General features: G+C 45.3%; 7 protein-coding genes and 3 pseudogenes across 8 annotated transcripts; 8 read left to right on the top strand and 2 right to left on the bottom strand.

The window, feature by feature from the left end:
• The first annotated feature begins 277 nt into the window (after positions 1–277).
• Positions 278–5,802, top strand: LOC136496401 (uncharacterized; annotated as a pseudogene).
• Positions 5,803–7,731: 1,929 nt separating this feature from the next.
• LOC136496402 (inositol transporter 1-like) lies at positions 7,732–11,665 on the top strand. The gene is made up of 6 exons (XM_066492066.1): positions 7,732–8,008; positions 8,450–8,520; positions 8,608–8,943; positions 9,873–9,980; positions 10,060–10,245; positions 10,415–11,665. The coding sequence occupies exons 1-6, from the start codon at positions 7,864–7,866 to the stop codon at positions 11,087–11,089; spliced, it is 1,521 nt and encodes a 506-aa protein (XP_066348163.1). The 5' UTR covers positions 7,732–7,863; the 3' UTR covers positions 11,090–11,665.
• A 24,852-nt stretch (positions 11,666–36,517) lies between these two features.
• Positions 36,518–44,247, top strand: LOC136496894 (protein NRT1/ PTR FAMILY 4.6-like). Its single transcript, XM_066492670.1, has 5 exons — positions 36,518–36,608; positions 40,166–40,380; positions 40,732–41,172; positions 43,148–43,242; positions 43,461–44,247. Exons 1-5 carry the CDS (start codon positions 36,518–36,520, stop codon positions 44,245–44,247), a joined length of 1,629 nt encoding a protein of 542 aa, XP_066348767.1.
• A 5,058-nt stretch (positions 44,248–49,305) lies between these two features.
• LOC136495907 (protein FAR1-RELATED SEQUENCE 9-like) lies at positions 49,306–50,392 on the top strand (annotated as a pseudogene).
• Positions 50,393–50,581: 189 nt separating this feature from the next.
• Positions 50,582–53,699, bottom strand: LOC136496896 (uncharacterized). The gene is made up of 12 exons (XM_066492671.1): positions 53,592–53,699; positions 53,338–53,457; positions 53,148–53,266; positions 52,785–53,047; positions 52,662–52,706; positions 52,424–52,579; positions 51,944–52,329; positions 51,611–51,788; positions 51,426–51,524; positions 51,208–51,339; positions 51,034–51,125; positions 50,582–50,929 (listed from the first exon to the last, which is right to left on the bottom strand). Exons 3-12 carry the CDS (start codon positions 53,170–53,172, stop codon positions 50,656–50,658), a joined length of 1,650 nt encoding a protein of 549 aa, XP_066348768.1. The 5' UTR covers positions 53,173–53,266; positions 53,338–53,457; positions 53,592–53,699; the 3' UTR covers positions 50,582–50,655.
• LOC136496895 (uncharacterized) lies at positions 53,700–57,813 on the bottom strand (annotated as a pseudogene).
• Positions 57,711–67,373, top strand: LOC136496893 (protein NRT1/ PTR FAMILY 4.6-like). Of its 2 annotated transcripts, XM_066492668.1 has the most exons (8): positions 57,711–57,845; positions 57,986–58,252; positions 63,163–63,217; positions 63,825–63,963; positions 64,100–64,317; positions 65,629–66,069; positions 66,142–66,254; positions 66,371–67,373. In XM_066492668.1, the coding sequence occupies exons 4-8, from the start codon at positions 63,876–63,878 to the stop codon at positions 67,179–67,181; spliced, it is 1,671 nt and encodes a 556-aa protein (XP_066348765.1). In that variant the 5' UTR covers positions 57,711–57,845; positions 57,986–58,252; positions 63,163–63,217; positions 63,825–63,875; the 3' UTR covers positions 67,182–67,373. The 2 variants fall into 2 exon arrangements, with proteins under 2 accessions (XP_066348765.1, XP_066348766.1); XM_066492669.1 differs by lacking the exon at positions 64,100–64,317.
• A 17,337-nt stretch (positions 67,374–84,710) lies between these two features.
• On the top strand, positions 84,711–89,588 carry LOC136495906 (probable pectin methyltransferase QUA3). Its single transcript, XM_066491696.1, has 8 exons — positions 84,711–84,833; positions 85,800–85,934; positions 86,711–86,985; positions 87,067–87,457; positions 88,088–88,291; positions 88,374–88,584; positions 88,725–88,844; positions 89,157–89,588. The coding sequence occupies exons 1-7, from the start codon at positions 84,711–84,713 to the stop codon at positions 88,760–88,762; spliced, it is 1,377 nt and encodes a 458-aa protein (XP_066347793.1). The 3' UTR covers positions 88,763–88,844; positions 89,157–89,588.
• Positions 89,589–91,116: 1,528 nt separating this feature from the next.
• Positions 91,117–95,052, top strand: LOC136496398 (inositol transporter 1-like). The gene is made up of 6 exons (XM_066492063.1): positions 91,117–91,408; positions 91,856–91,926; positions 92,014–92,349; positions 93,279–93,386; positions 93,466–93,651; positions 93,821–95,052. Exons 1-6 carry the CDS (start codon positions 91,264–91,266, stop codon positions 94,493–94,495), a joined length of 1,521 nt encoding a protein of 506 aa, XP_066348160.1. The 5' UTR covers positions 91,117–91,263; the 3' UTR covers positions 94,496–95,052.
• A 6,383-nt stretch (positions 95,053–101,435) lies between these two features.
• LOC136495404 (protein NRT1/ PTR FAMILY 4.6-like) lies at positions 101,436–122,667 on the top strand. The gene is made up of 5 exons (XM_066491341.1): positions 101,436–101,526; positions 105,085–105,299; positions 119,133–119,573; positions 121,570–121,664; positions 121,881–122,667. The coding sequence occupies exons 1-5, from the start codon at positions 101,436–101,438 to the stop codon at positions 122,665–122,667; spliced, it is 1,629 nt and encodes a 542-aa protein (XP_066347438.1).
• Positions 122,668–142,655: the final 19,988 nt, after the last annotated feature.

Below are 142,655 nucleotides of genomic sequence, written 5' to 3'. Positions count from 1 at the left end.
GAGCTCCCGAGGGTGACCTTCGCTTGCTGGACCAAATTCGTTTCAAACCGAATTTAGAATACGGAACACTCCGAATAAAATGTAGCAAACTAGAAATCGGTCAAATAAAGCCTAAACCGAATTCGATCCGATTTCAAATTTAGTATTCCGTATTTTGAATTCAAATTTAGTATTTCGTATTTCGTATTTCGTATTTTGTCTAAAAATACGAATTTGTTCAGGTAAAAAAAAAAGAAAAAAAGAAAACGATGCGGGTCGGGATATTTCCTTTCCGTTTTCATCCTACTCCGAGCTGCCGTTGGTTCCCTTCGTCGTTCCTGGCCATGCCAAGAAGCTCCGTCCCCGGCCAGGCGTCCAAGCTGTAGGTCTTCTTCCCCGTCCCCGGCCATGGCGCCCGCGGCCTACTGCTCCTCCTCGTCGTCTCCTTCCTCATCCTTGGCGCCGGCAGTTGGATCTCGCGCCAAAAATCTGCTGGTATTGGGGGGAGGGAGGTTTCCCTCATCTTTGAGGGGTTGGAGGATGGATTTTGAGGGACCGAGAAATTTTCCCGAAAATACAGTTTTTTCTCATTGGGGATGGGAATTGGGGGACTGCTGGAGATGCTCAAGCCCAGCAGGTAGGCAAGGCCCGAAAAGGGTCCATAAAATTCCCCACCCTCTCCAACCCAAGCAGAAGCGAGGAGGCGTCGCACAAGTCCTCGTCGGGTCGCACGTGCAGCGGCGGCGCCGCGGCACAAGCACCAGCCCTAAACAAACCATCTCGGCGTCTCACGGGCGGAGGCGCCACGGTTGACGGCGACTCCGGCTTGTAAAAACCGGCGGTGTCGACGCATCACGCGGAGGGGGTCTTCCGGGACGCATCTCACGGCAAGCAATTATCCTCAACCCTAGATCTCATCCCCGATTCCCCTGCTTCATCGGGGACAAGTTGCGCGATGTAAGTATCATTTCATAACTTTGGCTCCTGTTTCATTAGGACTTCTGTTCTTTGTAGCATGTATGCGTGCCTGTGTCCAGTCAAATAGTTTTGTTTCCGCTTGCATACTTTTTGGCAGTCTTGACCAGCTGCTAGGAACTGGCTGCTGATATTTTCATCATATGCTGATTAGCCATACAAAACTAGGGTTTGAATAAATTGGAGCCTTTTTACATTTTATTATGCAAAAAAAAAAATCAGTTCTTTGATGCTAGTTTGAGCACTTCTTATGTTTTTTTGGCCTAATTGCTCTCATAGCACTCAAATGGAAGTTTTGCGTCCACAGCATTATTTTTTATTATTCACAGCATCATATTTGACTCAAATCTTCTGCGTGTAGCACCGTGCTTACATACCATTATTCTTTATTACTCACAGCATCATATTTGACTCAGATCTTCTTCATGTAGCACCGTGCTTCAGATTGTACACCAACGGCCCAGATTAGCCATGGATCCTACCCCACCATTAACTCTGTTAACTCCATCTCGTCAAAACCCAGATTGTTTGTACACTAACAGGCCCATATTAGTCATCGATCCTTTCCCACCTTTTACTCTGTTTACTCTTATAATCCTTTCCCCTGCATGGCTGCATCCCCAATCATGTGTCGCTTCCCCTTCCATGCTCTCTCAAGGTGCCCACACCAATTCACTGTTGCTGCCACTCCTCCACAGGCAATGCGGCCTGTAAGGGAAGGGGACAGTCGCCGTGCGGGGAATACAAGTAGGGAATCTGATGCTGTGGTGGCGATGTCCATCTGGCTGTAGAGGAGGAAGAAGCTTGGTGGTTGTCAGCTCTGAGTGGTCAGTAGGAAGAAGGAGCTAACGGCTTGACAGAGCACTAGGTTGGGAGAGAGTGGGTTGGATTTTAGTGGTATTTTTGCACGGGGCAGAAAATAATTATATGTGAGCACACTTCTCCAGTCTAGTGCTGTGAGATTCCCTATACTCTCCCTGTCAAATTACACAACAACAACAACAACAACATAGCCTTTCAGTGCCAAGCAAGTTGGGGTAGGCTATGTCAAATTACACAGTGTTTACTTTTTTATAAGTGAACCTGAGAATAAAAGTTTGCAAGGTTTCAAATAGATGTTAGGGCATTATGATCAATCTCACAACAAGGCATAAGTAGATTTACTAAGCTTTTGCATTTACTCTCTGCTTCAGGACTGCAAAGGACCTTAAAAACAAGGGAGGGGTTGCGAGAGGTGTGACTAGGGAACAGAGAGCCATAAAAAGAAGGAAGAAACTCGAGGCATCATTGCTTTCAAGTGGTAGTGATGGCCCAAAACGCATGACTCACAGCATGAAAAGATTTTGGAAATGTGAGTAATTGCTTTAGAATTTGCTGCTTCTTCATTTTCGCTGCACATATTGCTCTAATAGAACACTAACAGTTTTAGCGTATCATATCTGTTAACCAGTACAAGCGAGTCTGGCAGCTTTGGCTGATTTTGACAAGAAGCTATGTGCTATTGAGGAGGAACGATTTGGCAGTGGCGGATTACCCGATCGGGAAGTTCCAATCATTCCCTTTAAAGAGAAACCATTTGGTGATGAAGTTAAAGGTGGCCAAGAGCTCTGTCGATCCAGTGTTGTCTCGCTTTGTTTGATGTTGATTGTGCTGGTATGCTTATGAATTTTCCTAATTTGTATTTTATTATTTTTGTTGTCACTTGTTAATGATTTAAATCATGACATTGTGCAGAAGAAAACATGTTGTTTGCATGCTCTGGCATAACTCTACCACATGGGACAGCTATACAAGAGCTAACAAGATTTGTCACTTTAGCATGTTTGGTTAGAGAATTCAATCGAAAAAGAAATAATGATAACTTGAGGGTTGGTGCTGCTGATATGGCATTGTGTCCTCCATTTTTTGTTTGTTTATTCGAGCTAATTGTGGCCATTCTGTGCTGATCTACTGCTTTTATCATTAGATTCAAGTGCGCCTTCCTGATAATACAACTGAAGATGGGCTCTTGGGACTATATGATGAAGATATTGCTATTGTTACATCCATCGACTGCCTAGATGTTGATCCTGTAGATCTCGATCTTCAGGCATCACCTGACCACCCTGATGGTCATGTATTAGCTGCTGGGCGTGCCTTCAATTCTGGGAGTTTAATGGCCATGCGTGGGTCCCTGTCTAATGAATCCCCCAACATCTTCCTTTCTGATAGTCAAGGTTTCACAGAGGTAAGTTGTTGATTTATTTTTACTTTTTTGGCATGATGGAAAGTTTGAAAATAATATTTGCGTTATGATGTCTTTGGTCTAATGTATCACTACATGCACCAAAGTAAAATGCACTTTTCCTTCATAAACTGTGCCACTTTGCTTTTGTTCTAGGCTGCACTTGGAGGGCCACTTGTAGGAAATGACGAGAGGTTTCATGGGATGATCGTTGATCTTTGTCATGATGGTGGTGAGAATAGGAAATGCGCCAAGTTCCTATCACGGAAATCACTTTGTGAACGCTTTTGTTTCAGATACTCAAGTATGTTTTTGGCAGAGATGTCTTCCCCGGTTAGCTAGCTTATTTATATCTGTTATGTTTTTTTCTGGTGTATTGGAGCCTTGTGGGTTTTCACTCACTAATTTGTGAAACAAATTGGTTTCTGTTACCTCTACCTGATGGAGACCTGCATCAGTGCTGTCACCTACATCAGTGCTGTCTCCTATTGCTAAATTAGTGCTCGTGCTTAATTTTAAAGCAACTCTGTCTAGATGAGAAAGAGATGAAACACCTCATTCGGATGATATGGGCAAATATATCCCTTAGAGTTGTATGAGTCTAATTGCCTAATTTTTTTCCATACTTTGATTCCTTCCATATTGTTTCATGTGTTAGTATACTCTTCTATTTTTGCTGTTTTGTTAGTTCCACTGTTTTATTTATGAGAACGATGTTTTCTATTGCAGTCCTAAAAAACTTCACTTCTACGGTTATTCGTTGCCCTCAGGTGTATCAAGCGTAGTCCCTTCAGGTGTGAATAATCTTGCAAGCCATCATTGTAAATGTTACCTATTGACCATTGTCCACAGAATATTATGTGTTGTCATTCAGAGTACTAATATTAATGACCTTGTTGCATCAGGATTCATGAAAACTATTTACCGGCTAAGATCCTTTGGCTATCCAATGCCACCACCACTTGTGCTTGAATGTAAGTTCTTTGGTTTTGATGTCCCTTGTTCTCTTCTTTATAATTAACTTCTGATCTTGGTTTTTTAACCAGTCAATGGGAAGTTGCTTGATCACTTTGAAGACCGCTTTGGTGAACTGCGTGCTTGGAATGGGTATCCTTTTGGTGCTCTGCCCAATGATCGTTTGGAGCGTGTCTGGGTGGAACTTGAAAAGAAAGTTGTAACAAAACTATCCCGTAGAGTTGTCTCGCTTGCTTCTTTCAACCATGATTACTCGAGGTCTTTTGCTTGCACAGGGTTGCTTATAAAGTGGCCTGGAAGCGGAGCCAAACGCACTGTTGTCCTGACTTCTGCCAGTTTAGTTAGAAGTCGTGATAATGAAGGCAACATTGATGGAAACTTGAGGGTTGGTGCTCCTATCACACTGGGTCTTTTAAGTTATATATATGTTTGGCTGAGCTCAGTTAATCAATGCAGATTGAGGTGTTTCTTCCACCGAATCAACGTCATGATGGGACATTGGAATTGTGTAACTTACACAAAAATATTGCTATTGTCAGTTTCAAGAAAGGTTTCAATGCTATTCACCCAGAAGACATTTTTAATGAAGGAATGGAAGAGTCATCATCTGAAAAGGTTGTTGCTCTAGGGCGTGATACTATACATGGGCTATTGATGGGCACAATTGGTGAACGTAATTACAAGGATCACAAACTTGAGTGCCAAGAGCTTCGATGTTCCACTTGTAAAATCAAGAAGGTAGTGTGTTGAATCTCTTACTGTTTATTTTTCTTTGCATGGTGGCCTGTATTAGATAATTGCATTAGAATCCAGGCTCTCTTTAATCACATACATATCAGGAATTAGAAGTTTTCCAGTAACATTTGCCTTTTTTTTGGTACTAGGCTGGGATTGGTGGCCCTCTTATTGATTTTCATGGGACTTTTGTTGGCATGAACTTTTATGACGGAAGAGATCTAACTCCTTTCCTACCAAGGGACAAGGTTGTCGATGCCTTAAAAGGATCAAATAATTTCATATTACCATCAGAAAGGTATTTTTTTTTTCTGTTGTGTCAGTTATAACTGGGTCGGGTTAACAGTCTATGAACTTAAGTTGAAAAAAATTGGATTACAGCGGACTTAATCCTGTGTCCATACTTGATCCCCTTGATAAGGAGAAGGAAAACAGGTAATATCTGTTCTGTTTTCTCATTGCCACTTGTTTGTGACTGAAAACTATTTTATTCAACAACTATAACCTACATTGGAGAGAAATATTTTGGATGACAGGTGGCCAGTGCCTGAACCATATTGGTATCATGGTGCACTTGATGAGGATATGGATGATGTCCCTGAGCTTATGGGAAGGACTCTCAAATAGATGGTGTCGGGCTATTAACACATCGAGCTATGTTAGTATTATGGTGCACTTGATGTGGATATGTATGCTGTACCTTTTAGCTTATTGGGAGGGCTATCACTCGGATGTCAGGCCATTAACGGACTTTGTTCTGCTCATCTTGCTAGTTTCCAAGGAACCAGTAGTGGTATCGTTGCCCTTCTGTCTAAACAATATAAATATATTTAGACTTGTAATGGTTACTGCAGGATGGTCTGACTGGCAGTTGTAGCTAAAATATTTGACTTGAACAAAATGCGCTTAGTCTATCGCAATTTTGCCAGGTTTATTTTATTTGAAATGGGGGTTTATTTATGGGCTCAACTAACACATGGGGTAAATTAAAACTTGATAGGATCTTTCTTGTTCTTTTTCCGTTTTTGTAAAAAGAGATCTGCTCCATCTCACAAATGATCGCCCGAACTTGAGATTGCTGGTAAACATCTTCTCATTCGTTATCACTTTGATTCGATATACGCTATGAAATAAGATAAAAAGAACTATAATTTAAAACAAAGAGCTTATAAATTTATCTTTAAACCAATCACAACTTTCACTTTCGAGGTCGTCCAAATAGACTCGACAATACTTGAAACGGATAATGATACGGGGCCAATGATTGCTGACGCTTCTATTTCTATACCAGTGCCTCGCTTCCAATTTAGAGCCAGCTGGCCAACTGGCGAACACACATCAAACTGTCGATGAGGAGATGACCGATGGCGCACGAACCAACACACATCAAACTGTCGATGAGGCGATGACCGATGGCGCACGACCCTACAGGAGGTTGGATGACGGTGACGCGAGACGAAAGGAAGAAGGACTACGGCAAGAGCGGCGCTGGTCGGACGCGGCTCAATCGAAGCGTTCGTGCCGGTTGGCTGCTGCCTTGCTGGCACTTGCCCGTCGCTGGCTCGGCCATCTGACGAGGGCAAATGGGGCGCATCCGTCCATCAAGATGGTTCTAGACTTCCAGCAGGTAGTATTTTCTTTCGCACAGAAACTTCTGGGTCCTGACACGACAAAAGCACGTACAAACGGGTACCAGGTGAGCTGCCGTGAGGACCAACGAACTGTCATCCCAATAAGGGCGCTCTCCGATCACGGTAATTTTTGACATTAATTGTACTGTCATTTAAATGTTTTCATGATGCGGCAAAGTAGTTATCGAAAAGAGAAAATAAAAAATCATAAAAATCGGGTTTAAGTTAGAAACCACGTCTACACGAGGTCCAAAACATGCGTCCAATTTGTTTGGGCTTGTTTGACTGATAAGCCATGGCTAAAAGTACTTTTGGCTGATTTGATGTGAGAGAAAAATATTGTTCGTTGACTGAAAAGTATGGTTTATAAGCCAAACAAACCCAAACGAACAAGGTGATGAAGGGATGTGATTGGTAGAGAATATAGAAAGAATATATGTGATTGAATAAAAAAATATTCTATAGAAACTATTTATTAGGACTATGATTTTTATATACAGTGTTTAAAGAAATTAATAGGTATAGAAACTACATGTTTTTAGCTAATTCACTACGTAGTAAATTATTACCACCACCGAATGAAAGGTTCAGGCAAGGGCAAGTGAGGAAGAGGATTTAGCATGCTCGTGTGCCCGCAAGTTTTACACGGTTTAATGCACTACCCCTATTTTTACCGGCATATATACGCACGAGCAAACCATGCTCGAAGTTGATTGAGCAATCTGCCCTCATCCGATTTCCACGGAGGGAAATCACCGCAATTTCTCAAGTCCAGGTTGATTGAGCGATGACATAGGACACTTGAAATCATTGCAGACTTGCAAGCTTGCCTCTCCCCCGATCGGCCGATCGTTGCCCCGTTCGCTCGGACGATAAAGCATGGCTTAAATACCGTTAACTAATTTATTAAAAAAAAATATTATTTATTAATTAAAAAAACACGGTTTATAAGTCAAACATGCACATGTCCACCCACCTACTACTGCCCTGTACCCAGCCGTATGAACAAAATCTTCCTATTTAAGACGGGCGTCGTTGCTTCACATACGGGTCTCTCCTCGGTCCAAAAGTCTCTAATCTCCACCCTGGTTCCGCGCCGGTTCCAGAATTTTCTCCCATAATCCAGCGTGTCCTCGTTTCGGGCCGGCGGTTCCGCCGTTCCACTGCTTTTGATTTCGGAGTTGGGGAGCTTACATCTTGCTGGATAAAGATTGGATTTTGAGCGATTTGGGGCCGCTTGCCTGATTCGCCCCCCTGCGAAGTAGGGGCGGGCCGGGGCGGGGGGATTGGATTTCGGGGGAAGTTTTGGTGGTTTGATTGAGATTCGGCTTGGCCGGAGCCGGAATGACGATCGACATGTCCATGCCCGGGAGCTCCGGGCTCCTGAACGCTGCGAGGAAGAGGGACATGAAGTTCTTCAGCAACCCCTACGTGCTTGCGCTCACGGGCGCTGCAGGAATTGGTGGATTCCTCTTTGGCTACGATACAGGTATATACAACTTATGCTTGAGCAATCGATGGCATTAGCGGCTCTCAGGGGCCCCTCTTGCTAGAAATCCTAAAGTCCTAATTGTAGGATATGGCAGCTTTCTGGCTGGTTAGGAGTAGGGCTTGATTTTGGGTCATCTGATATGAAAAAAATGGAAGGGAGTCTTTTCTAGGATTATTCGATTGAATTTGATGCTTTAGTCTTTTCTTTAGTTATTATGATAGATTGAGTCTGATGCATTGAATTCAACACATTATGAAAAGCAGACATCGTGCAGAATAATTTGCACTCCTTTTGGCTGTTGTGCAATGGTACTTTTGCACTGAAGTTAATATTTGCATGAGTTTTTTTCCCCAACGCCCCTTTTTCTTAGGGCTTATGAAATTCGACTGAAATACCAATATAATTTTGCACCTGTAGCTGAGAAATTTCACTTGTCAGGTGTCATATCTGGAGCCCTTCTGTATATCCGCGATGATTTTCCAGCGGTCAGGGACAATTACTTCTTACAGGTTCAGTCTAGTCTGCTGATAACTAGTTGTCTCAATATGGCACACTCTGTGCATGTACTGAGTGTCTGGGTTTGGTTTCTTCCTCAGGAAACGATTGTTAGCATGGCCTTAGTCGGAGCTATGCTTGGAGCTGCTGGGGGTGGTTGGATCAATGATGCATACGGTCGCAAGAAGTCTACTCTTCTTGCTGATATGATGTTTGCTCTTGGCTCACTTGTCATGTGCGCTGCTTCTGGTCCTTACATTCTAATTATCGGAAGGCTCCTTGTTGGTTTGGGTGTGGGTGTTGCATCAGTCACGGCACCGGTGTACATTGCTGAAGCTGCTCCTTCAGAAATCAGGGGAGGTTTGGTGTCAACTAATGCACTCATGATTACCGGAGGCCAATTCTTCTCCTATCTTATCAATCTCGGCTTTACTGAGGTAATACTCAATCTCCACTTAGGACCCTTGAAATTGTTCTCAGCCTAAGCCCCTCTCACTTAGACAACTAGAAATTAGGGGATCTTGCATCTTATATGTAAAGCTCAAAGCAACTATGTTTTGTTTCAGTTGAATTGAAAGATCTATCTATCTTGATTAGTAAATGTGACTGCATCGCATACAATCTCATGAGACCTATGAAGAAAAGCTGCATCTCATAAGAAATGTTTTCAACATCAGTGACATTGAAAAGTTTGTGTTCTTTTTTTTCATATATATATTTTTACATGGCTCTAACATCCTTGTTGGTTCTAGTTAATTGCGTAACACTCTTTACTGTCAATGAACCAAGAGTCGGCCTTCCCCTGCCAGCAGCAATGGATGTATTACTGAAGAGGCATTGCTTGGTGCGTACCAACTTTGATGTTGGTGGAATGCTTGATCTTTCTGCTCTTGAGTGTTCACTGAACTAGCTGCTTCTTTGGTTTGCATTCCTGTCAAATGCACATTTTAGCACTGCTTGGCTCTCATCCTCTACTGTTCTTGACCAATAGCAAAAGCCTGGCACAATAGTGATTTTCTATTCCACTCTCTGTTCATGAATTCCTACATGTTTATGATTAAAATTGATGACAAATTTGATTTGCATGGTTTTTATTGTACTGGAAATTTGATGTGAAACATTAAGATTTCAGAACAATGGCCAAGAGGAATAGAACTCTTATATTGGACACTATTATGCTTTGCCACTTTAAGTGGCATATATAATGTGATCTGGTCACTATAATTAAGTAAAATAAAATGTTTCTGTTAAAGGGAAAAGAAAAGGGGAATGCCAACCTCTTTTATCAAGAGACTTCCGCCGGAGTGACTCCTAAGCTGTACTACTTTGTTGTGGTAATTACTAATATGCATGCTACATGGAACAGGTTCCTGGAACATGGCGCTGGATGCTTGGTGTTGCTGCTGTCCCTGCCATTGTACAGTTTGTGCTGATGCTTTTTCTGCCAGAATCTCCCCGTTGGCTTTACTGGAAGGTTATTGCCTTTTGGTCCAGTTATGCATTGTCTCCTTCGATATGATATATCCTATTCTTAACTTAGTTTTTTATCCCAGGATGAGAAGGCAAAATCTATTGCTGTCCTCGAGAAGATCTACGACTCTGATCGTTTGGAGGAAGAGGTGGAGCTGCTTGCTTCATCCTCCATGCATGAATTCCAGTCCAACAGTACTGGAAGCTATTTGGATGTCTTCAAGTCGAAAGAATTGAGGCTAGCTTTCTTTGCTGGGGCTGGTCTTCAGGTATGTTCAGCCTCTCTGACTTACTGTTTTAGTCATGCTCTATTTTCTCTCAGTTGTCAGTGAAGCAGATATTCCACTTCGCTACAAGTTCTGTATCTAGATTCAGTTGATGCACCGAGCAGGCAACTGGGTGCCACCTTTTCTAATTTAGGCTCATCAAACCATGCAGGCCTTCCAGCAATTTACTGGGATCAACACCGTCATGTATTACAGTCCCACAATAGTTCAGATGGCCGGTTTCTCTTCCAACAGGCTGGCCTTGCTTCTTTCCCTCATCGTCGCTGCTATGAATGCTGCTGGAACCATTGTTGGAATCTACCTAATCGACCGTTGCGGTCGCCGCCGCCTGGCCCTTACAAGCTTGTCTGGGGTCGTGATCTCCCTTGTCATCCTTGCCTTGGCCTTCATACTGCAGTCATCATCCAGCCTCTGCACGAGTGTCGCTAATGGTACATGCCAAGGCGCGCTAGGCTGGTTCGCGGTGGCAGGCCTTGCTCTGTACATCGCCTTCTTCTCTCCAGGCATGGGGCCTGTCCCTTGGGCTGTGAACTCGGAAATCTACCCTGAGGCATACCGTGGAATGTGCGGTGGCATGTCGGCCACTGTCAACTGGATCTCTAACCTCATCGTGGCACAGACGTTCCTGTCGATCATGGGGCTGGTCGGGACTGGCCCGACCTTCCTGATCATTGCCGGGATCGCGGTGCTGGCCTTCATCTTCGTGGCCATGTATGTGCCGGAGACGAAGGGCTTGAGCTTTGATCAAGTGGAGCAGATGTGGAAGGAGAGAGCGTGGGGGGACAGTGGCAACTGCCAGAGCCTTTTGGGTGCTGCTGCGCCATAGGCTACCTGTCAGCACTCAGCACTGATCAAGCCAGGACACTTCTAAGATGGCCTGTCCGGCAGCAATGGCGGCGACACTTTTAAGATGGCCGCGTTGCGCTTGATCGCCTCGGTCCTAGTATAGTAGGAAGATGGCCGCGTTGCGCTTGATCGCCTCGGTCCTAGTATAGTAGGAAGAAAGTACATACGAAATTGGAGATGCAGATCCAAACTGTTCTATGTGGTGGTGCTTATATTGGTTGCCTGATTGTACGTGTTGTCGTCGTGGAGAATGTTCAGTGCGAGTAAAAGTATCAGGTCGTACCGTGATGTCAAAACTGTTATGCCAAAAGGCCTGTTGTATGACCCAGATGGGTGATTTATAATTATTTGTACAGTTTCCGGAATAATGTCCTGGAGTGACACTAGGGCAGGCGCTGTTTTTTTTGTGTTGTCTTGGCCAAGTGCCCAAGTGAGTAGTGGTGGTGAGTTGGCGTTTGGGTCGGTCTTTGTATTGGATTGGAGTTGTCTGGGCTGATATATGTCACACTCCGATTGGGAAAAAAAACTAGACAAACACTTGATTTTTTCTGTATTCTATCATATATTTTGCGGTAAAACTTTTGCCTCACTTTCAATGTCCTGGAGAGACAAAATGGAATTGTTTTTTTTAGATAAATGGAGAAAAAGAGCTGCATTGTCTCTGCCGGTATCTTGTCGAGTCAGCTCATCGGCTCACCGGCACCGGTCGTCGGTATTGGTATACAGATACAGTTACACACTGGATGGCACTGGACCTATACTTGGCCATACAGCCCGAGGCACGACGGCACGGCACGAAGCCCGCTTTTTTAGCCCGAAACAAGCACGGCACGGCCCGGTGACATGCGGGCCCGGGCTGGCCCGGCCTGAGGCAGCAAGCCGTGTCTGGACCGCTGCTTAGGCCCGTGGGCTGGCACGGCATGGCCTGGCCTGAGTCAGCCGGCCCGGCAGCGGCCTGGCCACCCCCTCCCCCTCCTCACTCCACTCCTACCCGGCCTCCCCGCGGCCTCGGCCCAGCGCGCTGCGCGGCCCAGTGCGTGGCGTCCCCGACTCCCCCCCTCGGCCCCTCCTCATATAAAAACTCACGCCGTGGCAGCGGCGTCTCACATCCGAAACCCTAGCTCATTTCACTCGCTCGCCTGTCGCCTCGCCTCGCTGCTCTCGCCTCGCATTCTCGCTCTCTGCTTCGTCCTCCCCGACTCCGGTGAGGTGACCTCGACGATCAGCCTGCCGCCGGCGAGCAGCTCTCTACTCCTCCTACCTGATCCCCTCCCTGCTCCCTCTCCGTCTCTCCCTTCTCCCTATCCTTATCTCCCCTCTAGATCTCGGTGACTATGTGAGTTCGTGTCCCGACTGTCCCTCCTCCGTCGCTCGCCGTCCTTCTAACCGGTGTGTCATCTTCTCTGGGTGGCCCTCGTCTTCTCTGGCACCGGGCTCTGGTTGCGCAGGTACATCCTTAACCCTAACCCTAACCCTAACCCCGCCTGCCGTCGACGAGCAACTCCCTACTACTAAGTCCTACCTGATCCCCTCCCCTCTAGATCTCGTTGATTATGTGAGTTGGTTGTCTCTGTTTGTCCCTCCTCCGCCGTCCACCGTCATTGCTGATTGAGTGTCGTCTTCTCTAGACTCTGGGTGCTCGTTGTCTTCTCCAGCACCGGGCTCCGGATGCGCAGGTGAAACCCTAACCCTAACCCCTAACCATGTTCTAATTTCTTCTTTTTTTCAATGTATGCTTCTGATTTTTTTCTTCTTCCATTGTTTCGTAGGTCGGTAGCCGATGCATCGTCTTCTAGCTGTGGCTTAGAGCGAGCAAGGCGGCCACCCGCACCGTCGAGGAACGAGGCTGGAGAGGCGGCCATGGCCGACGAGGATGGCCTCCTGCCGGTTGGCCTGGCCCCAGAGGGCGAGAACGACGACGACACTCGAGCCGACGCTGCTACTTTGTTCGGTATCGATCTTGGGGATGGCTCTGCTGCTCTGATCGATGTGGACGCGGACGGTGGCGAAGGGGCGACGGCGACTGCGAACTCCAACGGCTCTGCTTCTTCGGTTGCTGGTACAGGTAACACTAGTAAGCGCAAATCGCCTATGTGGGCTGATTTTGAGAAGATCTATGAGGTTATTAATGGTTCTAGAATTTACACCAAGGCTGTTTATAAGATATGCAAATCTACCTTGTCTGCTAGATCTGCTGTTGGCACTGGTCACTTAAAAGGCACCAAAAATCATGTAGAATTAAAACTGATCAACGTGCTAGGGTTCAATCTAGGCTTTCATACAATTCTGATGGCTCTGTTTATAACTGGGATTATAAACCTGAAGTTGCTAGATCTGAATTATGTCGTTTGATTGCTAAGCTTGATCTGCCTTTAGAAATTGGTGAGACTGATGCTTGGGAAGAATACATTGTTAGAGCTCATAATCCTAGGTTTGTTAAGGTCTCTAGACAGACCACCACTAGAGATCTTAGCAAACTTTTTAATGAACGACGTAATATAATTAAGAACTGTGTGTTGTCTGGTGCTTCTTCTGTTGGTCTGACACCAGACATTTGGTCTGGTAATGCAAATGAAGACTATATAAGTGTTGTTGCTCATTATGTGACTGCTGATTAGGAGTTGCAAAAAAGGTAATTGGTCTCCACTTGATTGAGGTAAAACATACTGGTGAAAATATTGCAGAAAAAGTTGCTTGTGTGATTGAAGAATTTGGTTTGCTTGACAAGGTGTTCTCTGTTACTCTTGACAATGCTTCTTCCAATGCTAAGGCTATGGAAATATTGACACCTATGTTTGCTGGTTATCTGAGTTCTGAACCTGCACCTACACCTTCAAATCCTAATAAGGTTAAGTATCATCTTGTGCATCAACGTTGTGCTTGCCATATTATTAATCTGATAGTAAAATCTGGCTTAAAAAGGTTCAAACCTTACACTGAGGATATCAGAACTGCTATTAACCTTTTGAATTCATCTAATCAAAGAATTGCTTTGTTCAAGAACTTTTGCATTGCTAAGGGTGTTAGACCTAGAAAGTTTGGTTTGGATATGGATGTTAGATGGAATGCTACATATCTTATGCTTAAACACCTGCTTTCATATAAGGATATTTTTTTCTGTGTTCATTAATTTCAACTATGGCTCAACGTTGTTAACTGCAAGTCACTGGTATATTGCTGATAAAATACTTGAATTCCTAAAAGTTTTTTATGACTCCACAGTCACTCTTTCTGGTGTTTACTATCCAACTATTCCACTTATTCTGCACCATCTGCTAGATATTATAACTCATTTGCATGAAAGTTCAAAGGATCCGAATCTGTTTTCTATTGTCTATCCTATGAAGCTTAAATACCTGAAATACTGAAAGGACATACCTCAACTGTATTCATTTGTATTCATTCTTGATCCTAGAGGTAAAATGAGAGGTTTATTTAATGTTCTTATCATAATACAACAAAAAATTGGTTTTGACTACAGTTCTTATTATGGTATTGTGAAAACTGAAATTTTCAAGTTGTTTAACAAGTATGAAGAAAAGTTTGGTGCAGCTAGGTCTCAAAGGAGGGCTGCACATCCTGCAAGCATCACAGGTAAGAGGAAGCAGGCATGGGGAAGAATTTTTGGAGGCCCTGGAGCATCTAGTGTTGTTGGACCTTCCCCCGCCTCTGCTCCTAGTCCTTTATCTACTTCTGCTGCTGCTTTGTGAGCTATCTGCTTATCTGGACAGTGACAATGTCACTGCATATGAGGATGACTTTGATCTACTTCTTTGGTGGCGTGACCATAAGCTAACATATCCAATGCTTTCTATCATGGCTAGAGACATTATGTCAGCTCATGTTTCAACAGTATCTTCAGAATCTTGTTTTAGCTTGACAGGAAAAATACTTGAGGAGCGGTGCCGTCGACTATTGCCTGAACATGCGGAGATGCTTGCTTGCATAAAAGATTGAGAGCAGGGTGAAAGAAGACTGCAACATGATGTTGACAACCCAGAACTGGTAGACTTCTTCAAGCATCTCTATCTTGATGAAGATGCATCTACTTCCGGGGCTCCTTCTGCTAGCACATATGCATCTGTGGCTTCTGCATCTGGTGGTTCTTGAGTTGAGAATTGAGATTGAGACAGTGAGTGTGAGACTTGAGAGGTGAGCTGAGCCTGAGACTTGATTATGATCTGTATCTGTGATGTATCATGTAAACCTTTGAACATGTTTAAGACTTATAAGAGCTGTGCTGCACTCTTTTTTCCTTTTTGTGGTTTCTCACAAGGATGAATTTTACTCAGAAAGGTTTTTAATGAGGTAGCATTGCACACAGCTCAGTTATTCTTTTAATTTTCTCTTGTTCTCTGTGTGTATGGTTTTGGTTTTGGTTTGAAGTTTTTCTGGAAAAAAAATACTTCAAATTTGAATACTTCTTGTTGAGATGATTTTTTTGATGTGTTTTGAACCCTACGGGCCTTGGGCTGGCACGACCTGGTGATTTGACCGTGCCTAGCAGACCGGCACAACACGGATTTAGGCCCACAGACCTGTGCTTGGGCTAATGGCAAGGCACGAGGCCCACAGTGGCACAACAAGGGAGGCACGGCGTGCCGTGCCGGCACGACATCCTCCAGGCTGTGCCTGGCTCATGCCCGGGCCGTGCCGTCCCGATGGCCAAGTATAACTGGACCGCTGGAGATTGGAGAATGCGCAGGCAAAGGCCGGGGGTCGGCAGGCCGGGCAGTGGTGGACAGGTGGTGGGCCGGTGGCCACCCTCCGGGCTCCGGCCCGCCGAGGCGTCGTCTTCAGGTGCGATTAAGTGTCAACAAACCCCGGTGGCCCGGTGCGCTTTTAAAAAAAAGTTCCAGCGCGCGCAACAGGATTGCACGGGTCTTTTTGAAGGAAGTCGTTAATCGTCCTAGAGCCACGATTTGAGGGCTATTTAAAGCTTAGGTAAAAAATCTAACCATCCAAATCCAAAAATAGGGAAAGGAAGCTCTCGTATCATTCAAAAGTAGGCTTTCCTGAAGGCTTCTTCATAAAAATATGAACCCCCTTTGGCAATTTGGGTTTCCAGGGGCAGAAATTTTGTTCGGAAACAAGTTCATCAGCGTTCTCCTTTGATTTTATGCAACTCTGCTGTCGTGTGACAACAGAAGATGGTGCGATGATGTGCATATAATGTGCAGCTTGAAAGGACTTTCTGCCGGCGATCTCCGTTCCCTGCAGCCCTACAACCTGGACCAGTTATACGCGATTGGCCATTTTTCTTGTCTTTTGTATACATTGCAGTGCAGGCCGGCAGGCCCTCGCTGCCGAGGGCGATGCAAGCTACACGAAAAGCTTGTCTGCCTCGATGCCTCCGACTGCGTTTGCCACCGATGCCAATTCTTTGTCAGCTTTCGCCATCTCGTCCTCGCAGACTCCATTTCTGCAACTATTTAGCCCCTTATAAACCCCTACTTATAGCGACATGAATACTCCACCAGCAGATGAATACATACAATTGAATGTGTCGCTAGATTGCAGGCGCTTTTGATTCCCATTATCGAAGGCCGAAGCCATGGCTGAGAATCTACTGAGCTCTGCCGCTTCTGCCGTACCGGCGAGCTCACAAGAGTACTGTTCTCTGGACTCATGGGGAAGCTCGATAGGAAGGACGCGGCCGCGGCCGTGGCCGCCGACAAGAAGCTGCGGCGGCTGGACATGCTGCTCATCAAGATCAACAGCGCAGTCGAGGCGTCGGAGAAGCACGCCATCGAGAACGCCTCGCTGGTCAAGTGGCGCGACAGGCTGAAGGAGGCCGCCGCGGAGGGCGGCGAGGTGCTCGCCAGCTTCAGGCAGCGAGAAACGGAAGCTGCTGCTCCAGCTCAAGCCACCGGCGACGGCGACGATGCCCAGGCCCAGCAGCACCAGCACCAGCACCAGCAAGATTCATCTTCTTCTTCCTCCTCGTCTACCGCTTCGGCTACGGCCACAAAGACGCTCCTCTTCTCAAGCGAAGAGGACATGGAGAGGCTGAACTACGCGGTGGAGAGACTGGAGGATCTCTCCTGCGACATCAGTATCTTCATAAAGCTGCTTAAACTCGAGATCTTGGCACCGGCACCGGCGCTGACATTCGCAGAAGATATTGGGTTTAAGCGGTGGCGGAGCCAGGATTCTAAACTTGGGTATTCCTACTTCCACGTCAATAAAAAAAATCAGTTATTTTTAACTGCATTGAGTAAAAATACTACAAAATATGAGCCAATTTGAGAGGCTGTTTTTTTACTGTTTTGAGCTTCAATGAGTAAAAATACTACAAAATATGGTATTATACATATACATATACAAGTATATACACATATATACATAGAAGTGTGCTAAAATAGTTGGGTATTCCTGGGAACACGGGGAATACCCTCTGTATCCGCCCATGGGTTTAAGAGGTTGCGATCGAGTCCCGCGGGCAGCAATACCGGGGACTATGCGGCACCATCGTTTAAAACATCAGACTCCAAAATGTGTGCGCTGCCTGAGCCCGCAGGGGCAGGGCAGATACAGATGGGTCCGACGGCGGCAGCAGCGGCTCAGGCGGCGGGAGAAGGGAGCACGCTCTTGGGCAGGCTCGAGGAAGCGGTCTCTAAGATCTGCAGGATCGTCGAGCTGGCCGACGGCCGCGACCTGAGCGGTTACGAATGGCTGGCGTATTGGGCTTACATCCTCAGGGAGGCCAAGTGTCAAGGCTGCGCCGTCCTTGGCGCCATCAGCACCGTCGCTTTTGCCGTCGACGAGGTCGAGGTGGCACGGTGTGACGATCAGGAGGACTTTGAACTTGGCAGGTTCGTTCGTAACATGGAGAAGCTAGGGAAGCGGATTCTTTCAGCGACTTGGCATGCCTGTGCCCGACTGCCCGTTATACTAGCTGTTAGCTGTTAGAATAAACTATTGTTTGTCGTGTGAACACACAACAAGAGAAATACGACGTTGAAAAAGCTCCCTGCTATAATACTGTAGCCGCTACAGGTGCAGACACTGAACTGTTCACCTGCAGCACTATAGGCACATGCAGAGGCCGGCGCAGAGTCAGCCCTGCTGTGTTATCTAGTTACTTACTGTTACAGCATGTGCGTTGTATTAGGACTAGATAGATAGAGTTGTATAAATAGACATACACGGCAACTCAGTAAAGAGAGTTCAGATTTGCCATCTCCCATACATGATTTCGGACAACGCTGGTGTCTTGAACTGTGTGTGCATGCTCTGTTCTCCCTCTTCTTCAAACTCTAGCCATAGTGTGTGGGGACGGACAACGCTTGTTCATGGTCGGCTTAGCTAATGGGTGTTCGGTAACACTAGCGGATGCTCGACAAGACTGGTGAGTAGTTCACTTACTTGAGCCGGTGATCCTGTGGACCAGCAGGCCCCACGAGAATGGAACGCCAAGCTTGACGCCACGCTGGGCGAACTTGGGTTTCAGCGGTGCGCAACCAAGCACGCGCTCTACACGCGGCGACGGGGGAGGAAGAGCTCGTCGTCGGCGTGTATGTGGACTGCTTGATCATCACCGGCTCGTGCACGGAGGACATCAACAGCTTCAAGCACGAAATGGTAGCTCGTTTTCGAATAAGCGATCTCGGCGCACTCTCCTACTACCTCGGCATTGAGGTGAGACAGGGGAAGGAGGAACTCACGCTCGGTCAGAGCGCGTATGCCTCCAAGCTGTTGGAGCGGAGCGGCATGGCTGAGTGTAAGCCATGCGTAACTCCGATGGAGGAGCGCTGAAGCTGTCGAAGGCCAACACCGCAGCGAAGGTGGATGCAACACTCTACCGGAGCATCGTCGACGGTCTGTGCTACCTAGTACACACGAGGTCGGACATTGCGTTCGCCGTGGACTACTTCAGTCGCTTCATGGAGGATCCCAGCGATGAAGCGGCTACTGCGCTACGTCAAGGGGACGATAGATCAAGGGATTATCTTTCCCAAGACCAATGGGAGTAGGCTGTAGCTCACTGTGTTTAGCGATACAGATATGGCAGGGGACATCGACGGACGACGGAGCACCTCTGGCGTGCTGGTCTTCCTCGGGTCGGCCCTAATTTCAAGGCTGTCGCTAAAACAGAAGGTGGTGGCACTATCTACGTGCGAGGTAGAATATGTAGCACGGCCACAACGGCGTGCCAAGTTGTGTGGCTACGTTGGCTGCTGGGCGAGCTGACCGGCGTGGAAGCTCATCCACCAGCACTGATGGTGGACAACCAGCCCGTCATCGCCTCCACGAAGAATCCGGTTCTACACGACTAGAGCAAACACATCGACGTGAAGTTCCACTTCCTCAGAGACTGTGTCGATGTAGGGCAGATCGTCATCGAGTTCGTTGAAACTGGTCGGCAACTCACAGACGTCCTCACCAAGCCGCTCGAACATTTTTGACTCACGGAGCTAAAGGAGATGATCGGCATGAAGAGGGTATAAGGGATAACAGTAGGTTTAGGGGAAAAATTGTTAGAATAAACTATTGCTTTCTTGTGTAAACACACAACAAGGAGAAGGCGACGCCGAAAAGGCTCCCTGCTGTGATACTATGGGCGCTGCAGGTGCAGACGCCGAACTGCTCACCTACGGCACTGTAGCCACATACAGTGGCCGACGTAGAGTCAGCCCTGTTGTGTTATCTAGTTACTGTTACAGCATGTGCGCTGTACTAGGACTAGATAGATAGAATTGTATAAATAGATATACACGATAACTCAGTAAAGAGATTTTAGATTTACCATCTCCTATACAAGGTTTTGGCCAACGCTGGTGTCTTGTACTGTGTGTGCATGCTCTATTCTCCCTCTTCTTCAACCTCTAGCCATAGTGTGTAGGGAAGGACAACGCTGGTTCGTGGTTGGCTTAGATAATGGGTGCTCAGCAATACTAGCATGTGCTCGGTAAGACTGGTGAGTGGTTCACTCACCTAAGCCGGTGATCCTGTGGGCCAACACTAGCTAGCTAGCACGGTTGGCATGCTGGTGTCCTCGTCATAATATCGTCGTTGCAGATCGGGTGTCTGGCACCGGCAGAATTAGGATTGGGAGTATGTACCAATGTTTGTTTGCTGCAGTATGATCGAGGTATACCCGATGCTAGTTAGGCCCTGTTCGGCTTACTCTATATTCGGCTTGTTCGGCTTCTTTTTTTAGCCGGAACAATATTTTTCTCTTACAACAATTCAGCTGGAACAGTGTTTTCAGCCAGTTTCAGCCAAGTTTTAGACCAGCGAACGAGGCCTTGGAAGTTAGAACAGAGCTTGTTCATGGTGACCCCTGCTAGTAACAAAATCTAAACTTTAGACGATGAATGTAGAATCTGGATGTCTGTTTCGACATAAAAGGATCAAGATGCCCAAGAGGGGGGGGGGGTGAATTGGGCTAATTCTAAATTCTCTTGCAATAATCAAATCCTACGGATAGCCCAATTAACCCCTTGTGCCTAGAAAAGTGTTTATATCAAACTAATGCACAACAACCTCTCAACCTATGTTCCAAACTTACTCTAGCAAGCAATTCTATGGATGTAAAACAAGTATTGAATTGCTCAAAGTAAATACTCAAAGTAAGTGCTCAAAGTAAGTAGAGAGAGAAAGGAACGCGGCGATGTTTTGCCGAGGTATCGGAGAGTCGCCACTCCCCACTAGTCCTCGTTGGAGCACCCGCGCAAGGGTGTAGCTCCCCCTTGATCCGTGCAAGGATCAAGTGCTCTCTACGGGTTGATTCTTCGACACTCCGTTGCGGCGAATCACCCAAAACCGCTCACAACTTGAGTTGGGTCACCCACAAGCTCCGCCGGGTGAACACCAAACTCCCAATCACCACCAAGCCGTCTAGGTGATGGCGATCACCAAGAGTAACAAGCACGAACTCTCACTTGACCACGCGAAGCCTAATGAGAAGATGGATGCACACTTTGCTACTCTTGATTTGCTAGTGAGGCTACTCTCTTGGATTCTCAAATCACAAACACCTCACTAGGATCTTGCTCTTCTTGGCACTCACAAACGTGTTTCTCAGCTGTTGGAATGAGCAAAGGATACTCCACTCACGAGTGGAGCTTCTATTTATAAGCCAGCCTAAAAAACTAACCGTTATGAGCTTCTGCGGGATGACCGGACGCTCCGGTCGTGATGACCGGACGCTCCGGTTAGTTCAACCCGCGAACCAGCATTCAAGTGATGACCGGACGCTGTCAGGGTCCGGTCAGTACCGACCGGACGCGTTCGGTCGCTCTTGGATGCTTACTGTAAACGACCGGACGCTGGATACTCAGGGTCCGGTCACACTGACCGGACGCGTCCGGTCACACTTTTCCAAATCTGGACCCTTACTGGAGTTGACCGGACGCTGGCCCTCAGCGTCCGGTCACATGACCTCCCAGCGTCCGGTCACACCAGACTTGATCTTCTCGGTCAAATGAACTGACCGGACCCTGCGGCCAGCGTCCGGTCGCACCGGAGCCAGCGTCCGGTCAGTATTTGACCCTCCATTCACTTCCAACTTCCGAACATATGTGAATGAAGTTTGCTCCAAAGGATCTTAGGCATTCATAGGAGCTACCTAGAGCTAGTTTTAACAAGTGTGCACCACACCTAACTCACTAGACTCAACTAGGTCAAGCTACCCGTTCATACCCCCCTTCATAGTACGGCCAAAGGAAAAACAAAGTCCTAAACTACTCTAAGTGTCTCTCCAACTCCAATCGACACTTAGAACTAGTCATCCTTAACCTTGTCATCCATCCTTTGAAAACCGAAACGATTTCCATCGTAGGGGCATGACAACCTCGATTGCCCAATCGATCTCCATTACCATGACCTAACTTAATTGCCTCTGCAAAACACACGTTAGTCATAGTAATCTTGTATTGACATTAATCATCGAAATCCAACTAGGGGCCTAGATGCTTTCAATCTCCCCCTTTTTGGTGATTGATGACAATACCACCTCGAGTATGTTATGGAGTGAGGTTTTTGACGGGCTTGGTTCATATAAGCTTTTGTCAATAAGAACAAAAGAGTTAGTCAAGCTTATATGACCCAAGCCAACACAATGTACTCAAAGGATATGAATTAAGCATGAGTACAAATAACAAAGCTCATTTGCTTCGAAGTAAAAACGCGGAAGCAAAAGCAAATGAGCATTCCACAAGTGATATGACATGTAGATAAAGCAAAGTAGAAATCACACATGTCAAATATCACAATCATGTAGATAGCACTATCACATGTATATATATAATAGTATGCATGAAAGAAAACACACAAATGCATAAGAAATAGTGTATCACACAAATAAAACTCCAAATGTATATAATAAGCTAATACTAGATAACTAGCTCCCCCTAAAACTCGCTCCCCCTAAGTCTACATACTCAAACCCTCTCCCCCTTTGGCGTCAAACACCAAAACCTAAGGGTCAGTCGGCGGGGCTGCAGCGGACGAGTCGGGCGCTGAAGTACGTGGAGCAAGATGGAACTGGGTGCCATCATCATCTGACCCTGAGCTCTGAACTGACTGACCCTCTGAAGCAGGAAGAGTCGCTGAAGTGGTCTGGGTCTGAGCTGGTGCTGCCTGTGAAGCTGCAAGAATGTCTGTCGTAGGATCTGACGAGGTGACAGACGAGGGGAGCCTCTGAGTAGTCATGATAGCTGGAGCTGCTGTAGACAGACCGGCAGTATGCATGTGAGGTGGAGTAGGCATGCCGGTCAACTCGCTGAATGATGCTCCAAGACTCCTGGAGACTGACGACTCAGGCACGAATAGCGAGGAAGTCTGCTCTGGTGAGAAACCCGTGTGATAAGGAGTGAACTGCGGGGCTACACCAGGTGAAGCTAACCACTGGGACACCTGTATAGGAGGTGAAGTAAACTGAGCTGGAGGCTGTCCCTGACTCTGAAGCCCGATGGGCTGTACTACTGGAGTCGTCGAAGTGGTAGGAGGCTGTGCAAGCTGGGGCGAAGTCTGTGGCAGTGGAATCCCAATGGCTGTCACTACATGCTGCATGAATCCCATGAGCTGCTGCTGCATAAGTAACTGCTGGTGCTGAAGGAGCTGCTGCTGCCGCTGAAACTCGTCCTGACGAGCCTGAAACTGTGCGAAGTTTGTAGTTGTCTCCTGTGCCTGTCGTGTCTGATCCTGCTGCATCCGCTCAAGAATAGCAATGAGAGCGGGGTCTGTCTGTGGAGCAGGTGGAGCAGAACTGGAGCTACCGGCCTCTGCATCGTGTCTGCGTGGAGGCATCTGAGGTATAGGCTGGTAGTCGTCGTCGGAGCTGTCACTGTACTCACTCACCTCCTGCTGTGCCTCTAGCTCCGCCTCCTCAGTGGCTGCAATCCCTCTGATGATCTCGTCCTGCTGAGCTGCGGACTCTGGCACGTCGGGACGACGGCTAGGCTGTCTGGGTGCCGGAGGAGTGGCGTGTCTGATCCTCTGTGACAGGTTGTAAGCTGGGAACTCCGTAGTGGCACCTGTATACTCATCCATCATGCTAGGGGGCTTATCAATCACAACTCTGCGGATGAGAAATATGATCCAGTGAGCATAGGGAAGCTGCCTGCGACCCTTGAATCCCTTAGCTATAGTATCCTCCATCTCTGAAAGAAGGAGGTCCCAGATGTCAAACACTGTCATCTGCATGATGGCATTGAGAAGCCAGAGCTGTAAGCGAGTCAGGCCCTCCCTGTATCCCAACCTGGGAAGCAGTGTCCTCCTGATGATGGCCTCTAGTATCCTCGCTGTAGGAGTCAAGTCACTGGGGTTCCTGCTCGACCCCTCACCAAACGGCTCCTTGAAGCAATGGCGCACTAAGTCTGTAGGGGGCACCAACCCTCCATGAGGACGCCTGGGAGGCTCCTGATGTCCATAGCAAACCTCATGTATCCTTACAGGCTGCTCCTGTAGTCTTAGTATCTCTCTGGCCCTGCTACTCGTCACTCTATAGTCTTTGCCGTTGAAGGCAAAGTGAATGAATCTATGATGAGGATCGATGTAGAGCGAGGCATAAAACTGACGAACCCAAGAAGGTACATATATCCCTGTCCGTCCAATCAGATCTGACAGTCCTGGCAAATATGACAAATATTGCCGTATCCCCTCTCCGGCTGCTGCCACAATGGACTCTATCGGACAGACCCTCTGTGATCTGAACACTGCCCCACTGTTTAGATATGCATTATAGAAATCCTCCTGCAGTGGCGTGTAGAACCCCTCAGCTGCTCTCTCATCCCTCCTCGGAGGGAACCAAACCTCAAACTCAACAAACCGCAGCTGCTGAACCTGCCTGGCTGTAGCGGCCCTCAAGTCGAGGTGAACCACTGGAGGCGGACCCTGTGGTCTGGGCGGAGGGCGTGAACCCCTGCGCTGTGTAGCTGGCCTCGGTGGAACTGCAGCACTGGTACGACTCGAGCGGCGTAGCTGAGGTACCGGCTCGGTCTCCTGACTCTCCTAAGTCTCCTGGGCTAGCTGAGGCTCTGCTGGTGGAGGCTGCTGCTGTGCTGACGGACCCTCCTCAATGGCAACCCGTCGTCCTGCAAACGTGGCAGTCCCAGCTGGACTACCATGACGACGCTCAACCTCCTCAATCGCAGCTCTGACTGCGGGTGAAACTGGCTGATCTGCAATGACAATTCCCCTGTGGGTGCCACCTCTCTCGGCACGCTCTGCGGCCTCTGCAACAGCTGCTGCTCTGGCTGTCTCTGCGTCGGGGTACTTCCGCTTCTTGGATGTTACTTGCTTGGTTGATTTGCCCTTGGATCCGGCTAGCTGACGAGGCGGGGGCCTCCGATCATCATCACCTGGACCACCACCAACATTCTTGGTGCGAGCCATCTGAACTGACAAGATGGTGAACTGTCGCTGATGAAGATCAACTGTCAAACTGCTACTTTCGAGGCTTGGCCTCGATCCTTACTCGCGAGCTTGGCTCCGAGTTTACTGCCAACTGCCAGACGAAACACAACGGAACCGACTCGCTGCATGATAGAATAGATGGATATACAAATAAATACCATATATCTAATAGATGCGAAAACCTAGCAGAGAAAGCAATGTAGATGCGAAATTGAATCGAGTGGCTTTCTACCTGACGATCAGCGATCCGAGAATAGATAAGACGTCACGTGGGGGATCTCGGAACCGGTTAGGGTTAGGTCAAACGCCCTAAATGCAATGGGGAATCAATGTATTTAGAATTTGATCTAGGTCACAATTGGAGATCAAGATTGAACCACAAGATTTGCCTTACCAAACAATGGGAGGATAGGGCAAGATCACTTGGCGAGGATTTTCAGCCTTGGCACCGATGGAACAACGAGCTTGGGTGCGAGAAGGCCGGCGAGGAGCTGAGCAGGCGGTGGCTTGCGAGACGGCGATGTGTGGCTGCGACTGGCCGGCGGTGGCGTGGGGCAGGGGCACGGAGACGCGCGGCTGGGCAGGCGCGGGACTGCGGTGCGAGGCTGGCGCGGGGGCCGGGCGAGGTGGCGCGACGGTCGGCGCGAGGGACGGCGGCGACCCGACGCTTGGGCTGGCGGCTACAGCGGCGCGGCTAGGCAAGAGGTGGCGGCTTGGCTATGGGCTCACGGTGGCTCGGGTTAGGTCGAGGAAGAAGAACCGAAGGTTCGGATAAATAACCCCCAAAACGCGACAGAAAAGGAAAAGGGAAAAGAGTCCTTGACGCGCGAGATCCACTGACCGGACGCTCCGGTGGTAGCGACCGGACGCTACCACCCAGCGTCCGGTCGATTCCAGAGAGGTCCGAATCCTCTGAAATCGCGACCGGACGCGTCCGGTGGTCCATGACCGGACGCAGGCAGGGTCCGGTCAGTTTAACTTTGTCATCCTCCGATCGACCGGACGCTGAGCCCTTTCTGACCGGACGCACAGACGCAGCGTCCGGTCACTCCTTCAACAGCAGTTCACCTCCTGTGAACTGACCGGACGCTGGACAGCAGCGTCCGGTGCAGCGTCCGGTGCACCTTTTACAGCAATCCTTCAACATTCCTTCGCGCTACCTGTTCCCAATCAAGTCCCAACTTGAATAAGATCCAAATAAACACCAATTGGGACTGATGTGAGTGACCTCTCTCAAACCCTCATATTTTTCAAAATATTTTGCCTTAGGCTATAATTCTTTTTAAGAAAATAGGCAACAAGAGGGCAAATGGAACAAAACGACAAAACAACATTCATGCATATATAATACTTGTAAGTAAATCTAGTTGCTTGTCAAGTTTGATCCAACGTTAAGCTTCTTCACACGCTTTTCGGCGGTTATCTTAACCATGTTAGACAAGCCCTATATGCATTGCCACAAATTAAACATGTTGTATATTACAATGAATGCAAGGGACAACATAAGCTCAATTTTTAGTGAAGTTACTAAAATCAAGTACATTGAGCTCGTTCCGCAATCTACAAAATGTAGCCTCATCTAGCGGTTTAGTGAAGATATCCGCTAATTGATCTTCGGATCTTACACCTTCTAGTGATATATCATTTTTAGCTACATGATCTCTTAGAAAGTGATGGCGGATATCTATATGCTTGGTGCGAGAATGTTGAACCGGATTATTTGCAAGTTTTACCGCACTTTCATTGTCGCACAAAAGAGGTACTTTCTCTAGAACTACTCTATAGTTTAGTAAAGTTTGTTTCATGTATAATATTTGTGCACAACAAGCACCCGCGGCAATGTATTCCGCTTCGGCGGTGGACAAAGCCACACTATTTTGTTTCTTGGAGGACCAAGACACAAGTGATCTACCAAGCAAATGGCACCCTCCGGATGTGCTCTTTCTATCAACTTTGCATCCGGCGTAATCCAAATCGGAATAGCCAATTAATTCAAATAAAGCTCCTTTGGGATACCAAAGGCCAATGCTTGGTGTGTGTGCTTAAGATACCTAAGGATTCTTTTTACGGCAATTAAATGTGTTTCCTTAGGACTAGCTTGAAATGTAGCACACATACACACACTAAACATGATGTCGGGCCTAGATGCGGTTAAATATAACAAGCTACCAATCATAGAACGGTAGAGAGTTTGATCAACCGAGTTACCTCCCTCATCTAGGTCGAGATGTCCATTGGTAGGCATTGGGGGTCTTGATTGGCTTACATTCATCCATCTTGAATCTCTTGAGAAGATCTTTTGTGTATTTCTCTTGAGAGATGAATATGCCTTCTTTCATTTGCTTGACTTGAAAACCAAGAAAGAATGTAAGCTCACCAATCATTGACATCTCGAACTCCTTAGACATCAATTCACCAAATTCTTTGCATGAGTCTTCATTTGATGATCCAAAGATGATATCATCAACATATACTTGACAAATGAAGATATGCCCATCAAGCTTCTTGGTGAATAGTGTGGTATCGACCTTTCCAATGGTGAAGCCCTTCTCAATAAGGAAGTCCCGAAGGCGCTCATACCAAGCTCTTAGGGCTTGCTTAAGCCCATATAGTGCTTTGGACAACCTATAAACATGATTAGGATATCTAGGGTCTTCAAACCCGGGAGGTTGATCAACATAGACTAGTTCATTAATAAAGCCATTTAAGAATGCACTTTTCACATCCATTTGATATAGTTTCATTTCATGATGTGATGCATATGCAAGAAGGATACGGATAGCTTCTAATCTTGCAACCGGTGCAAAGGTTTCTCCAAAATCTAAACCTTCAACTTGAGAGAACCCCTTTGCCACTAGTCTTGCCTTGTTCCTCACAACAACACCTTGATCATCTTGCTTGTTGCGGAACACCCACTTTGTTCCAATGACTCTTGCATCTTTTGGTCGCTCTTCAAGATTCCAAACTTCATTGCGAGTGAAGTTGTTCAACTCTTCATGCATGGCATTGATCCAATCCAGATCTTTGAGAGCTTCTTCTACCTTGGTAGGCTCATAGCAAGAGACAAAAGAGTGATGAGCAATAAATGAAGTAAGTTTTTGAGATCGAGTCATCACCCCCTTTGTTGGACTCCCTATGATGAGATCTTGTGGATGATCTTGTAGGAGAGGTGTATTTCTTCTATTGACCACTTGAGGAGGAGGTTGTGGAGCATCAACATCTTGTGCTTATACCACCATTTGCTCATGGGAGATATGAGTATCTTCATTTTCTATTCTCCCAACTTTTTCACCATCTTGTGGTACATTTGATGAAGAGGGTTGATTAATGACTTGTACATCATCTTCATCATCTTTTGGCTTGATGTCTCCCACCGGAATATTCTTCATAGCCTCCCTCAATGGTTCATCACCTACATCATCAAGATTCTCATGTGCTCCTTGGGAGCCGTTAGATTCATCAAATTCCACATCACATGTTTCTTCAACCAAGCCGGTGGCATGATTAAATACTCTATATGCTTTGGACTTTAATGAGTAACCAACAAGAAAACCTATATCACAACGCCTTTGAAACTTCCCTAGGTGTTGCCGCTTCTTGTAGATGTAGCACTTGCAACCAAACACCCTAAAGAATGAGACGTCCGGCTTCTTCCCATTGAGCAACTCATATGGAGTCTTGACAAGGAACCTTTGAAGAAATAGGCGATTGGATGCATAACATGCGGTGTTGATTGCTTCCGCCCATAGAGCTTCGGGGGTGTTGTACTCATCTAGCATTGTCCTTGCAAGAGTGATCAAAGTCCGGTTCTTCCTCTCAACTACACCATTTTGTTGAGGAGTATAGGTTGCGGAGACTTCATGTTTGATTCCAACTTCATCACAATAAGCTTCTATATTTGTGTTGTCAAACTCTTTGCCATTGTCACTTCTTATCTTCTTGAGTTTCACTTCAAATTCATTTTGAGCTCTCTTGGCAAACTTCTTGAAATAAGATGCAACTTCGGATTTGTCATGAAGGAAGAACACCCATGTATATCTTGAATAGTCATCCACAATCACAAGACAATAGAGATTTCCTCCCAAACTCTTGTATGTTATTGGTCCAAATAAATCCATGTGTAGGAGTTCTAGCACTCTTGTGGTTGACATGAAAGCTTTGGTTGGATGAGTGTTTGCAACTTGCTTGCCGGCTTGACATGCACTACAAAGCTTGTCCTTCTCAAACTTCACATCCTTCAACCCTCTCACCAAATTATTCTTCATAAGCTTCTTGAGTGAGCTCATCCTAACATGAGCAAGTCTTCTATGCCATAGCCACCCAAGTGTTGTTTTGGTGAATAGGCAAGTCTTCAAGTTTGCATCTTCGGAGGTGAAGTCAACTAGATATAAGTTGTTGTATCTAAATCCATTGAATATCACTTGATTGTCATCTACCTTGGATACAACCACCTCCTTCTCGGTGAATAAGCATTGAAAGCCAAGATCACACAATTGCCCAACGGATAGCAAGTTGAAGCTCAATGAAGCAACATAGAGCACATTGGAGATGGAATGATCATTTGATATTGCCACTTTGCCCAATCCTTTAACCTTGCCCTTTGAATTATCTCCAAATGTTATTTTCTCTTGTCCATCTACCTCTTCATCTAGTGAGGTGAACATACGAGGGTCACCGGTCATATGTTGAGTGCAACCACTATCAATAACCCAATGACTTCCACTGGTCTTGTAGTTCACCTACACACAAGAGATTCAAGCTTTAGGGATCCAAGCTTGTTGAGGGCCCTTCACCTTCTCAACAAGTGACTTAGCCACCTAAATTTTCTTAGGCCTACTCTTGTTGGGGGGACCCAAGAACATGACTTTCATCTTTCCACTCGAATCTTTTCTAAGCATGTAGTGAGCATTGAAAGCAAAAGGTCTAGCATGCTTGGGCAAGGGTTGTGGCGGTGGAGTTTGACACTCATGAGCAAAGTGGCCTTCTTGTCCACATTCAAAACATCTCTTTGGCTTTGGCTTTGGCTTTGATTGTTGGTGTTGAGCTTGAGCCTTCTTCTTCTCTACACTTGCCATATATCCAATGCCACTTCTATCCATCTTCATGACGGTATTCATGAGTAGCTCACTTTGAAGATGCTTGCCTCTAGCAAACTTGCTCAATCCCACCTTGAGATGCTCTTTCTCCATCTTGAGCTTTTTGTTCTCTTCCTTGAGAAGATCATTGTTCTTCTCCTCCTTGAGTTTCTTGACTTCTTCTTTTAACTTCTCATTTTCAAGGATCACCTCTTTGTCATGATCAAGAGTTTCTAGCACAATGGTGTTGTGACTTTTCATTTCTTCAAGATCTTTCATGAGCTTCTCATTGTTACTCTTGAGCTTGACATACTCATCATAGTTATTGCACTCAACCACTTGCTTGCCCTTGCTACTAGATCCATGCTCAATGCTTTCATCAATTAAATCATCACATGAGGTAGCTATATCAATCTTAACAACATGGTTAGTAGCATCATGTGGCTCATTTGGTAAGAATTCTTGTGCAATAATAAGGGCATCATAATTGATCTTTAGAGTTGTATATTCATCTTTTAGCTTATGGTGACTAGTGACAAGCTCATTGTGCACCCACTCAAGTTTATCATTTTTATCTTTAAGCTCTTTCTTAGAAGATTTGAGCTCCTTGAGTTTGGATGATATAGAATCATTTGTTTCTTTGAGCTCATCATTAGCCTTTTCTAATGTATCACACTTAGCTAAAAGTGAATCATTTTTAGTATCAAGTTTTTCATTTGTAGCTCTACTCTTTCTAATGATCTTAGTATATTTTCTAAGTATTTTGACAAGATCATCATAGGTAGGTGAGTCATCATCATCGCTATCACTATCATCATCACTAGCATGTTCATCATCACTACTATCATCACTCTTAGTTACCTTGCGTTCACCTTTGGCCATAAGACATAGGTGTGTAGAGGATGATGGCGATGGTGGTGGTGAAGATGCAAGATCAATAGCAATGGCGGCCACCTTTTCATCGTCACTATCATCATCGGATGATCCACTTGATGAATCAATGTCCGTGAGCCAATCACCGACAATATAGGCCTTGCCACTCTTCTTCTTCTTGTAGAACTCCCTCTTTTTGCCATCTCTCTTCTTGTATGGCTTGTTCTTTTTCTTTTCATCTTCATCACTTGAATCATCTTTCTTGCCCTTGTTCTTGAACTTGTCTTTCTTGGGCTTTGTGCATTGATGAGCTAGATGACCAAGTTCACCACAATTGTAGCAATCCATCTCGGAGATTGGCTTTCTTCTTGAGCTAGTGAAGAACTTCTTCTTCTTGCCATCAAACTTGATGCCACTCTTGTTTAGCCTTTTTAGCATCTTGGTGGTCTTCTTCACCATGAGGGCAAGGCTTTCTTCATCATCTTCATCACTTGAGCTCTCATACTCAAGTCTTGCTTTGCCCTTGTCTTGGCTAGCTTTGAATGCTAGGTCCTTCTCTTTCTTCTTTGTAGAGGATGAGCCATCTTGTGGTGTGATGTGCATGTACATCTCATGAGCATTGATCTTTCCCAAGATTTGTGTCGGTGTAGCAGTGGAAAGATCACCTTGATGTAGCACGGTCACAATGTGCCCATATTTATCAATGGGGAGGACACTCAAGATTTTTCTCACAACATCGGATGGTGACATTTGAGTAAGTCCAAGCCCATTGACTTCCTCTACAAGAACATTTAATCGAGAATACATTTCATTAGCACTTTCTTTGGGAAACATCTCAAAAGAATTTAGCTTTTTAATCACAAGATGATAGCGTTCCTCACGCTCACTCTTGGTTCCCTCATGGAGCGCACAAACGTCCGACCATAGAGCATGGGCGTCTTTGTGGTTCCTTACACGATTGAACACCTCTTTGCAAAGGCCTCTAAAAATGGTGTTGCGAGCCTTTGCATTCCATTTCTCATAATTCACTTCATCGCCTTGAAGTTGTGCGGCATTCCTAGGTGCGGGGAACCCTTGAGAGGCGGCTCTAAGAATTCCAACATCTAGAGCTTCTAAGTATGCCTCCATGCGGATTTTCCAATATGGAAAATCATCTCCCTCAAAGATAGGAGGAGGTCCATCCCCGTGAGACATCTTGCTTTAAGCGATTAAGCTTAAAAAGTGAGCACGAGGCTCTGATACCAATTGAAAGGATCAAGATGCCCAAGAGGGGGGGTGAATTGGGCTAATTCTAAATTCTCTTGCAATAATCAAATCCTACGGATAGCCCAATTAACCCCTTGTGCCTAGAAAAGTGTTTATATCAAACTAATGCACAACAACCTCTCAACCTATGTTCCAAACTTACTCTAGCAAGCAATTCTATGGATGTAAAACAAGTATTGAATTGCTCAAAGTAAATACTCAAAGTAAGTGCTCAAAGTAAGTAGAGAGAGAAAGGAACGCGGCGATGTTTTGCCGAGGTATCGGAGAGTCGCCACTCCCCACTAGTCCTCGTTGGAGCACCCGCGCAAGGGTGTAGCTCCCCCTTGATCCGCGCAAGGATCAAGTGCTCTCTACGGGTTGATTCTTCGATACTCCGTCGCGGCGAATCACCCAAAACCGCTCACAACTTGAGTTGGGTCACCCACAAGCTCCGCCGGGTGAACACCAAACTCCCAATCACCACCAAGCCGTCTAGGTGATGGCGATCACCAAGAGTAACAAGCACGAACTCTCACTTGACCACGCGAAGCCTAATAAGAAGATGGATGCACACTTTGCTACTCTTGATTTGCTAGTGAGGCTACTCTCTTGGATTCTCAAATCACAAACACCTCACTAGGATCTTGCTCTTCTTGGCACTCACAAACGTGTTTCTCAGCTGTTGGAATGAGCAAAGGATACTCCACTCACGAGTGGAGCTTCTATTTATAAGCCAGCCTAAAAAACTAACCGTTATGAGCTTCTACGGGATGACCGGACGCTCCGGTCGTGATGACCGGACGCTCCGGTCAGTTCAACCCGCGAACCAGCATTCAAGTGATGACCGGACGCTGTCAGGGTCCGGTCAGTACCGACCGGACGCGTCCGGTCGCTCTTGGATGCTTACTGTAAACGACCGGACGCTGGATACTCAGGGTCCGGTCACACTGACCAGACGCGTCCGGTCACACTTTTCCAAATCTGGACCCTTACTGGAGTTGACCGGACGCTGGCCCTCAGCGTCCGGTCACATGACCTCCCAGCGTCCGGTCACACCAGACTTGATCTTCTCGGTCAAATGAACTGACCGGACCCTGCGGCCAGCGTCCGGTCGCACCGGAGCCAGCGTCCGGTCAGTATTTGACCCTCCATTCACTTCCAACTTCCGAACATATGTGAATGAAGTTTGCTCCAAAGGATCTTAGGCATTCATAGGAGCTACCTAGAGCTAGTTTTAACAAGTGTGCACCACACCTAACTCACTAGACTCAACTAGGTCAAGCTACCCGTTCATACCCCCCTTCATAGTACGGCCAAAGGAAAAACAAAGTCCTAAACTACTCTAAGTGTCTCTCCAACTCCAATCGACACTTAGAACTAGTCATCCTTAACCTTGTCATCCATCCTTTGAAAACCGAAACGATTTCCATCGTAGGGGCATGACAACCTCGATTGCCCAATCGATCTCCATTACCATGACCTAACTTAATTGCCTCTGCAAAACACACGTTAGTCATAGTAATCTTGTATTGACATTAATCACCGAAATCCAACTAGGGGCCTAGATGCTTTCACGACACATCCTTCCGCATAGGTCAACAGGAAAAGGCCGCCGCCGTCCTTAGATCGTTCTCACCGTCGCCGTGCCTCCACCTCGTGCCCCTCTCTTTCTTTTGGGGACCCATCTCTTTAATTTTTAGTAGTTTTTTCAGCTACTTAGGGTTTAGTCCAAATAGATCTTCCAGCAAAATCAGATGATTTTTTATCAGGACTGTGTTTCCTACAATGACTTCGATGATTGCCACGACATGATCGCCATTGCAGGCGCCGATTTCATTGCCAGACGGCCAAGTTGTGACCATTAGAGAGGGGTGCTTTTAGGTGCCCCCAACGAAGACAACTACTTAGGGTCATCGATCTCATCGTTGTTGGTCGCAGAGAGGAATAAAGGTTTAAAGGTGATGAATCCGACTCATATGCTCCTTCCGACGATGCAACTTCCGATATTCTTTTATCGATTCTGATGCGTTTTGGACTCGTTCTGAAGCGTTGGCTTTTGCGACATGTCCAATATTTTAGGGCTGGTCGTTGGATTCGACTAGGACTGTATTTTGGCTCCGACGTTCGAGGGATGTCACTGGGAAAGAAGAAGATGAAAGAATATGCCTAGAATATTGTGTATTTTTTATTTCAGATTTTGTCAGAAATAATTTGGGATATGCTGTGACAAATTTTAATATAATCCTTCTTTCCTTAAAAAAAAGTAGAACAGTGAAAAATCTTCAAATAAGTTTTCTTAAGAGTATCATGCTCATGCCTTGCGCGATCCTTGTTCGGCGGGCGCAGGTACTGGTAGCGGCGCGCGCACTACCAGCTATTAGCAGCGCACGGAGGATTATTCACGCGCGATGTGTAATTAATAAACTGATGGCCCGACGTGCGAGCTGGTGCACATGGCTGCGGCAGAAGCGGCACTGACGTCTGCGATACATGCACAAACAACCCAACTTATTTTCCTGCTCGCTGACGTTAAATAAATAAAACTTTCTATATCTAGGTTTTCATCTTGCATATCAAAAACTTTCGAATCACTCTACGAAACTTTCTATGTTTCAGCTGTTTCAGTCTTATGTTGCAGCAAGTTGTTCCATATTGCAAGTTGTAAATGTTTTATTCGAGCGTTTTATGTTCTTCGGCCGGGGGCGAGCCAGGGGCCGATGGACGAGGGTGCTGCGGTCAGGGGTCGCTAGGGCGTGCTCATCGCGCGCGTGGGGCGGTGCGAAGGCGGACGCGGCAGGCTACGGGGCGAGCTAGGGGCGTGCAACGCGCCGAAGGGCTAACGGACTGGGGCGTTGGGGTCCGGCGGACTGAGGTGCTGCATTTGAGGGGACATGCTCGTCCGCGCGTGAGGCGGAGACAAAGGCGGATGCAGGTGGGCTAAGCGGGTGTCCAGATGCGCGCGGTGTGTCGGACATCAAGACGCTAGCCGTTTAGGAAACCAACTGGCCTAATAGTTCCAACTACACCGTTGAGCGTTGATAGACCGAGAGTCCGAGACGCCCGGCAGCGATGGGGACATCAGGTTAACTTCAGAGTCACGGACGATGATTCCTTGCATGATCTCCTCACGAGCGTGGGCTTCCTTCGGCTCCCACCTGCCACATTGGACCTGATGACCGCTGACATGGATGCCACTTCGAGTTAGATTAGCAGCGAAATCCACTTTTCACCACAGTTGTGCGGATGCTGATCATGTTTAATTTCTGTTAGAAGAAGAAAATGATATAATCTTTGTGATCTTCTGACGTGACAGAAAATCAGATTCGGTGTTGCTTGATACACCGTGCAAATTATGGAGTCAAATGCTTCATCAAATGAAACAGTGGCAAAACCCATGGCCACGGCTAATGAATCGAGGACTGTGCACCAAAAGGTTAGTGTGGTTCCACCAACCAATAATCCTGGGGTGTAAGGCTCTTCAAACCAAACGTGCAGCACATCACCTCAATACTTTATTAATTAATCGTACGTCCCTTAGTTCTATCGATCCTACTTAATTAAATACTAAATTCGTTCTAAATTATAGTTCGTCTGACCCTAAGTTTGACTACTCGTCTTATTAAAAAATTTATGCAAAATATCACTTCTTTTGTTGTGGCTTGCTTTATTAACAAAAGTTCTTCAAGAATGACTTAAATTTAATTATGCTTGCACAAATCATTTGAATAAGATGAGTGATCAAACTTGAAGTCAAAAAAATCAAATGAATTATAATTTGAAACGGCGGGAGTACCAAATATTAGCTCTTATTAAAAAGAGCAAGGAGCCGAGATACTAACCCAACCGCGCACAACCAGTCACATGGAGATTGTACAAGTTTATTACTTGAAAAGTTAGCGGTAACGAGATCGGTGAGCCAACCACAACCACGGTTGGACTTGAGATCAAGAGATGCTGATATGACATCTCCAAATCAAAGCACGTCACGAGGCAAGGTGGCAAGCCATCTTGAGGTTCGATGCGCGGCGTCCAGGACTCAAGAGCACATGGTGGCCAGTTGACCACGTATACGTGATCAGGAGCCAGCTCAAGCGCCTCCCTTAATTCGTGCACAATATTTTTTTTAGAAAGAAACTAGAGCAATTTCGAGAGAAGCCTTATTTAATTAATATATAGGCCTCTAATAACACCGCTCATGTGTGTGTGTATATATATATATAGAGAGAGAGACACACACACACTTCTGAGGCGGCCCTATGGGGTCTGGAGTTTTTGGAGGAGCTTCTGGTCTCTGTGCACCCTCGGCGTGATAGAGCATTGCCTCCACAGAACAGAACTGATCTAGCTGCTGCATGGAAGGTGAAGAAGTATATGTGGACTGGAGAGGGAATGCGGTGGACGAGAGGAGGCACGGAGGCATCAGGGCAACGCTCTTCCTCTACGGTAAGCTGTGGCAGCCTTTCTTGAACTGATGCTTCATCAGGACTCCAGTGGTTGGTCTGTTTCTTGAACTGCTTCATTCCTGTTCCATGCAAAAGTACTGCACGATCAAGTTGTCGCAGGCTAATTTATTCTAGTGTAAGCGATCAAGAAATCATGTGATCAAGTATAAAAAAAAAGTCCATTCCATCCACCCCCAACCCCCAATCTCAATCTCACGACCGGAGAAATCCAACAATTTCAAATTAACCAAATATATAAAAAAATGCTAATATTTATGATGCACTAAATTAACCATGGAATATATTTGTATAACAGATCTACTTTAATATACAAATGTCGACCCTATTTTCTACTCCCTACATTCCAAATTATAAGACATTTTGTCTTTTCTAGATTCATAGCTTTTGATATACACTATGTCTAGATGCATAGCAAAAGTAATATATCTAGAAAAGCCTCTGCTACCGACCGTGAGTTTCATGTCTGGGGAGGGATGGTAAGGTTAAGATTTAGTGCTAGCTCTTCCAAATATGACCCTAAGCCATTTGTCCTTACAAAGAAGGGTAGATTCCTCACTAGTGACTACAACCGAGGAGGTGACCTCAAAGAATGCTTTCGTGTCTTTGTCATCTTGTTGGTGGCCAGATTAAAGTCAACCCATGTTCTTGTATTATCTTTCCGATGTAGCCAGAACCAACTCAACTTGAGTACTTACCCCATTAGCTTTAAAAGTTGTGGAGCCAAGCCCACCTAAGTCCGTGGGCAAGATCACCATACTCCATGACTACAAGCAACAGACGCCACTTATGACCAATGCCCCTCCAAAGGAAGGCACATCTCAGCTTGTCAATTGTGCGAATTACTCAAGGGGAAGCTTAATCACCATTGTCGTGTATACCGGTATGGCGGAGAGCATTGTTTTTGTTAGGACCAAGCGACCTTCACAAGTATGTAACTTGGTTTTTTCAAGCTGGCAATGGTGATTAAGCTTGTTGAGTTGATGAGGGGCTGGAAGGCAGAGTGCGGAAGCTTTCCTGTTGATAAGGGAACCCTTAAGTTCCTGCAAGGAAACTTTACCAAATTGCATGGAATAATGATCTCTTGCACTAGGGTGATGTGCCGATCACAACAAATAGGTGGTAAGCTATATTTGTTAAGGCTGCACAAGATACCGCACCGCAGGCACCCTAAAAAATCTATGGTGCCCTTCATAGCATTCGGGGGTCATCGACCACAGGGTAGAGAAATACAACCAAATCATCTGCGTACAAGGATGACAATGTTTTATGGCTTTAGGTCCCAAGGGTTGGAGTAGCAATTAGTCATCAAATTTACTGATCATGGCATTCAAACATTCCATGACCAGCGGAAAGAGAATGGAGGATAGAGGGCCACCTTGTTTCAAACCTCTCCCATAGCAAATCCTACACCCTTGGGTTCCATGAATGGAGATTTTGGTGTTAGCTGTCAAGAGGAGAATGGAGATCCAATTTGTCCATCTCAATGGAAACCTGAAGGACCGAAAATGGCGACCAGAGGGGGGTTGAATGGGAGCCTCAAATTTCTTTCGAAACTTTAAGTCGCTGTCCCAAAATTACGACCCAAGAGCAAAGGCACTAGAGAACGGTATGATCACAAGTCAACGGGTGGCTGGGTACCTTTGGCGATTACCAAGAGGTACAACGGATCAACCGAGAACAGACGAAAACAAGTGCTCGAAAGAACGAGAGAAAAGAACACAATCTGCACAGGCCCGGACTGTCTGCCGTAGGGAGCCCAGACTGTCCGCGAGTCAGGTCCCGGACTATCTGGGGTTGAGGGCCGGACTGTCCGGTGTTCGACTCCCAAAAACTGAACGATGAGAAACAGTTCTGATCTAGGCAGAAAGAAGAACGACGGACTGTCCGCGGTTGAATCCTGGACTATCCACAAGTCAAACACCAAAAAACGAACTTGCTGAAACAGTTCCGGACACGCTTCAGCAGCAGCCCCGGACTGTCCGCGGGTAGGCCTGAATTGTCCGGCGTTCAGAATAGTAACGGCAGACTATCCGGGGGTCAGGGGCGGACTGTCCGCGAGTCACGAAATTAACACTAGCAGAGTCGCCCGAAAAACGCTCGGAGCAAGGAAAATCCTGATTTGCAACCAAATCAAAACCAATTGCCACAAAATTTTAACCACATGGTCACAAGGCAATAGGTGAGCTACCTCTAGGAGATCATCGCCCAATTTGAAGCCAATCAACGGGAAATTGGATGAACACGAAAAACACCGGTTTCCCAACCCTAGAGCTTGATTCGCCTCGATCTATGAACTCGGTGGAAAGGCTCAACTCACGTCCTAGTTTATCTTAGTGCAAAAGTAACGAATCAAAACGGTCTCAAAACAACGAATCGAACCACACGAGAGATGGGGGGAAAGGAAGAACGTGAAGAACACAAACGTGATTCACAATAACAACTCACAAATTGAATCCCGGAGGACACGATGAGGTTAGGTCCTTCATTCCCGCTGCAGTCTTTGGTTTTTACACAAATTATCCAATTTGTGGGCCTCTATCACAAGAAAAACTTAAGGAGAGGGGAAAACCTAGAGAAGGATGAAGCAAAATGAAAGAGGTGAGGGAGATGGGAGCTCCCTCATCCTATTTAACAGGGCTATTATACAATCTTAGTTTTGCCCTTAGATATTTTTGAGTCGAACCACTTAACCTGAGGGCACTATGGTCCAATCCGAGGTAATCTTCATCCGACGGCAACCGGGCCCTTCATGAGATAGCTTCGCCTCGACGCGAACTTCTCTATGCCGCCACGTGCTGTCCGTTCCTCCTCGGAACCTCCGCCCGGGTTTTGAGGCCCAAACCCGTGAAACTAGCCACCGATGGTTTTAAGGCCCAAACCACCAAACTGCCCGTGAGTAGCGTACTCCATACGCGTCCCCCACCACTCGACATTTGTCACCGCCGTCCTCGACCGATCGTCCGCCAAGTCCTCCTGAGCCCCGCTCAACTCGCACGTCCGCCGTCTTGACTCGATCAACATGGTCACTCCCATGTACACTTGTGCTTGTTGATGTCCCAGATGTCAGCCACCGTGGCTGGTCACCCGGCCTCCTGGTCCCTCAGTCCAAGCCTCACGTCCGTCCTTCACCACTCCTGGTCCATCGGCACGGCACGTCCCTACTTGACCTTCACCTCGCCATCGACCACCGCCTCCGAGCTCCACACCTGCACATCACAAACCAAGAGACATGTCGCACAACCCAACTCACTCCATGGTTAGCTCACAAACTCAACCTATGTCATGGATCACGTTGACAATCACTCATCACAAAACGAACTATAAGGGCACATATCAACCTTGTGTTCACAAAACCCCAGGCAATGAAGGATTTCCATTCGCTCTAGATTGGTCATTTGTCTACCTTGTTCTTTTTTCTCTCAAAAATTGGTTGTTTAGCCTAGGCCGACAATACATTTGTGCAGATGTTGGTTGGACTTACATGCACTTTTGAGCCAGGTACAAACAATTTCAGCTGACTCTTATGTCTGTTTGCAGTTTTGTTCATGCTAAGAAGCTGCTCTAATAGCTCAAACTTCAGTATGGTGGGCTATTTGCATGGCATGTTGCATCTGGATATTGTGACCTCATCAACAGTGATAAGCTACCTAGGTGGCACCGTGATGATATCTACTGCTCTGATGAACTTCATCTCTGATGCGTGTATCAAACGAACCACTGCTATATTTGTATTTGGCCCTTGTGTGGTCCTGGTAGTTTACTTCTCAAGCTAACTCCCTGTTAAAAATCTATGTTTAGTCGAATGTTGAAGCTAAATTTTTTGAATAATCACTATTATTGTTGCTATCAAACAAAACTATTTCTGTTTTGGCTACAATGTTGAAATATAGCGATTAAAGCAAAGCACACCATGCTGATTATTCAGGTTTTTCTTTTAGGCTATACCATAATTATTATACAAGATAGACATAATAAAGTAGTTTATTCCATAAAAAACTTTATTATACACAAATATCAAGTGCTCAATGTATTTTTCTTTTGAAGCTGCAAAATCAAAAGAACAAATGTCAGGTTATAGATAAATCTTCTGTTGGACGATGCAGGGTTATATGTTGCTAGCACTGCAAGCCCATTTTCCTTCACTTCATCCTGAAATTTGTGCCATAGACAAAGAGCCAAACAACTGTGAGGCAGCTCAAGGTTGGAATTTGACATTGCTCTACTTGAGCTTGTTAATGTTTGCTATTGGGGAAGGCTGCATGCGTGCTTGCATACCATCCCTTGGTGGAGATCAATTCAGCAATAGTGACCCAAAGAAATCACAGCTCCAGAGTGTGTTCTTGACCAGGCTTAAGTTTGCAAACTCTCTTGGAGCGATAATTGGATTGGCCTTCTTAGTGTGGATTGAGAATAACTTGGGTTGGAACATTGGATTTATGATGTGTGCTCTTATTGTTCTTGTAGGGCTGCTTGTTGCAGCCAGTGGATATCCTTTCTATTGCACACAGAAGCCTATTGGAACTCCTCTAACTAGAACATTGCAGGTAAAACTTTGTACATTAAACATATCATATTGAATGTACTTCTGCAATTGCAATTTAGTATGTGTTAGTTTTTTTTATCGCTAATGCTTGGCCACGGCGTTCGACCCCATTGGACGTTGTATTTCTGGGCCTGCGCGGCGGATAGGTCCAACAGGCATGTTTCTTCCCCACTCGCACTCGCATCTGGCTGTTGGGCATCACCGCGCATCCCTGCCGCACTCCGCCCCCCCGCGCGCCCCTTCCCCCACCGCACGCCCGTCCCCCGCGCATGCCGCTCCCTTCCCCCTACCGCGCCGCACCCCATCGCTGGCCGCGTCGTGCCACCATCCCGCGGCTCGCCCCTATCCATCGGTGTGCCCCCATCCACCTCACTCATCGCGGCCATGGTGGGCACCACGTCACCACCACCCCGGCGCCACTAGGAGGATGTCGGCGCCGGTCTGGACTTCCTCTCCCGCGGCCGACCAAAGACACCATGGCAGAAAGGGGAGGCATGCACACGCTGGGCTGACTGTTTGCTCTTGACATCCCCCCTAGCAGTCCCCCACCAGGTAGGCCATTGTTGCAGTTGATGCCGTGTTTCATGTGTTTTAGACTTATGTTTCAAGGGTTTCATCTGAATATTGCAAAGTCGATCTGAGATGTTGCATATGTTGCAATGACAATATGTGCATGTTGCAAACCTATGTTCCAATTGTTTCATGTGTTTCAGACGTATGTTTCAAATGCTTTATCTGGATGTTTCAAAAGTAGATCTTGGTGTTGCACATGTTGCAATGGCTACACGCACATGTTTTAAGTGTTTCATCTGTTTTGGACTTATCTTGAGAGTGTTTTATCTGTATGTTTAAAAAGTAGATCGGGTGTTACAGGCGGCTGTTCGCTTACTGCTGCTGCTGAGGCACCACCGTGGTTCGCGTGCCGGCACCTCAGGCCTGCAAACGCCTTCACGGCGCGCATCCATAGGCGGGGCAGGTGGTTGTGGGCGTGGATCGCGGACGCGGGATGGGCGCAGGCCACAGTTCGTGATGCTAGCGATGGTTGGGAACGGGACGGAGCGCGTGTGATGCGATGCAGGCACGAGGCACATGAGCTGCATCCGAACACTGGCCTAGGGCCGGACATCCGGACGCTATTTTTTATTAAACACGCAAGAGGATTGTGTACCATTTCATTAATATATAGAAAAAAAACAGTCTCAATATATACATATTCCACAGCTTGGGTTAGTTTTTTCTTTTTTTTCGTGAGCGTGTCATTGCGACACGTGTTTTATTAAACAGAAGTAGAATGTCAAAGGTTACAAGTAATCCTAGATTACTTAGGAAAGGTGGAACCCTGAGGAGGGCCTGTACTTACGAACTAGTTTAATTTACATGAAACACGTTTTGCAACTGATTAGCTAGCGCTGAAGGCAGTAGGCTCGTAGATGCCTGAAACCTGCCAAAACCCAGAGATTTGCCTCTTCGACCATTGCTCCAAGAACCTCACCCGTGGTGCAGCTGATGTTGTTGAATGTGCTTGTGTTTCTTTCCTTCCAAAGGTGCCAGCCGACTAGGAAGACAAGGGTTAGTTTTTTCTACATTCACACCCTTTTAATTAGATAAAAATAGCGCTCATATTCTAGAAGAGAGCCCAGCGACTTCGCTCCTGCCATTATCCAGGGGTGAAATATTTGTGTTAGTTGTAATAACTAATATAAAGATTTCAATATGTATATACTTGTTAATGCTTATTAATACTGAAAGGTCATTCCGTCGTTGCATCCCATCCCATATTCCTATTCCTAAACTCTAACTAGCAGATGATTACTCATAAGAAATAAAGGAATTCAATAGCCCTTTTCTAGGTATGGATATAAAATTAACTTAAATTTGTTATCAAGATCACCTAGTTTGTATCTATAATTTTAAGATAAAACATGAAAAGCTGGACTTACAGAGGTTCTCAAGTTCTGTCACTGGTACTGCTACAGGTTCTTATCATTTCATCAAATAAGAAGTCAACTGCCAATGTAGATGTTATTGAGCTACAAGAAAGCAACACACAAGATCATATTTTCAAATCTGGGTAAGTTCCATTGTTCAGGTTTTCATGAAACTTATGCTTCTTTAACAAAAAAAAAGAACTATTTTTATGCGGATAAAAGGAACTATTTTTATAGCTGGACGTAGCAATATCTTGCCGGTTGTCAGTCAATTGTAATATCCCCTCCCCCCCAACAATTGTTGAACAAAGGCCTGGATACATGATGGAGGTAACACTAACAACCCACTTTCGTTTTGCAGAACCAATCAAGCTGATGAAACTAGAGTCCTCGTTCAGATGCTTCCAATCTTCATCAGTTGCTTTCTCATCTACTTGCCATTCACACTACTAATGACATTATCCATACAAGTTGGTCGTGCAATGGACAAAGGCGCAGGCGTGATCCAGATACCCTCTGCCTCTCTCATTGCAATCCCAACAGCATTCCACATGCTGATGCAACCATGCTACAGCAGAATCTTGACACTGCTGCTGAGAACAACCACAGGACATGAGCATGGGGTCACCCCACTGCAGCGTATCGGTGCTGGATCAGCTTGTGGGATCGCTGCGGCATGCGTCGCCGCATTAGTAGAAGCAAGAAGATTGAACGTTGCAGAGCAACACGGGTTAACATCGATAGGAACTGGTGTGCCAATGTCTGTCTTTTGGCTGGTAATCCAGTTCTTCCTGCTAAGCATCATGGACATAGCATCCTTTGGCGGACTAATTGAGTTCGTCGAGAGCGAGGCGCCTTCGACAATGAAGCTGATTGCACCAGCAGTACAGTCATGTATAGCTGGATTTTCTGCCTGGTCATGCAGCGCCTTCATTCAGCTTGTAAACATAATGACAAGGAGTGGGGATGGTGGTGGAGGATGGCTGGACGGAACAAATTTCAACAAAACACGCCTTGATCACTTCTTTTTGTTGCTGGGAGCCTTCGAGGTATTGGCCTTGATCAATTACACTTTCTGGGCCAGGAGATATGCTAGGAAGCTACGAATCAGTACTGTCGAAACACATGAGGACGACACAAGAAATTAAACACAACATAAGTATGTCGTAAAGGCCACCCGGGTTTGATGTTTTCTCTTCAAAAAGCCAATTTTCATGACTTTTTATACTTAAACCATAGATATTACATGGAGTGTAGTGTAACAAAGAAATTACACTATCTCCGTGACCCCGTCGGTCAAATTGAGGGTTCGCTAGTAAGGCCGGAGTTACCAACGGCATAACCAATGTGCCATACGGTGGAATTCTCTGCATATGTAAGATCTGTTATCTCATCTTGCTCAATAAAAAGAACTATTATCTCGTAGCGGTAGCGCACAATCCCATCGAGTAATCACTTCTTTCAACCCTTCTTCAGCCACCATTTCCAGAGAATAAAAAGAAATCAAACGAAGACCAAATTTGTTTGTGCTGGCCATCTTGCAAAGGGGTGCCAAAATCTAGCCACCCTTTAGTTCTTTTATTTTCTCAAGATAACATGTTTGCTTTTTTGCTTTGATTTTCTTATATAAATACTGTTTTTGCAAAAAAAAAAAACTAGATGTTCCAAGGAGGGAAGGATGTTAGCATGGACTTAGAGTGAGCCAGCTAGGGGTCTATATGTAAAAATAGAGGCCATAATAATAGCCTGCAAAGGTATAAATATTAAATTTGTAGTTATTATAAATCGATCCAAATGGATGGTTTCGTAAACAAAGGGGCTGTCTACCTTGTGCCCGGTTGATTGAGACAACACCATCAACCGGTTGATTTGCCCCACTCAAACAACCGGTTGAGCCAATTCATTCAATCAACCGAAATTTAACCGAGGCCAAATTCACTGCACTTGGCCTATTATATTAGGCCAAATCAAATATAATAACAAGGAAGCAAAGCCCGTTCAGATTAAAGCAACTGATACTGATAGAAACCAATATCAAATGAGGAAAAACAATACAAAAATTGAATTCCATATTCTTTCACAACCAAATCATTAGACAAATTGAATAAAACAATACAGCATTCAATCAGAGAGAAACTTACACCAAAGCAGTACAAAACTTACACCAACCAGTTATACAAATTATAGTTGAAAATACAGTATAAATTATGGACATTTCAAGTGTAAAATAAATTACAGAGCAATGTAAAGAAGCTAAATAGATTAGCAAGTATAGCTATGGCCAGCAAGAACAAGCACCAGGAAACTCCAGAAACCAACTCAAAAAAGGACTTTGAGATAATTCAAATAATCAAATGGACAAATGTACAGGCAAAAATATCCAAATTTTTTTCTATGGTAGCCATATTGCAAATAAAAAGGTGGCTAATAATTCAGAAATGAAAAATAAACAAATTAACAAAATTAGAAATTCTTAATGAGAACAAACCTTGCAAAAACAACATCACTCTAATCCAACTTACATCAACCTGCCATTAAATTTACAGTGAATATTAGAAGTAAATATAAAAGGAAGAGGGTGTAAGTACATGATCTATAATCCAACAAACCCAATTCATTAAAACATTAAACTACAAGACAAGAAGTAAATAAACAGAATACTGGAGGTCATTGATAATATGGAATCAGGAAGTTCAGAAACGAAACCCACTGCCACAACACCCTGATTGTACCAAATAAACTAAATCTGTACAGGAAACAAACTCAGCTGATTTGGTCATCTGATCAAACAACTGCTTAGAGAAAGCCTCTTTATTTAGAAAATGGGCTACAAACTTGAAGCAGATTGGTCTTAAGACATTTATCCAGTACAAGGCCCAAAACTACAACAGGTTTATTTTTCATAACTTGATCAAGCTACAGGCCCAAATAAGACCCAACAAAACAAGGCCCAATAGGGTCATAAGAAATTTATCCAGCACTTAGACAGACCCAAAATTACAAATTGGTCTATCCAACGAAAACATAACAACCACAGGGGGCAAATTGAAATAATATGTCTTGCAATCCAAGAAGCTCAGAAACGAATCTACACAGAGAGAAAAGACACGTACACTTGCCTGGGTTTCGTCTCCAGGGCAGCCACCACCGAACTGGGGAAAAATAACTGCATCCAACTCAGATCTGACTACAAGCTTCATCCACAAGGAGGAGAATGCAACCACCTGAGGAAAACTGGGAGTTTCACCTGCATCTACTTGTAGAAAAAACACAGGTAAGATCCTGAATTCAGAGAGAAAAAGTTGAAGTCATGAATCTACATGTAGATTGGATACAAATAACAACAGGTCATCATGAAACACAAATCTCCATAGTAAAAAACTAGTAGAGTGCCATAACGTTACCAAATCCTTTTCTTACACTTACTAACACCTAATTGAAACATGTGTTTTACAGAATCATAGCAGGGCTCCAGAGATGTAGATTCAAACAGATAAATCAACACAAGACAAGCATATCCACAATCAGATCAGTACACAGTTTCCATATTTACCATCAAATCCATTTGCTCAGTCCACTTCAAGTACTACAATGAACCAATGGATAGGAAACATGGGACTAATGTACAACATACAGGTATGTCTTTTAAACATAGAAAAGATAAGATCTAACAATGCATAAATTGATGCATTATAGCTGTTGTGCAGACACAACCTTGGACAACACAAACATTGACAAATCCAGGAACTGCTCATGTGATCTCTGGAACAAGTTCAAACAATCCTTCAGCAGAACTATGGGGGCAGAATACAGACCATTGCCAAATACAAACTGCCAGCAAGGTAATACCACAAGAAACCCTTCTCCAAAAAAATAAACATTCATGATGGATCAAAGAAAAAAACTTTAAAATTTACTTCAATGCTTGCAGGAGAGCTTAACAGGACTACTAATGGAGCAAATAAGGAACTCCCAAGAAGAAATATATTCAGTAAGAAAATATTTACACTTCAAAAATACAAAAATTACACCTATTCTACATGTGTAACTTCTGAACAGTGCTAATGTAATAATTACACTATGGGTTTCAGTTAACTCAGGACATGCAGGGATCTTATACAAATATGCTCTTAGGTCAACAGATTTTTCAGGTTAGAACAGCAAAAAATTGATTACATATATTTGAAATATTACACTGCATTAATCAAATTTAATTAACTAATTCTACTTAATGGAAATAAATGCAGCAAAATGTGGAAGCCAATCAACCAGTGTCAGACTATTGCACAGGGAGTGAGTATGACAGATCAAGTACATTACAAGAAAAAGAGGTAAACCAAAAGAACAATAGGGAAATGAGCACAAATTAAAATAGATTCTTGCCTGATTCACTTATGAACCAAATTTGCAGATTTCACTGGGGGATATCAATAGCCATCCTGAATGGAACAATAATAACAGTTACTCAATTTTAGATTGTTAGGTAATATATTTATACATCAACCACCTCTAAAATATATAAATTTACCAAAAAAGCATTAAGCTAGATTCAAATAGTAATATTGATTACTAATTGTATTTTCAGGATAATCACATATCAAACTGGAATGAAGATTACTTAACAGAGAATGAAGATCGACAATGGGGCGATGCAATCTTCAAAAACATACAACTCCAACAAATACAAGAACCTACAATGGTCGAGGAAGAGAATCAATCAAATACAACATCAGAAGTCACAAGGACAAATGCAGAGTCATCAGATACTCACCAGGTTCCATCAGAAAAGCAAGACAGCACAGAGACTGATGCAGACAAGGAACTGACTGAACAAGAGATAGAAGCATTTATCATAAGTGAACAAATAGCAGCATCAGAAGGCAATAATGCAGATTTGAACAACATCTACACACCTCAGTTAGGAATGGAATTTGAGAGCAAAGATGCTGCTGAGCATTTCTTCAACTTCTATGCATCTCTCGCAGGATTCAAAACCGTAGTTGTACATGTCGCTAGGACTTCAAGCCTGAAAAGAGACAATGAGATGATCAGAACTACAGTAAAGTGTAACAGGTATGGAAAACCACCGGTCAAAAAGAATACAGAACAAAAGGAGGCACAAGTGGATGAACAGATTAGAAAAAAGAAAAAGAAACCAAGGAGGACTAATGTCTTAGACAAAACAGATTGCCAATGTGTCATGGTTGCTAGTGAAGATAAGGGTGTTTGGAGAATCATCAGACTGGATTTAGATCACAACCATGATCTATGTCCAGGACAACCCTTAAGTGGACATAAATATTTGACAGAATTAGAGAAGGAACTTATAAGGACTCTGAACGACAATAACATACCTACAAGGCAAATGGTATCTATATTATCACATATGAGAGGCGGGCCAACAACATTACCAGTAAAGAAGAAGGATATCAGCAATTACAGAACAAAAATCAACAAACAAGTCAGAGGCATATATATGACAAAGGTATTAGAATACTTCAGAACCAAAAAGGCAGAAGATCCTACATTCTTCTACAGATTCCAATTAGATGATGACAAAAGAGTTTGCAATATATTTTGGAGAGATGGATCATCACTGAGGTATTATGCAGATTACGGAGATTGTGTCAGTTTCGATGCAACATGTATGACAAACAAGTACAGATTGCCATTTGCTCCTTTTGTTGGTATCACAGGCCATGCACAAACATGTATATTTGCATGTGCTTTCGTACAGGATGAGACAAAGGAGACATTCAAATGGGTCTTTGAAACATTCCTAGAATCAATGGGAGGAAAAAGACCTAAAACTATAATAACAGATCAAGATAAGGCTATGAAGGGGGCAATTGCAGAAGCGATGCCAAACACAATACATAGAAATTGCCTATTTCATATCAAGAACAAATGCTACAACAAGAATCTAAAGGTTTTTGCAGCTAAGGGGAATGAAGGACTCTATGAGGAATTTGAAGACATAGTCAACAACTGTCTCATAGAGCAGGAATTTGAGCACTTGTGGGAGGAGATGATCAAAGATAAAAAAACTAGAGAAGAACAAGTATTTCACAAGAATGTGGGAAATGAGGAAAAGATTCATACCAGTCTACTATAAAAATGATTTCTTCCCCTTTATCCAAACCACATCAAGAAGTGAATCTACAAATTCAAGATTTAAGGATAATGTGGGCCCAACCTATAGCATCATGAGCTTCGTGACAGAGTACCAACGTATAATAGACACCATAGAAAGAGCAGAGAACCTAGAGGATCACTATAGCTGCCAGAAGAGACCAAAGGAACTACTTTTTGGCTACACAATTGAGAGGCAAGCACATGAGCTATACAATAGAAATATATACAGCAAATTCCAGGTTCAGATGCAAGCTACTTCAACACTAACATACAGAGAAATCGAAGAAGGCAAGGCATTTGAGGTATGGCAAAGAAGCAACTAGGTACATAAAGTTCATAGGATAAGAAGATACATAGTGCTCACTGACCTGACAGAGGGAAAGGAATAATTCAGTTGCATATGCGCCAAATTCAGCAAAGATGGCCTGCTTTGCTCTCATATCCTGAAAATCATGATAGAGAAGGAAATTAACAAAATACCAGATAAGTACATAATAGACAGATGGAGGAAAAAAGATATGAGATTGATCAAGCAAAGAGTTGAAGATACAACAGTGAAAACTAGTTCATTGCTTAGATTCAATGTGCTATCAAGGATGTCGACGACTATGAATTCAAAAGCAGCAAAAAATGCAGAAGCTACAATTTACCTTATGGCAGAGATGGAAAGGATTGACAAGCACCTGAACAACTTACTTGCACCTCCAATTAATGATGACTCCCAGAATCAAACAACAGCAGAAACACAAGTACAAACAGAAGGAAATATAGAGAATCAAGAGAGTAGTTCAGTTTAGCTACTAGAAGATCCACAAGTAACACAAAAGAAAGGGAGACCAGAAAAGACAAAGAGGTTCAAGACAGTAATAGAACAAGAGAGAGAGAGAAAGCAAAGAAAAAAGAGACCAACAAGAAGAAGCAAATTACAGCAAATGAAAATTCAGGTCAGTATCATATATAACAATAAGTGATATTCATTAGTAAGAAAATAGATTTTGAATACATAGACATATCAAAGTATTAGAACAACTCTAATCTCTACTTCATTTGTGTCACACAGTTTCACCGGTGAAGCCCAAGTCAAAGAGAATGAAGAAATCAGCAAAGAAGAACAATGATACACAGGCGACCAACTCAGCAGCTTTGATCAACATTTAGATGAAGGCCATATGATCAACATTTAGAGCAATAAAATTTATGTAATACTTTAGCAAACTTATCATATGTAATCAATGTTCTATTTTTATGATGTGCCACATAGCACAAACATATTGTAAGTCACTTAAGTGGTATCCTATTACAGACCAAAAGACAGAGATAAAAGTTCATAGACTGGACCTATAGCTATACAAAATAGTAAACTAACTACAGCTGGGACGAAGATAGAAACACATCGGCTCCATCTACTAATAACCACCATCCTAAAAAAATATATACATAATAAACAACTTAACTAAAAATGAACATAAAAGTGAGAAAAATATGCACAGATATACCTCATCATGATCAAAAGTGATCACTGGATTCTTGTTCCCAATGTTCCTTGGGTTGAAAAACATTTCATTTGCTAACTTGACTCTTATATTTGGAATGTCGTCACTACTTAATAAAGAACATAGAGAAGAACGAGACGAAGTCCAATACTCAAGAAACATCATAATGTAAATTCCCGAATCAAAACCGCGTACAAAAAATCTAAACTAATTAAACGAAGAAGCAAAAACAGCCAGGAACATAAACAAAGGTAGTGCAAACACTGTAATTATTTAACAAGAGAAACATACTTATCATATGGAGACTGCTTGGGCACAACATGATATTTGACACAATAGTCTTTGAACTTCATATCACGCTTCACAAGCTTGTCCCACCAGTATGTAAATTCAGGGATCTAGAACAAAAACAATAATTACATGAACAAAACATTTCATAAACAACAATAAAAAAATACAACTTAATTAAAAGAACCATACCATCTTTCCTCTAACATATTCATGGTAAGCATGGACCTCAGTATACAAAGAATCAAGAAAAACAAACTTATTATCCTTGATATCAATGACGAATACAAACCAATGATCCTCATAGAAAGTTGGAAAATACAACTGCATACACAAAGAATAATATTATATGTACCTAATAAAAGAAGAAGGAATAAGAAAAGGAGATCATTGTGATAAAAAAAACCAACCACATCAGACTTAAAAAGGGGCCTTGACTTCGCAGAACGCTCAAAAGCTTTCATCATAACATGTCCAAAAACTTCATCATGATCTTTTAGCAGGTTGTCCTATATAAAAATACAGAGCAATAAACAAACAACCATGCAGAAATGAAGCTACATAAATAGCAAATTCAATCTATCAAGAAACTTACTGAAATATTCAGAAAGAAGTAATGACGCTTAGATATGTCTGGATGACCATCTGGGCGGCAAAACAAATGATAACAAAATGCAGCAACTACATAATTGTTGACTGTACCACCAAGCTTCATAGATTCACCTAAGGACCAGTAGGTGCAACGAACACCTCCAAAGTACAAAGCATCCAAACTACAGACAACATTAACATATGACATGGCCAGGATTATTACAGGGGAAACAAAAGAAGCTCACAAATTTTAGATAATAAAATTCAGACATGCTATGGATACTATGAAAAACAATAATAGGTAAGATAAACAAAAGAACAAGGAGGAAAAAATTACTTGCTAGAACGAGAACTGGCCAAGGCACAAATAGCTTTGTAATTTGCTAATTCAGATGGAGAAGGTTTGAACTTATCTTCATTGCCAATGAAATCATTAATAAGAACTCTATTTGGACAAACCATTCTTCTAGGGCCATGAAGAGGAACTTTCCCACCAGTTGAAGAATCCCTGACTTTAAAATCAGAACGATTGGCCAAACTTTCAGGATTAACAGATAAATCAGCAGGAAAACCATGAGTCTTGCCAAGAGAAAAACAAGGAGTTTGTGTGCTCATCCTCATATTTTCCAAATTAGAATTATACACAGCCTCTGATTTCTTGGTCTGGTGCTTAACAGTTTCAAGAAAAGGCCTCGAACCAGTACAAATAACAGGGGAGGTATCCTAAAAAAGGAATACACTTAGTAAAATAAAACTAGTATCAAATACCAGTAGAAGTAAAATACAGAAAATGAAATTATATAATGCAAAAGCTTACATTCTCTTTATCAGAAAAACCATGTCGCTTATTGCCATGTCCATTCTTGCCAAAATTACTAAGGACAGGGAAAACAGAAGACTTTCTAGAGAGATGAGGGGTAATACGAGGAGATCCATCATCAGTCAAAGGAAGAGTTTGCATGAATATATGATCCTATACAAAATCAAAATAAAGCCAAAACTGATAAAAAATACAATGAACTTGCAAAACAGATAGCACCAAAATAATAACTAACCTCATGTATATTGTTCATCGAACCATTCTGAGAATTTTGAGAGATCTAAAAAAACACAAAATACTATTTAAAAATACCAGAGAGGGAAAACAAAGACAAGCAGCAAAAAAGTCAGGTAAAAACCTTAGCACGACCCAATCTTGATCGATGACGAAAAGGAGAAGGAGAAACAGAATCGGGAACAATGACATTCTCCTTGTCAATAGGAATCACATCTCCCTCCAAGTCAATAACACCATCACATCCAACAGATTGGCAACCAACATTACTAATGTCACTCAAAGGATTACGAACAGAAGCAACACCATCATTCAAATCAGAGACTACATTTGCGAGAGCAGCAACACTTTTAGACTTCAATTGTGGATGAAGAACAATACGGGAACCTAAACAAAATGTTTAATATTATTTATAGGTTCAATCTAAAGAACAATAAACTATGATCACAACAAAAACTCCAACAACTAAAGAAATAAGAACCATTACTCTTTTTTCGCAGCAGGCTCATCATCCTTCAAATCAACATCTATGACCTGAGCACTATGAAGAGCAACATTCTTTTGTGTAGACTTTGAAGTGGAAGCAACAAAACAATTAACAGAATCCTGATAGAAAAAATAAAAAATGTAACTACAGAAATTAATTAAGGGGGGAAATAGAAAGGGCAAGAAATGACTTTAGCAGCAACAACATTAGCTTCTTCTCGCTCAGATAAAACAGGAGATACATTATCTTCATTTCGATCAACATCAGAACCAATTTCATCATTGTCATCAGGAACAGTCTTAGAAATAGCCTGCATAATATCAACGATCAAATCCTTTGATCTAGCATCAATTCTACATATGTGACGCATCATCTTTGCAAACATATCTTGAAATTCCTTTGAAACATTCCCAAGAGAAGTCACATCCATCGACAACGACATACCAGAATTAAAGCAATGCTCATCAATCAACCTTGATATTTCAAGCTTCAAACTCAAAGGAAGCTGACAACCAGAAACACTTTCCATCTTATTACAAAATTCAACATCAACACAGGTTACTGGTCTAGACGAACACACTACCAAAGGGAAAAAATATAAATGAGAAGAAAATTCAACCTTACACAAATGAAACATAAAACTAAAAAAAGACATGAAGGGAAAACATATCTATCTAACCTTGTAGTAGCAAGTTTTCTCAAACTCAAGCAAGGGTCTATAACCATAGACACCAGGAGATTTCACATCAAGATTAGCATAAAACTGAATCATATCTTCTTTCCAAACTAAAATTCGAGGAATACAATCTGGAACTTGACGCTGGCGGAAATCAATGTGATCTAAGTAAACAACCTTAGAACAAAAAATCAAAGGCAAATGCATTACAACAAAAGAAAAACAACAGTAAATATGAATCATATTTTAAAAGATAACAGAAACACTAACCACAAGGTAATATAAGCAACCACCAAGACCTTGACAATGTTTTGATTTATCATTCTTCCCTCTAGTGAATGCCTTTATATGCTCCAGTAACCAATCCAACATAAAACCGCACTAATTATATTCCTTGATCTGATCAATATCTTCAAAAACACCAAAATACTTGGGACTTGGAACAGTATTGGTATTTGGACATAAAAAGCTACTCAAAGCAACTATCATGAAGCAAATGAACATATCCTCATCTGGTAAATCATCCTTATTGATTAACTTGTCAGCAAAAAACGAAACAGGAGGTATCCTATCATTTCCAAACTTTGATAAGACAGCATCTCTACCAGCACTTGAATCAGATGGGAAACACCTGCTTCCTTTCGAGAGATCAAGAACCAAATGAACAGATTCTTCAGTAAGAGAAATAACCTTTCCATCACGGATAATGTCACCAGATTTCGAATCAACTAGACGTGCAACCCAGTTAGCAAACTTATTCAGCACGAAACACTTGTTGAACTTCAACAAAGATCCAAAACCATAACTCTCAATGATAGCCTTCTTCTCAGGGGACAGAGTAGATATCACATTCATAAAAGCTGTGGTAGAAAACCTAGTGAAGCCATCCTTAGTCTTCTTTTCAATTTTCTTCTTTGACTGAAATGATTTACAATATTTCAGGGAAAACTTCAAAAGAAAAAAATATTAAAATGTGACTAATCCATCTACATCTTTTATATTTTTGAATGAATGAAAAACCACACTAATTAATAAAATCATGTCACCAGAAAACCAGAACTAAACTACAGAAAACGAAAAGATCACATCAGACATTAACAAAGAGCAACTTAAATACATGCGGAAAAATAAGGACACATAACCTTATGTCTCATAGCCATCTGTAACATTTTCTTCAAAACCTTAATCTTCTTATACTAAAAGGAAGAAAATTAAAATGAAAAAAATGAGAAAAGAACAAAGGAAAAGAAAGAAAAAAGATTTGAAAAAAAAACAACATACATCTTTTAAGCACTTCTCATAGAGCTGGCGATCAAAACTTGAGGTGTCACTGGAAAAATCATTCTACAAATTCAAACTAATATTAAGCAAACAATAGGAAAAAATACCAAAGTAAAAAAAGATAACTAGTTAGTCTAACAACCTGGGTTTCTGATAATGATGCATAGGAATCATAGTCTGTAAAAGGTAACTGAGAACACTGGACATCTTCAGAGCCACCAATGTCTGAATCACCAGAGTCTGACAAATCAATTACACCACCAGGTCTTTTACGAACCATCTAAAAAACAAGAAACAAACAAAGATAATTTATAAGAAGAAATATGGCGGATACTTCTCCAATGCTAATCAAAATTTGGTCTCACCATGAGGTACTGTTATTACTAACTTACACCACTCTGTCTAAGAATTTACACTAAAATAATTTGTGTAAATATAGTAACAAGATACTGTAATAAAAAATAAAAATACAATACATGTTTACTACACAGGAGAGGAAGCAAGAAATGAGGGATCAAAAAAAAAAAGAAATGGTAAATCTAAGGGCTATGCAAATGCAGAGCCATCAGAATTTAGAAGGGGAACAAAAACAATAATGCAGCAAGGGCCACAACTGAATCTGCATACAACTACTGCTAACTGCATCAGCTAACCTCACATACCTTCCCCTCCCTTACCACCACAAACCACATCATCTCCATTTAATACCACACCATCCTATCCTCTTCCCCTTCCCTGCGCCTCCCTCATATATATGCATCTCTTCATGCAGAGAAGCACTGCCATATGACCACAACACATGCTGTACATGAAGATAAATTGCCTCCTACCTTGTCTTGCTCCTCCTGGAAACTAATAACAGATCAGCTAGCTAGCTACACCATCTGCATTGCAGTATACGAGCAGTAGGATCTTCGTTGCTATGTTACAAGGATCTAGCTAGAAAATAGCAACTAGAACGTACATACATGGTTGCCTTGCCTCCTCAACCCCTTAAATTTCTTTCTACGAAGAAAAAAAGACATGCCACAAAAGGCGAAACATGAACCCAAGGCAAAACACCTACGAACCAGCTAGGATTGCTACCGCACAAACAGGCCTAGAACAAAAATCATGAAGATGTAATCCTAGGTCCACTTGCAAAATGTGAGAACAAAAATAAACAGAAATCAGAAGCAAATATCAGTTAACTTGCTGAACTACATCATTTAACTGGACAATGATCCTGATCTACTGCTACAGTAGGCTCCGTTGTTGTCGGAGTGCCTAGGCTATTGAAGATAGGCTAACAAAACAAGTTGAAATGGATGGATTGCCAGACAACTATACAACGGCAGCAGCATCAAACTCAACCACGCAGCAGTACACTTAACAAGCTGCTAGATAGCAAGTACAGAGTACTACATGCTTCCACTCCTTCTTCGACACAAAGTAATAAAGTATTCAAAGGAGAACGAAGTTGGAGCTAGCAACTACTAGGTACGTACGATGACACACAACAATTAAACAAGACAAAAATCGCCTAAACCACATTACATGAAACAACAGGGGATGAGCCACCAACCCCCATCCCCTACCACCAGCAGAGCCACCACAAAAATCGCCAGATCCACTATAACTCGGATGAAATCAAACAATTACACTCTACATGAAACAATAGGGGATGAACTAGCAACCCCTATCCCCAACCACCAACAGAGCCACCACAAAATCCCCAGATCCACTATAACTCGAACGAAATCAAACAATTGCAGGGTGCAGCAGCCCAGGCGGAATCCACAATTCACTCTATCTCGAACCACAACAGATACAAACACGCATCCACCACCACATACCTCGACGAGGAGCGCAGACGAGGAGCAGACCTTGAGAAACACTAGAATCGCCAATCGACGAAAGCACCAGGGACACCACGAGCCTGACGAACAGAGGACCAAAAACACAAACCAAAATACTCCATCAGCAACAGATGAACCCTAACAACATGGATTTACATGAAGAACACACAAATCAGAAGAGGGACGAACTGGCGAACCTAGAGAACCCTAGAATCGTCGTCGGCGACGACAACGGCTACGCCGCGGGGGAGACAAGTAGAAGAAATGAAATGAACGGGGAACACCTGAAACGGACAGGGACACCCCTGCAATAACGGGCGCGATTACAAAAAAATTAAAAGAAAGCGCCGACATATCGGACCCACATGGCAGACAAAGAATACAAAGACAAAGAAATAGAACCAGGCTGTCTCATAACGGACCGCACATGCCAAATCGAACGATAAAAAAAAGCCAGTTGAGACAAACATCCCAATCAACCGGTTGACAAATAGACTTTCTCTAAACAAAACATGAGATCGTAGTTAACAATTGTGTTTTCAAAATAGCACTATCTTGAGTAAAAAGAATATTATTTGTAAAAAGAACTAAATCCAAACGGATGGTTTTGTGAACAAAATATGAGATTGTAGTTAACAATTGTGTTTTCAAAATAGCATTATCTTAAAGAATATTATTGGTAAACAAAACATGAGATTGTAGTTAACAATTGTGTTTTCACAATCTAAGAAGTGTCAGACCATCTTCATTCGGAGCTACCGGGCCGTGGCGCTGGTCCGCATCCACCTCGCGCTGCTACCAGAAGCTGAAGAGCCGCCGTGATGGCCGTGCTAGCCAAACGCCCGTATGGCATCCGCTTCGCCGCTTCGAGTTTCTCCGTCGGGTCGGGCACGGCGGTGACAGGTGACCGGCCAGCGGCCATCGGGCCATTCCTTCCTCTTCGTCCCCTGCGACCCCTTGATATCTCTTCCTGCCTGCGCACTGTTCAAAATGTGTCTGTATTTCTTAGATTGTGACCAAATTCATTTGATCTATTCCTTCAGTGTGTCTGCAATGACTGCAGCTGCAGATGACAATAACATGAGAACCGAGAGCATGATGAAACGACTACTTGAACTGATGTCATGCGGAGATGGTGAACTAGGGAGTAGGGACTGTACCAACTACTGAACTGGCGAGAAGCTCGGTTACATTGCCTATGTGTAACGTGCTGGAAATTGATTTAATGTTGCATATATTCTTCTGGCAGAGGACTTAATCGGCAGCTAGCCAACAACGACTGATCTTGCGTCCAAGACTAATCTACCCAGGTATATTGTTAATGGCAATTGAACTAAAACTTTATTATCCGATTGCTTCTGCTGTGCCGTTTTATCACAACTTGCATTTGTTTTTGTCCGCAATTAATTATTTACTAGGCTTCGTCTTTGAAAACAATATGTTCTGGGGCACCGATTGTTCCTCTTGTTGTACTATTGTATACATTTATTTATATCTTGCTTTCAGGCATCATGCCCTGTGCATAAGTATTAGTCGCTCAAAATAATCAGTAACCTAACAATTGATTTACACATTCAATATTTTGGCATGTGGCAAGCAATGTTCGCTAAAAATTGGTACATGCAGACCTCCCTCATTGTAAATTATTCCTGAGTTTTGTCCCCTGATGTTAACGGATGCTTGTTATTGTGTCCAAATTTCAGTCAGCAGGAAGCAGGTAAGAAATAATCTTTAGCGTTGGTAGTTGGTACACTGGCGTGTTCTATACCAATTGCATAAAATAGGCCAGAATCTTTGATTGATACTGTTTTTGGCTGTTGCTACCACCTCTTTAAGTTTCAAGGTTCATCTGCTTGTCTATAGATTCATACCCCTCTTGTTTGTGAAAGAGGCTATGCACTGGAAGTAATCAAGAGGAAAACTTTCAGCAGTGTCATGTCAATTAGAGGCTCTGTAGAATGGAGAGCAAAACCCATCTACAGAGATTTGTGTGTTGGAGTCAGAGCAACATGGTCTATACTATAAATCTGTATGTTGTGTTCCTTGTTTGATCTATCTTTCCTGATTAGTTATGGGAATAAGGACACCATCACCTTACCAGTTACCAGAAACCTATATAATCTATACTAGAAACTAAGCGCGGCGTTGCCGCGCAGCTGCCAGTGTTAGGCTATCCATACCTATCAGTGAAGGCAGTAAATTGCAACATTCAGAATAATGTAAATGAGTGGTATCCATTATTCTCATAACCAAGAAAAAGGCATTTATCATATTTTGAAATACTACACGTCATTGGTTAATATGGAAGTGATGTTTAGCCAAAAAAAAAAAGGTAAACCAAATGAAGCAAATGGTTCCCTTCACTGCAGCTGCATTGTATTAAGGAATGCATATGTCCCTTAAGAACTACACATTTATTTGATATACAATGCATACCCTGGTTTATTGTTTTCAGTTTGCCTACGAGGATGTTAGCACTTTGAGTAGGCAAAATTGAAATCGATTCAGACAACACAACAGCTGAAGAAAGGTGTGCACAACTGGTTGAAAGAGCCTAAAAGTATTATCCATGAAATATGAAATATGTGCTGAATTAGCTGACAAAAGTCATTCAAACTATTATCCATAACTTCGAAAAAACAAAACGACAAAGATTGTACCTTTACGGTGATTGCATGAACATCGTCATACAGGACGGGTGGATTTATAAGTGAACTCATAGGAAGGATGTCGCTAGAATGAGGTAGTGTACTCATAGCAAGGGTATTGCAGCACACTATCATTCATAGAAGTTTATGCAAAGAGCATGACAAAGAAAATGATATGTGAATTAGAAGTCGCAGGAATAAAAGATATTGCTAATTTTAGGAGGCACGACTAAAACCCAAGTACGAAAAGCGACGCTAATAGAGCAGACCTATGGGAAGCAATGGAGCAATGCTTCCTGATTTGTGAATCGTGCAACATTTAAGGCTAACGCTTTTTATGGGCTTCTCCAGTTGGTGCAAAATTTATTTACTGGCTTCGAGAGACCTGATAAAAATGCAGAGTGACTGCATTAGCAACCATGCAATGGTTAGGAAGCAAATAACAATAAAAATAGGTAGTCCGGAACAATAAGTGATATAGATTAGCATATGGCAAACATCAGTATCATTCCATTTGGTCATAAAAGTATTTATGACAATCTCCTTGTGGCCTCAGAAATGCAATTATGCATTTTGCAGGTCTACTTTCTCTGCACAGGTATAGGCAAGGGCTTACAGCAGTAGGTACAACTAAGATTAGAAGGGAATTATATGTTTTCATATGCTCTATTCCAGGAAAAAGGAATACAATGTGTCTCACCGTTTTCCTGTGAGCAAAGACGTGTATTTGTTCAAAAAAAGTCACAAATCACATTAGATATCCGAACTCCCTAGGTCCATAAGAGAGCAGCAACATGGACCATATCAGAGGCCACAATGCATGAAATATAAATAAAATAAATTATTTCTTGTAATTGAGTGGTGACATAAAAGAGGTTCTGTTTCATTTGCAACAGTTGGTCCAATGCAACGACCATCTTGGAGGGAAAAAAGATAGATGTGTTTCATGTCAGAAAAGTATGACAACAATTTTGCCTGCATATGGCTGATTGTGATTGAGCTAAAATAAACACATGGTACCAGGCACATGATCCCACATGTAGATTCATAGACAGGTGTAAAGGCCATTTGACTAAGCATTGTGTGGCATCATTCATGCACTAACCGCCTTGGTAAGGTTAGACTAAAATTAAAATTTTAGTGATAGAGTGAAACACCACCTGATCAACAGGTATCATCATCAGGGACTTCTGTCTGATCAAAGATTCAAATGCTTCATTTTCCCGTCGAATGGTGGACTCAAATTTTTGCACCCCAGTGGAATATTCATAAAAAAGGAAATAATTTTTTAACTTCCTTGATGAGCTGACTGAGGCATGGGAAACAAAATAAATACATAAGAAAATTTGACGTTGCCTAGAAACTGGCCAATTGCATTTGTATCAACAAATTGGCTTTTACGTACAGAAGTATGAGCATCGCCATGTTGACTATTGCTGCTGTGTGCTGCTGTGTCGGCAGGGGTAGGACCATACAACCTACATGAGAGGGAACAAATACTTGAACAAATACTGAGTGTGGCTCTGTCAAACCTGTAACAGAATAGAAGTAAATATATTTATAAGCGAAACCATAGATGATAGCATCTTTCATTGTGTAAAGAAATTGTTGCTCCTATGGTCTGTGGCAGCGGCCATGGTCACCGGCAGGCACATGTACGTAGATATTTCATGCCCGAATTAGTATCCACAATTTATACACAATCTCTTTCTGACCATGCAACATTTTTAACAGGCATCTATATGATGAGAGGAAGAGGTGAGTTAGGATATGTTTGCTGACTCAATTTGGGAAACAGAGAAACATGTTTTTACAGAGGTAGTGTGTCGGCAGGGGTAGGACCATACAACCTACATGAGAGGGAACAAATACTTGAACAAATACTGAGTGTGGCTCTGTCAAATCTGTAACCGAATACAAGTAAATATATTTATAAGCGAAACCATAGATGATAGCATCTTTCATTGTGTAAAGAAATTGTTGCTCCTATGGTCTGTGGCAGCGACCATGGTCACCGGCAGGCACATGTACGTAGATATTTCATGCCTGAATTAGTATCCATAATTTATACATAATCTCTTTTTGACCATGCAACATTTTTAACAGGCATCTATATGATGAGAGTTGAGAGGAAGAGGTGACTTAGGATATGTTTGCTGACTCAATTTGGGAAACAGAGAAACATGTTTTTACAGAGGTAGGAAAAAACATAGTTGACATATCAAAGCTGAGGATATAAAAGCATATGTCTGGGAGAAAAATAAGGGGAGGTAAGCAACCTGGCATGTTGTGGACTAACCTTACTCCAACTTCAAGTGCAGGAATATTCATAGACCCTTTGAAATTGCAACTGTAAGAGGGGGGCATGTGATCCTGACAGCATCTACTATAATCTGAAACATATATAAACTTTGAAGACCATATTTGGATGACCCGGAAAATTGGGAAGGACATTAAAGAATGAAGATGCAAGTAACAGCAAGAGTGGAAACAGAGCCAATGCGGGACATCCGCTGCTCTCCTTCCCCCGACTGTTCATGTGTGCAGACTGCAGACCTGCAAGCAAAAAAGGAGGAGATCATGAAGGCAAGAGACGGTGGGGCAAGAGACTCAAGAATGGGCAACAACACAGGAGATCTAACCTGGTTCGGTCGGTGCACTCGCAGATCGGTCATGGAACCACTGGCCCGGTTGCGGAGGTATCATCGTGGTCAGGCTACACGCGGAAGAAGCACCTGCCATGCAACTCGCCACACATGGTGCTGGGCGACGGCGGCGAAGGAAACCTTGACCGGACGATTGGTGGGCGGCCGGATGTGGGCGGCCGCAGGGAACCCCCACCGCCGGCACAGCCTAGATCGGCGAGGACGGTTCCGTAGCCACCAGGCCTTCCTCCCCACCTGATCGTGCTCCCCACCATGAAAGATGCCTCGACGGGTGCGGAGGCGGCGCTCGGCTGGAAACTGCTCTCCGGGCTGGGAGGGGCCGGGGCCGGTGCGGCGCCCCTTGTAGCGAGCCCGATAGTGGCGCGACCTCGGCGGGGGCCGGGGTGACGGTCGGCAGCGCGGCCTGGGCGGCGGCTGGGACGGGGGCGGTGCTCGGCGGGGTGGCAGTGGCGGCCATGGCGGAGGCGCGGCCGGGCCTGGGCCTGCTGGAAGAGGACGTCGGGGCCTCCCGCCGAGGTGGCGCTCGGCGGCGCGGCCTGGGCGGCTTGGAACGGGGACGGCGCTCGGCAGGGACGGGACCGGTGGCGGCGGCGGAGGCAGGAGCGCCAGCGTCGGCCCGGGTTCACGACGATTCGTGGGTGACCAGGTTTGCGGGTTGATGGGTGAGAGGCCCGATCAGACCCGCATCGGACGGTCAGTATTGCGTAACGGGTCGATCGAACGGCTCACAGGTTAACGGGTGACGTGGCCCTAGCGGATGCCCGCGGTTTGGGTGCAGGATTCCTATAAGAAGATTTGAACTAACTCCTTGCCATGTCCATGAACTGAGGCGACTGTAACAAGAAGCTCACTGACGCTGTTTCAGTGTTGGAAAAAGATTTGATGTAGTTTATTTTCTGTTGGCAGATGACTTCAGTAGCCAGCAAACAAACACTCTTGATTTCAGGACTTCCGTGCTCAGGTATGCTGCTGGTTGCATTTTGATTTTTTTCCCTTGTTACTGCTACTATATTTGTAACATATCTGGTAATTGTGCTTGTACACTACTAATTATTTGTTACCTATCCACCTTCTAAAACAATATCAGACATAAGCATATCCTGTCCTGACATAAGCATATCTTTATTTCATTAGATTTCCGATTCTGATGTACCTACTTTCAGACATAAGCATATCCTGTTCATAAGTTAAGCTGCACCGCTATGCAGAGGAAGTTAGTTTGCAAAAGATTAACTATTGACATTTAAATTACAAATATCACACTTAGGATGATGGCATGCATATAGCAATGGATGCTTTTTATTTTTTTTCTTTTATTTCTTACTTAGAGACATCTCCCATTTGTGCATGCCTCAGATTTTTTTTATTAGTTTTAGTGCCTAAATTTCAGTCAGCAAGAAGTAGAAGCACTCGAAGTCAACTTTAGTGTAGGTAGTTGGTACTATACAGTCTTGAGTAGCAATGGCATAAAATAGGCTAGAATCTCTGATTGATCACCCACTCCCTTTGAATTTTATAATATCCAGAGTTTGAGACCATATGCTTACTTATACCATCTTGTTTGCAAGGGATCCGATGGGCAAACAATAATCAAGAGGGAGAAGAAAATTTTCGGTACCATGGCGAGTGGAGGGTTTGTGGACTGGAGAGGAGACCTCGTCAACAGACAGGTGCATGGAGGGGTTAAAGCAGCATGGTTTCTGTACTGTAAGTCTCTACATGCTAAGTTCCTTGTATGATTTGCCTTCCTGAATTATGTTTGTAGTCAATTGCACATGGGTCCTGGATGAGATAATTTCTTATATGTTCAAACTTCCTCTGCTCCATTTTTTCTTCTTTACAGTCCTGACATTTGTAATAAACATGGTGAATGTCCCAATTTTGCTGAATTTGGTCACCTACCTCCGAGGAACAATGCATATGGGAGTGTCGGACTCTGCAACTACAGTCACTAATTTTGTTGGTGCTACATCCGGATTTGCTTTGATAGGAGCTTTCCTCTCGGACTCTTACATCACTCGTTCTAGAACTATACTTCTCTTTGGTCCATTGGAGTTTCTGGTAATCTTTTCTTATGTTTTTTCCAACCAGCTACAGCTTACAAAGATAGCTTGCATGTTCTATTGCTGTTACTAATGTGAACCTATCAATAGTAGAGAATGCAGTGATAGTTTAAATAGTTTTCTCAACTAGTTTAGTATCCTAAGACTATGCTAAAGATTGCCTTCCCGCATTACTTTTATTTCAGAAATTGACATCCAGCGCATTCATTTCTATGCCCAAATCATCAGCTAATCCTCTTGCAGGCACAAACCACCCTCAGCTTTTATAGAATACCCCAATTGATATGGATAGATTGCTGGGTTTAGGAGATACCTAGCGGTGAGCAACCTATTTTGTGGATTAGTTTTATTTATTCCTTGATTACAAACTGATCTGCCAGACTCTATATGTAGACATGGCTCTAACCTCCTAGCAGACCTGCTACTTCTCTTATCCAAAGACTAGTAAATAATCTGAAACAAACTCTTAAGGGCTTCGCTGTGGTACTCCCAATTAACTGTGTACCATCCATTTGATCAGATCCAGAGGGCTATGATCATCTATTTCCCTAACAAACTCAAAGTAGGCCCTTGTGGACGCCAGCTCCTTGCGATATGCATCCAGTGCAAACATCCACAACACTAATTGCACATTGTCACAGAAAATTAGTTGGCAGCACAATACTCAATTTCACTTGAGTTGCTCTTATTTTGGTACAATTATACATGCTAGGATCTGATTATAGTAAACTGTACAATTGTGGTAACCTGTGTGAAGCTGAAGTTGGTGAAGTACTTTCCCAAAGCTCAAATGGAGGTAGTTACAGATATAAACTGATTTTGTGTACCAAATTTCAGGTTTTCTGGCTAGGTGGGAATGGCCGTTGCATTTACTTTACTAAAACAGTGAGGCTTTTAGTATTTGGGGAACAGCTGAAACTTAAAACTTTTTTTTTTGGAAAAAGGTGGAAGGAGCTTTGACTTCCAATTAAGAGGGGGTTGGAACTTACTGGAAACTTAAAACTCACTGGAAGCCTACCTTGTTTTATTGAAGTTCAATTCATTGCAAGTTAAGATTACCTGCTCTGGCATAGTCTTGAGTCTTGACAGTGAAACTGTGAAGTCCACTTAATTCTCAGATAGAACTGTAACTGTTTCCATCAACAACAACAAAAACAAAAACAAACATTTTTATTCCGAAGCAAGTTCGGATAGGCTAGAGATGAAACCCAACACTATAGCCACAAAAGAAACGGTAGAGAGAAAAAACTAGTAATAGTAATCGTAGTAGTGGCATGTGTGAACTGTGATTAAACATGCACTTGTGCAGGGCTACGGATTGCTTGCATTGCAAGCCTACGTTCCATCACTCCATCCACCAACTTGCAACATTGAAGCCGAATCAAGTAATTGCAAAGAGGCCCATGGTTGGAACGCTACACTGTTTTACACAGCCCTGTATATCAGTGCATTTGGTGAAGGTTGCATCCGTGCTTGCTTGCCATCTCTTGGAGCAGACCAGTTTGACCATGAAGATCCCTCCGAGTCCCACCAACAGTCCAGCTTCTTTAACTGGTTCACCTTTGGGATCTCCTTTGGAGGTTTTGTGGGGCTAATTTTCATTGTGTGGCTTGAGAACTACAAGGGGTGGGACATTGGACTTGGCCTGTCTGCTATCCTAATTCTGCTCGGGTTGCTTGTGTTTGCGGCTGGCCTCCCTTTTTACCGCAACCAAGTACCTGAAGGAAGCCCTCTAACTCGAATCCTGCAGGTTGAAAATCTAACCTCAAATAATCGACAAGTGTGTTCTAAATGTTAATTAGCTGCAACCTTGCCTCTCTAGGTTCTTGTGGTTGCATTGAGAAATTCTGGATTGCCTGAGGAGCTGGAAGAAGCACATGAAAGCAGTGCTGAGCGAGGCTCTACTAAAGCACTCTCCCAAACAAATAGCCTCAAGTAAGATTAGCAGAAGCACTTAACAATTTTCATTTGCACATTACTAGTTGTATAGGGAGCATTGCCTTGTTGCTGGTATTTCCTCTCATAAACTATTATTCCGTGCATCTCGCCAGATTCCTCGATAAAGCTTGCATTAACCATGGCAAAGAAGGAGCCTGGTCACTTTGCAGTGTGAAGAAGGTGGAGGAGACGAAGACTGTGCTCCGTATGCTTCCTCTGTTTGTCAGCTCCATGATCGGATATGTATCAAACCCTATCATCTTCACATTCACCGTGCAGCAAGGTGGCATGACAAACACAAGGCTGGGCAAGATCCATGTTTCCCCCGCGACACTCTTCATCATCCCCATCACCTTTCAAATGGTAACGCTTGCCATCTATGACCGGTTCATTGTGCCTTTCTTGCGCAGGCGCACAGGCTATGCCAGTGGCATCACTCATTTGCAGCGCATCGGCATAGGTTTTGCCTCCATGATACTTGCATCAGTCATCGCAGCAGTAGTTGAGAGAAAGAGAAAAGAAGCTGCAGTGCAGATGTCCCTGTTCTGGCTTGCGCCTCAGTTCTTCCTGCTGGGCGTGTCGGACGTGACTTCTTTTCCTGGGCTCCTTGAGTTCTTTAACAGTGAGGCACCACGGGGCATGAAGTCCATTGCCACAGCCTTGTTCTGGTGTGAGATAGGGCTTGCTTCATTGCTGGCCACCTTCCTGGTGCAAGCAGTGAACAGCATCACGAGGCATGGGCACCACGGAGGGTGGCTCGAGGGTTCAAGCTTGGACAGCAGCCATCTTGACCTGTTCTACTGGGTTGTGGCTGTTGTCGGTTTGCTTGGTTTCCTTAACTACTTGTACTGGGCAAAGAAGTACGTCTACCGCCAGGATACACGCATCGTTGATGAGCCATCAGTCGATCAAGATTCACATTGAACTTCCACATTCGAACCGTTCTTAAGAAAGGTGAAGCTGGTTCTGGTTCACAGTGCCACTTATTAGTCAAGCTGCAAAGCAGTATCTCAATCATGTACCAGATTACGTGCGATGTCTGATAATTGTATTTGGATTGTTAGTATAGTTTCATCCATGATGTTGTCACAATTGCGATACTGAACTCGATAATTAATAAATGCGGCACTCATACGTCTCTAGAAATTGTTACAACAAAAATAAACAAAACTGTTTTATATGAAGTCAAATGAAGACGAACTTTATACCAAAGTTATATAGCTTAACACGAGATGATTAGTATTTTATTTGAAACTATTTAGAATCCTATACTTTTATTTTAAGTTATCAAATTTTGAAATTTAAATTTCCAAACGGCCTTGCGTATCGACATAGTTCTTAATGTGATCTACTACTGGTTTGAGTCCTAAATATGTGATTCAAAATTCTCAAATTTTAAAATTTTCAAACAACCTTAAATGTTAACACAATTAATACTAAAGTTGTCGTGGTCTTCGCTTCCAGCAGTTAAGGTCACTCTTGGTTCAATTATGTGCATCGGCTTTCTATGTTGTTTCTCGTCTCTCGGGTGTGACTCCTCTCTGGTAAACCATGTGATTACCGCTAAGTCGCTTGTTGTAAACTTTTTCATCTTCTCTTAATAAAAAATGTGTCATCGTTAAAAAGGATAGTGCCAGACAAATAACCAGAAAAACTTAGTAATTATACCACACCACAGCCATAGAACATGCGTGCACGTGCTGGAGAAACATCCCAAGCTGATAGAGACTCACACTACTGTGTTGTACTGTATGAAAGAAACACTCTACTATCCATATGCAGACAGCGCCGGTCTTGAGATTTATGTGGCATGGACCGAAACTAAAATAGCGATCCTTAATATAAATATTAAGGTATCAAACAACATATATTATATAAAATTATTAGGTACATGAAAAATTATAAAAAATACAATGTGCAAAGCTGCAAAGCAAAAGTCAAATAAATAATATTACAAATTATTATTGCTGTAATAACTTATTTTCATAATCTGTTAATTAATAGCTAAGCCACACTAATGCCTTTCATCAAACTTTGAATTGTGTCTTATTTTGTACTCCCTCCATACCGGTAATTCAAGTCATTTTGGACAAGGTTTAGGTCAAACATTGGGAATATAAATGATGAGTAACTTTTAAGTTGTTGAGTTTGAAAATGTGAAAACCATATGAATAGATTTGTCTTGAAAAGTACTTTCATAAAAATATACATATATCACTTTTCAATAAATATTTTTATAAAAATAAGAAGTCAAAGTTATGCTTTTGAGTCGCTGTCCAAAATGACTTCAATTACCACTTTGGAGGGAGTATCCGTCATGTGTTTTCTTAAAAAGCTATATGTCGGGTTCATAAACCCGGGGTCCCTCGAGGACCGGCTTCCACGCCCGGGCTCGGCCCAGGAGAGCAACATATAATTCATGGGTCGGCCCAAAAATCTAAAACACAGCGAGCCGGAAGGGTAGTCCGGTCGCCGACCGGAGGGACTACCCTTAAGAAGCAAGTGTCCGTTCGTCAACTTCTTCGACCCACCTCTCCGACTGGAGCACTTGCTTCAGGCACCAGCCGTCTCAAGCAGTCTCTCCAATCAGAAGGCCTAGCCCAAAACGCTGCTTCCGACTCCGACCCCGCGACCGGGGCTCGTGGGAACCCTGCTCACCGCTCTTCTCCGACCGGCGCACTAAGAGACGACTAGGGCCATCCGACCGGGGACACCCCGCTCGGAAGGAACCAGAAGACGTGCGGAGAAAGGCAAGGCATGGCTCACAAGTCAAAACCACTGTACCAGGGACCATACCCTACACGAAACAGTGCTCTACAGCCACCCTAACACAAAGTATTGTAGGGGCCGCTAGAAACTCTCATACGGTAAGCCCCCCCCACGTGTCTCTAGACATCGATCGCGGTATGTGCTCCAGGATTTGCCATACCGGGTGAACATAGCGCGGCTCCTCACATGCCACTAGGCATCTAGAAGTATTTTGCAGGTACTGGCGTCATCCTTCCTGAAGAAGATAGCTCGACCTCCCGTGCACATCTGACATCCTACAGCGACATCGACAGTATTGGGGGGCTTCAACCATTATCCAGTTTTCATCACCGTAGGTAGCAAGGCTTAGAAATATCTGTACTCTCTCCCTCTCACCTGTAAGAGCCATCCCCTTCATCTATAAAAGGGAATGCGCTCCCTCCAATGAAAAGAGATCAACTTCTTCAAGCTCAGACTCACTAGATCGACATCAACACTCCCAACCGCAGGACCACCTAGTTCCAACCGCGACCCTTCCGGTCGGAGCCAACTGAACCTCTTGTATCCCCCCTTCTTCCTCCTTCTCGTTTGTACCCCCACTACAGACTTCGAGCGTCTGGGCTCAGGAATAAAGTCACCGACTGACCCCAACTGGACGTAGGGCACGTTGCCCAAACCAGTATAAATACTGTGTCATTGAGCGCTAGGCCACCTCCGATCACAACGTATAACAAAACTACAAATATTTACTAGTTGGTCACTTTCTGCACCGACAACTGGTGCCGTCCATGGGGAAGGCGCTTTACGTTCAACACTTTTTTGGTAATCGGATGGCCCATTTCTCCGCCACCCCCGCCGTGGCGGGCTCAGGCGATACGATTCATTTCGGCTCGCTGGAGTTCCCCGCACTCTCGCCCATAGGGATGCGGGTTCCACCCGTCTTCGAGCCAACCTAGGCCTTCCGCTTCGGGAGCCTAAACTTCTTGGCCGACCGGCTCGGCGTACTCCACCTACGCGAGGAGGCTCGTGACTCGGCACCTGCCGGAGGGACGTCCTCCATCGACTCCGGGACGCGCGACTTCAACGGCGCGGCATCTGCGCTTCTTCCGAGCAAACTCTCTGCTCAAACCCCGCTGTAAGTAATATGCGTACTACTCGCTCTTTATTTGCTAAATGTACCGCCCATGCCACAAATGCCATACGATCGGTTCCCCTACGACCTTGCATCCTCTGCGGACGCCTACGCTCGGGGGCTCTGAAGGATGCTGGCACCATCCCCCCTCACGTCTGAGTTCGTGGGAGTGGCGGGCTTCATTCCTGCCATTTCCCACAAACTCTTGTATGGTGATGGCGAGAGCGATGGTTCAAGCATCGGTGATGTGGCACCCCACCACTGTCTATCCTGGGAGTGCGCTATGGCGGACGCTCCGCGACAACCTTCAGTGGTTGCGGATTCTGTGCAAACTCACACCCCTCTAGACCCACGTGCGGGAGCCCTCGCGTCTACGTAGGCACACGCTAAGGAATTACAACAACGACGGCAGAATCAGCCGCCGCCTGCACCGGTGCCGTTGGTACAGCACGTTGCGCCCCACGCGCCTGGCCTGGCGGATGGCACCCGGGGTCACGCTCGTCAGGTTCAGCACGACATCATGAGCGAGGGGAACGATGTCCCATAATTTGCCTGGGCCAGCCAGAATATCGCTGCTGCAGCAATGCTTCTCTGCGGTGTTCCCAAGCCCGTCGACCCTCAGGAGCGGGCAGTCTACTGGAACCTCCGGGTTCTAGTAGAGGCCGCTGCCATCCAACAGGCGGAAAGCTCTACACCATGACTCCAACCCGCGCCCCTCTCCCCACCGGGGGGACAGGGATGCACCAGCTGGATCGATCCGTCCGCTCGCCGCCACAGCCGGCAGGCTTGGCTCGGGGAGCGGCAGCCGTGCCACGGTCCAACTAGGCGCCTGCTCCACACCAACCGCACCAGGATGCTCGTAGCGTCGCTAGCAACCGTTGTCGAGCCCGACACGACAACGACGTCCGCCATACGGCAGCAGGCGACATGGACCCTGGCCGAACCATCGAGGGAAGCCATGAAACACGCCCCAGGCATGATCGCTAACCGGATAACCGGAGCCCCAGCCCTGAGGGCCCGAGGCCACGGGCCTTCAGCCGGCGTATTCGGAGAGCACCATTTTCACACCGTTTTTGGCCTCCCACCAACATCACCAAATACACTGAGGAGACGAACCTAGGTATCTGGCTCGAAGACTTTTGGCTCGCCTATCGAGCCGGAGGGGTGGATGATGACTTTTTCATCATCCAATATCTTCCCATTTGCGTGGGGGAACATGTTCGGGCATGGCTCGAATTCCTTCCACACGACAGCATCCGCGACTGGGCAGACCTCAAGAGGGTTTTCGTCGGGAATTTCTAGGGGACGTATGTCCACCCGGGAAACTCCTAGGACCTCAAGAGCTGCCAGCAGGAGCCTAGCGAATCCCTGTGAGATTACATCCGTAGGTTTTCCCAACGTTGTAACTCCCTCCCTGATGTCGTCGACGCAGACGTCATCAGTGCTTTCCTCTCTGGGACAAACTGCAAGTCCCTGATCCACAAGCTTGGCTGCCTAAAACCCCGCACCACCCGTGATTTGCTCGACGTCGCCACCAACCATGCCTCTGGCGAGGAAGCGGTCAGAGTGGTCTTCAGCGGAGGCCAAGACAAAGGCAAGCCCAAGCGCGCGAATCTAGATGAAGGCCCCTCTACTCAGAGGGGCAAGAAGAACAAGAAGGATCGACACCGGTCAGACAACACCGCGTTGATCACCGCAGCTGAACGCACGCCCAGGCAGCCCCAATAGGGACTGCCTGACCATTTCAACAAACTCATGGATGGTCCATGCCCCAATCACGCCTATCCTATCAAACACCTCTACAAGGAGTGCGAGCTCCTCAAACGTTTCCTTCGATAGGGCGGCGCGCCAAAGGAGGGGGACGGCAAGGAGCCGGCAGTCAGGAGGGGTTGCACGACAGGCAAGGACGGGGACGGTTTCCCTGAACCTGAGGAGTGCATCATGATCTTTGGTGGGTCCGACACCATCTGGTCCAAACGCCAGCATAAGGTATGCTATAGGGAGGCATGCGCCACCGAAACGGTCGTCCCCTCCTTCCTCAGCTGGTCGGAATCTCCGATCACCTATGATCAGAGGGACCATCCCTCCCACATCGCAAGACCAGGATGCTATCCGCTCGTCATCGACCCCATTGTCCGCAAGAAGTGGCTTGCGAGAGTGCTGATGGACGGCGGCATCGGCCTTAACATCCTGTACATCGATACCCTCGATGCCATGCGCATCCCCCGATCGAACTCTGCCCGGTGGACTCCCCCTTCCACGAGGTAATCCCGAGAGCGCAGGCATACCCGCTCGGGCAGATCGATCTGCCCATCACGTTCGGCAGCCGAACTAACTTCCGCTCGGAGGTTCTCACCTTCGAGGTGGTGGACTTTCCTAGGTCCTACCATGCCATCTTGGGACGGCCATGCTATGCAAGATTCATGGCAATCCCCAACTACACCTACCTCAAGCTAAAGATGCCGAGACCAAACGGCGTCATCACTATGAGCAGCGCATTCTCGCACGCCTTCACGTGTGACCACGAACACTACGAGCTCACCACTACAGTCGTCAACTTTTCCGAACTCCCGCGGCTCGAGGAGTCATCGGTCCCGGCAGCCCCCGACTGTAACCAACCAACGTCCTCGTCGGCCTTCTACCCTCTCGAAGAAACCAAGGTGGTGGAAATCGATCCCATCAACCCAACCAAGATAGTTCGGGTCGGGACCCAGCTTCCGACCAAATAGGAATGCGAGCCCGTCGACTTCCTGCGTGACAACCGCGATGTCTTCGCATGGCAGCCATCTGACATGCCAGGGATACCCCGGGAGGTCGCCTAGCACGCACTATGCCTTACCCCGGGCTCTAAACTTGCCAAATAACGCCTGTGTCGCTTCGACGATGAAAGGCGTAGGGCCATAGGCGAGGAAATCGCCAACTCCTGGCAGCCGAGTTCATCAGGGAGGTCTTCCATTCCGACTAGCTTGCCAATCCCATCCTGGTCAGAAAAAAGACCGGGAAGTGGAGAATGTGCGTTGATTATACTAGACTTAACAAAGCGTGCCCAAAGGATCATTTCCTATTACCACGCCTAGACCAGATAATTGACTCCACCTCGGGTTGCGAAATCCTCTCCTTTCTGGATGCCTACTCAGGCTATCACCAGATCACGATGAAAGAGTCAGATCAGCTCACAACCTCGTTCATCACCCCGTATGGTTCATACTGCTACGAAACTATGCCTTTCGGCCTAAAGAACGCTGGTGCCACCTACCAAAGGTGCATGCAGCAATGCTTTGCCGACCAAATTGACCCGCTCGACCAGCTCGATCAGGCCGAGCGACCAAAACCAACGATCACCGTCTATGTTGTTAACATAGTGGTCAAAACGGCTCAAGCTTGCGACCTGATCGTAAACTTGGCCACGACGTTCGCAAACCTCCGAAGGTTCAACATCAAGCTGAATCCCAAAAGTGTGTTTTTGGGGTTCTAAAGGGGAAATTGCTTGGATACATTGTATCTAAGCGCGACATCGAAGCCAACCCCGAAAAGATCATGGCCATCTCCAACATGGACCCCATATGCAACGTCAAGGGCATTCATAGACTCACCGGTTGCTTGGCTGCCTTAAGCCGCTTCATCTCCCGACTCGGTGAACGGGGGATGCCGCTCTACAAGCTCCTCAAAAGGACAGACGCCTTCGTCTGGACTGAGGAAGCCTAGCAGGCTCTCGAAAGCCTCAAAACGTCCCTAACATCGGCCCCAATCCTCGTCGCTCCCAAGCGGGGAGAACCCCTCCTCCTCTACATCGCGGCAAGTAACCATGTGGTGAGCGCTGCCCTGGTCATAGAGAGGGAGGAACCGGGACACCAACTCAAAGTGCAGCGACCCATATACTTCGTTGGAGAAGTCCTTACCGACCCCAAGGTCCAGTACCCCTAGGTGCAGAAACTCCTATATGCCATACTAATGGCGACTAGGAAGCTCCTACACTACTTCACCAACCACGAAGTCACAGTCGTCACTTCATACCCACTCGGAGACATCATCTGCAACTGTGACACCACGAGACGAATCTCTAAGTGGGCCCTTGAACTCATGGGCCATGACATCAGGTATACCCCCCGCACCACAATTAAGTCTTAGGCTCTCACGGATTTTGTCACCGAATGGACGAAGGTCCAGCTACCGGCCCAGGATGTCTCCCACGAGTATTGGACAATGTACTTCGACGGATCCATAATGGCACCTGGCTCGAGGGCTAGAGTGGTTCTAATCTCCCCAGATAGGAGTAGGCTTCGCTATGCCATCCGCCTCCACTTTTCGGCTTCAAACAATGCCGCAGAATATGAGGCCCTTATCAACGGACTACGCATCGCCATCAAGCTCGGCGCTATGCGACTCTACGTCCGCGGTGACTCAGAACTAGTCGTTGATCAAGTCATGAAGGAGTCCTCCTGCAAAAGTCCCCTCATGACAGCATACTGCCAAGGGGTGCGCAAGCTCGAGGACAAATTCTAGGGAATCAAACTGCATCACGTCCCTCGAAGGGACAACGACACCGCCGATTTCCTCACAAAACTGGCTGCCAGGCGAGATCCGTCCCCGAGTGGAGTCTTCATCAATGATGTCCACGAGCCGTCCGCTCGCATTCTAGAAGATCCGACCGAGACACACCTCGATGACCAGCCAGCGCTTGGGGGTTCTGATCCTAGTACCCCTATAATGACGTCACCCGCGGACGCCACCGTATTGGTACTCGATCAAACCGATTAGCGAGTACCACTGCTCGCCTACCTCCTTGAGGAGGTTCTCCCACCTGAAAGAACTGAAGCTCGATGAATCGCTCGACGCGCCAAGACCTACATCATGCTCGGTAACAAACTCTACAAACGAAGTCCATCAGGAGTACTCATGAAGTGTGTTCCCGCCAGCCTAGGAAAATAGATCCTCCTTGAGGTCCATTCCAAGATCTGCGGGCATCATGCGGCCCCAAGGTCCCTGGTCGGAAAAACCTTTCGCCAAGGTTTTTACTGGCCCACCGCGCTATGAGATGCAAAGGAGGTCATCCGCAGGTGCGAAGGATGCCAGTTCTACGCTCGGCAAACCCATTTACCAGCGCAAGAGCTCCAAACCATCCCAATCACCTGGCCATTCATGGTCTGGGGCCTCAACATGGTGGGACCTCTCAAGAAAGGTCCAGGTGGGTTTACCCACCTACTCGTAGCAATCGACAAGTTTACCAAATGGATAGAGGCCAAGCCCATCACCAATCTCTGCTCGGAAGAGGCGGTCAAATTCTTCCTCGACATCATCTATCGATTCGGCGTTCCTAACTATATTATCACTGACCATGGGACTAACTTCACCGAGAAGAAGTTCTAAGACTTCAGCAATGGATACAGCATCAGAATCAATTAGGCTTCGGTCGGACATCCACGAACTAACGGTTAGGTCAAATGCGCCAATAGCATGGTCCTCCAAGGACTCAAGACGCGCATCTTTGACCGACTCAACAAACACGCCGGGCGGTGGGTTGCAGAGGTCCCAGCAATCCTCTGGAGCCTAAGAACGACCCCAAACTAATCCATGGGATTCACACCTTTCTTCCTAGCCTATGGAGCGGAAGCTGTGTTGCCCTCTGACCTCGACTACGACGCACCGAGAGTAAAAGCTTTCAACCGCAACCAAGCCACGGTGGCTCAACAAGACGCAATCGACCTGCTCAAAGAGGACCACGAGACAACCGTCGTCCGCTCCACCCGCTATCAACAAACCCTCCATAGGTACCATGAAAGGAAGATCAGAGGAAGGATTCTCGAAGTCGGTGATCTCGTGCTACGAAGGACCCAATCGACGAAGGAAAAACACAAGCTCTCTCCACCCTGGGAAGGATCCTATACGGTAACCGAGGTAATCTGACCGGGCACCTACCGACTGCAGGACAACAACGGCAATGTTCTCAACAACACTTGAAACATTGAACAGCTACATCATTTTTTCCCTTAGAATCGGTCTAAACACCTTCGATTAAAGCACATGCTCCTGTTAGAGCGCCCCCGCCCGAACTTTCAACCCGGGTCGCTCGGGGGCCCCATAAATATACAAATATTGAGTACCACCTCTTTGTTTTATTTACTGTTGTATGAAGAAATTCCTTCCTACCCTAACAAAGGGGTAGTTCATTCCTTTAAATTTACTTTATGTAGCTTTGCTTTAAAAATTCCGACTGATTGCGCCCCACCTTTTCCTACGGCTACAACTGGCCGAGCCTCACGGGCCACACCCTGGGCTCATGAAATTGCGACCTACAGAACAAATGGGCAGGTACGAGAAAGAAAGAAATTTAAAAACAAAATTATGCTAAGGAGAAACTAAGGAACGGAAGGGGACAAGCTTCCCCGAACGGAATAACTCCATCATAGAAAACAAAATACCATTATAGCTGTTAAGCACACGAACGTTTTATACGGGGGCTTCCCCCATAAATTTCAAACTACTATGGCCACTCGACAACTTTACTTGAATGCTAGAAGAGACAACTAGACCTCTCTGAGTCAATCGAGTCACCAGGATAGATCAACCGGCCTCCTGAGTCGATCGATTCACTCAGGATAAGTACCTAAGATACAGGTAGGAAGCGAAGGGGCGCCCCATGCGGGCCATGCCAACTCCATCTCGAATGACGAGCATGGGTCCCAGTCGGACATTTCCGACTGAAGCTCTCCGAACCCCATCTCTCAGGTCATCAAGGTAAGCATGTGTTCATTAAATACAAAATTATTCACACAAGGGCTAACCCACGATTGACGAGTGCAGGTCCCGAACGGACGTTCCCGACTAGAGCTCGACGAACCCTGTCTCTCCAGTCTTCAAGGTAAAACACTATCAAAGCCCCTCTCTTTCTTTATAATCATTTCATACATCCATACGCGCATTTCATACCATACGCCTGAACCCCCCGGACGGTTAGGGCTTGAACCGCCCGGGGGCTCGGGAACTAAGCATCACACGTGCAGCGAAATACACCAAAATGCTCTGTGTTGTGCCAAGAAGCGGCGGCTTGCCTCATTCGACATGAGCAACCAAACAGAGCCAGGGGAGAAAACCGTAGATGAGCACCGTGTGGCCTTCGCCCGGTCTGGCAAATCGGGCCATCTCAACCTTCTCGTTCGATCCCGAACCTCTCGCCAAGCCCATAGAATCTCCATCGAGGGGAGGCCATCAGGCCACCCGGGTTGGTCTATGGAATGGCCTAGGCATCTATCGGGCTGTAGGTAAAGGAGTGGTGGAATGCCACAAGAGGGCTATGCTGACCCCATCATGAACGATGGACCCGGATTCCACTCGATCACACCAGTTAGCGAGCTCACCGAGCTAGTCTTCAAGCCCGAGCGATCGGGACAGGCAACGAAACTTAGCCCCTCCGGTTGTGAGGAACCGGATGGGGTAGCGCAAAACAACTCACATCGGCCCCCACGAAGGCTCGACAAGGCTTGGGGGCTTAAATGCCATGGGACCGTGACTCTAAACTCGCGTCGACGGGATAGGCAACATCCGGCTACGGCTCTTGGGACCGTGACTCCTAAACTCGCGTTGATGGGATAGGCGACATCCGGCTACGGCTCTTGGGACCACAACTCCTAAACTCACGTCGATGGGATAGGCGACATCCGGCTATGGCTCTTGGGACCGCGACTCCTAAACTCGCGTCGATAGGATCGGTGACATCCGGCTACGGCTCCTAGGACCGCGACTCCTAAACTCGCGTAACGGCTTCCTGAATTAACTAAAACTAACTCTCTCAATCCACGGCGAGCACCGACGCCTAGGACTACTTGTGACTCCACCTTACCCGATCCCACGGCGCGCACCGATGCCAAAGATCGAACTCTGTTGCATCCAAAACTAAGCTATTTCCGTTCGCGGCACGCACCGACACCGGGGCTTGTTTCAAAACTAAAAACTTCCTCGCCTGATCCCCGGTGCGCACCGACATCGGGGATCAATAAGTTCTATCTCAATCCAATCCCCGCGCTTAAAAAAAATACCTCGGCTACACAACGACACCATGGTTAAACAAAATTACATCTTAAAACTCAAAAAACACGCGCACCCACAGACACCACACAAAGGAGAGCAACATATAATTCATGGGCCGGCCCAAAAATCTAAAACACAGCGGGCCAGAAGGGTAGTCCGGTCGCCGACCGGAGGGACTACCCTTAAGAAGCAAGTGTCCGTTCATCAACTTCTTCGACCCACCTCTCTGACCGGAGCACTTGCTTCAGGCACCAGCCGTCTCAAGTAGTCTCTCCAATTGGAAGGCCTGGCCCAAAACGCTGCTTCCGACTCCGACCCCGCGACTGAGGCTCGTGGGAACCCTGCTCACCGCTCTTCTCCGACCGGCGCACTGAGAGCCGACTGGGGCCATCCGACCGGGGACACCCCGCTCGGAAGGAACCAGAAGACGTGCGGAGAAAGGCAAGGCATGGCTCACAAGTCAAAACCACTGTACCAGGGACCATACCCTGCACGAAACAGTGCTCTGCAGCCACCTTGACATAAAGTATTGTAGGGGCCGCTAGAAACTCCCATATGGTAAGCCCCCCCCGCGTGTCTCTGGACATCGATCGCGGTATGGGCTCCAGGTTTTGCCATACCGGGTGAACATAGCGCGGCTCTTCACATGCCACTAGACATCCAGAAGTATTTTGCAGGTACCGGCGTCATCCTTCCTGAAGAAGATAGCTCGACCTCCCGTGCACATCTGACATCCTACAGCGACATCGATAGTATTAGGGGGCTTCAACCATTATCCAGTTTTCATCACCGTAGGCAGCAAGGCTTAGAAATATATGTACTCTCTCCCTCTCACCTGTAAGAGCCATCCCCTTCATCTATAAAAGGGGATGCACTCCCTCCAACAAAAAGAGATCGACTTCTTCAAGCTCAGACTCACTAGATCGACATCAACACTCCCAACCGCAGGACCACCCAGTTCCGATCGCGACCCTTCCGGTCGGAGCCAATCGAACTTCTTGTATCCCCCTTTCTTCCTCCTTCTCGTTTGTACCCTCACTACAGACTTCGAGCGTCTAGGCTCAGGAATAAAGTCACCGACCGACCCCAACTGGACGTAGGGCACGTTGCCCGAACCAGTATAAATCCTGTGTCATTGAGCGCTAGGCCACCTCCGATCACAACGTACAGCAAAACTACAAATATTTACTAGTTGGTCACTTTCTGCACCGACACTATAGTAATTAATGATGACGCTTTAAAAGAAGTAAAGACCATAAGTTGAGTCATGTTTTTAGTAAATGAGAGAATACATCAAACTACTATGTCCCATAAAAGAATCGCTATGAGACTCATGCTGGTCAAACTTTTTTAGATTTAACTAGGTTTATATAAAATATTAGCAACATTTATATCTCTAAATAAGTTTATTATGAAAATATATCCAACCATCTATTTAATAATACTAATTATGTATCATAAATGTTAATATTTTTAATATATATTTAATCAAAGTTAAAAATGTTTGACATCGTAGAAAGTGAGAGTAACACTTCTATGGGACCGAGGGAGTATATATTTGTGGATTGCAATAAAAACAAAAAAAAGATGAAAATTGGTGCCCCATATATATATATATATATATATATATATATATATATATATATATATATATATATATATATATATAGACACACACACACAATGGCATATTTGTTTGAAGGGAATTCTAGGGTTTCATTGCCATGCCAGTATGCCACCGCCCACCACTTCTTGTAGCCTATAAAATCAGTTCAACCCCGATTGTGTTCCCCATTTCCGATTAAACTCCAACCATTTTCTCCTTTACAACCAGATCATGCTCCAAGTGTGTTCATTTACAATGGAAGACCACCATGTATGCTTGCCAATCATCATAATGCCTCATTAATAAAATAATTCAAAAGCCACATCTTATTGGAATAGGACGTTAACTATTATAATCATAAACATGTGCGGCACACACGTACATAGCAACTAGTATATAGAAAAAAAAACCAGAACGATTTATAATTTCGCTCGGAGAAAGGATTAGAATGGGGAAGTTTTCGCGTAACAAAAGCTATCTATCTATTTAATAACCCCCGAACGATTTCCACCTTCGATCGGAGAAAGGATAATAGGAACTAGGCCTTCGTATATACTGTTTTAGAGCCTCGTAGGCGGCAGCGGCTATGGTAGAGTCGCGACGGCTCTTGTCCGGGTGGAGCTGGTCGCAGAGTTCCTTCCTGTCGGCTTCGGTGCGGATCCGATGGAACAGGCGGGTCTTCAGCCTGTTCGTTTGGCGTGGCTTGTCGTAAACGATCGTAAATTTCCAGTCGGAACAATATTTTTCTCTCACATAAACCAGCCAGCAATACTTCTTCACGAACCAGCAACGATACGAACCAGCCAACCAAACAGGCTGCTTGGTGCTGGTTCTGGCGAGGATGGTCTCTCCACGGTCAGCGGCGGTGGCGATCCAGTGCAGGATATAGGTGGCGGTTCTCGCGCGCTTGGTGGGATACGACTCGTCGACGATGTCGGCCAGTGACATAGCATCCATGAGGTCGCCATTAGCGAACTTCTCGTCGACCAACTCAAGCAGTCCCTCACATTGGGACGGCGTGCACTCGCCTTTCCCCGGCATGGATGACTGTTGTTCTCGTTTGTGTTCCTCTTCGCTGCACTCGCCTTTCCCCGGCATGATGATTGGTGTTCTTGTTTGTGTTACTACCCGACTGCCGGGTGCTGGCGCAAAGTCGCAAGCTACCCCGTACGATTCGAGGTCTCGGTTCGGTAGGTTTTCGGACGTTCGATTGGTTGCAAACTTGCAATTGCTCTCGGGCCGCCCGCCACCGTACAATTCTAAAGGAATCCTTACATGAGACTTGAGAAAAGATCTTATTGTAATCAATGCCTTCTCTTTGCGTAAAGCCTTTTGCCACAAGTCGCGCTTTATATCTCTCTATATTTCCTTGAGAGTCAAGTTTTGTTTTGTAGACCCATTTACAGCCTATTGTTTTGGCTCCTTTAGGAATTATTTCCAAGTCCCAAACTTTATTGGCATTCATGGATTTCATTTCATCTTCTATGGCCTCAAGCCACTTTGATGAATGATCACTTCTCATGGCTTCTTCAAATGAGGTGGGATCATCCTCCGTTTGAAATTTCTCAGTGTTGTATACTTCATAGTCAGTAGAAATAGCTGATTTTCTAACTCTTTGAGATCTTTTAGGGGCCTCAACATTTGGCATATCTTCTATTTAAGGCTGTTGTTGCTCCCCCTTATGTGTGGCAATAGGTTCTATAGGATCTTGAAGAATAGGTTCCTCATCGTCATTCATTGTTACCACAGGCGGAATAACAAACAGGTGCTGGCACCATAGTATCTTGCACTATCGATGCAGCGATAGTAGGTAGTGAGAAAAATGACTCATGAATCATCGGAGTGGGTGCATACACCTGCTTCTCTTCAAGGTCAATTTCTTGAGCTATCATACTCCTGCTCATCATTTCATCCTCTAGGAAGGCATCATGTCTTGTTTCCACAAACTTTGTATGTCTGTCTGGATAGTAGAAACAAAAACATTTTAACTTTTCTAGGTAGCCAATGAAATGACAGCTTACTATTATGGAATCTAGCTTCCTAATGTTTGGGTTAAATACTTTAGCGTCAGCAGGACTCCCCCATACATGTAAGTGGTTTAGTGAGGGTTCTCTTCCTATTCACAACTCATATAGTGTTTTGGGCACCGACTTACTTGGTACTGTATTGAGAATATGAATGGTGGTTTTTAAAACCTCCATCCACAGGCTCAACGGTAAGGTAGAGTAACTTATCATACTGCGCACCATATCCATCAGGGTACGATTGCGTCTTTCAGCTACTCCATTCTGCTGAGGTTCGCCCGGTGTAGAATACTGGGCTACTATGACATTCTCCTGTAAGAACCTTGCAAAAGGTCTAGGTACTTGGTCATATGGGGTATGCCTACCGTAGTACTCCCTCCCACGGTTGGACCTGACTATCTTAATCTTTAAATTGTGTTGGTTTTTAACTTCTGCCTTAAATATCTTAAATTTATTCAATGCTTCTGTTCTTTCTTTGATTGGATAAATATAGCCATAACAGGAGTAATCATATGTGAATATTATGAACGAATCATAACCATCCACACTCTTTACAGGAAACGGACCACAGATGTCTGTGTGAATAATCTATAAAATTCCTACGCTTCGTTTGGCATCTTTCTTAATTTTCTTTACATACTTTCCTTTTATGCATTCTCTGTATTGTTCTAAATATGAGAACTCTAATGCAGGAAGAATATCATTTTTAACTAGTCTTTCTATTCCCCCCTCGAAATATGGCCTAAACGACAGTGCCATAATTTCGACAACGCATCATGAGCTCTCTTTCGTTTTCTGTTTACATCCGCAGACGAGGATACATTCTCATTATCACACGCAATGTTCCCATCATCACATACAACATTCATATCATCACGTCGTGATAACAAATAAAGCTTATTTTATAAGATAGCAAGACCAACACATGCATTATTAAATGTTATCTTATATTTTTCATTTCTAAAATGGCAATCATATCCATCATTGTCCAAGCATAAAACACTAATCAAGTTTCTCTGTAAAGAGAGGACATAAAGTACATCTCTAAGTAAAAGTGTGAAGCCATCAACAAGCTCTAGAGAAAGATCGTCAACAGCTTCGACATCTGCTCGGACTCCATTTGCAACTTTAATGTGTCTTTCGCTTCTTTGTGTAGTCCTCGTCGAACGAAATCCCTGTAAAGAATTAGCAACATGAACAGTTGCACCTGAGTCAATCCACCAAGTAGATTTCAAATACTGTACATATAGGGATTCATTTATGAACGTAATAATATTCTCACCTTTCTTTCCATGATCATCTTTAAGTAATCGGGACAATCTTTTTTATAGTGTCTCGTTTTCTTGTAGTAGAGACACTGGTCTTTCTCTACTATGAACTTGTTCTATTGAGGCTGATGTAGCATGGGACTCTTTCCCTTTGGCTTTGAGGATGAGTTAGCATTATTATTCTTTTTCTTGTTGTCTTTCACATAATTGATAGTGGCACCATTGACAGCTTTCATTCTCTCTGCACACACATAGCCATGAGCCTCTTTAAGTCCCACTTCTCAGGCTATATGTTGTAGTTGACAACAAAAGTGTCAAATTTCTTAGGCAAGGAAGCAAAAATCAGATGAATGAGGAACTCTTCCTTGAAAGCCAGATCCATTAGTTTTAGCTTGGATGTCAAATTGCTCATCCTTAGTATGTGCTCTCTTATGCCACCATTTCTAGAGTACCCCTCTATCACCAGCTATTTTATTAGCTGGGTAGCATATGTCTTTGAAGAGCCAATGAACTGACTCTTTATTCTATCGAGGTACTCGATGATGGTGTCACACTCTGGGATTGAGCCCACAATTGCAGGCTCAACCGTGTTCTTTATCACAGCCAAACATTTCTTGTTGGCAGTGACCCACTTTCTATGCTCAAGCTCATAGGACATCTTCTGAGATGCAAAATCCCTCTCTCTAGCTGCCCAAGCGGCATCAGCCTCGTTTGTCTCTATCACCGGTGCCACAGGCTCAGTGGGATACGGTGAGGTGACTACTCAGTCCACCTCAGCCAAGATGAAGGCCAGGTCAATCTTTTTCTTCCACTCCGTGTAGTTATCACCTTTGAGAGTAGGGATCTATTTGATACAACCCATCAAGTTGTATTCGCCTAAAAACACAATTCATATAGAGTGAGAACACAAATAATAACGACAGTTGCATGCCTTGATTCCAACGTTGGTCAAAATTAAAAAATATAATTGTTTATACATTAAATCTACATCACTGTTGGGCAGAAATAAAAATAATGCATAAAATCATTAAAATTATGATATTGTTATTAACAACATTGGTCAGAAAATAACAACATCATAATCATGTCAAAATCTCTTTTTCTCCTATTAAATATCACATTGGTTCAAAATAACTGGAGAATAAATAATTTCTTTAGCAGCGGAAAACGTATACTCAATTTCTTGAATTTTACCCACAGGGAAAAATTACTTTTTCTATTTTCTTTGAGCTATTTTTTATTTTCTAGAAATAAGCAATTACTGGAAAATAAAAAAGAAAAAACTGATCTTGGTCCGGAACTCACACAGTGACCCAGCCCAGCTCTGCCCTTTCACTCGCGCGCGTGTGCGCTGCGCTGACCTAGGCCGCAACCTAGGCCTGGGCCGGCAAAGCAGCCCGGCGCGCTCACCCGCCTGGGCAGAGAGCGGCCTGTTGAAAACTCGCCGTCGGATCTCAACTGACGGTCGAGCGCAGGCTTTGTGGGATCAAAACCCGCTCGGCCGCGTCGACCGGAAAACCCTAGCCCCATTCCCCTTTCTCCTCTGCCTTTCTCTCTCAGCCGCGCGGCGCACCGAGCGAGCGAAGTAGTGGAGCGGGCAGTCATGGCGCCGTCGCCGGCCCCTTCGCCGGCGTGCGCGCTCCCCAGCGGATGAGCGCGCCGCCGTCGAGTGGCCTGGCCACGGCGCCCCCTTGGCCGAGCCCCGGCAAAATAGCTCCCCGGCTCGACCTTCTTCTCCCGCACCGGCGAAGGGTCAGCCCGGCGCACGGCGAGGTAGGTCCCTTTCCTCTTCTTTCCCGTCCCCTTCTTTTTTTGGATTTGGATTATGCTTCTCTTATCCGAACTGATGTTGGAGATTAGGGTTTATATCTAGGGTTAGGGTTTGGAATCTGACCCACTGTTCTTCTTCCCCAGAGGGTCTTCACGGGTTTAGGGTTCGGCTTTGATTCTCTTCTAGGCCGAATCCCTCTTCTTTTGTTCTTTTCTTCTCCTAGTTAGGGTTAGGGTTATGGAACCCCTTATGTCTACTCAGATCCGAAAGGATCTAATTCATTCTTTCCTTTTCTAATCGTTTCTAGCCCCTGCTGAGACCTAACCCTAACAAACCTTGCTCTGATGTCATTGTTAACACTTGTAGGATCGTCTAGGAGTAGATCCAGGGTGTTAAACATTTACCATATGAATCAAAGACCTAGAACACGTTCTAGACAGAGAGATAGAGACAGAGAAAGGATAGAGGAGGAACGTGTCAAACCTAACACCGCAGGGGATGATCCAGAAGCCGCCATCACGTTCGTCGGTGAAGTCTGCGCACGGACAGTGACATTCGGTGAAGACGATGTCGGTGATGGACGGTGGCAACCGGCGGTGAAGACCGGTGGCGGCGCAGTGTAGTGGTGGCGGTGACGCAGTCCGGTGGCGCGCGCGGCTAGTGGCTTCTCGTCACTGGCTGCGCGCCCTCTAGATCGGATTAGGGATTTCGGTGGGGAGCTCGGCTCAGGCGAACCTTGTGACTTGAGCCGCCGGCCTCCATCTTTATTTATTGCGCAGTGTGACAGGAGCCCTCCAGCTATGGTGGGCTGGGCGCCTCCGATCAGGACGCGGATCAAAGGCCTAACTGGGCCGTTGGGCCCAGTTTAGGATTAGAGATCAATCTAACAATGAGATAAAAAAACCTATAATTTAAAACAAAGAGCTTATAAATTTATCTTTAAACCAATCACAACTTTCACTTTCCAGGTCGTCCAAATAGACTCGACAATACTTGAAACGGATAATGATACGAGGCCAATGATTGCTGATGCTTCTCAGCCTGTTCGGTTGGCTGGTTCGTATCGTTGCTGGTTTGTGAAGAAGTACTGCTGGCTGATTTATGTAAGAGAAAAATAATATTTCGATTAAAAATTTACGATCATTTACGACGAGCCACGGCCAAACGAACGATATTTCTATACCAGTGCCTCGCTTCCAATTTAGAGCCAGCTGGCCAACTGGCGAACACGACCGATGGCGCACGAACCAACACATCAAACTGTCGATGAGGCGATGACCGACGGCGCACGAACCAACAGGAGGTTGGATGACGGTGACGCGAGACAAAAGGAAGGACTACGGGGTTCGTGCCGGTTGGCTGCTGCCTTGCTGGCACTTGCCCGTCGCTGGCTCGTCCATCTGACGAGGGCAAATGGGGCGCATCCGTCCATCAAGATGGTTCTAGACTTCCAGCAGGTAGTGTTTTCTTTCGCATAGAAACTTCTGAGTCCTGACACGCCAAAAGCACGTACAAACGGGTACCAGGTGAGCTGCCGTGAGGACCCAACGAACTGTCATCGCAATAAGGCCGCTCTCCGATCACCGTAATTTGTACAGACATTAATTGTAGGGAAAATGGTGTTTTTGCCCCTGTTCAGAGGTTCAATTGTGATTTTACCCCTGTTTTTTTAACTTTGTGATTTTACCCCTGTTATTTTGAAACGAAGGAGCCGTTTGCCCCTGGTTTGGATGTCCGTTATTTAGAGACTGATTAAACAATTAAAAAAAAAACAAAACACATAAAATCAAATGCGAAATGACTGAAATGCCCCTTCCTCTTCGTTCTTATCCGCTCGTTCTCTTCATTCATTGCTATCCGCTCGCGACTGACGCGAAAGCTCCGTGCGGACAGAAGACCGGCGGCCGAGCACCGTCGCGGCCGCGCGCCCCTGCGCCCGCCGGCCACGGCGCTCCAGCAACCCCGCGCCCACGCGACGGCGGCCCTCGGCGACCTCGCCCGCCGGTCATGGCGCTCCGGCAACCCCGCATCGGCGCGAGATCCTGAGCTCCGTCGCTTCTCCGGCACGCCTCCCTCGCCCGGATCTGGGCCGCGCGCGCGATATCCTGAGCTCCGGGTTGGAGAGCTCCCGTGCTCCGGGTGGGAATTTCTTCGGTCGGTTGATGCGTGTTGGTTGCGCTGAACTAGTGCTGATTCGCGCTTAACTGGTCTGCTGGTTGAGTGGCAGCTCAGGTGACGGCGATGGAGCCCGCGGTGGCTACAGCGGGTGAAGGGCAGCGGTTCAAGCGGATGGCAGTGGTCGTTCCTCGACGTCGTCTGGGGGGTCTTCCTCATCGCCGTGGTCGTCTTCCTCGCGCTCGTCTTCACGCTGCGCCGCGGGGACCCCGTCCTAACCGCCGCCTCCGTCGCCCGCGCCGGCGGCAGCGGCGGCGCGGTGCCGCCGTGCGCCGTCTCGGAGGTGGACCTCCTCCCCTGCGAGGACCCGCGACGCAGCTCCCGCCTCAGCCGCGAGATGAACTACTACCGCGAGCGCCACTGCCCGGCTCGTGGCGAGGCGATCGCGTGCCTTGTGCCGCCGCCCCGAGGCTACCGCGTTCCCGTGCCCTGGCCCGAGAGCCTCCACAAGGTGCATGTTGTCGGCATTGGCCTTTGACACTCAGAACTTATCGCTGGTTAATTACGTCACTCTTTGGAGGCTCGGATGCTAGCATAGAACTTGGTTTGATCTGAGGCATCTGCCGCTAGATGTCTATTTAGGTTTGAGTTATGTGCATTGTAGAGCCTGATTCGTTCAGCGAAGCTTAGACTGGCTTGGTTTTGTAGTTGTAGCTTCGTGCTAGTGTATGATTGACTTCTGCATCTAGCTGCCAGTAGTCAACGCTCATGGTTTTCTGATTCTATACATGTCAGAAATGGACTTCCTGGCATGCACTTATGAATTGTGTTTTCTGGATTATTTTTGTTTATTTTTAGGGTAGGATGTAGGAGGTGAAATACGTGCTCTCAGTTGTGGTGACAGTTTGTAGGAAAGCAAGTGATCAGACATTCGTCTTAGTGTACATGATAGCCTAGGTATCAGAATGTTTGGTATTGCGATGGTAATATGACCTTACACTGGGGGCACATAATCACTTAGGTAATTTCAGTTCTGTCAATTAGTGGGTGTTTTTGTTTCATGTGTTTATCCTAGGATGCAGATTAAATTTTCATCTGTTCGATTGATATTTGTTGACCATGGTTATTGCTCACCTTTCAGATCTGGCATGATAACATGCCTTATGGTAAGATTGCTGAAAGAAAAGGTCATCAAGGGTGGATGAAGCATGAAGGTTCGCACTTCATTTTTCCTGGTGGTGGGACTATGTTCCCTGACGGAGCTGAACAATATATTGAAAAGCTTAGCCAGTATGTTCCACTGAAAACTGGTGTCGTCAGGACAGGTCTTGATATGGGATGCGGGGTAATATGTTAATCTAAACTTGGGAAGGCTCTCGGTTTACTTTTAAGGAAATTCGGGCATAATGATCTTTTCCTCTCTGAAGGTTGCCAGCTTAGGTGGATTTTTGCTTAAGGAGAATATCATGACACTTTCATTTGCACCAAGAGATTCGCATAAGTCTCAAATACAATTTGCCTTGGAGAGAGGAATTCCAGCATTTCTTTTGATGTTGGGCACACGCCGTCTTCCTTTTCCAGCACAGTCCTTTGATTTTGTCCATTGTTCCCGGTGTTTGATACCTTTTACTGCCTATAGTAAGTAATTTCCTTCTGCATTCCATAAGCTGCATGGACATGTACACACACTTTTCTACCAGCCTCTTACTTGTAGACATTGGCAGATGGATCTTACTTGATTGAAGCTGACCGTTTGATATTCTTGCTCTGTGTCACAGAATTGCAGCTTTGCAACGCTAAGGCATTCCAAGCCTGAAGATGCTACCGAAGATGATACGCCAAGCACCTCAGGGAGGCAAATATATGAAACCGAATCATCTGCTTCATCTTCAAAAGTGGTAAGGGCATCCTCCCTGGATTTCTGTACTGGATAGATTTGTCCTTTGCTTCCCAGGTTTTCTGTTGTGCTGGCCTATAATCTGCAATTAATCTTAGTGCTTTTATAGTGGGCTATTCACATTGGATAAGAACTATTTCATGCTTGATTCTTAAGTATTTTTTGTCTGTGATCCTTCGCGTCCAATCACTTTTAGTATCTTTTCCATCGCTTTCTGATTTCCTTTGCTTCCCGTGCAAACAATTTCTTTCAATGGAGCTATAATACTGGTTGAAGACTGGTAAAATCATTTTATACCTGCGTACCGTGGCAGGCGGCGGCTCTCATCCGGTCCTCGTCCTTCCAAATCTCGGAGGCCGGCGGGCCGCTGCGGCGCGGTGCCGCGTTGGGCGGCCGGCAGCGGGTGGCTAGTTGCGCTGCGCGCCTGCGCCTGGCCGCTGGCCCACGTGCGGCTGGTCAGGGCGTCCGGCGTCAGGCTGGACTGCGGGGTCGGACGACAGCAACATGCAGCAGGAATATTCCATTTTTTTCAGTTTACATCTTATGGCCAGCATTGCAGAAGGAAAGAAATACTTCTGTGTGGTTTTAGGGCTTGTAGTGTTACATGAACCAACTTGTATGGTAGTTATTTTTGCTGAAAAAACATGTACTTATGACATTCCTATGTGGTAAGGCACTAAGGTTATCAGTGCATGCATCTACTTATACAGTTTGTTAACCGATGTTCTACATGCGTTCTTATAAATTGAAGATTTTTTGTCCCACACAAAAGATTATATCGAAATATTTCTTATGGCGTTACATCTGTCATCATTATAAACCTTTTGGTCCCAAAATTTTGAATATTTATTAATATTAAATCTGAGTTCAAATAATTGTAAGTTGTGTCAAATATGTTTGACCAAATTTAATCAATTGTCAGCATACAATAAAAAAGTATAATTCTAAATCAGGGTAAAATCACAATTAGGCATAACAAACAGGGGCAAAATCGCATGGGCATTCATGTCCTTTTGTACAAAGTTTAACACCGTTAGGGGTGGATGACGGAGCAGGGGCAAACTGGTGCTTCGTGAATGGCACAGTAGGGGTAAATTCACAAAGTCAAAAAAACAGGGGCAAAATCACAATTTCGATACAAAACAAGGGTACAAACGCAAGAGCCCCTTAATTGTACTATCATCTAAACATTTTAAAAACGTGGCAAGGTAGTTATTAAAAAAAGAGTAAAAATCATAGAAATCGGGTTTAAGTTAGAAACCATATCTACACGAGGTCCAAAACATGCGTCCAATTCGTTTTGGCTTGTTTGACTGATAAGCCATGACTGAAAGTACTTTTGGCTGATTTGATGTGAGAGAAAAATATTGTTCGTTGACTGAAAAGTATGGTTTATAAACCAAACAAACCGAAGCGAACAAGGTGATGAAGGAATGTGATTGGTAGAGAATAGAGAAAGAATATATACGATTGAATAAAAAAATATTCTATAGAAACTATTTATTAAGACCATGATTTTTATATATAGTGTTTAAAGAAATTAATAGGTATAGAAATTGCATATTTTTAGCTAATTCACTGCGTAGTAAATTATTACCACCATCGAATGAAAGGTTCAGGCAAGGGCCAAGCGAGGAAGAGGAATTAGCATGCTCGTGTGCCCGCAAGTTTTACTCGGTTTAATGCACTACCCCTTATTTTTACCAGCATATATACGCACGAGCAAACCATGCTCAAAGGTGCTGTTTAGTTTTTAAAATTTTACAAAAATTTTTAAGATTTTCTGTCACATCAATACCATTTCAAAAAAAAAAATTCGTCAACTAACCAAGGTGGAAGTTGATTGAGCAATCTGCCCTCCTCCGATTTTCACGGAGGGAAATCACCGCAATTTTTCAAGTCCAGGTTGATTGAGGGATGACAAAGGATACTTGAAATCATTGCAGACTTGCAAGCTTGCCTCTCCCCCGATCGGCCGATGGTATTGCTTGGAGAAAAAAATATCTCTACAAAAATACGGCCAAGCGAACAGCTCGCATATCCACCCACCTACTACTACCCTGTACCCAGCCGTATGAACAAAATCCTCCTATTTAAGACGGGCGTCGTTGCTTCACATACTGGTCTCTCCTCGGTCCAAAAGTCTCTGCAATCTCCACCCTGGTTCCGAGCCGGTTCCAGAATTTTCTCCCATAATCCAGCGTGTCCTCGTTTCGGGCCGGCGGTTCCGCCGTTCCATTGCTTTTGATTTCGGAGTGGGGGGAGCTTACATCTTGCTGGATAAAGATTGGATTTTGAGCGATTTGGGGTCGCTTGCCTGATTCGCCCCCCTGCGAGGTAGGGGCGGGCCGGGGCGGGGGAATTGGATTTCGGGGGAAGTTTTGGTGGTTTGATTGAGATTCGGCTTGGCCGGAGCCGGAATGACGATCGACATGTCCATGCCCGGGAGCTCCGGGCTCCTGAACGCTGCGAGGAAGAGGGACATGAAGTTCTTCAGCAACCCCTACGTGCTTGCGCTCACGGGCGCTGCAGGAATTGGTGGATTCCTCTTTGGCTACGATACAGGTATATACAACTTATGCTTGAGCAATCGATGGCATTAGCGGCTCTCAGGGGCCCCTCTTGCTAGAAATCCTAAAGTTCTAATTGTAGGATATGGCAGCTTTCTGGCTGGTTAGGAGTAGGGCTTGATTTTGGGTCATTTGATATGAAAAAAATGGAAGGGAGTCTTTTCTAGGATTATTCGATTGAATTTGATGCTTTAGTCTTTTCTTTAGTTATTATGATAGATTGAGTCTGATGCATTGAATTCAACACATTATGAAAATCAGACATCGTGCAGAATAATTTGCACTCCTTTCGGCTGTTGTGCAATGGTACTTTTGCACAGGACCTGAAGTTAATATTTGCATGCGTTTTTTTCCCCAACGCCCCTTTTTCTTAGGGCTTATGAAATTCGACTGAAATACCAATATAATTTTGCACCTGTAGCTGAGAAATTTCACTTGTCAGGTGTCATATCTGGAGCCCTTCTGTATATCCGCGATGATTTTCCAGCGGTCAGGGACAATTACTTCTTACAGGTTCAGTCTAGTCTGCTGATAACTAGTTGTCTCAATATGGCACACTCTGTGCATGTACTGAGTGTCTGGGTTTGGTTTCTTCCTCAGGAAACGATTGTTAGCATGGCCTTAGTCGGAGCTATGCTTGGAGCTGCTGGGGGTGGTTGGATCAATGATGCATACGGTCGCAAGAAGTCTACTCTTCTTGCTGATATGATGTTTGCTCTTGGCTCACTTGTCATGTGCGCTGCTTCTGGTCCTTACATTCTAATTATCGGAAGGCTCCTTGTTGGTTTGGGTGTGGGTGTTGCATCAGTCACGGCACCGGTGTACATTGCTGAAGCTGCTCCTTCAGAAATCAGGGGAGGTTTGGTGTCAACTAATGTACTCATGATTACCGGAGGCCAATTCTTCTCCTATCTTATCAATCTCGGCTTTACTGAGGTAATACTCAATCTCCACTTAGGACCCTTGAAATTGTTCTCAGCCTAAGCCCCTCTCACTTAGACAACTAGAAATTAGGGGATCTTGCATCTTATATGTAAAGCTCAAAGCAACTATGTTTTGTTTCAGTTGAATTGAAAGATCTATCTATCTTGATTAGTAAATGTGACTGCATCGCATACAATCTCATGAGAACTATGAAGAAAAGCTGCATCTCATGAGAAATATTTTCAGCATCAGTGACATTGAAAAGTTTGTGTTCTTTTTTTTCATATATATATTTTTACATGGCTCTAACATCCTTGTTGGTTCTAGTTAATTGCGTAACACTCTTTACTGTCAATGAACTAAGAGTCGGCCTTCCCCTGCCAGCAGCAACGGATGTATTACTGAAGAGGCATTGCTTGGTGCGTACCAACTTTGATGTTGGTGGAATGCTTGATCTCTCTGCTCTTGAGAGTTCGCTGAAGTAGCTGCTTCTTTGGTTTGCATTCCTGTCAAATGCACATTTTAGCACTGCTTGGCTCTCATCCTCTACTGTTCTTGACCAATAGCAAAAGCCTGGCACAATAGTGATTTTCTATTCCACTCTCTGTTCATGAATTCCTACATGTTTATGATTAAAATTGATGACAAATTTGATTTGCATGGGTTTTATTGTACTGGAAATTTGATGTGAAACATTAAGATTTCAGAACAATGGCCAAGAGGAATAGAACTCTTATATTGGACACTATTATGCTTTGCCACTTTAAGTGGCATATATAATGTGATCTGGTCACTATAATTAAGTAAAATAAAATGTTTCTGTTAAAGGGAAAAGAAAAGGGGAATGCCAACCTCTTTTGTCAAGAGACTTCCGCCGGAGTTACTCCTAAGCTGTACTACTTTGTTGTATTAATTACTAATATGCATGCTACATGGAACAGGTTCCTGGAACATGGCGCTGGATGCTTGGTGTTGCTGCTGTCCCTGCCATTGTACAGTTTGTGCTGATGCTTTTTCTGCCAGAATCTCCCCGTTGGCTTTACTGGAAGGTTATTGCCTTTTGGTCCAGTTATGCATTGTCTCCTTTGATATGATATATCCTATTCTTAACTTAGTTTTTTATCCCAGGATGAGAAGGCAAAAGCTATTGCTGTCCTCGAGAAGATCTACGACTCTGATCGTTTGGAGGAAGAGGTGGAGCTGCTTGCTTCATCCTCCATGCATGAATTCCAGTCCAACAATACTGGAAGCTATTTGGATGTCTTCAAGTTGAAAGAATTGAGGCTAGCTTTCTTTGCTGGGGCTGGTCTTCAGGTATGTTCAGCCTCTCTGGCTTACTGTTTTAGTCATGCTCTATTTTCTTTCAGTTGTCAGTGAAGCAGATATTCCATTTCGCTACAAGTTCTGTATCTAGATTCAGTTGATGCACCGAGCAGGCAACTGGGTGCCACCTTTTCTAATTTAGGCTCATCAAACCATGCAGGCCTTCCAGCAATTTACTGGGATCAACACCGTCATGTATTACAGTCCCACAATAGTTCAGATGGCCGGTTTCTCTTCCAACAGGCTGGCCTTGCTTCTTTCCCTCATCGTCGCTGCCATGAATGCTGCTGGAACCATTGTTGGAATCTACCTAATCGACCGTTGCGGTCGCCGCCGCCTGGCCCTTACAAGCTTGTCTGGGGTCGTGATCTCCCTTGTCATCCTTGCCTTGGCCTTCATACTGCAGTCATCATCCGGCCTCTGCACGAGTGTCGCTAATGGTACATGCCAAGGCGCGCTAGGCTGGTTTGCGGTGGCCGGCCTTGCTCTGTACATCGCCTTCTTCTCTCCAGGCATGGGGACTGTCCCTTGGGCTGTGAACTCGGAAATCTACCCTGAGGCATACCGTGGAATGTGCGGTGGCATGTCGGCCACTGTCAACTGGATCTCTAACCTCATCGTGGCACAGACGTTCCTGTCGATCATGGGGCTGGTCGGGACTGGCCCGACCTTCCTGATCATTGCCGGGATCGCGGTGCTGGCCTTCATCTTCGTGGCCATGTATGTGCCGGAGACGAAGGGCTTGAGCTTTGATCAGGTGGAGCAGATGTGGAAGGAGAGAGCGTGGGGGGACAGTGGCAACTGCCAGAGCCTTTTGGGTGCTGCTGTGCCATAGGCTACCTGTCAGCACTCAGCACTGATCAAACCAGGACACTTCTAAGATGGCCTGTCCGGCAGCAATGGCGGCGACACTTTTAAGATGGCCGCGTTGCGCTTGATCGCCTCCGTCCTAGTATAGTTGGAAGAAAGTACATACGAAATTGGAGATGCAGATCCAAACTGTTCTATGTGGTGGTGCTTATATTGGTTGCCTGATTGTACGTGTTGTCGTCGTGGAGAATGTTCAGTGCGAGTAAAAGTATCAGGTCGTACCGTGATGTCAAAACTGTTATGCCAAAAGGCCTGTTGTATGACCCAGATGGGTGATTTATAATTATTTGTACAGTTTCCGGAATAATGTCCTGGAGAGACAGTAGGGCAGTTGGGCAGGCGCTGTTTTTTTTTTGTGTTGTCTTGGCCAAGTGCCCAAGTGAGTAGTGGGTCGGTCTTTGTATTGGATTGGAGTTGTCTGGGCTGATATATGACACACTCCGATTGGGAAAAAAAACTAGACAAACACTTGATTTTTTCTGTATTCTCATCATATATTTTGCGGTAAAACTTTTGCCTCACTTTCAATGTCCTGGAGAGACAAAATGGAATTGTTTTTTTTTTTTGTAGATAAATGGAGTAAAAGAGCTGCATTGTCTCTGCCGGTATCTTGTCGAGTCAGCTCATCGGCTCCCCGGCACTGGTCGTCGGTATTGGTAGATGGCACTGAACCGCTGGAGATTGGAGAATGCGCAGGCAAAGCCGGGGGTCGGCAGGCCGGGCAGTGGTGGACAGGTGGTGGGCCGGTGGCCACCCTCCGGGCTCCGGCCCGCCGAGGCGTCGTCTTCAGGTGCGATTAAGTTGTTAACAAACCCCGGTGGCCCGGTGCGCTTTTAAAAAAAAGTTCCAGCGCGCGCAACAGGATTGCACAGGTCTTTTTGAAGGAAGTCGTTAATCGTCCTAGAGCCATGATTTGAGGGCTATTTAAAGCTTAGGTAAAAAATCTAACCATCCAAATCCAAAAGTAGGGAAAGGAAGCTCTCGTATCATTCAAAAGTAGGCTTTCCTGAAGGCTTCTTCATAAAAATATGAACTCCCTTTGGCAATTTGGGTTTCCAGTGGCAGAAATTTTGTTCGGAAACAAGTTCATCAGCGTTCTCCTTTGATTTTATGCAACTCTGCTGTCGTGTGACAACAGAAGATGGTACGATGATGTGCAGCTTGAAAGGACTTTCTGCCGGCGATCTCCGTTCCCTGCAGCCCTACAACCTGGACCAGTTATACGCGATTCGCCATTTTTCTTGTCTTTTGTATACATTGCAGTGCAGGCCGGCAGGCTCTCGCTGCCGAGGGCGATGCAAGCTACACGAAAAGCTTGTCTGCCTCGATGCCTCCGACTGCGTTTGCCACCGATGCCAATTCTTTGTCAGTTTTCGTCATCTCGTCCGCGCAGACTCCATTTCTGCAACTATTCAGCCCCTTATAAACCCCTACTTATAGCGACATGAATACTCCACCAATGAATACATACAATTGAATGTGTCGCTAGATTGCAGGCGCTTTTGATTCCCATTATCGAAGGCCGAAGCCATGGCTGAGAATCTACTGAGCTCTGCCGCTTCTGCCGTGACCGGCGAGCTCACAAGAGTACTGTTCTCCGGACTCATGGGGAAGCTGCGGAGGCCGCGGCTGCCGACAAGAAGCTGCGGCGGCTGGACATGCTGCTCATCAAGATCAACAGCGCGGTCGAGGCGTCGGAGAAGCACGCCATCGAGAACGCCTCGCTGGTCAAGTGGCGCGACAGGCTGAAGGAGGCCGCCGCGGAGGGCGGCGAGGTGCTCGCCAGCTTCAGGCAGCGAGAAACGGAAGCTGCTGCTCCAGCTCAAGCCACCGGCGACGGCGACGACGCCCAGGCCCAGCAGCATCAGCAAGATTCATCTTCTTCCTCCTCGTCTACCGCTTCGGCTACGGCCACAAAGACGCTCCTCTTCTCAAGCGAAGAGGACATGGAGAGGCTGAACTACGCGGTGGAGAGACTGGAGGACCTCTCCTGCGACATCAGTATCTTCATAAAGCTGCTTAAACTCGAGATCTTGGCACCGGCACCGGCGCTGACATTCGCAGAAGATATTGGGTTTAAGAGGTTGCGATCGAGTCCCGCGCGCAGCAGTACCGGGGACTATCCACCATCGTTTAAAACATCCGACTCCAAAATGTGTGCACTGCCTGAGCCCGCAGGGGCAGGGCAGATACAGATGGGTCCGACGGCGGTCGCAGCGGCTCAGGCGGCGGGAGAAGGGAGCACGCTCTTGGGCAGGCTCGAGGAAGCGGTCTCTAAGATCTGCAGGATCGTCGAGCTGGCCGACGGCCGCGACCTGAGCGGTTACGAATGGCTGGCGTATTGGGCTTACATCCTCAGGGAGGCAAGTGTCAAGGCTGAGCCGTCCTTGGCGCCATCAGCACCGTCGCTGTCGCCGTCGACGAGGTCGAGGTGGCACGGTGTGACGATCAGGAGGACTTTGAACTTGGCAGGTTCGTGCGTAACATGGAGAGCTTGGCTAGGGAAGCGGATTCTTTCAGCGACTTGGCATGCCTGTGCCCGACTGCCCGTTGTACTAGCTAGCTAGCACGGTTGGCATGCTGGTGTCCTCGTCATAATATCGTCGTTGCAGATCGGGTGTCTGGCACTGGCAGAATTAGGATCGGGAGTATGTATCAATGTTTGTTTGCTGCAGTGTGATCGAGGTATACCCGATGATAGTTAGAAGTTAGGCTGCAGCTCACTGTGTTCAGCGATATAGATATGGTAGAGGACATTGACGGACGACAGAGCACCTCTGGTGTGCTCGTCTTTCTCGGGTCGGTCCCAATTTCATGGTTGTCGCTGAAACAGAAGGTGATGGCGCTATCTACGTGCGAGATAGAGTACGTAGCGGCGGCCACAGTGGCGTGCCAAGTTGTGTGGCTACGCCGGCTGCTGGGCGAGCTGACCGGCGTGGAAGCTCACCCACCAGCATTGATGGTGGACAACCAGCCCGTCATCGCCCTCACGAAGAATCCGATTCTGCACGACTGGAGCAAACACATCGACGTGAAGTTCCACTTCCTCAGGGACTGTGTCGATGGAGGGCAGATCGTCATCGAGTTCGTCGAAACTGGTCGGCAACTCGCGGATGTCCTCACCAAGCCGCTCGGACGTCTTCGACTAACGGAGCTGAAGAAGATGATCGGCATAGAGAGGTACAAAGGATAGCAACAGGTTTAGGGAAAGAATTGTTAGAATAAACTACTGTTTTTTTGTGTAAACACACAGCAAGGGGAAGATGACGCCGAAAAGGCTCCCTGCTGTGATACTGTAGCCGCTGCAGGTGCAGACGCTAAACTGCTCACCTGCGGCACTGTAGCCACATGCAGTGGCTGACGTAGAGTCAGCCCTGCTGTGTTACCTAGTATCTGTTACAGCATATGCGTTGTACTAGGACTAGATATATAGAATTGTATAAATAGACATACACGGCAACTCAGTAAATAGAGTTCAGATTTGTCATCTCCCATACAGGGTCTCGACCAACGTTGGTGTCTTGTATTGTGTGTGCATACTCTGTTCTCCCTCTTCTTCAACCTCTAGCCATAGTGTGTGAATATGAACAACGCTTGTTTATGATTGACTTAGCTAGTGGATGCTTGGCAACACTAGCGGGTGCTCGATAAGACTGATGAGTGGTTCACTTACCTGAGGCGGTGATCCTGTAGACCAACACTAGCTAGCTAGCACGGTTGGCATGCTGGTGTCTTCGTCATAATATCGTCCTTGCAGATCGGGTGTCTGGCACTGGCAGAATTAGGATCGTGAGTATGTACGAATGTTTGTTTGCTGCAGGATGTTCGTCATAATATCGTAGTTAGAAGTTAGAACAGAGCATGTTCATCGTGACCCCTGTGTCTGACAATGGGGAGTTGTGATTGTTAAACATCACCTCCTATATATCTGAATGCTCGGTTTGGATCTCATTTCTAGTAACAAAATCTGAACTTTAGACGATGAATGTAGAATCTGGATGTCCGTTTCGACACATCCTTCCGCGTAGGTCAACAGGAAAAGGCCGCCGCCGTCCTTAGATCGTTCTCACCGTCGTCGTGCCTCCACCTCGTGCCCCTCTCTTTCTTCCGGGGACCATCTCTTTAATTTCTAGTAGTTTTTTTTCAGCTACTTAGGGTTTAGTTCAAATAGATCTTTCAGCAAAATCAGATGATTTTTGATTGGGACTGTGTTACTATGATGACTTCGATGATTGCCACGACAAGATCGTCATTGCAAGCGTTGATTTCATCACCAGGCGGCCAAGTTGTGGCCATTAGAGAGGGGTGCTTTTAGGTGCCCCCAACGAACACAGCTTCTTGGGGTCATCGATCTCATCATCGTTGGTCACGGAGAGGAATAAAGGTTTAAAGGTGATGAATCCGCCTCATATGCTCCTTCCGACGATGCAACTTTCGATATTCTTTTATCGATTCTGATGCATTTTGGACTCGTTCCGAAGTGTTGACTTTTGCGACGTGTCCAATATTTTAGGGCTGGTTGTTGGATTCGACTAGGACTGTATTTTGGCTCCGACATTCAAGGGATGTCATTGGGAAAGAAGAAGATGGAAGAATATGCCTAGAATATTGTGTATTTTTTATTTTAGATTTTGTCATATATAATTTGGGATGTACTGTGACAAATTTTAATATAATCCTTCTTTCCTTAAAAAAAATGTAGAACAGTGAAAAATCTTCGAATAAGTTTTCTTAAGAGTATCATGCTCATGCCTTGCGCGATCCTTGTTCGGCGTGCGCAGGTACTGGTAGCGGCGTGCGCACTACCAGCTATTAGCAGCGCACGGAGGATTATCCACGTGCGATGTGTAATTAATAAACTGATGGCCCGACGCGTGAGCTGGTGCACATGGTTGCGGCAGAAGCGGCACTGACATCTGCGATACATGCACAAACAGCCCAACCTATTTTCCTGCCCGCTGACGTTAAATAAATAAAACTTTCTATATCTAGGTTTTCATCTTGCATATCAAAAACTTTTGAATCACTCTACGAAACTTTCTATGTTTCAGCTGTTTAAGTCTTATATTGCAGCAAGTTGTTCAATGTTGCAAGTTGTAAATGTTTTATTCGAGCGTTTTATGTTCTTCGGCCGGAGGCGAGCCAGGGGCGATGGACGAGGGTGCTGTGGTCAGGGGCCGCTAGGGCATGCTCGTCGCGCGCGTGGGGCGGTACGAAGGCGGACGCGGCAGGCTACGGGGCGAGCTAGGGGTGTGCAACACGCTGAAGGGCTAACGGATCGGGGCGTTGGGGGCCGGCGGACCGGGGTGCTGCATTCGAGGGGACGTGCTCGTCTGCGCGTGAGGCGGAGACAAAGACGGATGTAAGTGGGCTAAGCGGACGTCCGGATGCGCGCGGTGTGTCGGACGTTCAGGCGCTAGCCGTTTAGGAAACCAACTGGCCTAATAGTTCCAACTACACCGTTGAGCGTTGATAGACCGAGAGTCCGAGACGCCCGGCAGCGATGGGGACATCAGGTTAACTTCAGAGTCACGGGCGATGATTCCTTGCGTGATCTCCTCGACGAGCGTGGGCTTCCTTCGGCTCCCACCTGCCACATTGGACCTGATGACCGCTGACATGGATGCCACTTCGAGTTAGATTAGCAGCGAAATCCACTTTTCACCACAGTTGTGCGGATGCTGGAACCTCATGTTTAATTTCTGTTAGAAGAAGAAAATGATATAATCTTTGTGATCTTCTGACGTGACAGAAAATCAGATTCGGTGTTGCTTGATACACCGTGCAAATTATGGAGTCAAATGCTTCATCAAATGAAACAGTGGCAAAATCCATGGCCACGGCTAATGAATCGAGGACTGTGCACCAAAAGGTTAGTGTGGTTCCACCAACCAATAAGGCAATAATCCTGGGGTGTAAGGCTCTTTCAAACCAAACGTGCAGCACATCACCTCAATACTTTATTAATTAATCGTACGTCCCTTAGTTCTATCGATCCTGCTTAATTAAATACTAAATTCGTTCTAAATTATAGTTCGATTGACCCCAAGTTTGACTTCTCGTTTTATTCAAAATTTTGTGTAAAATATCACTTCTTTTGTTGTGGCTTACTTTATTAACAAAAATTCTTCAAGAATGACTTAAATTTGACTATGTTTGCACAAATCATTTGAATAAGACGAGTGGTCAAACTTGAAGTCGAAAAAATCAAACGAATTATAATTTGGAACCGCGGGGTACCAAATATTAGCTCTTATTAAAAAGAGCAAGGAGCTGAGATACTAACCCAACCGCGCACAACCAGTCACATGGAGATTGTACAAGTTTATTACTTGAAAAGTTAGTGGTAATGAGATCGGTGAGCCAGCCACAACCACGGTTGGACTTGGCAGCCTGTTCGTTTGGTTGTGGCTTGTCGTAAACGATCATAAATTTCTAGCTGGAACAGTATTTTTCTCTTACACAAACCAGCCAGCAGTACTTTTTCATGAACCAGCAACGATATGAACCAGCCAACCGAATAGATATGACATCTCCAAATCAAAGCACGTACACGAGGCAAGGTGGCAAGCCATCTTGAGGTTCGATGCGCGGCGTCCAGGACTCAAGGGCACATGGTGACCAGTTGACCACGTATACGTGATCAGGAGCCAGCTCAAGCGCCTCCCTTAATTCGTGCACAATATTTTTTTAGAAAGAAACTAGAGCAATTTCGAGAGAAGCCTTATTTAATTAATATATAGGCCTCCAATAACACCGCTCATGTGTGTGTATATATATAGAGAGAGACACACTTCTGAGGCGGCCCTATAGGGTCTGGAGTTTTTGGAGGAGCTTCTGCTCTCTGTGCACCCTCGGCGTGATAGAGCATTGCCTCCACAGAACAGAACTGATCTAGCTGCTGCATGGAAGGTGAAGAAGTATATGTGGACTGGAGAGGGAATGCGGTGGACGAGAGGAGGCACGGAGGCATCAGGGCAACGCTCTTCCTCTACGGTAAGCTGTGGCAACCTTTCTTGAACTGATGCTTCATCAGGACTCCAGTGGTTGGTCTGTTTCTTGAACTGCTTCATTCCTGTTCCATGCAAAAGTACTGCACGATCAATTTGTCGCAGGCTAATTTATTCTAGTGTAAGCGATCAAGAAATCATGTGATCAAGTATAAAAAAAAAGTCCATTCCATCCACCCCCAACCCCCAATCTCAATCTCACGACCGGAGAAATCCAACAATTTCAAATTAACCAAATATATACAAAAAATGCTAATATTTATGATGCACTAAATTAACCATGGAATATATTTATATCACCGATCTATTTTAAGATACAAATGTCGACACTATTTTCTACTCCCTACATTCTAAATTATAAGATATTTTGTCTTTTCTAGATTTATAGCTTTTGATATACACTATGTCTTGATGTATAGTAAAAGTAATATATCTAGAAAAGCCTCTGCTACCGACCGTGAGTTTCATGTCTGGGGAGGGATGGTAAGGTAAAGATTTAGTGCTAGCTCTTCCAAATATGACCCTAAGCCATTTGTCCTTACAAAGGGTAGATTCCTCACTAGTGACTACAACTGAGGAGGTGACCTCAAAGAATGCTTTCGTGTCTTTGTCATCTTGTTGGTGGCCAAATTAAAGTCAACCCATATTCCTGTATTATCTTTCCGATGCAGCAAGAACCATCTCAACTTGAGTACTTACCCCATTAGCTTTAAAAGTCATGGAGCCAAGCCCACCTAAGGCCGTGGGCAAGATCACCATACTCCATGACTACAAGCAACGGACGCCACTTATGACCAATGCCCCTCCAAAGGAAGGTACGTCTCAGCTTATCAATTGTGCGAATTACTCAAGGGGAAGCTTAATCACCATTGTCGTGTATACCGGTATGGCGGAGAGCATTGTTTTTGTTAGGACCAAGCGACCTTCACAAGTATGTAACTTGGTTTTTTCAAGCTGGCAATGGTGATTAAGCTTGTTGAGTTGATGAGGGGCTGGAAGGCAGAGTGTGGAAGCTTTCCTGTTGATAAGGGAACCCTTAAGCTCCTGCGAGGAAACTTTACTAAATCGCATGGAATAATGATCTCTTGCACTAGGGTGATGTGCCAATCACAACAAATCGGTGGTAATCTATATTTGTTAAGGTTGCACAAGATACCGGAGGCACCCTAAAAAATCTATGGTGCCCTTCATAGCATTCGGGGGTCATCGACCATAGGGTAAAGAAATACAACCAAATCATCTGCATACAAGGATGACAATGTTTTATGGCTTTAGGTCCCAAGGGTTGGAGTAGCAATTAGTTATCAAATTTACTGATCATGGCATTCAAACATTCCATGACCAGCGGAAAGAGAATGGAGGATAGAGGGCTCCTTGTTTCAAACCTCATCCATAGCAAATCCTACACCCTTGGGTTCCATGAATGGAGATTTTGGTGTTAGCTGTCAAGAGGAGAATGGAGATCCAATTTGTCCATCTCAATGAAACCCGAAAGACCGAAAACGGCGACCAGAGGGGGGGGGGGGGTGAATGGGAGCCTCAAATTTCTTTCGATACTTTAAGCCGATGTCCCAAAATCATGACCCAAGAGCAAAGGCACTAGAGAACGGTATGATCACAAGTCAACTGGTGGCTGGGTACCTTTGGCGATGACCAAGAGGTACAGCGGATCAACCGAGAACAGACGAAAACAAGTGCTCGAAAGAACGAGAGAAAACAACACAATCTGCACAGGCCCGGACTGTCTGCCGTAGGGAGCCCGGACTATCCGCAGGTCAGGTCCCAGACTGTCCGGGGTTGAGGGCCAGACTGTCCGGTGTTCAACTCCCAAAAACTGAACAATGAGAAACAGTTCTGACCTAGGTAGAAAGAAGAACGGCGGACTGTCCACGGTTGAATTTTGGACTATTCGCAAGTCAAACACCAGAAAACGAACTTGCTGAAACAGTTCTGGACACGCTTCAGCAGCAGCCCCGGACTATCCACAGGTAGGCCCAAACTATCCGACGTTTAGAACAGTAACGATGGACTATCTGGGGGTCAGGGGCGGACTGTCCGCAAGTCGCAAAATTAACACGAACAGAGTCGCCCGAAAAACACCCGGAGCAAGGAAAATCACGATTTGCAAGAAAATCAAAACCAATTGCCACCAAAATTTAACCACATGGTCAGAAGGCAATAGGTGAGCTACCTCTATAGGAGATCATCGCCCAATTTGAAGCCAATCAACGGAAAATTGGATGAACACGAAAAACACCGGTTTTCCAACCCTAGAGCTTGATTCGCCCCGATCTATGAACTCAGTTGAAAGGCTCAACTCACGTCCAGGTTCATCTCAGTGCAAAAGTAATGAATCAAAACGGTCTCAAAACAACGAATCGAACCACACAAGAGATGAGTGAAAGGAAGAATGCGAAGAACACAAACACGATTCACAAGAACAACTCACAAATCGAATCCCTGAGGACACGAGGAGGTTAGGGCCTCAATTCCCGCTGCAATCTTTGGTTTTTACACAAATTATCCAATTTGTGGGCCTCTCTCACAAGAAAACTTAAGGAGAGGGGAAAACCTAAAGAAGGATGAAGCAAAATAAAAGACCTGAGGGAGATGAGAGCTCTTTCATCCTATTTAATAGGGCTATTACACAATCCCAGTTTTGCCCTTAGATATTTTTGAGTTGAACCACTTAACCTGAGGGCACTATAGTCCAACCCGAGGTAATCTTCATCCGACGACAATCGCGCCCTTCATGAGATAGCTTTGCCTCGATGCGAACTTCTCGATGCCGCCACGTGCTGTCCGTTCCTCCTCGGAACCTCCGCCCGGGTTTTGAGGCCTAAACCCGTGAAACTAGCCACCGATGGTTTTAAGGCCCAAACCACTGAACCGTCCATGAGTAGTGTACTCCATACGTGTCCCCTGCCACTCGACATGTGTCACCACCGTCCTCGACCGGCCGTCTGCCAAGTCCTCCTAAGCCCCGCTCAACTCGCACATCCGTCGTCTTGACTCGGTCAATACGATCATTCCCATGTACACTTGCGCTTGTCGATGTCCCAGATGTCAGCCACCGCGGCTGGTCACCCGGCCTCCTGGTCCCTCAGTCCAAGCCTCACGTCCGTCCTTCACCACTCCTGGTCCATCGGCATGGCACGTCCCTACTTGACCTTCACCTCGCCGTCGACCACCGTCTTTGAGCTCCACACCTGCACACCACAAACCAAGAGACATGTCGCATAACCCAACCCACTCCATGGTTAGCTCTCAAACTCAACCTAGGTCGTGGATCACGTTGACAATCACTCATCACAAAATGAACTATAAGGGCACATATCAACCTTGTGTTCGCAAAACCCCAGGCAATGAAGGATTTCCATTTGCTCTAGATTGGTCATTTGTCTACCTTGTTCTTTTTTCTCTCAAAAATTGGTTGTTTAGCCTAGCCAGACAATACATTTGTGCAGATGTTGGTTGGACTTACATGCACTTTTGAGCCAGGTACAAACAAACAATTTCAGCTGACTCTTATGTCTGTTTGTAGTTTTGTTCATGCTAAGAAGCTGCTCTAATAGCTCAAACTTCAGTATGGTGGGCTATTTGCATGGCATGTTGCATCTGGATATTGTGACCTCATCAACAGTGATAAGCTACCTAGGTGGCACCATGATGATATCTGCTGCTCTGATGAACTTCATCTCTGATGCGTGTATCAAACGAACCACTGCTATATTTGTATTTGGCCCTTGTGTGGTCCTGGTAGTTTACTTCTCAAGCTAACTCCCTGTTAAAAATCTATGTTTAGTCGAATGTTGAAGCTAATGTTTTTGAATAATCACTATTATTGTTGCTATCAAACAAAACTATTTCTGTTTTGGCTACAATGTTGAAATATAGCGATTAAAGCAAAGTGTTGAGACTTGTGGTCTCAGATAGTATGGAGGAGGTAGAGGCCTCTGCCCGCCAAGCACTGCCCTCAGGCGGAGGCTCAGGAAACAGACACGACAAGTGGGCGTGTAGGGAAATGGCACATAAAACTAGGGTTTCATTCATTCCTCTTCCAACCCCCGTACTATTACAAGTGTTCCCTATTTATAGGGCTCAACTACCACTTTTATAGAGTTTACAATAGTACCCTTCAACTGCTACAGTACTCTCTCGGAATATTCCACTACTCGCCTTTCCTCTCGGGGGAAATCTTGTCATGCTGCCCTTAGGTACTGGGCCTGCATGATCAGCCGGCCCATCAGGCCTCAGGATTCAGCGATGGGCCTTTGGGCCTCCGCCGTCGGTCTCTGCCCCATTAGGCCTCAGGATTCGGCGAAGGGCCTTTAGGCCTCCACCATCGGTCTCCGCCCCTGGGACGCCGAGGCCGTAGACCCTCGACGCCTAGTATTGCCGTCCTCCTGCTTGGGTCTCTACCCCTACGAGCGGAGGCCGAACCGGCGCGCCCGTGCCATCCATGAGCGCCTTCCTTTGGTTACCTGCACACACACGTAGGTAACATTGGCACTTGATTAGCCTTGCAGTGGGGCAGCTTTCGCCCCCTCCGCCTGGAGATGCCTATGAGCTAACCGGGTGGAGGCTACGCCTAGGTCACCGGTAGCATCCTGCAAGCAGTCTAAGAAACCGTCATCTTTCTGGGTCTGGAGGCATGGTAGCTGGGCCTTTGCTTAGGTAGTTGGTCAGAGACGTCTCTACAAACTGCTGGCCACATAGGTCTCCGCCACTCTTGGAGGCCGTGTTACAATAGTTCCCCCCTTTTGAGACCACGGTCTGCCCGAGCGTGTCGTGAGCTCAAAACGCCCTAAGCAAGGACGTTCGCGGGGGCGGAGACTACACGTAGTCACATCTTCGACCGATCCCCATAGGTTCCCCCCTAGCCCGCTCTGGCGTGGCCGCTGGTCTTATTATAGTAGCCGTTAGGCTGCAAAACTAGTCGTTGTCCTACTCTGTGGCCATTTACGTCGTATTGCTTTTCGTTGTATACCTTGCGACTTCTTCGGAGATGACCGTTGGGCGGCAGGCAAATTCTCCGGAGATGACCGTTGTATGGCGGGAGCCGAACCACCCGCCTGCGGCCTATATAAGGGCGGGGTTGGTGGCCCCCCCCGCACTACTCATTCACTTTCCTTGCCTCTGAGAAATCGCTCTCTGCTCTCTTCACTTTCACCTGAGCTGCCTTCGCGCGTTCCGTCTTTCCACTTGCGTCTTCCGCCTAGGCTGCCGCCGCGGTGGCTTTCTTTTCTGCCTCCGCCCATACTCGCCGGCCTGCCTTCTTCAGACCCTATCACCACCTTCTCAGCATTAGGGTCGCCGACTGGAGTGCACGCTTTGGGGAGTGCATGCTTGCCTCCGCATCCGCGTTGGAATTTGAAAAGCTAGTGGAGGAGGATTTGGGGAGTGTCTCCACGTCCGTCGAAGACCTAATCGCTGTGGATTCCAGAGACATGGCGATGAAGTCATGAGATTTCGGCCCCTCCTCCACTACTGAAGAGGCGGTCGTGGAGATGTTGAAGGAATCGTATTTTCCTTCTTCGAGGGTAAAAATCCCTCCGCTTGGCCAGACTGTTCCGGAACCGGAGGAGGGATATGCGGTGGTGTTTTGAGACTTCTTCACCTGTGGGCTTCGCCTTCCTTACATCCCCTTCCTCCACCAGGTGTTGGAGACCTTCAATGTCTAGCTCCATCATCTGACTCCTACTGCCTTCCTCACGCTCAGCAAATTCTGTTGGGCGTGTGTTTCTTATGGCACCGAGCCAAATGTGGACACCTTCTGCGCTTACTACGAGCTGCAGAAGCAGCCGAAGAAGAAGAAGGAGATGCGGGAGGGCAAGGAGGTGGAGGTGATCTACCAGTATGGTAGTTGCACCTTCATGTCAAAGAGGAACCAAGGCGTAGACCATCTGGAGATTTCTTTTTGCTAGAAAGGCAAATGGGACCACGGCTAGCTTGAGGAGTGGTTTTACGTGATGACCTACGGGGTCTGTAGCACCACCGAGGATGGTGCGGAGGTCGTGGAGGATCCGTTGTCCTCAAGAATGGAGGTGATGGTGCCGCATACGCGCGTGGAACCGCCGAAGGCGGTGTCATCGGCAAGGGAGGCTTGTGACCAGGCCTTTGTGTTGGCATGTCGCTACTCCGAGGGCCACGATCTGGTGAAGGAGATTATGGCCTCCGACTATTGGCCCCTGAAAAGAGACAATTCATCCTTTCGGCTTGAAACGATGGCAGTTCCCGTTTTTGGGCTAGAGGCCGGGATGCTGTTCCCCCGCTTTGGCCAGTCTTTGGGGGAGGGGGTGATGGAGGACAGCTTCATCTCCGAGGTTGAGGAAGCCGCCATCAGGTTGGTCGGCAGAATTTCTGAGCATGAGTACACGTCTCGGAGAGCCGTGGTAGGCACCAAGCCGCGGCTCAATTGAGTTTTTGAGGAACTCAGGATTGTCTACCGGGAGCGCGAGGTTCCCGCAGAGGTCCTGGCTTTGATTGACAAGAAGAAGAAGAAGGCCTCCACAAAGAATGTTACGGCGGAGGCCGAGTCCAAGAAGAGGAAGGGCACCTCTGTTGCCCGGGCGCCTGCGAAAAAGAAGAAGAGTGGTGCTCTGGTGATCGCGCCGGCCGCGTCTTCGGCCGGTAGTGCGGGCGTTGCCTCCACCGACAGTGAAGACGTTCAGAGCTCCTCCATCCCGTCAGTGGACGTGCGGGTCGCGAGCGGCGAGGATCATGGCTCTCCTGGAGCCCCGGTGCACTTTGTGAGCGGCGCTGTGAGCGGTGCTAGGCGTCCGGAGGCCAGCGCTGCTCCGGCGCGCAGCTTGCATGGTGCTACGAGGGTCGCCGAACAACTGGAGGCTAGCGCTGCCGATCCTATGCCCAACATTTTTGGCGGGCTGTATTCAAGTTTTGAAGAGGGCGCGGAGGTCATCTTGCAGCATGCTCCTTCGTCTCCCACCGTTGTTGTCCCTTTGCCCACGCCAGCGGCCGATGTTGGGCAGCCGGAGGTCGTGCTTGCTGAGCAGGCCCTGGCGACTCAGTCTTCTTCGAGCCCTCCGCCCGCCAGGCCACTGGCTGAGGAGAGCCAACCCTTTGGGCCTTCGCCGCATGATATGGTGGAGACTTCTGCCCAAGGGGCTCGGCAGGCGGCCCAGCCTGGGCTTTTTATGAGTAAGTTTGTTTAGCGCACATTTTTATGTTTATTGTCTTTGCCCGGTTTATTTGTTTATGTATTCTACCAAGTGCTAATACCGTGTACTTGTTGCTTTGTAGGTGATGTCATGGCTGGACTCCTCACCCCAGAGGAGCGAGCAGCCGCTGCCAGCGTCAGGTTTGGTCTGGGGCAGCCGAGGCTGATGGCGTCGGGTCCGAGTGAGTATAGAGTGTTTTTATCTTACTCGTCTTTTGGCCTATTGTTATTGCCTATTTCTGATCGGCCCTCTGACCTGAGTTGTTGTTGTTGTTTTTTTTGCTACGCAGGCTCCTCCGACACTTCTATCTCATGTTGGGAAGAGTGCTATCTTGGGGTTCTTGGAGACGTCAGAGGTGGTCTCTGGCAGTTGGTGTATGTATTATGAGATTTGCTTTTCTCACCTTATGGTTTTGTGTTTGTTTGTTCTTCTTTGAACAGATCGCTTCAAACAGCATCTGAGGGAATGGATTCCTTCCAACTTCTCTGTGTTCATCTAGAACACCAGTGCTTGGTGCGTCTTCGGTGGTTTGCCTTTTTTGGTGTATGTTCGCCTTTAGACTTGTTTTTGTTTCTATGGCTGATCGCCTTGGTCTTCTTCTTTCTGATCGCAGGGGTATCACATGGCCATTGTTATGGAAGAGCGCTGCACTCGCGAGGTTTCTGACCGAGATACTTCGATTGAAGCGCTCAAGGTGGAGAACGAGCGCCTGGAAGGTGAAAAGGGGGGTTTGGCCAACTCCCTTGCAGCTCTCTGCCTTTCTCTAGCGGAGAAGGAACAAGAAAAGGAGGCTTTGAGGGCCGATCTCGCCAAGGCCCGGGATGCAGAAGCTTTGTCCGCCGAGTGGGCCCGCAGGGCGAAGGAGTTGGCCAAGGGTCTCCGGCGAGAGCTAGCCTCTAAGAAGGAATCTGCAGCTGTGGTGGGGGAGTAGCTATCTTTGACGACGAGGTGTTTGGACTCGGTCAAGGGGGTCCTTGCTGCAACCGTTGGCCATTACCGGGCCATCGTCGTCGAGTTCAGAGGCGAAACCTCCGCTCCTCCGGAGGAAGACAGCGTGTATGCCCTCGCCTCCTGGCTAAAGCATCACCTTGCGAAGCTCCCCGGTCTGATCAATGGCTGCACGGACTATGGGGCGCTGGCAGGAGTAGCGAATTACGCCAAGCTTTTGGTGCGTGGCGGGTGTACGCATACCGAAAGTATTTCGGAGGGAGCACTGTCGGGTCCGGAGGAGCTTGGTGAGACTTCTCTTGGTTTGCGAAAAACCTTGAGAAATTTCATTGGGTACTTTTGGGCTCCATTTGGGAGGCCTGCTGCCCAGAAATTGGCGGAGGAAAAGAGGGCGAAGGTATTTCTAGTCTTTGTAGCCGCTATTTTTCGCTCCTTGCTTTTTGCGAAGCTACAAAGGCTTTCATTGCCTGTGTCCCTGATATTTTAGCCTGTGCTACATGATGCGCAGAAGAGTCTTGCGGGCAGGCCTCCACCATTTCCGCACTCATCGACCGCGGGCGATGCCTCCGCCACCGCTGGCGCTCCCATGGGCGCTACGATCGGTGGTGGTGATGGTCGTAGGCCGCGGGCGTCGTCCCCGCCCACAGTTGATGTGGGCTCCATTCTAGGGACTTCTACTGTGGCTGAGACACCGAAGGTCTAGGCTCTTTGTAGGACTTAGCTATTTTAACTTGTATATTGTAGTCCAGTTGGACTCTTGTAAATAAAGTTTCTTTTGTTCTGAATGATTTTGTGGAAAATTTTAATCTTGCGCAGGTTCTGAATTGAGAGCCTACGCAAGATGTTGCGCCTTTGACTCTCTACAATGACGGTATTTATGTGAGCGGAGAGCTTTGGGAGTATTGGCGTTCAGCCTTTCCCCGCAACGTTGCACGCGATGTGTTTGAGTCAATTAAATTTGACATAGACGACGAGCGCGTTGGGTTTACTCGTGCGCTTGCTTGGCGCGGATCTCCGCCTCAATAGTTTGGATTTTATTGTAAGTTTGTGTCCTGTAAGAATGCTACTTGATGTTTTATGGAATACAAAACAGGTTCACTTTCTTGATTGTTTGTGCGGGGCTTATGTTTGTTGTGCTAGTTTACATATCTCGTCTAGTCCCGAGCTTGCACACCGTGGGCCTTTGCTTGGGCGAACGTGTGCGATAAAGAGGTGGTGGCCAGGACCTCCGCCCCATGTTCTCTCCTTCTCTGTGCTTGCTTGATGGCCGCGGTAGAAGTGTTGGTAGTTTTTTGGCCAGTGGAGGCGTACTTGAAGTCCGCCTGGCGAGGCTTGCTGAATTGGTGTGTAATCCGATAGTTGGTTTGACGTGGCTTGTGCAGATGGCGAAGACTTTTGGTATTTCTTTAGCTAGGTGTTTTAGCCGTCTGGTGGTATGGGCCTCCGACGCTGCACACCCGTGGGACATGTTTCATTTGTGGAGATGGCAGGTTAGGTCTCTGGTGTCAGGGGGATGTTATGAGATTTCGTGCGATGTCCCCCTTCTTCCATAGGCCTACGCTGTTCATCACCGTGCCGTAGTTCCTATCTCTTTTCCCACTGTCTCCGACCGTCTACTGGTGCCTCCGATTTTATGAGTTTTCATACAATATCTATGGCCGACTTAGATATCTAAGGAGACCCCTGCTTCCATGGCCGTTGCTGTGGCTTGTGCTTGTGCTCTGTCTTCTTCCCCCCTTGCGCCTTCTGCTGACTGAGGTTTTAAGGGCATGGGGGGAACCCGTTTTATAGTGGGGTGGTGGCTTTTGGTTGTTAAATTTTTGGTACGTTGTTTGTTGGAACGTATCTTGGCTTTAATGGCCTATATCTTGCTTGAATTATTCTTGCCTTTTGAGATCTTTTGAAGTAAATAGGCCTAGTGCCTAAGTGACAGGGTTTTGTCGGACCTTTTCCTCGTTTTGCTATTTTCGATGGCGGAGACCTTCTTCCTGGTTCTAGCGCCATAATGGTGTTGCCCCTAATGCTTGGGGTGGTTTTTTGTTAAGGTCGGAGGCCTGTTTGGCCAAGGTTGTTTTTGCCTTGATGCCTGAATTTGTTCAGGTCTTCGTCAAGGTCAGAGGCTTGTTTGGCCAAGGTTGTTTTTGCCTTGATGCCTGAATTTGTTCAGGTCTTTGTCAAGGTCGGAGGCCTGTTTGGCCAAGGCGGTTTCTGCCTTGATGCCTGAATTTGGACAGGTCTTTGTCAAGGTCGAAGGCCAGTTTGGCCAAGGTGGTTTCTGCCTTGATGCCTGACTCTGGACAGGTCTTTGTCAAGGTCAAAGGCCTATTTGGCCATAGAGGTCGTTTCAAATTGCCAATGCCTATGGCCGGCGCTTTAAAAGGACCTGTGCTTATTTTTGTTCACCGAATATTATGGCGCTAGAGCTGGCCGCTTTCGATTTTGAACTTTTCAAGCGTTCTTTTGGGGAATTACCTCTTTATACTTCTAGAGGATTTTTACATTGAGCCTACCTTGTTAAAAACCTCACCTCCGCTTGGAGTTCCCCTATGAGGAAAAGAGTACAGGCTCTTTTACATTTTTTGGGTTGAAGAAAAAAGAGCTGAAAGGTAAATGAACGGAGGGGCCTCCGCTTATTATTTGTGGAGGTTGCCCTTTGGTACATTGCCTAGATGTAGTATCTGCAGAGGCTATCAATATTCCAGGTGTGGGTTGTCGTGACACCTTCGCTATCGGTCAAGTGCAAAGAGCCCGGGCGGCCTGCTGCCGTTGCTATGTATGGGCCTTCCCATTTCGGTTGCAGTTTGCCAACAAGTTGTGTGTTGGGTTTTCTTCTGAGTATGAGGTCTCTGTGTTTTATGTCTTTCCTTACCACCTGAGAGTCTCTCCACTTCTTGGTTTGGGACTGATATTTTGCAATGTTTTTGACTGCTTCTAGTCTTATGACTTCTATTGTTTCTTTTGCATATTCTTCATCTTACAACATTAGCTATCTCGTTGTGCGGAGGCTTTCGTGCTTGATTTCTTTTGGTATCATGGCCTCTTCTCCATAAAGCAGTTTGAATGGTGTGAATCCTATTATTCTTGATATAGATGTATTGTGTGACCAAATCACTCTGGGTAATCCATCTACCTATTTTCCTTTGTGTAGGCCCAGCAATGTTTTTGATATTGCTGAAAACACTATTCTGTTTGCTCTTTCCACAGCACCATTGGACTCTGGATGGTATACTGAGGCGAAGGCTAGATTTGTCCCAATGCTTTTGCATAATTCTTTGAAGTTCTCTGAATTGAATTGTTTTCCATTATCTACTGTCAGAATCCTCGGTACACCGAATGTGCAAATGATGTTTTGCCAGAAGAATTTTCTAATAGTTTCTGAGGTTATCTTCGCCAGCGGCTTTGCTTCTATCCATCTTCTAAAATATTCTACTGCCACTACTGTGAATCTGTTTCCTCCTTGGGATGGTGGTAATGGGCCGACCAGGTCCATACCCCATCTTTGTAGTGGCCATGTCGGAGGTATAAGCTGGGTCTCCGACGATGGTTTTGACTGCCCGGGAGAGAATGTTTGGCATGCTTTGCATGTTCTAACTGTCTACTCTGCGTCTTGTATGTGTCTTGGCCAATAAAAGCCTTGCTTTATTGCCTTTGCTGATAATGCTCTAGAGCTAATGTGCGACCCGTAAATTCCTGAGTGTATTTCTTGAAGCAACTCTATGCCTTCGCTCTGCGATATGCATTTGAGGAGAGGCTGGACTACTCCTTTCTTGTATAGTACACCATCTATGATTGTGTAATTTCTTGCCCTGGCCTGTATTCTTGCTATTTTTGCTTCATCTTCTTCAGTGGTTTTGCCTTCTAAGAATTCTGTTATCGTCTTTCTCCAATCTTTATTTTACAGATGTAGTATGGGCTTAGGTGCCTTAGATGTCTCCGCAGTTGCCGGAGACTTCAAGATCTAGTAAAAAATGTTTGGTGGCAGTGGCAGGTTGTTTGCCGCAACTTTTGCTAGTTCATCTGCCTCTGCATTTTCTGATCTTGGGATGTGCTTAGGGTGAAGCCCTCGAATCTCCGCTCCAAATTTCTAACAACGGATAGGTATTTGATGAGTTCTGGCTCTCTTGTTGTGTATTCTTTCTCTACTTGGCCAGTAACCACTTGAGAATTTGTTTTGACTATCAATGTTTTTGCCCCTAGGGCCTTTGCTTTACTAAGCGCTAGGATCAAGGCGTCATATTCTGCTATGTTGTTTGTTGATTTGAACTCTAGCCTTGCTACGTATTTCAGTCTAACGCTAGAGGGTGCCGTTAGGACGGCGGAGGCTCCTACTCCGGCTTGGCCCTAGGCTCCATCTGTGAATGCTATCCAGCCTTGAGTGGTTGGTTGTACCTTGGACTCTGTTGGAGGTGTCCAATCTGCAACAAAATCGGCTAGTGCTTGTGATTTGATTGCTGTTTTGGGGACATACGAGATACCAAACTATGATAGCTCTGTAGCCCATTTGCCTATTCTACCGGAGGCTTCTTTGTTTCTGAGCAAGTCTTGCAGTGGCAGCGATGTTGGAACTGAGATTTCTTGGGCTTGGAAATAATACTTTAGTTTTCTTGATGCCATCAGCACTGCGTAGGCAACTTTTTCTACCTCAGTGTAGTTTAGCTTGGCTCTGGACAGTGCTTCTGAGATAAAATAAACTGGCTTTTGAGTTTTGCCTGATTCTTTTTCCAGCTTGTGAACTAAGACTGCGCTGACTGCATGGTCGGAGGCCGCCACATATAGCAATAGGTGGCTGTCTGATTCTAGGACGGAGACCACTAGTGAGTTTGCTAGATACTCTTTCAAGTTCTAAAATGCCTCTGACTGCTTGGACCCCCACTCAAAGTTGTCTATGCCCCTCAGGGCTTGGAAGAAGGGGAGGCTGCGTTCTGCTGATTTTGAGATGAATCTATTGAGCGTTGCTATTCTTCCCGTCAGCTTTTGCACTTCTTTCTTGTTTTTGGGTTCTGCCATTGTCATTATTGCTCTAGTTTTGTCTGGGTTCGCTTTGATGCCTTCACTGCTTATGATGTATCCAAGCATCTTCCCTTTTGTGACTCTAAATATACATTTTTCTGGGTTTAGGCAGAGGCCAACTGTCCTGAGGTTGGCGAAGGTCTCCTGTAAGTCGGATGCATGATCATCCTTGTTCTTGCTCATGACCACTATGTCATCGACGTAGGCTATGATGTTTCTATCTAGTTGTGAGCCTAAAACTTCCTTTATCATTCTGGCAAAGGTTGCTCCGGCATTTTTGAGGCCCTCCGGCATTCTGGTGTAGCAATATGTCCCGAATAGAGTGGTGAAACTTGTCTTGTCTTTGTCTTCTTTTTTCATCTAGATTTGGTGATACCCAGAGAAACAGTCGAGGAGAGAGAACCTCTGGCATCTGGCTGCCTTGTCGACGGAGGCATCTATTCTTGGCAATGGGAAAGGGTCTTTTTTGCAAGCTTTATTCAGATCTGTGAAATCTATGCACATTCTCATTTTGCCATTTTTCTTTGGTACCAGTACTACGTTTGCAAGCCATTCTGAATACTTGACTTCCCTGATGACTTTTGCATATAGCAACCTTTGCACCTCCACCTTTGCTGTCAGGATTCTATCCTCCGACATTTTTCTCTGTTTCTTCTTTCTTGGCCTCATGTTTTCATTGATATCTAGTTCATGCTGTATGATGTCCCTGCTGACTCCCTATAGGTCGGAGGCTAACCGGGTGAAGATGTCTTTGTTTTTTACTAGAGTTTCCATGAGCTCTTCCTCCTCTGCTTTGCTCAACTCTGAGCTGATTGATACTTTTCTGTCTGGTAACTCCTTTTCTAGAGGGGTCACCTTTGTCTCTTCTTGACCTGCCATATCTATTTTTCCTCTGGGCATATCCGGAGGCTCTAGTTCTTTGTCTGCCGACTCGACTGCATTGATGTTTCTTTGGGCTCTGTAGATTGCTTTTTCTATGTTTCTTGCTTCTTTCTGGCTGCCTCGGACTATGATAATACCATGGAGTGCTGGTATTTTCATGCATAGGTAGCCCATATGCAGGGCTATGTTGAATTTAGTCATGAATTCTCTGCCCAAGATGGCATTGTATGGGTAATATAGATCGAGGACATCGAAGGTCATGTACTCGGTTCTAGCATTTGCTTGGGTTCCAAACGACACTAGGAGTGAGATTTTTCCTAATGCTTGTATCTGCTTGCCTCCGAATCCTATCAAAGGGGATTTAGAGGGCTGTAGTTGATTTCTACTGAGCTTCATTTGGTCGAAGGTATTTGCGAAGATGATATCTGTTGAACTGCCAGTGTCAATCAGTACTCTGCTTATCTCCCATGCTGCTATGTTGGTCTTGATTACCATTGTGTCTGCGTGAGGGTAGCTTTCTAGCTAGAGATCTTCTTCTGTGAAGGTGATTGGGACTCTGGACCAATCTGTGTATTTTGCTGAGCCTTGGACTGCTATGTTGTTTACCAGGCGGAGGTGATCCTTTTTCTGCTTTTTTGTTTGAAACTCCATTGATGATCCTCTGGCGATTGGTAGTATCATGCCTATTGTTGGTAGCGGTCCATGGGGGTTGACTTGGTTTTTTGGGATTGGCTCATTTTTTAGTGCTGGTGGTTGGTTGTGAGGTGGCGGTGGAGGCAGTTGCTGCATGTGGTGCTGTTGCGGTGAAGGCTCAAACCTGATTTGGTTTTGTGGGGGTGGGTTTGTTTTGAGGTAGGTTATGTGGGGAGGTTTTGGGTTTATGTAGGTCAGGCTTGCCTCCGACCTGTAGTTACCCGCCGGAGGCTGCTACGAAGGCACTGACCGCCATGCTGGTAGGAAGTTTGGGTAATAGGCAGAGGCTAGTGTGGAGGGATGTATTTGGTTTGCATTTAGCGCTAGGTACATTGGGCAGTACTGCTGGTGGCCAGTTGTGTAGGTGGTGCTGACCTCTCTAGCGCTCTGCTGTGTCGGAGGTTGTGCAGTCTGTTTGTTCTTCATCCTTTCCTGTGTCTCTTTTATCTTCGGACAATCTTTGGTGATGTGCCCTACGCTTTCTCCATGAAAAACGCAATATGGCCTGCGTTGTTTCTGCTTGTGGTTTTTGTTCCAGTTTTTGCCTTGGTAACCTTGCTGACCTTGGTTCCTAGTCTGGGTCTCTAGCCCTACTGGCGCTGTCAGTTGCCCTTGTTCGGGGTAAGATTGACCCTCGATGCTGAGCACTTGCCCCTGGCCTAGTTTCTGATTTGATGCATTCTGGTTCGTATAGCTTTTTTGGGAGTTTTTGCTGCTGTTTTGCTGTCTGTTTTGACCCTGCTCCTCTAGCCTTTTCTGGAGGTCATTGTCTGATCTGCAGTATTTCTCAAACTCATCATACAACTGCTGTATGGAAGTTGGTTTCTTTCTTGCTAGGTGTGCTGCGAATGGCCCGATTCGAAAGCCTTTGATCGCTGCTTCAATGGCAATCTCGTCTGGGACGTCTGGTGCCTTCGCCTTTAGTTACACAAATTTTCGAAAGTAGTCGTGTAGTGTCTCTCCCTGCATTTGCTTGCACTAGAATAGATCTGTGGAAGTCAGTGACTGTGCTGTTAGCCCCTTGAAATTTGCCAATATCTTGTCCCGGAGGTTTTCCCAAAAATAGAATGTGCTTGGTTTGAGCATAGAATACCAAGCCAACGCGTCGCCTTCGGCTGCAATGACAAATGACTTTGCCAAGACGGCATCATCTCCACCGGCGGAGGCTATTGCTGCCTCGTAACTCATAATAAACTAATGGGGGTCTATCTTTTCGTTGAACTTTGGTAGTGTGATTGGTTTGTACGCTATTGGCCATGGCGACTGTTGTATGCCTTCAGAGAGTGGGGACTTGGGATCAATAGGCCTCTGCATCACCTGAGATGGCATCATGGTTGGGCTGATCACTGGCGAAGGCCCTTGTGGTATGGTTGCAGTTGGTGTTGCTGCGGAGGCTGGGATTGTGGAGGTTGATGCTGGTACTGCATGCTACATACTTAGCATCTCAGCATGTAGGACTGCCAACTGCTGCCTTATTTCTGTTGCTTGTGCTGACGCTTGAGTAGCTTGCTGATTAGCTATGAATGCTACTGCCATTCTGTCCCTCTCTTGTTGCGCTCTTTGCAACTGTGCTTGCAGCTGTTGCAGTTCTTGCTTGCGTGTTGTGCCTGAATTTGTTTGGGCCTCCGGATCTTAAATCTCTGGATCTTGGGGTTTCGGTGGTTGACCCTAGGCATCTGCTCTGGTGTCATCCTCCGCTGGCGAGGTTGCGTAGGTGCTATGAGTGGTGCGCCTAGGCCTTCCTCTCTGACCCGTGGTCGTTGCTGCTCTAGTAGTGGTTTTTCTTTTCCCTACCATCGTTGGTTTGCCTTGGCCAAACCATGGTGGGCGCCAATGTTGAGACTTGCGGTCTCAGACAGTATGGAGGAGGTAGAGGCCTCCGCCCACCAAGCGTTGCCCTCAGGTGGAGGCTCGAGAAACAGACACGATAAGTGGGTGTGTAGGGAAATGGCACGTAAAACTAGGGTTTCATTCATTCCTCTTCCACCCCTGTACTGTTACAAGTGTTCCATATTTATAGGGCTCAACTACCACTTTTACAGAGTTTACAATAGTACCCTTCAACTGCTACAGTACATTCTTGGAATATTCCACTACTCGCCTTTCCTCTCGGGGGTAATCTTGTCATGCCGCCCTCAGGTACTGGGCCTGCGCGATCAGCCAGCCCATCGGGCCTCAGGATTCGGCGATGGGCCTTTGGGCCTCCACCGTCGGTCTCCGCCCCATCAGGCCTCAGGATTCGGCGAAGGGCCTTTAGGCCTCCGCCATCGGTCTCCGCCCCTAGGACGCCGAGGCCGCAGACCCCCGACGCCTAGTATTGCCGTCCTCCTACTTGGGTCTCTGCCCCTACGAGCGGAGGCCAAACCGGCGCGCCCACGCCGTCCACGAGCGCCTTCCTCTGGTTACCTGCACACACACGTAGGTAACGTTGGCACTTGATTAGCCTTGCAGCGGGGCGGCCTCCGCCCCCTCCGCCCGGAGATGCCTACAAGCTAACCGGGCGGAGGCTACGCCAGGGTCACCGGCAGCGTCCTGCAAGCAGTCAGAGAAACTGTCATCTTTCTGGGTCTGGAGGCGTGGTAGCTGGGCCTTTGCTTAGGTATTTGGTCGGAGACATCTCTGTGAACTGCTGGCCGCGTAGGTCTCCGCCACTCTCGGAGGCCGTGTTACAACACAAAGCACACCATGCTGATTATTCAGGTTTTTCTTTTAGGCTATACCATAATTATTATACAAGATAGACATAATAAAGTAGTTTATTCCATAAAAAACTTTATTATACACAAATATCAAGTGCTCAATGTATTTTTCTTTTGAAGCTGCAAAATCAAAAGGACAAATGTCAGGTTATAGATAAATCTTCTGTTGGACGATGTAGGGTTATATGTTCCTAGCACTGCAAGCCCATTTTCCTTCACTTCATCCTGAAATTTGTGCCATAGACAAAGAGCCAAACAACTGTGAGGCAGCTCAAGGTTGGAATTTGACATTGCTCTACTTGAGCTTGTTAATGTTTGCTATTGGGGAAGGCTGCATGCGTGCTTGCATACCATCCCTTGGTGGAGATCAATTCAGCAATAGTGACCCAAAGAAATCACAGCTCCAGAGTGTGTTCTTGACCAGGCTTAAGTTTGCAAACTCTCTTGGAGCGATAATTGGATTGGCCTTCTTAGTGTGGATTGAGAATAACTTGGGTTGCAACATTGGATTTATGATGTGTGCTGTTATTGTTCTTGTAGGGCTGCTTGTGGCAGCCAGTGGATATCCTTTCTATCGCACGCAGAAGCCTATTGGAAGTCCTCTAACTAGAACATTGCAGGTAAAACTTCATACATTAAACATATCATATAGAATGTACTTCTATAATTGCAATTTAGTATGTGTTAGTTTTTTTATCGCTAATGCTTGGCCACGGGCGTTCGACCCCATCGGACGTTGTATTTCTGGGCCTGCGCGGCGGATAGGTCCAACAGGCATGTTTCTTCCCCGCTCGCACTCGCATCTGGCTGTTGGGCATCACCGCGCATCCCTGCCGCACTCCGCCCCCCGTGTGCCCTTCCCCCATCGCACACCCGCCCCCCACGCATGCCGCTCCCTTCCCCCTACCGCGCCGCACCCCATCGCTGGCCGCGTTGTGCCACCATCCCACAGCTCACCCCTATCCATCGGCGTGCCCCCATCCACCTCGCGCGTCGCGGCCATGGTGGGCACCACACCACCACCACCCCGGCGCCACTAGGAGGATGTCGGCGCCGGTCTGGACTTCCTCTCCCGCGGCCGGCCAAAGACACCATGGCAGAAAGGGGAGGCATGCGCACGCTGGGCCGGCTGTTTGCTCTCGACATTCCGCCTGGTCCCGAGCTTGCTGGCTACAGCAGTCCCCCACCAGTTAGGCATGGCTGCAGTTGATGCCGTATTTTATGTGTTTTAGACTTATGTTTCAAGGGTTTCATCTGAATATTACAAAGTCGTTCTGGGATGTTGCATATGTTGCAATGGCAATATGTGTTTGTTGCAAGCCTATGTTCTAATTGTTTCATGTGTTTCAGACGTCTGTTTTAAATGCTTTATCTGGATGTTTCAAAAGTAGATCTTGGAGTTGCACATGTTGTAATGGCTACACGCGCATGTTTTAAGTGTTTCATCTGTTTCGGACTTATCTTGCAAGTGTTTTATCTGGATTTTTAAAAATAGATCGGGTGTTACAGGTGGTTGTCCGCTTACCGCTGCTGCTGAGGCACCACCGTGGATCGCGTGCCGGCACCTGAGGCCTGCAAACGCCTTCACGGCGCGCATCCATAGGCGGGGCAGGTGGTTGTGGGCGTGGATCGTGGACGAGGGATGGGCGCGGGCCACAGCTCGTGATGCTGGCGGTGGTTGGGAACGGGACGGAGCGTGTGTGATGCGATGCAGGCACGAGGCACATGAGCTACATCGGAACGCTGGCCTGGGGCCGGATATCCGGACGCTATTTTTTATTAAACACGCAAGAGCGTTGTGTACCATTTCATTAATATATAGAAAAAAACAGTCTCAATATATACATATTCCACAACTTGTGTTAGTTTTTTCTTTTTTTTCGTGAGCGTGTCATTGCGACACGTGTTTCATTAAGCAGAAATAGAACGTTAAAGGTTACAACGTTTCTGAGTAATCCTAGAATTACTTAGGAAAGGTGGAACCCTGAGGAGGGCCTGTACTTACGAACTAGTTTAATTTACATGAAACACGTTTTGCGACTGATTAGCTAGCGCTGAAGGCAGTAGGCTCGTAGATGCCTGAAACCTGCCAAAACCCAGAGATTTGCCTCTTCGACCATTGCTCCAAGAACCTCACCCGTGGTGCAGCTGATGTTGTTGAATGTGCTTGTGTTTCTTTCCTTCCAAAGGTGTCAGCCGACTAGGAAGACAAGGGTTAGTTTTTTCTACATTCACACCCTTTTAATTAGATAAAAATAGCGCTAATATTCCAGAAGAGAGCCCAGCGACTTCGCTCCTGCCATTATCCAGGGGTGAAATATTTGTGTTAGTTGTAATAACTAATATAAAGATTTCAACATGTAAATACTTGTTAATGCTTATTAATACTGAAAGGTCATTCCGTCGTTGCATCCCATATTCCTATTCCTAAACTCTAACTAGCAGATGATTACTCATAAGAAATAAAGGAATTCAATCGCCCTTTTCTAGGTATGGATATAAAATTAACTTAAATTTGTTATCAAGATCACCTAGTTTGTATCTATAATTTTAAGATAAAACATGAAAAGCTGGACTTACAGAGGTTCTCAAGTTCTGTCACTGGTACTGCTACAGGTTCTTATCATTTCATCAAATAAGAAGTCAACTGCCAATGTAGATGTTATTGAGCTACAAGAAAGCAACACACAAGATCATATTTTCAAATCTGGGTAAGTTCCATTGTTCAGGTTTTCATGAAACTTATGCTTCTTTAACAAAAAAAGAACTATTTTTTATGCGGATAAAAGGAACTATTTTTATAGCTGGACGTAGCAATATCTTGCCGGTTGTCAGTCAATTGTAATCTCGCCTCCCCCCAACAATTGTTGAACAAAGGCCTGGATACATGATGGAGGTAACACTAACAACCCACTTTCGTTTTGCAGAACCAATCAAGCTGATGAAACTAGAGTCCTCGTTCAGATGCTTCCAATCTTCATCAGTTGCTTTGTCATCTACTTGCCATTCACACTACTAATGACATTATCCATACAAGTTGGTCGTGCAATGGACAAAGGCGCAGGCATGATCCAGATACCCTCTGCCTCTCTCATTGCAATCCCAACAGCATTCCACATGCTGATGCAACCATGCTACAGCAGAATCTTGACACTGCTGCTGAGAACAACCACAGGACATGAGCATGGGGTCACCCCACTGCAGCGTATCGGTGCTGGATCAGCTTGTGGGATCGCTGCGGCATGCGTCGCCACATTAGTAGAAGCAAGAAGATTGAACGTTGCAGAGCAACACGGGTTAACATCGATAGGACCTGGTGTGCCAATGTCTGTCTTTTGGCTGGTAACCCAGTTCTTCCTGCTAAGCATCATGGACATAGCATCCTTTGGCGGACTAATTGAGTTCGTCGAGAGCGAGGCGCCTTCGACAATGAAGCTGATTGCACCAGCAGTACAGTCATGTATAGCTGGATTTTCTGCCTGGTCATGCAGCGCCTTCATTCAGCTTGTAAACAGAATGACAAGGAGTGGGGATGGTGGTGGAGGATGGCTGGACGGAACAAATTTCAACAAAACACGCCTTGATCACTTCTTTTTGTTGCTGGGAGCCTTCGAGGTCTTGGCCTTGATCAATTACACTTTCTGGGCCAGGAGATATGCTAGGAAGCTACGAATCAGTACTGTCGAAACACATGAGAACGACACAAGAAATTAAACACAACATAAGTATGTCGTAAAGGCCACCCGGGTTTGATGTTTTCTCTTCAAAAAGCTAATTTTCATGACTTTTTATACTTAAACCATAGATATTACATGGAGTGTAATGTAACAAAGAAATTACACTACCTCCGTGACTCCGTCGGTCAAATAGAGGGTTCGCTAGTAAGGCCGGAGTTACCAACGGCCTAACCAATGTGCCATACGGTGGAATTCTCTGCAGATGCAAGATCTGTTATCTAATCTCGCTCAATAAAAAGAACTATTATCTCGTAGCGGTAACGCACAATCCCATCGAGTAATCACTTCTCTCAACCCTTCTTCGGCCACCATTTCCAGAGAATAAAAAGAAATCAAACGAAGACCAAATTTGTTTGTGCTGGCCATCTTGCAAAGGGGTGCCAAAATCTAGCCACCCTTTAGTTCTTTTATTTTCTCAAGATAACATGTTTGTTTTTTTGCTTTTGCTTTTCTTATATAAATACTGTTTTTGCAAAAAAAAATGGCTTAATGTTCCAAGGAGGGAAGGATGCTAGCATGGACTTAGAGTGGGCCTGCTAGGGGTCTATATGTAAAAATAGAGGCCATGATAATAGCCTGCAAAGGTGTAAATGTTAAATTTGTAGTTATTATAAATCGATCCAAACGGATGGTTTTGTAAACAAAACATGAGATTGTAGTTAACAATTGTGTTTTCAAAATAGCACTATCTTGAGTAAAAAGAATATTATTTGTAAAAAGAACTAAATCCAAATGGATGGTTTTGTAAACAAAACATAAGATTAGAGTTAACAATTGTGTTTTCAAAATAGCACTATCTTGAGTAAAAAGAATATTATTTGTAAACAAAACATGAGATTGTAGTTAACAATTGTGTTTTCACAATCTAAGAAGTGTCAGATCGTCGTCAATCGGAGCTACTGGGCCGTGGCGCTGGTTCGCATCCACCTCGCGCTGCTACCAGAAGCTGAACAGCCACCGTGATGGCTGTGCTAGCCAAACGCCCGTATGGCATCCGCTTCGCTGCTTCGAGTTTCTCCGTCGGGTCGGGCACGGCGGCGACAGGTGACCGGCCAGCGGCCATCGGGCCATTCCTTCCTCTTCGTCCCCTGCGACCCCTTGATACCTCGAATTTATTAACATTTTTTAAACTAATTTTAAATCTAATACTATTTTTTTTCAAAACTAACACTTTTGGCCGCGCCTATTGTCATGGCGCGGCGAAATATGATGTGGCGAAGATCGGGTTCGCTGACCGGTGACGTGGCAGGGTCTGTCGCGCCACCGATCTTGGCGCGGCAGTGACGCGCCCTGATCGGTGGCGCGGCAGACCCAGCTAAATGGCCCGTGGCCCAGTCGCGTCTGCCTGCCGTGCCCGCTGCGTCCACCCACCTGCCCGTTGCGCCGCGCCCTCCCGCCACTCCCAAGTGCTGTCAGCGTCCGGCCCTCCGTTGCTGCCTCCCTTCCTCCCTTCCCTTCCATTCCCCGGCCGCCTCCCTCCCTCCTTGGCTTCGTTCAAGGTAATGACGCACTTTTTATTTTCGTTTGAATGGTGGATTGAATTATTATGAATGGGAGTTAAGGTTATGAGGAAAATTATGTTTGGAAACTATGGGCTATGGTTTTATTTTATTGATGTTAAGGTTAATTATTTAGTTAGAAGTATGTTTACCATGTATATTTTTGTTGCTATAAGTGTTGGTTATATTATTTGAGTTACAATACAAATGATTATATTTTACATTAATTTGCATTGTTTCAATTGATGTTTAATTTGAACTGTTTTATTAGATGGAAGACATGTTTCGGGAGCAGTTGTGGCGAAAACGGGGTCGTCCTATAGAATTATACCCCGACGAGTCTAGCAAAGATGCCCCGTCCCTCCTGACCTCACTGTCCCTAACTGTGACTGTGGTCGTCCGGCCGACGTGTTTCAATCGTCCAGACACAACAGCTCGTTGCTTCTGCACATGCAGTCGTTTTAATGTTAGTAATTGTTTCCGTATATTTTTTCTTCATTTGTATTACTAGGTGAAAGCTCTAGTTTAGTTTTGATGAATTGATGAAACCCTAAGTGCTAACCTAGTCTATCAAGCGATCATGAGATAGATAGCACATTCCAAGTGGTGAAGCAAATGAAGATCACAACATGATGATGGTGATGCCATGATGATGATCAAGTGCTTGGACTTAGAAAGAAGAAAGAGAAAAACAAAAAGCTCAAGGCAAAGGTATAAACCATAGGAACTATTTTATTTTGGTAATCAAGACACTTAGAGAGTGTGATCACATTTAGGTTTGATAGCCGTACTATTAAGAGGAGTGAAACTCGTATCAAAATGCGGTTATCAAAGTGCCACTAGATGCTCTAACTCATTGCATATGCATTTAGGATCTAGTGGAATGCTAACTCCCTTGAAAATGTTTGTGAAAATATGCTAACACATGTGCACAAGAAGATACACTTGGTGGTTGACACATTTGAGCAAGGGTGAAGAAGTTAGAGGTGAAAAGGAGTTAGTCTCGCTGGTCACAAGGTGACCGGACGCTGGTCTCTGAGAAACTGACATGTCCGATCAGTTGTAACAGCGAAGATGCTGGCGTCGGTCAAATGACCAGACGCTGGGTCGCTCAGCGATCGGACGCTGGCAGGGTGTGTCCGGTCTTATTGTCGGGCAGCACATAGAGGCTAGGGTCTCTGACCGGACGCTGGCAGGGTCCGGTCGTGCATGACCGGACGCGTCCGGTGGGCAAAATGCATTTCTAGAACCTTACTTAAAACGACCGGACGCTGGTGGCTCAGCGTCTAGTCAGTTATAACGTAGTGTTCGGTCAACTCAAGTGACCGTTGAAATCGGGACACATGGCTGTTGTCAGGCGACCGAACGCTAAGGTCCAGTGTCCGATCAACATGACCGGAGCATCCGGTCAGCCCGTGTTGTACCCAGTGAAGAGGTACAACGACTCTATTTCATGGAGGCTTCTATTTAAGCCCCATGGCTGGTTGAAGCTCACACCTTTGGCCATTTGTATTGACATAGCAACATTGTGAGCTTAGTCAAAGCCCTCCCACTCATCTCCATCATTGATTCATCATCTTTGTGAGATTGGGAGTGAATCCAAGTGCATTGCTTAAGTGTTTGCATCTAGAGGCACTTGGTGTTCGTGTTTCGCTGTGGGATTCGCTTATTACTCTTGGTGGTTGCCGCCACCTAGACGGCTTGGAGCAATGAAGTTCGTTGAGCGGAGAGTGGTGATTGTCTCCGGCTCTGATCGTGGTGATTGTGAGGGGTTCTTGACCTTTCCCCGGTGGAGAGCCAAAAGGTACTCTAGTGGATTCCTCGTGGCTTGTGTGATCCTCATCTTGTGTTGGTTGTGCGGCACCCTATTGAGGGTTTGGCATGTGAAGCCAATTAGCGCATGAACCTCCAAGTTAGTGAATCGCCACAACGAGGAGTAGCTTACCGGCAAGCAAGTGAACCTCGGTAAAAATCATTATGTTCATCATTTGATTTCGAGGTGATTGGTCTTCATTGTTGTTCATCTTTGTGATTGATTGGCTCATTCATCTACATGGTGGTATAACTCTCTTGATCACTCTCTTTACATTATCGCAAACTAGTTGTCAAGCTCTTTAGTGTAGCTAGTTGTGAGAGCTTGCTTGCTTGGTTAGTGTGGCTCTTTAGTTAGCATTTGAGAGCACACTAACATAGAGTAGTGTCATAGCTATTGTGTGAATAGATACTATCTAAACTAGAATTGTGGTAGGTGGCTTGCATTTTGAGTAGGCTAGCGCAACACTTGCTTCGTCTCATAATTGTCTAACCATTTTGTTAAGTGTTGTTGCAGAAATTTTTATTAGGCTATTCACCCCGCCTCTAGCCATTAGGACCTTTCAAGTGGTATCAGAGCCGAGGTCACCGTGATTTGAGGCTTAACAACCTTCGGTGTAAAAATGGCTCAAATCAACAACACCAAGAAGCCACCCCAATTTGATGGCACAAATTATCCTTATTGGAAGTCAAAGATGACCACACACATCAAGTCAATCAATAGAAAGGTGTGGAAGATGGTAGAAACCAAAATTGAGATTGGTGATTCAGATAATCCCACCGCGACCGAAGAAGTACTTCTCCAAAACAATGATATTGCTCTAAGTGCTATTCATGATGCAATTGATGAGAGAACATTTGAGAAAATCAAGAATATTGAGATTGCTCATGAGGCTTGGAAGAAGTTGGAAGAATCATTTGAGGGCACTCAAGCCGTGAAGGGTGCAAAGGCATACATCGTCAAAGAGAAGTTTGCAAGCTTCAAGATGAAGGAGGATGAGAGTGTGCCAGAGATGTTCCATAGGCTTCAAGTGCTTATCAATGATCTTAAAGCACTTGGTGAAGAAGTGAAGGACAAGGACTTCTCACATAAGTTCTTGAGATGTTTGCCTTCAAGATTTGGTACATTGGTCACCATTCTAGTGAGAAGCGGTTTGGACACCATGACACCAAACCAAGTATTGGGAGATATAATGACTGATGATACATATAGAGATGATGATGAGAAGGAAGAAAAGAAGGAGAAGAAAGATGAAAAGAAGGATGACAAGAAGAAGAGCATGACATTCAAAGCCACATCATCCAAGGGCAAAGCTAAGCAAGAAACATCAAGTGAAGAAGATGAATCTTGGGATGATGATGATGATGATGATGAGAAGATGGCTCTCTTTGTCAAGAGATTTGGCAAGTTCATGGTGAAGAAGGGCTACCGTGCTAGAAGAAAGAAGTCTTCATCCAAGAACAAAGAAGAGTCAAGAAGGTGCTTCAAGTGTGGAAGCAAAGATCATCTTGTTGCTCAATGCCCATACAATACCAACAACGATGACGACAACAAGAAGAACAAGAAGAAGGACAAGAAAGAAAAGAAAGAGAAGAAGGACAAGAAGGAAAAGAAAGAGAAGAAGGACAAGATGACATTCAAGAAGAAGGGTGGTTCATATGTAGTCATTTGGGATAGTGATGCTTCCTCAAGTGATGATGATGATGATAGTGATGATGTCAAGACCACCAAGAAGAAAGTTCTTGCAAGCATTGCTATCAATAAGAAGCCTTCTCTATTCAAATCTTCATCATGCTTCATGGCTAAGGCCATTAAGGTACAAACTTGTGACGATGAAAGTGATGAAGAACATGATGATGAAAATGAACACAAAAATGAAAATGATAGTGATAGTTCTGATGACGAACCTACTAAAGATGAATTATTTGACATGCTAGAAGATGCTAGAGAACACTTTGACATCAAAAGAATGGAATGCAAAAGCTTGCGTAAAGAACTAAAAGCCCTTAAGCAAGCCTTTGATGAGCTCAATACATCTCATGAGAGGCCCGAGGAAGCTAATGAGAAGCTTGGCAAAGCTCACAAAAAGCTTGAAAAGGCTCATTCATCTTTGCTTGATGAGCAAAATAAAAAGAAGCATGTTGAAACTTGTAATGTAGGTTTAACTTGTGATATAATTGATGAATCACTATCTATGTCTATCATTGTTGCTCCTACTAACCCTTCTTATAGTACTTCCACTTCTACCTCATCTAGTAGTGATGGTCTCACTTGTGATGCCTCACTAGTGGTTGAGAATGAGAACCTCAAGAAGGAGGTCAACAAGGTCACTCACACCTTGGCTAAGGCTTATGGTGGTGAGGATCGCTTGCTTATGTGCTTGGGTAGCCAAAAAGCTTCTCTCTACAAAGAGGGATTAGGCTATACCCCCAAGAAAGGGAAGACAGCCTTTGCTCCTCACAAGATTAGTTTTGTGAAAAACAATGGTCGGTTTTGTACTATTTGCAAGCAAGTTGGTCATAAAGAGCATGAATACAAAAACAAGAGCAAAAATACTAATGTATCCTTCATAAAGTTTGATTCATGTTATATGCTTACTAAGGGTACAAATGGTGTAAAGGCTAAGTTCATTGGTAAACCATGGATGGGCTCAAAGAAGAAAGTCATTTGGGTACCAAAGAGCTTAGTAACTAACCTTCAAGGACCCAAGCAAGTTTGGGTACCTAAAAAGAATTGATCTTCTTTTGTAGGTAAATTACAAAGCTGGAGGAAGGCATTAGGTTCTTGATAGTGGGTGCACTCAACACATAACCGGTGATGCAAGAATGTTCAACTCAATCAACACCAATGGCAATGATGGTTATGATAGTATCACATTTGGTGATAATGGCAAAGGCAAGGTCAAAGGGTTTAGTAAGATTGTAATATCCAATGACATGAGCATATCCAATGTGTTGCTAGTAGAGAGCTTGAATTTCAATTTGCTATCTGTGGCTCAATTGTGGGATCTTGGATTCAAATGCATATTTAGGGTAGATGATGTAGAGATCATAAGTGTAGATGGCTCTAACTTGATCTTCAAAGGCTTTAGATATGAGAATCTATACTTGGTTGATTTCAATGCTAGTGAAGCTAGATTATCCACATGCTTGTTCACTAAGTCTAGCATGGGTTGGTTATGGTATAGAAGGCTTGGCCATGTTAGAATGAAACAATTGAATAGATTGATTAAGCATGACTTGGTTAGAGGCTTTAAAGATGTTGTGTTTGAAAAAGATAAGCTTTGTAGCTCTTGTCAAGCCAGCAAACAAGTTAGAAACACCCATCCTAAGAAAAGCATGATGAGCACTAGTAAAGCATTTGAGTTATTGCACATGGATTTGTTTGGGCCAACACAATACACTAGTATCGGTGGAAACAAAGATAGTTTTGTGATAATGGATGACTACACTAGATACACATAGGTATTCTTTCTAGTGGACAAAAATGATGTATTTGCAACATTCAAATCATTTGTCAAGGGCATTCACAATGAGTTTGAAACAACCATCAAGAGAGTTAGAAGTGATAATGGTAGTGAGTTCAAGAACACTAGAATTGATGAGTTGTGTGATGAATTTGGAATTAGATATCAATTCTTGGCTAAGTACACTCCATAATCAAATAGCCTTGTTGAGAGGAAAAATAGAACACTCATTGATATGGCAAGGTCTATGCTTAGTGAGTACAGTGTGAGTCAATCTTTTTAGGCCGAAGCTATCAACACGGCTTGCTATTATAGCAACCGCCTCTATTATCACCGATTGAAAGAAAAGACACCATATGAGCTCTTGAATGGTAGAAAGCCCAACATTGCATATTTTTGGGTCTTTGGTTGCAAATGCTACATCTTGAAGAAAGGCACTAGATTGGGTAAGTTTGATAAGAAATGTGATGAAGGATTCCTACTTGGTTATTCCACTACAAGCAAAGCATATAGAGTTTGGAATTTGGGTAGTGGTACTCTTGAGGAAGTTCATGATATTGAACTTGATGAAACCAAAGGTTTACAAGTAGAGAATGAGAACTTAGAAGATGTTAGGGGCATTCAACTTTTAAATGCCATGAAGAACATGGATATTAGTGAATTGAGGCCTAGACAAGTGAATGATGATGAAGATGATCAAGTACAAGTGCTCTCTAACTCAAATGTGCAAGATGATACAAATCAAGCTAGTACAAGTGGCTCTCATGACAATGAACAAGATCAAGTGGCTAGTACATCATCTCAACAAATGATCATGCAAGTGCAAGCAATCAAGTTCCAATCCTCCAACCAACCAATATTGCAAGAGATCATCCATTGGACACTATCATTGGTGATATTTCTAGAGGTGTGCAAACTAGATCAAGATTGGCTTCATTTTGTGATCATTTCTCATTTGTGTCATCCATTGAACCAAAGAAGATAGATGAAGCATTAAAGGATGTTGATTGGGTGAATGCTATGCATAAAGAGTCGAACAACTTCACAAGAAATCAGGTATGGGAATTAGTAGAAAGACCAAAGGGACACAATGTGATTGGAACCAAATGGGTCTTTAAAAACAAGCAAGATCAAGATGGGATAGTAGTAAGGAACAAAGCAAGATTAGTAGCACAAGGACATACACAAGTTGAAGGTCTTGACTTTGGAGAAACATATGCCCTAGTTGCTAGATTGGAAGCTATTAGAATCTTGCTAGCCTATGCTTGTGCCCACAACATCAAGCTCTATCAAATGGATGTTAAGAGTGCATTTCTCAATGGCTACATCAATAAAGAAGTATATGTTGAGCAACCTCCCGGTTTTGAAGATGACAAGAAGCCCAACCATGTATACAAGTTGAAGAAAGCTTTGTATGGCTTGAAGCAAGCACCTAGAGCATGGTATGAGAGATTGAGGGATTTCTTACTCTCTAAAAGGTTCACGGTTGACACCTCTCTTTTGATCAAGAAGATTGGAAAAGTTCTATTTGTATTGCAAATCTATGTTGATGATATCATTTTTGGATCAACCAATCAAGATTTTTGTGATGAGTTTGGAAAGATGATGGCTAATGAGTTTGAGATGTCCATGATTGGAGAGTTGAGTTACTTCCTTGGTCTTCAAATCAATCAATTGAAGAATGGTATATTTGTAAGTCAAGACAAGTATATCAAGGACATGATCAAGAAGTTTAGAATGATTGATAGTAAAGCCATTAGCACACCAATGGGAACCAATGGCAACTTGGATAGTGATGCAAGTGGAAACATGGTGGATCAAAAATTGTATCGATCTATGATTGGAAGCCTACTCTATGTGACCTCATCAAGGCTAGATGTTATGTTTAGTGTATGCACGTGTGCAAGATTTTAAGCCTCACCAAGAGAAAGTCATTTGAAGGCTACAAAGAGAATATTGAGGTACTTAAAGCATACACCAAATATTGGTTTGTGGTATCCCAAAGTAGCAAAGTTTGAGCTAGTTGGTTACTCCGACTCGGATTATGTGGGATGCAAGGTTGAAAGGAAGAACACCTTGGGCACATGTCAATTGTTGGGAAGATCACTTGTTTCATGGTCATCAAAGAAGCAAAATAGTGTTGTACTATCAACCACCGAAGCTGAATACATATCCGCCAGTAGTTGTTGTGCACAAGTACTTTCGATGAAGGCCACTTTGAGTGACTTTGGAATCAAGTTTAAGAAAGTGCTATTGCTATGTGACAATGAGAGTGCAATCAAGTTGACCAATAATTCGGTTCAACATGCAAGAATAAAGCATATTGATGTCCACCACCATTTCATAAGAGATCACCAATAAAAAGGGGACATTTGCATTGAGAGTGTAGGCACTAAAGATCAACTTGCTGATATATTCACCAAGCCATTGGATGAGAAAAGGTTTTGCAAGCTAAGGAATGAGTTGAACATATTGAATTTCTCAAATATGTGTTGATGCCCTCCACTCATATGACATGCCTCTCCTTCGAGCAATCCAAGGTAAAAGTTGATTGGCATGACATATATCCTTGCTAAGGACATGGTTAGTGCATCTAGTCACATTTTCAATTTTCTTAGGACCTCTCAAGGGGTTCTATTTTATTAGGCCCATTCATGAAAATCAAATGAATTTGATGTCTATATGGTATCACTATTGCTTCTATGCTTGACTTGACCTAGTGGTAGCATATGACATGTTTGTGGGCTTGTAAACCTAGTGTTTAATCTAGAAAATATGCTCTAAGTGTTTAACTCAACATGGTACAAGATAACCCTTATTCGGAGGTGTGAAGAAGCTTGTCCTTGGATCAAACTGAGTTAAATATCTTTGGCAAATACTCTAGTTTAAACCAAATTTGAGAAAATGATCCTCACCCCATTGATTGACATTGATAATCTCGACCCTACAAGTGGTATTATCTACATTTTGAACCTTTATGGTCATTGATGACAAAGGGGGAGAAATTGTGCACAAAGATAAGTAAAAAGACAACACAAAGGGGAGAGAAATAAAGATACTTGTGATAAGGGGAGAATTTGAGAGTTTGACACAAAGGAAAGGGGTCAATTAAAATTTTGAGCACACAAGTAGGGGGAGCAAGCTCATGAACTTGTATGGTGCATTTGAATATGCATTTTATATGTTTTCTTGCATAGCACAAGTTTTAAATTACAAAATCCATGCTTGTGTGATTATGCTAGTTGTAAGATTGAATGATAAAATGAAATCATTAGATTACTTTCTTTTTCAAGTAAGTTTTCACAAGTGATATCTTTTCAAAGTATGTCTCCAAGTGGTATAGAGCTAACCATGATGCTAAAGATGGTATAATGGTGCACTCCGATTGGTATCACGCTTCAAAGGTCCATCTTTTATACCTTAGCATCATTTGGTAGACATTGTCTCCTATATTTCCTATCTAAGCATATGTGCAAGCTATAATCCAAACTCTTAGCACATATGTAGGGAGAGCAATTGCTACCATATGGGGTTCATGAAACTTGTCCATATCCTTTTACACATGGTAAATATGCTTGGACAAGCAACATAGATTCAATTGAATTTTAATTCATATCTTTATAAAAGGGTTGTCATCAATTACTAAAAAGGGAGAGATTGAAAGCTCTAGTTTGGTTTTGGTGAATTGATAAAACCCTAAGTGCTAACCTAGTCTATCAACTGATCATGAGATAGGTAGCACATTCCAAGTGGTGAAGCAAATGAAGATCACAACATGATGATGGTGATGCCATGATGATGATCAAGTGCTTGGACTTGGAAAGAAGAAAGAGAAAAACAAAAAGCTCAAGGCAAAGGTATAAACCATAGGAGCTATTTTGTTTTGGTGATCAAGACACTTAGAGAGTGTGATCACATTTAGGTTTAATAGCCATACTATTAAGAGGAGTGAAACTCGTATCAAAATGCAGTTATCAAAGTGCCACTAGATGCTCTAACTCATTGCATATGCATTTAGGATCTAGTGGAATGCTAACACCCTTGAAAATGTTTATGAAAATATGCTAACACATGTGCACAAGGTGATACACTTAGTGGTTGGCACATTTGAGCAAGGGTGAAGAAGTTAAAGGTGAAAAGGAGTTAGTCTCGCTGGTCACAAGGTGACTGGACATTGGTCTCTGAGGAACCGGCGCGTCCGATCAGTTGTAACAGCGAAGACACTGGCATCGGTCAAACGACCAGACGCTGGGTCACTCAGTGACCGGACGCTGGCAGGGTGTGTTTGGTCCAGTTGTTGGGCAGCACACAGAGGCTAGGGTCTCTGACCGGATGCTAGCAGGGTCCGGTCGTGCATGACTGGATGCATTCGGTGGGCAAAATGCATTTCTGGAACCTTACTGGAAATGACCGGACACTGGTGGCTCAGCGTCCAGTCAGTTATAACGCAGTGTCTGGTCAACTCAAGTGACCATTGAGATTGGGACATGTGGCTATCGTTGGGCGACCGGACGCTGAGGTCCAGCATCCGGTCAACATGACCGGAGCGTCCGATCAGCCCGTGTTGTGCCCAGTGAAGGGGTACAACGGCTCTATTTCATGGGGGCTTCTATTTAAGCCCCATGGCTGGTTGAAGCTCACACCTTTGGCTATTTGCATTGACATAGCAACCTTGTGAGCTTAGCCAAAGCCCTCCCACTCATCTCCATCATTGATTCATCATCTTTATGAGATTGGGAGTGAATCCAAGTGCATTTCTTGAGTGTTTGCATCTAGAGGCACTTGGTGTTCGTGTTTCGCTGCAGGATTCGCTTGTTACTCTTGGTGGTTGCCGCCACCTAGATGGCTTGGAGCAGCAAAGATCATTGAGCAGAGAGTGGTGATTGTCTCCGGCTCTGATCATGGTGATTGTGAGGGGTTCTTGACCTTTCCCTAACGGAGAGCCAAAAGGTACTCTAGTGGATTGCTCGTGGTTTGTGTGATCCTCATCTTATGTTGGTTGTGTGGCACCCTATTGAGGGTTTGGTGTATGAAGCCAATTAGCATGTGAACCTCCAAGTGAGTGAATCGCCACAACGAGGAGTAGCTTACCGGCAAGCAAGTGAACCTCGGTAAAAATCATTGTGTTCATCATTTGATTCTGAGGTGATTGGTCTTCATTGTTGTTCATCTTTGTGATTGATTGGCTCATTCATCTACACAGTGGTATAACTCTCTTGATCACTCTCTTTACATTACCATAAACTAGTTGTCAAGCTCTTTAGTGTAGCTAGTTGTGAGAGCTTGCTTGCTTGGTTAGTGTGGCTCTTTAGTTAGCCTTTGAGAGCACACTAACATAAAGTAGTGTCATAGCTATTGTGTGAATAGATACTATCTAAACTAGAATTATGGTAGGTGGCTTGCATTTTGAGTAGGCTAGCGCAACACTTGCTTCGCCTCATAATTGTCTAACCATTTTGTTAAGTATTGTTGTAGAAATTTTTATTAGGCTATTCACCCCCCTCTAGCCATTAGGACCTTTCACTAGGTTACTAATATTATGTTGGAATTTTGTTATGTAGGCCCATGAGAGGTGCTTTTTCTTTCAGTGGATCGACGATGCAGATAAGTTTGACCCTAGGTACCTCCTTTTCGACGATTGGTGGAGAGGGCGACATCCACGAGAGCACTTCGAGCGGTGGGTTCCACCTCCTCCTAACACCCTCCAATGATGGCTAAGAAGAAGCACTTAGCCGTAGTTAGACGACTCGAGGAACCTCCTCTGTGCGATTGCGGAGATCGAGCTGTGATAAACCCTGAGAATACGTTAGAGTTTGTGTGTCCAAATAAGCATGAAGTAAGTGCAAAGTGTATGTGTTCAAATGTTGAGCTATATGTGTTCATGTACTAATGTCACCTTATTTAGGTGTTTTCAATGGCAAAGTGTCATTTTAAGGAGTGGTTGTATGGTCCTAAGAACCGATGGCCAGAAGAACCACCAAAGGTTAAGGAAAAGAAGAAAGAAAGGGTAATTTACAAAGCACCTCCTGTCATGTGTGAATGTGGTGTTAAATCCAACTATGGACTATTCCCTTCGGAGCTTGGAATAGGCCATTATTGCGGCCATATGGTTGACTATGATGAGGTTGCTTATTTTTGTGGTAAATATGAAATAGTATTTTATTTCTTTTGCTAAGACATATATAATATATTTTTTTGTTTGAACAGAGCACTAGGTAATGCAGGTGGAAATGTTATGATGGTCAAGCTAAGTTCTTGGATGAACTGATGGGGAGGCAAGTAATTGCACGGAAGAGGAGATATGGACTTGACTATGTCAACCTATTCGTTAAACATCATAAAGACAAGATACATGAGTTTGCTAGACAACACGGTATTCGTAACCCGATCGATGTTGGGCTTGACAAATGGGGATTGGAGAGACGGAGGGTGTTAGAGGAGGAGAGAGCAAGCAAGGAGGCAAGGGAGGAGACAAGAGTACAGATGTAGGTCTTGATCGAGCATGTTGTTGCATTATGTTTTAGTGAGTGCATAAAGGCCATATTTTTCGTTGCCTGATTTTAAATGTAATATAATCGCGTTGCTAACTGATTGCATTTTATACATGAAGGAATTAGATGTAGCGAGGACCATGACAGAGATGTGGCTCATGCAAGGTATGAGAAAAAGAAGTTAGATGAGCACAGAACATGACCTGGTTGCACCGTTCAATCACCGATTATGTTGTCTGATGAGGGGGACGAGGATGAGGATGACACTGCTAGACTAAGCGAGCTCATCGCTCTAGCAGAGGTGGGCTTGCAGGTGGAGGAGGCTGAGGATGACACTGGCAGACTCAGCGAGCTCATTGCTCTAGCAGAGGCGGGCTTGTAGGCGAAGGAGGCTGAGGACGACACTGGCAGACTGAGCGAGCTCATCGCTCTAGCAGAGGCGGGCTTGCAGGCGGAGGAGGATGACGCATTCTTCACTCATGCTGTTGAGGCTGCTTACTATAGGTGAAAGGCAAATTAGGGCAATGCAGGTGACCCTAGCCATAGCAACAAGGTTGTGGTAGAGGATTGGTACTCGGACGACGAGTTGCTTACTCAGTATGTTTTTGACTGAGGGTTTTTGATTGCGCCGTCTATTAGTTCCATGCTTTATTAATTATCAATGTAGCTAGGTACTAGAACTATCATTGTGTTGTCTTGTTTTCCTTTTGAACTATTGATGTATTGTACCCATGTATCATGTACTCGGATTACCCATGGTCGATCTTAATTGATCCCATCCAATTTTCACCCTCCGACCCATCCGTTTGTCGCTCTCCGATGCATCCAAGTTTTTTTTAATAATAGCGAATGCATTGAGAATTTCTAAAATGAACAAAATCGATTGAAATTATTTTGAATATGGTTGGCTAGCATATATATCTTGCATGTTTTCCATGTATTTTAAAATAGTATCATGTAATGCATGTTCCGTTTACACGAATGACCAGAACACACAATAGAGGACATGCCTCAATGGGTCCTGAAAACACATCCCTCCAGTGTCCACAAACCATTTCAAGCCATGGTTGTAGTAATGCATTGCACATAAGATGCAGACACCCAGTTGTACTCTTCCTTCCAACTACCCAACGAATTGTCAGGGCAATTTGCTTAGCATGCCAAGCCTTTCCGTACTTCACATCGTACTTAACGAATCCAGATATGGACTATTGTAAAGAAGACACCGAAATATCGTTATTGTCATCAACAAGCCCCAATATACGATGGACAAGGTAACGTGCAGTGAGCTACTGATGATTTTTCTCCCTCCTATTTGTTAGGCAAGTGTGGGGTTCGACAACTTTACAACCGTTTTTGCATATCACATGGTACCTCAAGTCCTGGTCCGAATGAGTGACAATGTATAGTTTATGGTGATACACAGCATAGTCCTGAAGGAAGAGCTTTGTCTCTAACATTGTATTGAATATCATCCCCTTTCTATGGGTTTCTTTCTTATGGTCATACAATGATTTCCTACACATCTGGATACCGGTGTCACAAACTGCCATATCCATCATGCTGACATCCCTATAGTTTGGAATGCCCTTGAAAGGTATGTTCATCGACCTTAGTTGCTCAAGCTCAGTCGCTGTGTAAGGTGGGGGTGGAACATATTGCTGCACTTCACTAATTATGCCCCATAAATCATAAGGGGTATCATCTGCTGGCAAATCTGTGACTAGTCTACTAAAAGCTCTAGTTTGGTTTTGGTTAATTGATGAAACCCTAAGTGTTAACCTAGTTTATCAAAGTGATTATGAGATAGGTAGCACTACTCCAAGTGATGAAGCAATGGTGAAGATCATGATGATGGTGATGGCATGGTGATGATCAAATGCTTAAACTTGGAAAAGAAGAAAGTAAAAAACAAAAGGCTCAAGACAAAGGTATAAATAGGAGGAGCCATTTTGTTTTAGTGATCGAGACACTTAGCGAGAGTGATCACATTTAGGATCGATAGCCGTACTATTAAGAGAGGTGAAACTTGTATCGAAATGCTGTTATCAAAGTGCCACTAGATGCTCTAACTTATTGCATATGTATTTAGGATCTAGTAGAGTGCTAACACCCTTGAAAATATTTGTGAAAATATGCTAACACATGTGCACAAGGTGATACACTTGGTGGTTGGCACATTTGAGCAAGGGTTAGAAACTTCACCGGCAAAGTGTCCGCCGTAGAGTGCGGAATGTTCGACGGTGCCACCGACGCTCTATACAGAAAAGATAGAGGTCACTGTAAGTGATCGGACGCTGGTCTTGGTAGGACTGGCGCGTCCGGTTAGTAGAAGTAGCAAAGACGCTGGCATCGGTCACTGACCGGATGTTGGGTCACTTTGTGACTGGACGCTAGAGGGGTGCATCCGGTCCTACTGACGTGGCAGCGCACAGAGAAGACGCTGAGTGACCGGACGCTAGGTGAGTCTAGTCGAGTATGACCGGACATGCCCGGTTGTGGATTTTCGCAAATGGATGCTTACTAGAAACAACCAGCCGCTGGGGTTCTGCGTCCGGTCACTTTGAAGTAGTGCGTCCAATCACAACTTAAATGTACTGATGATCGTTGAGATCGGGTGATCAACATTTGAAGCAGAGGACACATGGCACACATCACGCAGCATCCGGTCGATCTGACCTGCGCGTCCGATCGTCCTGTTTTTCAGTGGACTGAGGAGCCAATGGTTCTATTTCATGGGGGCTTCTATTTAAGCCTCATGGCCGGCTCAAGCTCACCCTCTTAGCCATTTGCATTGACATAGCAACCTTATGAGCTTTGCCAAAGCCCTCCCACTCATCTCCATCATTGATTCATCATCTTTGTGAGATTGGGAGAGAATCTAAGTGCATTGCTTGAGTGATTGCATCTAGTGGCACTTGGTATTCGTGTTTCACTATGGGATTCACTTGTTACTCTTGGTGGTTGCCGCCACCTAGATGGCTTGGAGCAGCGAGGATCGTTGAGCAGAGGTTGGTGATTATCTCCGGCTCCTATCGTGGTGATTATGAGGGGTCTTGTGCCTTCTCCGGTGGAGCGTCGAAAGGTAACTCTAGTGGATTGCTCATGTCATTGAGTTACCTCACTTATGGGTAGGTTCTTGTGGTGTCCAATTGTGTGGACGAGGTTCGTGCAACACCTCTTAGCTGCTGAACCACCATGTGTTAGTCGACACAACGGGGACTAGCGTGCCGGCAAGCACGTGAACCTCAGGAGAAAAATTGGTTGTCTCTTACCCTTTGATATTCTCCTAGTGATTGATTTAGTATTCATCTTGTGATTGGTTCACTCCTCTACATAGTAGTATAATCACCCTAATCACTCATTTATATTCTTGCAAACTAGTTGTAGCAAGCTCTTTAGTGTAATTAGAATTGAGAGCTTGCTTTGTTGTTTTAAGTTCATCTAGTGGAGCTCTTTAGTGTAGCAAGTGTGAGAGCTCTTAGTGAGTAGTGACATAGTAAATTGTGTGTCTAGAGATCATAGCAACTAGAATTGTTGGATAGGTGGCTTCCAACCCTTGTAGAGCTAGAGCAAGTTTGCATTTCGCTATTTGTTATAGTAATCAAATTGCTCTAGTTGATTTGTAGATTTTTTAAATAGGCTATTCACCCCCCTCTAGCTATATTAGGACCTTTCATCTACCCTAAGCCTGGATAGCATGCAAAACCTCAGTTGGCATTGGTAATGGCATACCATAGGTAATGGCATGGCATCAACCGGTATGGGCATATCATGTCTATCTCCCTAGTCACCATCTAAATCATCCGAATCACTGCTAACTACATCACCGGTCCTTTCCTCCTCCTCCTACATCTCCTCTTCTAGTTCAAACTCATTCACATTGAAATCATTGCTTATACAACCTACTTGAGTTGAATGAAACAGCTCCTGCATCAACTGACCGTCCAAATCCATGTTAGCCTGAGCTGCTTCCCCTTCGACCCCCAATTCTTGCTTATTGCATCCAACACCATCAATGGACGGCCCATCCTAGACACCCTGCATCTTGTACCCATTCTCCACCACCACCTCAGCCATGGGCACATTGAAACCTTGGAGCATCCTAGTGTAGCGGGACTAGTGAGCAGGGTCGCGCAAGGGCATGAGGACATAGTGTGCCCTAGTCTTCCCAGTATCAAACCTCCCCTTCAGTGTGAAATCACCACCAAACTTTGCATTCAAACGGACATAAAGATCGTTGAAGCTAGGAGGTTCATCAAACCATTCCAATTCTTCTTCCATATCCTCAAACATACAATCTTCTCTTCTAACACTTCCTTCGTATAAAACTCTAACACAACAATCCATCTACAAAAGCATTTCAAGAAACTTCATCAATTCGTCGAAATCATCATATGTAATGTCCATAGTAATATTGTTTACACCAAAATTTGGAGAAGAACGCGGGAACTCGTTGGCTTCTAGAATTATGCCAATTAAGGAGTCGATGGAGTAAAGATTGATATCAGCTGGATCGAATGTGACACTAGATCGATTCTTTTCGAATGACGTCAGCAGATAACGATGATAGGATATGATTGGCATCGAGAAGATACATGTCGGACTCTACAAAAGGGGAAAGATTAGGGTCCAAGTTATCTTAAGATAGGAATATTTCCTTCATACCAAAGATTGTATTAAGTCGTACTCGAGTAGGGTTCATCTTAGGCTCCGGGTATAAATACCAAACCCTAGCTATTGTAAAGGAGATGAACCAATCAATCAAATACAAGTAAATTACTTTTTTGGCTCTAGCCACCCCTTAGGAGTAGGAGTAGAGTAGATCTCGGCGAGTTCTTTGACAACTATGGCTGCATCGATCTGGTTGACCTCCACTGTTTGTTGTAAGTACCATCATGGTTTATACCTCTGTACGTATGGCTGCATCGATTTGGTCGACCCCACTGCGGCTTTGGTATAAGCTGGTTATCGACTCTTGCCTAATTCAAGTATGGCCTATGTGATTCTGCCTCACACCCCACTACTTGAATTGGATCAAGGTCAAGTTATCAGCTCTATCTTAGAGTGACAGTCTTTGGTAGATTCATTAAGTTACTGATATTGCTTATTGCTTTCATTATTTATCTAATTACAACAATATCACTCTGCCCGATTGAGATTGATCTAGATCGGCCCTATATCTTGTTTAACTCATCATTTGCTAATCTAAAACTGATCTAATCTACATTGTAAGCGATGAGTTATGTTTTTATCGGCTATTTTGCGTCAATCTTAATCGTGCATAGCGTGTGGTTAAGGCATGTTCCATCTTGAGTAGATCTATCGGTTAGCGAGAACCGTTCCATGGCCTATCATTATGGCCTATGGGATTCTGTCTCTCACCCCACTGTTGACACCATGGAGTGGGGATCGTTGGTTGATAGACCTATTCCTTAGAAGACATGACCTTAATTATGCGCTATGCCTAAATCAGCTGTTTAACCGATATCGAATGCTTTCATAGACTGTTCACATTATGAGATCATTGAAGTAGAGATAAGTTAAAAGATATGTTAGCCCCATGATCTTATTATTGTATTGCAGCCTGCATGATTCTGCCTCATGCCCCACTGATATTAGTAATGAGTTAGGGTCGTCGAGTCTATTGTTGTTTCTATGGCCTGCATGATTCTACCTCATGCCCCACTAGTCATGGCGATAGATGATATCTAACATGTTCATTAGATTTATCTTTATTAAATGATTAAACAATGTTGAATTGTTTCTTTATATAAAAGGAGTTCGGTTACTCGTAATCTTTGGTTTAGCATGGACCGATCATTATTGATATCTTATTGCCATTGATTAATATTCGTTTAAATGATGTTTATCCTAAATGATAACCGATTCTCTTCACATGACCCCATGAGCTCTAATTGACTTATTCTCATGAATATACTAGAATTGGCTATTTAGCCAATTTCCTTTCATATCGGCTCTCACAGCCGTACATTTGGGACTGTTTGGTAACACCGGCAAGTTCCGCCCTTAATTACTGATGAACTTTCTCTCCATGTCAATTGTAGGGTCAAATTGACTAGCACTCCTCAGGAGGATTGCGCAGGATCGACCACCCTTGCGCTGAAGTTAGGTGGATCTGCTCCATTGAGCGGACCCTTCCGGCTTGCTGCGTATGTCCTCGACACGGGACGAAATTATGTGTCGACACACATTTCTGGCACGCCTAGTGGAACCCCATAGTCGTCATGGCAGTTCACAACAATGACAACATCCTTATGGTATATTATGAAGACCTGCCTGATGAAGATAAGGATACCATCAACAAAGCTATAGAAGAATTTCAGAAGAAGTGTTTGTTGTCCTACACCAAAACACGTGACAGCACAATTATTCAGAAATTTACACTACCAAGAGTTCTACTACATGGGCAGACAGATATGGTCAAAGCTAAAGACAGACGTTTCTTTACAAAAGCCATAGACAAGTCTGTTCGTGATGCCATATCAAGCTGCAATGAAGTTTTCATTGACTCATTTCACAACGCCATGAAAGAGGCGATTCATGGAATTCCAGTTGGTCAGGTTGGATCGACTTGTTATAATATTCTAGATCCGTTGACCCAAGGGACTAATCAAGTTGGTACCAGTCATCAGGAAGCAGCACCAACTGGTAATGGTGGCGTCCAGGCACTTC

This window comes from Miscanthus floridulus, chromosome 12, assembly GCF_019320115.1.
Source record: "Miscanthus floridulus cultivar M001 chromosome 12, ASM1932011v1, whole genome shotgun sequence".
Classification (NCBI taxonomy): Eukaryota; Viridiplantae; Streptophyta; class Magnoliopsida; order Poales; family Poaceae; genus Miscanthus; species Miscanthus floridulus.
Note: the sequence above shows the minus strand (reverse complement) of the source record. Positions and strands in the feature narration are given on the sequence as shown.

What these genes read in the sequence shown, in the direction of transcription:
- LOC136496402 (XM_066492066.1), top strand. Translation starts at nt 7,864, where the DNA reads ATGACGATCGACATGTCCATGCCCGGGAGCTCCGGGCTCCTGAACGCT. An exon ending in GGGACAATTACTTCTTACAG is followed by an intron (nt 8,521 to 8,607) that starts GTTCAGTCTAGT and finishes TTTCTTCCTCAG; the next exon opens with GAAACGATTGTTAGCATGGC. An exon ending in TCAATCTCGGCTTTACTGAG is followed by an intron (nt 8,944 to 9,872) that starts GTAATACTCAAT and finishes TACATGGAACAG; the next exon opens with GTTCCTGGAACATGGCGCTG.
- LOC136496894 (XM_066492670.1), top strand. Translation starts at nt 36,518, where the DNA reads ATGGAAGGTGAAGAAGTATATGTGGACTGGAGAGGGAATGCGGTGGAC. An exon ending in CTCTAACTAGAACATTGCAG is followed by an intron (nt 41,173 to 43,147) that starts GTAAAACTTTGT and finishes GTACTGCTACAG; the next exon opens with GTTCTTATCATTTCATCAAA. An exon ending in GATCATATTTTCAAATCTGG is followed by an intron (nt 43,243 to 43,460) that starts GTAAGTTCCATT and finishes TTCGTTTTGCAG; the next exon opens with AACCAATCAAGCTGATGAAA.
- LOC136496896 (XM_066492671.1), bottom strand. Translation starts at nt 53,172, where the DNA reads ATGATGAGCCTGCTGCGAAAAAAGA. An exon ending in GAGCCTGCTGCGAAAAAAGA is followed by an intron (nt 53,048 to 53,147) that starts GTAATGGTTCTT and finishes CATTTTGTTTAG; the next exon opens with GTTCCCGTATTGTTCTTCAT. An exon ending in ACTTCTTTCTGAATATTTCA is followed by an intron (nt 51,525 to 51,610) that starts GTAAGTTTCTTG and finishes ATTTTTATATAG; the next exon opens with GACAACCTGCTAAAAGATCA.
- LOC136496893 (XM_066492668.1), top strand. Translation starts at nt 63,876, where the DNA reads ATGGCGAGTGGAGGGTTTGTGGACTGGAGAGGAGACCTCGTCAACAGA. An exon ending in TTGGTCCATTGGAGTTTCTG is followed by an intron (nt 64,318 to 65,628) that starts GTAATCTTTTCT and finishes GCACTTGTGCAG; the next exon opens with GGCTACGGATTGCTTGCATT. An exon ending in CTCTAACTCGAATCCTGCAG is followed by an intron (nt 66,070 to 66,141) that starts GTTGAAAATCTA and finishes TTGCCTCTCTAG; the next exon opens with GTTCTTGTGGTTGCATTGAG.
- LOC136495906 (XM_066491696.1), top strand. Translation starts at nt 84,711, where the DNA reads ATGAGCGCGCCGCCGTCGAGTGGCCTGGCCACGGCGCCCCCTTGGCCG. An exon ending in TCAGCCCGGCGCACGGCGAG is followed by an intron (nt 84,834 to 85,799) that starts GTAGGTCCCTTT and finishes TTCACTTTCCAG; the next exon opens with GTCGTCCAAATAGACTCGAC. An exon ending in AGTACTGCTGGCTGATTTAT is followed by an intron (nt 85,935 to 86,710) that starts GTAAGAGAAAAA and finishes CTGACGCGAAAG; the next exon opens with CTCCGTGCGGACAGAAGACC.
- LOC136496398 (XM_066492063.1), top strand. Translation starts at nt 91,264, where the DNA reads ATGACGATCGACATGTCCATGCCCGGGAGCTCCGGGCTCCTGAACGCT. An exon ending in CCTCTTTGGCTACGATACAG is followed by an intron (nt 91,409 to 91,855) that starts GTATATACAACT and finishes TTCACTTGTCAG; the next exon opens with GTGTCATATCTGGAGCCCTT. An exon ending in GGGACAATTACTTCTTACAG is followed by an intron (nt 91,927 to 92,013) that starts GTTCAGTCTAGT and finishes TTTCTTCCTCAG; the next exon opens with GAAACGATTGTTAGCATGGC.
- LOC136495404 (XM_066491341.1), top strand. Translation starts at nt 101,436, where the DNA reads ATGGAAGGTGAAGAAGTATATGTGGACTGGAGAGGGAATGCGGTGGAC. An exon ending in GGCAACGCTCTTCCTCTACG is followed by an intron (nt 101,527 to 105,084) that starts GTAAGCTGTGGC and finishes GTCTGTTTGTAG; the next exon opens with TTTTGTTCATGCTAAGAAGC. An exon ending in GATCATATTTTCAAATCTGG is followed by an intron (nt 121,665 to 121,880) that starts GTAAGTTCCATT and finishes TTCGTTTTGCAG; the next exon opens with AACCAATCAAGCTGATGAAA.